This window comes from Zalophus californianus, chromosome 1, assembly GCF_009762305.2.
Source record: "Zalophus californianus isolate mZalCal1 chromosome 1, mZalCal1.pri.v2, whole genome shotgun sequence".
Lineage (NCBI taxonomy): Eukaryota > Metazoa > Chordata > Mammalia > Carnivora > Otariidae > Zalophus > Zalophus californianus.
In genome coordinates, this window is record NC_045595.1 from 163,392,458 (window position 1) to 163,536,636 (window position 144,179).

Here is a 144,179-nt window from a genome sequence, read left to right on the forward strand (position 1 = left end):
CTTGGTTTTCTGACAGTTTTGTCCAATCTGTAATTTAGTCCATCTAGAAAAATAAATGAAATACAAATTCTTAAAAATATGAGTTTACATAAGTCAAAGTTTTCCTATCAGTTGGGCTGTAAAGAGAGTAAGATTATATTCTTGGGCAAATTTCTGTGACTGCAGAAAATTATGTACTGGTCAAGATTAAGAGAACATACTTAACATACTTACTTAACTGTGTCTTTAGTTTTATTCCATTATTGCATTTCTTAAAGTTTGGGTTCTCCGTGGTTGTTTCTGTTGGCTGTCACGGTGATTCATTTTTTTTGTGTGGTTTGTAACTTTTCCTATGATTATAAGTTTAACATGCACTCTTCCATCGTGGTCCAACCCGCTCTGAGTTGTAGGGACATTCCTATGGAGTTTTGTTTTCCCCTGCTGGGAAAAATGCATGTTATCATTTTTTTTTTTTAAGATTTTATTTATTTGAGAGAGAGAGAGAGAGCGGGAACACAAGCAGGGGGAGTGGGAGAGGGAGAAGCAGGCTTCCCGCAAAGTAGGGAGCCCGATGCGGGGCTCGATTCCAGGACCCTGGGACCATGACCTGAGCCGAAGGCAGACGCTTAACGACTGAGCCACCCAGAAGCCCCGCATGTTACCAATTTTATATTATGGGGTCTTCATCTGAGTAGTATAATTTCAGATCCAAAATCAATAAATGGTGTGGGGTTTGGAGCTTGACTTCTTATACAAAATTATTCCTTCAGATCATGGCTCCTGCTGAACAGCTTAGCTTCTTTGCCATTTTCTATAGCCAATGAGTGGGGACGCCTCATTCCTATTTCTTAGATGGTCAGCGCACTGTAGTTCCTGGGTTTATGCAGAGAACTTACCTTCAACACTGCACTCCGTTCAGGTCTGAGATTCCAATCCACTGGCTTAGCAAAGGCATTAACATCCAGTCCTACAAGGGTGTCTCAGCTTCAAAAACCCCATGTTCTTTTCAGCATCAGTTCCATTTATTTCTGTAACTTTGACTTATCTCTTTGTTTCTCACTTATGGAAAATTTCCTTTCTTTTATATGGTTGTAACTTTACAGAGCATTGTCATTTGCTTGCTGGAGTTGGCTGGGGTGGAGGTGAAGTGAGGTGTGGAGTGGACTGTATGCTAAAACCGAATCCACTATTTTGATGGAAAATCCATTTAACCTCTCTGAGACTCCATTTGCTCATCATATCTGTATTGAAAGGATTTGTTTTTTGATAATTCAGTGAGATAATACATGCAAAGCTTTTAGCACAGTCCCTGATACATGGAGAGTACCCAATAAGTATTAGCTAGTGTTATCACTAGCTCACCTACATTTAAAATTTTATAGGGGCACATGGGTGGCTCAGCGGGTTAAGCATCCAGTTCTTGGTTTCTGCTCAGGTCATGATCTCGGGGTGGTGGGATCCAGTCCTGCATGGGGCTCCGTACTTAGCATGGAGTCTGCTTCAGATTCTCTCTCTCCCTCTCCCTCTGCCTCTCTCCTCATGCACGCATTTTCTCTCTTTCAAATAAGTAAATACAGTCTTAAGATTTTATCTATAAATAAAATGTATTAATATAGGTATATTATATGTACTTTAAAAAATAAGTATATGTATTTTACATTAACATTATTAGATATCAATATATTATTAATAGCATAATTAATAAAATGGGTATGTAAATATGAAGTCATATGAAGTAAGCACAAATATATCTTTAAACACTATTGAGACTTACTATGTACTAGTGCTATTTGAAGCACTCTTATAAATATTAACACACGTATTCCTTACAACAACCTATTATCGCTATTTTACAGGTGAGGAAACTGAGGTACAGTGATCCTAAGTAAATTACCCAAAGTCCCGCAGCTAGTCAATGGAGGAGCTGTATTTCAATCTATGTGATCTGGTTTCAAAGTCAGTTCTCCTACCCCATGTTATGCTGCTTTATTAACATCTTATCTGTGCTATTTTTTATCCATGATATTAAGAACCTTCTCCAACAATGTTTTTACAGTAAGCAATGTTTTCTGATAGAGATTAGATATCAGAGTCTATTGAAGCAGTTCTTTATAAAAATCAAAAACACATAACAGAATGCAGAAGAAAGCATGTGATGTGCTTCTCTGTTGTATCTATTCATGCAGCTAGATAAAGCTGAAACAAGATCAATGTGCTAAGAGTGGGATTCTTAAAAAAAAAATGCAGGTTTAAACAGACACTTCACAAAGGACGATATACAAAATCACATGAAAAAGCGTACAATATCAATGGTCACTGTGCCAGTTAACAATTTATTGCCACTCAGCTCCAAATTCCCTCTTCAATATATGCTCTGTGAAAATAAAAGTGTTCCTTTAAGCATTTCTCCTTAAAGTGAGCACAATGTTAAACTTTCTCAATAGAGGGCACTGGAGGAGCATCACAGGAAGGAAGGGCTGACCTGTAGTTTGTTGGTGCTGCAAGGTAGGTGGGGTGGGTGGTGTGGCTGGAAGGACATCCAGGGTACCTCTGCTCCAGCCACAGTCCCAGAGCTCCTCATCCAAAGAGAACTTGCAGTCTTGGTCAGGAGACTCCCCACAACCCTCAGCAGGGAAACCAGTACCCCCCAAACCTCCTACTGGTCTAAGTATTCTGATTCCCACTGCAGACACCAGTGTGGCCCCCTGAGACCTAGAGGATCCCGCCCTGCTGCTGCTCTCTCTGCAGGCCCAACAGGTGTGGGCCTGGAGGATTGCCACCCGCATCGGCCTGCCCCTGTACTAGAAGCTGATTGCCTTCTCCCGACCTGCACTCTGGCACTCTGCTTTGTGCTGGCCAATTTTGCAGCCCAGTTTGAGCCTGGACACACCAGGGAAATTTTTGCTATCTGATGGGCTAAGCTCTACTTTCTCCAACAAGGTATGAACCTCAGCCTTGAGGAAGGAGTTTCATTCTGAGTTTGTCCTTCCTTGGATACCCTTTCTTATTCCTGGAGTACCACCCAGCATTTTCATATCTGTTACAGTTATTCTTGTATCATAGATTGAGAGTTCTTTATATTGAACTTTGGTTGTTTAACGCACCATGTGGTTTCTATTTTCTGTTGCGACCTACACTAGTACAGTCATTAGTGCAAATTAAAACCGCAAAGAGAGAGGGAGGCGGAGCAAGATGGCGGAGGAGTAGGAGACCTAGATTTCGTCTGGTCTCAGGAATTCAGCTGAATAGGGATCAAACCATTCTGAACACCTATGAACTCAACAGGAGATCGAACAGGAGAGTAGCAACAACTCTCTGAACAGAGAAGCGACCACTTACTGGAAGGTAGGGCGTGCGGAGAAGTGAATCCGAGGCGATATTCGGGAGGATAGACGGCGGGGGAGGGGCCTCCGTCGGCCGCTTCTGGCAAGTGATAGAGCCGCGGAGCACAAAATCGGACCTTTTAGAAGTTGGCTCGGTGGAGGGACGTCGCTGCAGTGGCTAAGCGGGGGGTAGAATCCTCCCGGGACAGTGTGGTCTCAGAACCCTTGGGGTCACAGAGAGACCGGGGGTGCCTGAGTGCGCCAGAGCTCCCAGGTATCAGAGCGGGGAAGCCGGCTGCAGAGACGGAGCAGAGTCGCGGGCTCTCAGCTCGGGGTTGCCATAAACTGTGATCTGCGGCCCAGTCAGGGCACGGCTCCCCCAGCAGGGACCCAACAAGCAGCAGATCCGGGGAGACTCCCCTTCCTTCCCGGGGAGGAGCGGTGCGGGAACGCACTGCAGGGATCTGCTGGGTTTGGAGACTCCGCGCGGGGTTGGGTACCAGAGATAGCAACGCTCGATCACAGGCCGGGTGAGCACGCAGTGCGGCCGGAGACCGGGGACACGGGAGTGACTGCTTTTCTCTGGGGGCACACTGAGGAGCGGGGCCCCGAGTTCTCAGCTCCTCTGAGTGGAGATTGGGAGGCCACCATTTCTGCCCTGGTCCTCCAAAGCTGTACCGAGAGCTTGCAGGGAACAAAAGCTCCTGAGAGCAAACCGGAGCAGCTTCCTTAGCCCGGACCGACAAGGGCGGGGCAATTCCGCCTCCGGCAAAGACATTTGGAAACCACAGCAACAGGCCCCTCCCCCAGAAGATCAACACAAACAGCCAGCAAGCCAAGACCAAGTTGATCGATCAAGGAGAATAGGAGAACTCCAGCGCTAGGGGAATACTGCACATAGATTCATGGCTTTTTTTTTTTTTTTTTTTTTAACCATGATTCATTATTTCATCAAAGTTAATTTTTGTTGACTGTTTTTTTTTTTATTTTTCTTTTTCCCTTTTTCAACCAACATCTTATCAATCCCTTTTTAAAAAAAAAAAAAACATTTTTTTATTTTTCATTTTTAGAGTCATATTTTATCCCTTCATAGTAGTTACCCTTATTTTTGGCATATATATGTAAGTTGTTCTCTCTTTAAAATTTTGAGGTACAGTTTCTTCTAACAGATCAAAATATACCCTAAATCACTAGTGTATGGCTTTGTTCTAGTCTCCTGCCTGATCACATTCTCTCCCTTTTTCCTTTTTTTTTTCTTAAATCTTCTTTCTTTTTTCAAACAACTTATCTTACCAAGTCCTTTTATAAAATCTTTTATAATTTTCATCTGTACAGTCATCTTCCATCCCTTTATTGTATCAACCCTTATTTTGTACATATATGTCTTTCTTCCTTTAAAATTTTAGGAGGCACTTTTTTCTAACAGACCAAAATACGCCCAAAATCTAGTGTGTGGCACTGATCTATGCACTAGCCTGATCATATTTGATCATATTCTGCCTTTTTTGTATTGTTTTGTTTTTGTTTTTATCTTTTTTTTTTCTTTTTCTCTTTCTTTTTTCTTTCTTTCCCTTTCTTTTCCCCTGGTTTCAGGTCTTTTCTGATTTGTATACAGTATATTTGCTGGGGACGTTGTAAACCTGTTAGCATTTTGTTCTCTCATTCATCTATTCTCCTCTGGACAAAATAACAAGACGAAAGAAATCACCTCAGCAAAAAGAACAAGACGTAGTACCGTCAGCCAGGGACCTACTCAATACGAACATTAGTACGATGTCGGACCTAGAGTTCAGAATCATGACTTTAAAGATACTAGCTGGGCTTGAAAAAAGCATGGAAGTTATTAGAGAAACCCTTTCTGGAGAAATAAAAGAACTAAAATCTAACCAAATCGAAATCAAAAAGGCTATTGATGAGGTGCAATCAAAAATGGGGGCACTAAATGCTAGGATAAATGAGGCAGAAGAGAGAATCAGCGATATAGAAGACCAAATGATGGAAAATAAAGAGGCTGAGAAAAAGAGAGAGAAACAACTACAGGATCATGAGGGCAGAATTCGAGAGATAAGTGATATGATAAGACGAAACAACATTAGAATAATTGGGATCCCAGAAGAAGAAGAGAGAGAGAGAGGGGCAGAAGGTATATTGGAGCAAATTATAGCAGAGAACTTCCCTAATGTGAGGAAGGAAACAGGCATCAAAATCCAGGAGGCACAGAGAACCCCTCTCAAAATCAATAATAATAGGTCAACACCCCGACATCTAATAGTAAAACTTACGAGTCTCAGAGACAAAGAGAAAATCCTGAAAGCAGCTCGGGAGAAGAGATATGTAACCTACAATGGTAGAAACATTAGATTGGCAACAGACCTATCCACAGAGACCTGGCAGGCCAGAAAGGACTGGCAAGATATCTTCAGAGCACTAAACGAGAAAAATATGCAGCCAAGAATACTATATCCAGCTAGGCTCTCATTGAAAATAGAAGGAGAGATAAAAAGCTTCCAGAACAAACAAAAACTAAAGGAATTTGCAAACACGAAACCAGCCCTCCAAGAAATATTGAGAGGGGTCCTCTAAGCAAAGAGAGAACCTAAAAGCAGCAAAGAGCAGAAACGAACACAGACAACAGACAGTTAACAGTCACCTTACAGGTAATACAATGGCACTAAATTCATACCTTTCAATAGTTACCCTGAATGTAAATGGGCTCAATGCCCCAATCAAAAGACACAGGCTATCAGATTGGATTAAAAAACAAGACCCATCCATATGCTGTCTGCAAGAGACTCATTTTAGACCCAAAGACACCCCCAGATTGAAAGTGAGGGGGTGGAAAACCATTTACCATGCTAATGGACACCAAAAGAAAGCTGGGGTGGCAATCCTTATATCAGACAAACTAGATTTTAAAACAAAGACTGTAATAAGAGATGAAGAAGGACACTATATCCTACTTAAAGGGTCTATCCAACAAGAAGATCTAACAATTGTAAATATCTATGCCCCTAAAGTGGGAGCAGCCAATTATATAAGGCAATTAATAACAAAAGCAAAGAAACACATTGACAACAATACAATAATAGTGGGGGACTTTAACACCCCCCTGACTGAAATGGACAGATCATCTAAGCAAAAGATCAACAAGGAAATAAAGACTTTAAATGACACACTGGACCAAATGGACCTCACAGACATATTCAGAACATTCCATCCCAAAGCAAAGGAATACACATTCTTCTCTAGTGCCCATGGAACATTCTCCAGAATTGATCACATCCTAGGTCACAAATCAGGTCTCAATCGGTACCAAAAGATTGGGATCATTACCTGCATATTTTCAGACCCCAATGCTTTGAAACTAGAACTCAACCACAAGAGGAAAGTCGGAAAGAACTCAAATACATGGAGGCTAAAGAGCATCCTACTAAAGAATGAATGGGTCAACCAAGAAATTAAAGAAGAATTAAAAAAATTCATGGAAACCAATGAAAATGAAAACACAACTGTTCAAAATCTTTGGGATACAGCAAAGGCAGTCCTGAGAGGAAAGTGTATAGCAATACAAGCCTTTCTCAAGAAACAAGAAAGGTCTCAAATACACAACCTAACCCTACACCTAAAGGAGCTGGAGAAAGAACAGCAAATAAAGCCTAAACCCAGCAGGAGAAGAGAAATCATAAAGATCAGAGCAGAAATCAATGAACTAGAAACCAAAAGAACAGTAGAACAGATCAACGAAACTAGGAGCTGGTTCTTTGAAAGAATTAACAAGATTGATAAACCCCTGGCCAGACTGATCCAAAAGAAAAGAGAAATGACCCAAATCAACAAAATCATGCATGAAAGAGGAGAGATCACAACCAACACCAAAGAAATACAAACAATTATAAGAACATATTATGAGCAACTCTATGCCAGCAAATTAGATAACCTGGAAGAAATGGGTGCATTCCTAGAGATGTATCAACAACCAAAATTGAACCAGGAAGAAATAGAAAACCTGAACAGACCTATAACCACTAAGGAAATTGAAACAGTCATCAAAAATCTCCCAAGAAACAAAAGCCCAGGGCCAGATGGCTTCCCAGGGGAATTCTATCAGACATTTCAAGAAGAATTAATACCTATTCTCCTGAAACTGTTCCAAAAAATAGAAATGGAAGGGAAACTTCCAAACTCATTTTATGAGGCCAGCATTACCTTGATCCCAAAACCAGACAAAGACCCCATCAAAAAAGAGAATTACAGACCAATATCCTTGATGAACATGGATGCAAAAATTCTCACCAAAATACTAGCCAATAGGATCCAACAGTACATTAAAAGGATTATTCACCACGACCAAGTGGGATTTATCCCTGGGCTGCAAGGCTGGTTCAACATCCGCAAATCAATCAACGTGATACAATACATTAACAAAAGAAAGAACAAGAATCATATGATCCTCTCAATAGATGCAGAAAAAGCATTTGACAAAGTACAGCATCCTTTCTTGATCAAAACTCTTCAGAGTATAGGGATAGAGGGTACATACCTCAACATCATAAAAGCCATCTATGAAAAACCTACAGCGAATATCATTCTCAATGGGGAAAGGCTGAGAGCTTTTCCCCTAAGGTCAGGAACGCGGCAGGGATGTCCACTCTCACCACTGCTATTCAACATAGTATTAGAAGTCCTAGCCACAGCAATTAGAAAACAAAAAGAAATCAAAGGCATCCAAATCGGCAAAGAGGAAGTCAAACTCTCACTCTTTGCAGATGATATGATACTGTATGTGGAAAACCCAAAAGACTCCACCCCAAAACTGCTAGAACTCATACAGGAATTCAGTCAAGTAGCAGGATATAAAATCAATGCACAGAAATCAGTGGCATTCCTATACACCAACAACAAGACAGAAGAGAGACAAATCAAGGAGTTGATCCCATTTACAATTGCACCCAAAACCATTAGATACCTAGGAATAAATCTAACCAAAGAGGCAAAGGATCTGTACTCAGAAAACTATAAAATACTCATGAAAGAAATTGAAGAAGACACAAAGAAATGGAAAAACTTTCCATGCTCATGGATTGGAAGAATCAACATTGTGAAGATGTCAATGCTACCTAGAGCAATCTACACATTCAATGCAATCCCCATCAAAATACCATCCACTTTTTTCAAAGAAATGGAACAAATAATCCTAAAATTTGTATGGAACCAGAAGAGACCCAGAATAGCCAGAGGAATACTGAAAAAGAAAAGCAAAGCTGGCGGCATCACAATTCCGGACTTCCAGCTCTATTACAAAGCTGTCATCATCAAGACAGTATGGTACTGGCACAAAAACAGACACATAGATCAATGGAACAGAATCGAGAGCCCAGAAATGGACCCTCAACTCTATGGTCAACTTATCTTTGACAAAGCAGGAAAGAATGTCCAATGGAAAAGAGACAGTCTCTTCAACAAATGGTGTTGGGAAAATTGGACAGCCACATGCAGAAGAATGAAACTGCACCATTTCCTTACACCACACACAAAAATAGACTCCAAATGGTTGAAAGACCTAAATGTGAGACAGGAGTCCATCAAAATCCTAAAGGAGAACACAGGTAGCAACCTTTTCGACCTTAGCCGCAGCAACTTCTTCCTAGAAACATCGCCAAAGGCACGGGAAGCCAGGGCAAAAATGAACTATTGGGATTTCATCAAGATAAAAAGCTTTTGCACAGCAAAAGAAACAGTCCACAAAACCAAAAGACAACCGACAGAATGGGAGAAAGTATTTGCAAATGACATATCAGATAAAGGGCTAGTATCCAAAATCTATAAAGAACTTATCAAACTCAACACCCAAAGAACAAATAATCCAATCAAGAAATGGGCAGAAGACATGAACAGACATTTCTCCAAAGAAGACATCCAAATGGCCAACAGGCACATGAAAAAGTGCTCAACATCGCTCGGCATCAGGGAAATCCAAATCAAAACCTCAATGAGATACCACCTCACACCCGTCAGAATGGCTAAAATTAACAAGTCAGGGAACGACAGATGTTGGCGGGGATGTGGAGAAAGGGGAACCCTCCTACACTGTTGGTGGGAATGCAAGCTGGTGCAACCCCTCTGGAAAACAGTATGGAGGTTCCTCAAACAGTTGAAATTAGAGCTACCGTTCGATCCAGCAATTGCACTACTGGGTATTTACCACAAAGATACAAATGTAGGGACCCGAAGGGGTACGTGTACCCCAATGTTTATAGCAGCAATGTCCACCATAGCCAAACTGTGGAAAGAGCCAAGATGCCCATCGACAGATGAATGGCTAAAGAAGATGTGGTATATATACACAATGGAATATTACGCAGCCATCAAAAGGAATGAGATCTTGCCATTTGCAACGACGTGGATGGAACTGGAGGGTGTTATGCTGAGTGAAATAAGTCAATCAGAGAAAGACATGTATCACATGACCTCACTGATATGAGGAATTCTTAATCTCAGGAAAGAAACTGAGTGTTACTGGAGTGGTTGGGGTTGGGAGGGATGGGGTGGCTGGGTGATAGACATTGGGGAGGGTATGTGCTACGGTGAGCGTTGTGAATTGTGCAAGACTGCTGAATCACAGTTCTGTACTTCTGAAACAAATAACACAACATATTTTAAGAAAAAAGTAAAAGAAGAAGATAACAGGAGAGGAAGAAAAGGGGAGTATGTCAGAGGGGGAGACGAACCATGAGAGATGATGGACTCTGAAAAACAAACTGAGGGTTCTAGAGGGGAGGGGGTAGGGGGATGGGTTAGCCTGGTGATGGGTATTGAGGAGGGCACGTTCTGCATGGAGCACTGGGTGTTATGAACAAACAATGAATCATGGAACACTGCACCAAAAACTAATGATGTAATATATGGTGATTAACATAACAATAAAAAAATTAAAAAAAAAAGTGGAGGAAAAAAGTAGAAAAAAAAAAAAAACCACAAAGAGATATAATTATATACACACTTGAATGGCTAAAATTAAAAAAAAAGTATGGATAATACCAAATATTGGGAAAGATGTAGGGCACCTGGAATTCTCATTCACTGTTGGGGGAATATAAAATATTACTAGCACTTTGGAAATAAAACCTCAAAGATTCTTATAAAACTAACACACACCTATTCTAGGATTCATCAGTTCTACTCCAAGAGAAATCAAAACATATACGCACAGAAAACCTTGTATAGGAATGTTCTGAGAAACTGTACTGATAATAGGCCAATGCTGAAAACAAATGCCCATCAATAGGCACATGGGTACAGACTATGGTATAGTCATATGATGGAGTACTGCTTAGTGATAAAAGAACAGAAAACACCACTTTTGTGCAACACTGATGAATCTCAAAAATATAATGAGTGAAAGAAGCCTTCAACAAAATTTTCATATTATATGATTCCATCTTTATGCGATTCTAGATTAAGTAAACTAATGTTTGGCAGGGGGAAAAAAAAACAGTGGTTGTCTCTGAGAGGAGTAGAGATTAATTGGGAAGGGGCTTCCAGGAATATTCTGGGGTGATGGTAATATTATACCTCTTGATATTCTGTATCCAAGTACTAAGAGTGAATCTTTAAAAAATGGGAGTTTAGGTTATATAGATTATGCATTTGCCAAAACTTATGAATGGTACTGTTAAGATTTGTGCATTTCATAGCAGTAAATTTAACCTAAAAATGTTTAAAGAAACAATAATATATATGCTGTAGTGCTTAGATGAGAAGTATAGTGATGCTTGCAACTTATTTTGAAATGCATTCAAAATACAGGTGGATTTATGGATGCATAGAGGGATGGATAGATGAATAGATATATGATAAAGCAAATATGGAAAAGTGTTAACTGTGAAATTTTTAACAGAGTGGGTGGGATACAGATGTTCACTTTAAAACTTTTTTTTCAATTTTACTGTGTTTTAAAAAATTTTTATAAGAAATAATTGGAAAAAAACTGGAGGTGATCAAAACCATCTTAGATTTTTGTCTCTTAAAACTACTCAAATCATTCCCTGGCTTGCTATGATATCAAAGTGCCAGTTTTGTGTGAGGCTTGAGAGCTGAGGGTATATTTTGAGTCCATGCAGCTTCACACATAATATAGGTATTTTTCCAGTGCCAAGACTGTGGAAAACTGTTATAGTACCTCTCCTTTCTTAAAATTTATCATGGTCTGTGTGATGGCCTAGAGTGTCTTTGTTTGATGTGATGAAGGCATGCGTGCTTTTATGAAGGCATATATTTGTATTCTGTGATCATTAAAGACTTAGCCTGCCTTTCAACCATACCACCAAGAACTAATATATAAATGGTTTTTATCTATTGGCTATTCATTTCATACATGTACATCTTGATTAAGTTGTAAATTCCCCAATGTAGAATCTATCTACCGTTTATTTTGCATCTCTACCCAGAAAATGCTATACAGTGCTGTAGACACAGGGGATATTTAAATGATGATGGTGTCAATTATTTAGATGTTTAAAATCTTTTTGAAATATCCAGGTTAAGGCCAGGACTCTTACCAAATAATATTCAGTTCACTCAGAGTCAGTAGTACAGCTAAGATTATGTAGTTTACTCACATACACAATTTTTTTTTTCTCGGTAACTCACAATTATGTGAGTTTACTCACATACACTGATTTTTTTTAAAATCTGTATTTTAGAAAGTTCCAAATAGCTTTAATATTAGGCACTGATTTTATTTTCATACAGGAGGAAAAGAACCAATAGCTACTTAAGTCCACTTTGGATATATGGTCCCCCTATGCCCCCAACACATCTACCATGGGATGCCAGTGAAGGACAACAACCCCCAGGGAAACAAATATCTTAAATACAGTAAGCCATGGTCAACTGGTGATCAGTTAACAGATCTTAAGTCATCATAGGGGAAAGAAACATACATGTGGACTCATAACCCCAAAGCAGTGGTATTCCCTTAAACATAGATTTATCTTTCAAATTGCCAGGGGAAATGCTTAAAATAAACACGAAGATATGAGGCACTATTATATGTAAGTATGACAGTTTTGAATCAACCTTCCAGGTAAATAAAAGGAAGTTACTTTACCAATAGGGAGAAACAAAAAATTAGAGGTCATACATTTCTCTGAACATCAATAGGCCATGGGTTTATCAGCTCAATTCTAACTCAAAGACCCCAAAACATGCCTAAAGTACATATCAGAAAAATACCAGGGTGCTCACTGAGAGTCATCATGAGATTATTGCAAGCAACGAGAATCCAGAAGGGTGAGGTTAGCTATCTGCAGGAAGGCTTCCCAGAAGCAGTCGGTTCTGTACTGAGATTTGCAGACATCACCATTCAGATTCAGGAGGCCGGGTATTAGGCACCAGGAAATGACCAATGGAGAAGGCAATCACTGAAAATCCTGTGATGTGTGATGTGTAAGGAGAATGTGCTGAAATAACATAGATATACGAAATCTAGAAAGTGGTGGTAGAGGCTGCTAGGGGGAATAAAAACTTGTCAATATTTATTATTTTCCCAAATATATTATCTAAAAGAGATCAGCAGTCTGGTTTCAAGAAACTCAAAGAGACCCATTCATTTTTAACTTCACTTGGATGAAATAGAATATTAAGGCCATAAGCGTCTTTTGCTGTCATGATATATTGACCAGAAAACACTATTATTACTAATTTGATTTTTTAGGTACCATGATACCGAGAAGAAAACCTTGGTAGGAATTATGGACATTCCAGTCCACTTACAAGGTTTGCCTTTAGTTTCAAATTACTTAAATTTCTAGTCCCAAACAGTCTAAGTTTGTACATTCCATGTCTATAATATGAAATTTAGATAACTTCTGGACCAAAAGATATTAAATTTTCAGACTTTGTAGAGTATCATAACTGAGTTATAGGTGACATTTACAAGATTGTTTTGTGTTTATTTATGAGCTTCCCTTACACATCAGTAACACAAGTACCTGTTAGGTTTTATTTAATCATATTTATAGCAATTCCAAATCATCCCTCAAAGCACATATCTTCACCTAAAACCTTTTATGAGTGTGTAGGTGTACATACCAATATAGACCAATATAATTTTTAATTGCCTTTCAAGTGAATATATCCTTATCAATTATTTCAAATAATTTTCACCATTGTATAACCCTGTAGTAAAATTTTTGCCATGATAACCATAATTTTTAATTAAAAATACCTATCAGCAGAGAGAGCATGATTCTTCCCCCAAAGCCTTCCCTAAAGGTAGTTTAGGGTATTAGTTTTCTTTTTTTGTAATTTTCAGTACTCTTATATGGCAATGGGAAGAATATGATATTTATTATATATTAATGATTATTCGTCTCATTATTTTCTTTTACATATCAATCACAACTAGGAGCCGGAGTTAAGTAGATTTTTATTTTTAGGCTCTGGCCAGATCTATGGCATGTCTGCTAGCTAAAAGGCAGTAATGAAGGCTATTTAGCCCACATTGCTTTAGGAAACAGGTTCAGCACCCCATAAATCCTGTATCTTACCTTATTTACACCATTCACACGTGTAACCTTTATTCTGTTCATCTACGTGGAGTCTAATTTAATTTCCTGAAGAGTGTGCATTACTCACTCAACCTTAATGTGGACTTGATTCAACTATAACTATTGTAGGCTAATTGTGCTGTGTTGGATTTGAAGGTGATAATGATGTGCAGTGACAGTTTTAACAAATTTTCGATTACCACATTCAATTACTTTTGGTGCATCCCACTTATCAGTGAGCCAAACACTTAATTCATTTAAGGTTTTGACAAAGAATATGGGATGAGATGATTCATTAGGGAGACTCCCAGGACAGATCTTGCACTCTAGATGTTATTAAACAACTCCCTCTGTTACTTTACAGGTTGATTTTAGAATCTAGCTGTGTTGTAGAAAATGTAGTGCTTATTTGCCACACGTTCCTATCTGGAAACAGATTATCCAGCATGTTGAGATTTGCATTAATGTGTATATCAGCAGATTAATATTTGTGGCTTATGAATTCATAAATAAAATGCAGTTATTTTCAAAGATCAGTGATAATAAGTTAAATGTTATTTACTTTATAATTGATTCATTTCTAAGTCTGCATTTATCAATGCTATTCTATAAAATAAAAATAAGTTTAAAAATAAAGTGAAAATTGTCTATTTCAATTACATTTCTGTAACTCTCTGTAAATGATGTTAACCAACACTTAGAAAATTTCACCCTTTCAACCAATAGAAAACAAAAGAATATTTAGTAAAATATCATTTAAGTCTCCAGAGACAGACAAGTTCATCTTATCCCTATAAATCTAAAGGTTGATGAGAATCTCTGAGAAGATTCTTACGGTAGAAAAACAAAAACAAAAACAAAAGCAGTGGATTGTGACATTTCTTTGAAACAAACTGCCGTATGTATCAAATAGAGGCTCATTCCCACTATGACACAAGATATAAATATGTTTGCAGTGCTTATTGTCTTCTTTAATCTTCCTTATCAAGAGGGAGGTATTTGGGTAATATTGACACTCATTATTATGGTAATTTTGAGTTTTATATTCTTGAAGAATCAGATGTGGTTTTGAAGGGGCCACCTCTCAGGTTTTGTGTGGGACAGCTGGTTTGTTATTGCATGATAATGGTAAAAACTGATGCATCAGAGAGGTTGAGAAGTCTCTCTGAATACATATGTGCTGACAGGTGAATCCCACATTAGCCTGGGTATAATGATTTGTAAATTTCTATGAAGTGTCAGTATATCCTGGTGGTAGAAGTAACTGACATTATAATTAGTGATATGATATTTCTTTCATAATTAGTAATGCACATTCTACTAGATTGCATTCTGGTTTGTTCTAAGGCTGTCCTCCTTCGAAGGTCTGCCCACACCCTAGTCCAGACATTGAAACTGTTCATTTACAAGATTGAGGCATTTATGTTCTTTCTAGGAGAAATATGATTTAAAGCTAATGTTCTACTCCACAGATTTGTAATTTAACCTTGAAATTTAAGATCTAATTTGGATCCAGACTTTTGGGATCATCTTTTATAGTGGATGCTGTTGTGACTGCTCCCATTCTCTCATCCCAGTAAACTCACCTCTAGCTGCTGCACCTACTGACTTTTAGTAGCTCACGTATTCTCCCCTTTGACTAATACAGGGGGACACAGATGGCCCCTGTGCTTCAAAGTGAGCTCAACTCTGGTGTGATTCATGTTCTATATCTCCCCGTGGGACCAGGCTGAAACTTGTTTTCAGGATAGACTGCATCTATGCTTAGTTTTCTTCCCCTGCCCTATTGTGCTTCCCTTCCTCCCCTTCTCCCAAGAGCACATCTCCAATAACTCACTTGCACAAGGATCCCCATTTATGTTGTGCTTCTAGAGAACCCAACCTTGGGACATTTCATATTAGATATACGGTTTAAGGGTTAGTCATTCAGATGGATTTCATGATGATCCATAAATAATGGTGATTTATGTATCTGACAATAGTAATAGAGTAGTTTAGACATCATCATCCATAGTTTTCTGGAAACCCAGATTTTAAGAATGCTATTAAAATCTTTCCTTGATTAAGCATTAAAATATGCCCAAAATGTTATATGTATCTTCCATTTAAAATGGTGATTTAAGGAACTCTCATATAGTAAGCCATCTTTTTACCAATGGAAGCTGCAGACAATAGTGAAAAAAGTAATAATTACAGACTAGATGCCTTTAAATTTCGTTCTTATTCTGTGAAGTTTAGAATAGACCTACAGTTTCTATGGTTTATATAACTCACCGGAAGAAGTGACACTGATAATAAATAGCTAAAATTCACTTAGGATATACTATGTATTGGCCATTATTTATTCACTCATTTGATTATTTTGATGCCCCCTTTGGACATAATTATCTTCATCACAGATACAGAGACAGGCTCAGACTCTTTAAATACTTTTCTTGTATCACAAATCTTTTTATGTGTGAAGTATGAATTCAAGCCTAGACTTATTGGATTCCTTAGCCCAGGAATTCCCCGCTGTAACACCTTACCTCTCTGTATGTTTTTGGTGTCCTGAGAAGGCAATTAACCTAATGGAGGTGTTATAATAGGCATTGGTTGGACAGCAGGACAGATAGGAGCAATAATTGGCTTGCTTTCATGATTCTTTATTTTTCACCCTATCTTTGGCTTCTCTGCTGAAAGAACTATTTTTCACTTGAGCTGAGTAATGTTTGCAAAGTTTTCATTAGTAATTTTAGTTGTTTTTTATTGCTCTTGTAATAAATTGCCACAAAGTCAGTGCCTAAAACAACACAGATTTACTATCTAGAGTTTTGTGGGTTGAAGTCCCAGACAAGTCTAAGTGGCTGAAGTCAAGTTAGAAGGGCTGAGTTTTCCTGTGGAGGTTCTAGGAGAAAATCCATTTTTTTGCCTTTTCCAGCTTCTATAAGCCACACACGTTCTTTGGCTGGTGGTTCCCTTCCTTCGGGTCCAAAGCCAACAATGTCACATCCCTTTGACTCTTTTCTTCATCACATCTCTTTCTCTGACCACAGCAAAAAGGATTCCTGTTTTCAAGGACTCATGTGATTAGATTGATAACCACCCAGGTAATGTAGAATAACCTCCCCATCCAAAGGTTCTTAACCTTAATTGAATCTCTAAAGTCCCATTTGCTATGTAAGGTAATATAGTCATAGGTTCCAGGGATCAGGGTATGGATATCTTTGGGAGGAGGGCAGTATTCTACACAGCAATAGACATGCACTAATAATTTTCATTGGTACATTTTTTTTTCAAAATAATGAAGGATCTTTTTTATCTATTTTTTTTCTAGTGTTTTCTATTCTACTCCCACCTCTCCCTGACAGATATTGGGAACAGGAATTAAGACTGTCCCAAGCCTGTTTACAATGGCAACCAAGAGAATGTTCTCTCGTCTTTCCCAGGACAAAGTTCCTTAAGGAAGCAAAGCCCAAGGGAAGAACCAGTGAAACAATGTGTAATTAGCCTATTTGATTCAATAGTATTGACTGTGACTAAATCAATGGCAGAAACTGTAAGTACATTCACTATCTGAAATCTCACAGGTATATAAGCTTAATTGAACTGTTTTATACATAAATCATGTTTGGGTCTCATGGATATATGATCTCATTCTTTATCTTCTGCACAAAACTTGTGAAGACTTCAAATTTTTCCTCCAAGGTGAGCCTCATTTAGGGTTAATTTGTTTGCATGAGATTTTCCATCATTATGAATCATTGCCATGAGGTGAAGACCCTGTTACCAAGTTCCCTGGGAGAGGCGTATATGCAGTTCACTGTTATTGAGACTTGAGTATGAGTTCTTCTTGGTCAGATTTCACTTCATTTTGTAGAAGCAAAAATATAAACTATTTTGCAGCTCTACCGTCTCATTGTTTGCTCTGTTTTTCTACAAGAACTTTTTGATTTAAATATAGCTCCCTAAATTACTTACCTTAACTCATTTAACTCCAATAATTTGGTTCTTTTCCTCCTCCAGCTTAATAGATTCTCTCCCAATTAATTCTACCATTTACCCTCCCATAAGAGTTTCTGAAATACTATTTTTCTCTTGGCCTAAATTCTTTTTTCCATGTGAATTGCAATACACATATAGGGATTCCATTATTAAATGATTTTGATAATATTTGTAAAGATTAGATTTTCTCAAAACATTAGTTTGTTCCCCAACTATGTTTTAATCTAGACATAACTTAGTGATTATTTTATTTACTAATTTACCTAATTTTGTGATTACCTAAGGTAATCCTGTTAATAGTGTAAAGGTCTTTTCTTTCAAAATCAAAACTATCCATGATAAGGGTGCCTGGGTGGCTCAGCCGGTTAAGCGTCTGCCTTCGGCTCAGGTCACGATCCCAGGGTCCTGGGGTCAAACTCCGCATTGGGCTCCCTGCTCAGAGGAGAATCTGCTTCCTCCTCTCCCTCTGCCCCTCCACCCACTTGTGCTCTTTCTCTCTCTCTCAAATAAATAAGATATTAAAAAAAAAAACTATCTGTGACAAACTTTTTTTTCATTTTTTTCCTTTGGTTTTGCAAATAGTGTTATTTATTTATTATATTTTTTGCACAGCAGTTTGTGTGTGTGTGTGTGTAATATAATATTATTTTGTAGACAGTAATTTCCTTAGGCAATGTAGGGGTGTTAATTATCATCTAGGAGTTTAAATAATCATTATTTTCTTAATATTTTCTCTAACTCTTCAGTTGCAGTTTTCTGTGATGCTTCTTAGCGTCTTTAACTCCCTTATTGTATCCGAAGCATTGCTTCTAAGCCTATATTGGGGTATTTTATAATTTTATGGTTGTTTTTCTTTGCATTGCTATTGTTTTTTTTATCTTAATGTAAATGTCTGGAAAAGTCACCTTGGACAAATCACTGAGATGGTGTGCAGAATTCTTAAAAAATTCAAATATTTTTGTCTCAAATGTATACATGTAAATGGTATTCACAATGGAGGGCTTTGAAAAATTGAGGTATGTCTGAACCATATGCTGAGACTCATTTTGTTTATTTATTTTTTAAAGATTTTATTTACTTTTTTGACAGAGAGAGAGAGAGCGAGAGAGGGAACACAAGCAGGGCGAGTGGGAGAGGGAGAAGCAGGCTTTCCGCTGAGCAGGGAGCCTGATCCCAGGACCCTGAGATCATGACCCCAGCCATAGGTAGTTGCTTAACCGACTGAGCCACTCAGGCGCCCCAGCTCAGACTCATTTTAAATGAAAGACATTTACCATAACAATAGCAACAACAGGATAACTGTGGTAGGCAGAGTTCTAAGATTGGTTTCACATTTGTACCTCCTGATAGGAATTACCCTCCCTTGAATGCAGGTGAAAACTGTAAATATAATGGGATATCACTCCTATGATTAAGTTACTGTACCTGACAAGGGGGAAGTATTTAGCAGGGGTAATTAAGGTCCTAATTGGCTGGCTTTAAGTTAATCAAAAGGAGATTATCACGAGGGCCTGACATAATGAGCTGAGCTCTTTTTAAAACGATTTAGCAGTTGAGATGGGAGAAGTCAGGGAGAGAGAAGCAACAGCAGGTGCACTCCTGTTGGCTTTGAAGAAACAAACCACAAGGTCATGGAAGGGTCATGTGGCAGGGATTGGGGGCAGCCTCTAATTGCTGAGGGCCTCCGTCTCCCAACAGCAAGAAAATGAATTCTGCCAACAACAGGTAAACTTGGAAGAAGATCTGAGCCCCTGATTGCAGCCCCAGCTAATACCCTCACTTCTTCTGGGGAGACTCTGAGCAGAGGACCCAGCTCCCCTGTGTCCAAACTACTGACACACGGAACCTGTGAGATAACAAATTGGTGCTGTTTTAAGCTACTAAGTTTGTGGTGATTTATTATACAGCAATAAAAAACTAATACAATAGCTAACGTTTATTTAGCTCTTTTTATGTGCCATGCTCCGTGCAGTGGATATTACATACATGATTTTACTTCATACTCACAATAGCTCTATGAAACAGGACCCGTTTTTTTTTTTTTTTTAATTTTACAGATGAGAAAATTAAGCCTTAGGGAATTCAGAACACTTGGGTACAGGTCACAGAGCTGGTTGATGAAGGAATTGGGATTTGAACTTGAGCTCTAAATCACTTCACTACATTATATTCTTTAATGCGAAACATTCCACAAAATAATGCATGTCAGTTTTGTTCTGATTACCACCTGTTCAAATGCTGTCCTTATCTCATGCATATCAAATAAGTGACAAATACTAAAGAATAAACAGCCTTTGGTGAAATATATTTTTTTGGTTGATTTCATAAAAAGGCCTTTATATGAGTACTTCACCAATTTTAGAAGAAAGTCTTCCGAAAATAATTCTTAAAAAGTTACTTAATTGCTATTTTACCTAGAAGAAGAGCAATCTGTTTCCATCTATTAGGTAGTAATGAGAAGTCATTATCTTACACTCTTTTTTTAATTAACATCAATCCCGATTAGTCAGAATGAATTAGTCTCTTTGTCTTTTTTCCATAGTTGTGATTCTTCTGGTACAGGAGTCATTCAATTATGTGTTATCATGTATGATCAGTTACAAAAGGCAGCAATATAATTATATTACTGTATTTCAAATTTTACTTTGCAACATATTTAAGTTTAAATATGTTGCAAAGTAAAATATAAGTTTATTTCCTTTAAATATGGGAAAGTAATGATGCATAATTTTTTTCATATTAAAAACAAAGGACACAAGGCTTAATAAGGCTTGGGGATTTTATTTTATTTTTTTTAAGATTTTATTTATTTATTTGACAGAGAGAGACAGCGAGAGAGGGAACACAAGCAGGGGGAGTGGGAGAGGGAAAAGCAGGCTTCCTGCCGAGCAGGGAGCCTGATGTGGGGCTCGATTCCAGGACCCTTCCCAGGACCCTGGGATCATGACCTGAGCTGAAGGCAGATGCTTAAGGACTGAGCCACCGAGGCACCCCAAGGCTTGGGGATTTTAATAGCTAGTATTCATCATAATATGCATTGAACACAATAGTAAAAATATCAGAGGTACTAATTGTTACTACAAATTGTGGAGGGAGGGTTGTAGTGAAGGACAGAATTATTCTGACTAGAATATGGAATAGAATTTTGAAAATTCAGTCGATAGTTTGGCAGATCTGTATGGTAGCTGTGGCCATCATTTAAAACATGATTTTCCATTCATTTTTTAGGGTTTCATGTATGTATTGAGATAGCCACTATTTTGTTTGCTTTTTGGTCAATATGATCTCCCCTCCCCATTGTGAGCACTAAAAACTGAATGGTGTAGATACAACTTTATTCTTTTTGATGGAATGGGAGTGGGTATGCATTACCTAAGTAACTGGCACTAAACTGTGTGCCATAATTATTAGCTGCCACTCACATAAGGGAGGAGGAGAACAAGTAGACATCATGCCCTTCCAACCCTATCCTAGAAGTAGTATGCCCTGGGTAGGGTTGAGCCAGCTAATCTATCAATGTGAACAAAAGTTAGAAATTGCACTATATCTCACCTTGGTTTGAAGAGAAAACTTTATTCTCTCATCATATCTAGAAAACTCTTTTGAGGTCAGAACTTCTGGAGCAGAGGGAAGTTCCAGACCCGCAGAGCAGACATCAGGGTAAAAACAAAGGGTAATTTGTTGACCTGGCAGCATTGGTACATTATTCTTCCCAGTGTGACCGTGACATTTTTCCCACACTTGCGATGCTTTCACATTTTCATCAGTTCGGCATCGCTGGTGATGTATCCTCCCAAACCAACCCATGCCTTTTTTTCCTTTACTGCGGAAGTATATCTGAAATTATTTTTCTTTAAGAATTTTAAATTGTGCTCTTTTCTCTGGCATTTATTTGGTACTTTTAAGGTTAACCAATCATGTTTGACACATAAATGAAAACAGAACAGTCTTCGTCTTTCTTGAGCTAGCAGTGTTACAGATCATAGACTTTGCCCAGGAGAAACCAGGTTCTTTATTTGCAACTGAAATTATTTTATTGGAATCATCTGCTCTGTTTCCATTACTTGACATAGGTATCTAACAACAACAACAAAAAAACCCAACAAACTTTATTTTTTTTTAAAGATTTTATTTATTTATTTGACAGAGAGAGACACAGCAAGAGAGGGAACACAAGCAGGGGGAGTGGGAGAGGGGAAGCAGGCTTCCCGCGGAGCAGGGAGTCCAATGCGGGGCTCGATCCCAGGACCCTGGGATCATGACCTGAGCTGAAGGCAGATGCTGAAGGACTGAGCCACCCAGGTGCCCTAAAACCCCAACAAACTTATTGTTTGGGCATCACAGCATTATTAAAGAGAAAGCAATCTTAAATACTGTGTCTTTTGCTCTAACTTAATAGAGATGACTTAGAAATAAAATCAGGGAGAAGAAGGGGAGAATGCCTTTGTGGATTTCACATTCTTTTACTAATAAATTATTGATTCTTCTATTAACACAGAAGATAAGAAAATATCAGAGCTATTGTAGAAATCTGAACATCAGGAGAAAAACAGACCACATACTTAAAAACAAGACTTGCAATACAGTATAAAGCTTGAATCACCAACTTGTTATCTTTGAAAAGTGATTCAGTATAATAATCATTGGGCATTTAGAAATTCAGTTCTTTTACTTATTTAATTTTTTATTGTTTTTCTTTAATTTTTTTATTATGTTCAATTAGCCAACATATAGTACATCATTAATTTTTGGTGTAGTGTTCAATGATTCATTAGTTGCATATAACACCCAGTGCTCATCACCACACATGCCCTCCTTAATACCCATCACCCGGTTACCCCATCCCCCCCCTTCTGTAACCCTTAGTTTGGTTACCAGAGTCTAGAGTATCTCATGGTTTGTCTCCCTCTCTGATTTCTTCCCATTCAGTTTTCCCTCTCTTCCCCTGTAGTCTTTCGTGATATTCTTTATGTTCCACATATAAGTGAAACTATACGATAATTGTCTTTCTCTGCTTGACTTATGAAATTCAGTTCTTTTAAATAAAACTAAGATCTGTTGACAAATGCTTTGTACTTTGTGCACTGGGTGATTGCGGTTCAACTTGGGCAAAATAAGTTCTGTTTGACACACATATTTAAAATTTTCAAAATAATTTTGGAAGTACTCATAGGAAACCCAAGAGAAAATTTCATTTGTTTAAGTAATAGTTTCTAACAAGTGAGACAATTCTATAAGCCCATGAGATGCCCCTGTGCCCAGCACAATGACCCACACAGCATTCAGGACATACTTGTTCAGCTGAAATGGGGCTTAAAGAGCAGGCATCCCTTTTTTTTTTTTCTCAGTCCTTGTAGCCCTAGCACCTAGTATGACAACTGAAACATTCATTAATAATAAACACTGACTGGGGGCCCCTGGGTGGCTCAATTGGTTAAGCGTCTGCCTTCAGCTCAGGCCATGATCTCAGGGTCCTGGGATCGAGCCCCACATAGGGCTCTTTGCTCAGCGGGGAGCCTGCTTCTCCCTTTCCCCCCTCCCCCCTTCCTGTACTTGCTCTCTCTAGCTCTATCTCAAATAAAGATCTTTAAAAAATTTAAAAAATAATAAATGCTGACTGGATATTTGTTTTCAAATGAATAAATTGGGGTTTGTCTTCTGAATTCCGTTTTAATTTCAAGCACACGTGTTATTTTTCAGCCTTTGAGTCTTCCTAATATTACAAGGTGTGTTTAAAAAAATGTCCAGGTGGCAAGAATTAGAAAACGTGTTAATCTTAGAAGGAGACTGCTAATGAAGATGATGTATGCGCCCATAAATCAGTGTTCTATAGAAGTGCTGCCTGAATACCATCTGTGCTGGAATCACTTGGCACCGTTGGCCCACTCTGAGGGCATCAGAATATCTGGGGGGAGGGCTCCAGAACCAATGGTTTTTTAAGATCACCAGGTGAAATTTGTGTATGCTAAGGCCTTGCAACTCAAGGTGTGGTTTGCAGATAAGCAGCATCTGCAACATCTGGGAGCTTGTTGCAAACCACAAGCCTCAGGCCCTAGCCCGGAATGGTGGCATCAGAATCTGAATTTTAACAGTCCCCAGGGGATCTGCATGCACTTGAGAAATTTGGGACTCACTGGGTTGAAGTTTCAGAACTACCGCTACTATCTTAAATTATAAATGGAGTCTCATGCCTAAGGATCCATTCTTTCGTTCCTACTATGAGGACACACTCCCACTCCATCTCCTGCTGTCACTCGGGGGGAGAAAATCACCTATTTTTCAACCCTGCTCCCATGAGCATATGAGATTATGATGTAACTGTCTTTTGCCCTAGACGGTGGGTTCCAAGGTGGCAACAGCTATATCTCGTTTCATCTTTCAGCTCCAATATCGAATACTTTCACAGAGTAAGTACTTAATTGAATTAATTGAAGAGATTAATTGAAGTAATTGATTTCATTAATTGAATTAATATTGAATAGATAAATAGAAACTACTGTCAGATTGGGGGAGGCACCCATTTCAAAAAAGAGAAGACTAATTTTATTAAGTTAATGACTGCAATTCTGATTTTTACCTTGTTCCCTGTTGATGCATGTATTGGCTGTAATGGGAAAGTAACAACTATTTTTGCTAACATTGTGATAAAATGGTCTACCGTATCACTAACCATCAAGTTTCCCCGGCTCAGACATCACAAATTAGCTCCCATTGACTTCCAACCTCTCCTCAGAGCTAACTTAGTTACATTTAGCCATTCTTGTTTTCCTGGGCCTCTCAATTCACCATCCCCAACCCCTGATTTCAGTGGCCATAATTCTCATGTCCTGGTAACCATGAATATGTGGGAGGAAGGGCCCAGAGTGGTAAGAGGCCCCAGGCTGGGAGAAGCAGGGGGTCAACAAAGCTTTGTTGTTTAGAGGCCTTTTCTCATTTTCAGCCTTAAGGCTGAAACTGTACCACAAATCTGAGCTTTGGATAAAACTGGCTTCATATATATTATTTTGCGACAGTATCGATCTTTCTGATGTTCTTGTTTATATCGTCTAACACGTATATCACCCCAGATAAACTATGTCTTTCTAAAAATCAAATATAATCAGTTCTCATTGTTCACAGTGGTTATGTCCTATAAAGCCCCAACTTTATTCCCCAACACAGTATTGGGGGGTGCTGCACGATCGCTCTGGGGAAGTGCAGGATTAGGTTCCTGGGAACACTGGTTGATAAACATGTGAACAAATCAATATGTAACTTTGTTGTATGTGTTTTTCTGTTCAGAGACACCTAATTCAATATATACTGTTGATTCATTAAGATGGACTTCAAAACCAATAGCACTATAACTCATGCCTGAACGAAGCTTATCCAACACAGGTGCTTTTTCCTCAAAGCACACTGCAGCCTTCTTGCACATAAGAACACTAGAAAGCACTTCAGCAGTATGCTCGGGGGCCGTTATAAAGAGCCAAATCACCAGTAAAAAGCACAAAATGTAAAAAACATGACACTAAATAGGCCTCCAAAAGGATAGTTGATTACAGTGTGAGAGACCTGAGATACCAAGGCAGGAGTGCCTTTGGCTGCAAATGTGCACGTCAGGTGGCTCAAACTGGCTACTCCTTTGCATATGTCTGGGAATGAGTACAAAAGTGGTGTATTGATTTTGGGGTTACAAATACATGTAAGCAAGTGGGTCAACTAAAAAATCCAGAATTTGCCAATAATGTGGATCAACTATGCTATGTTCTGGATGTTTACAGACTTTCCTTAGTCTTTAATACGACCTTTGCACAGAGATACATATTGAATTAATGAAGTGAGTCTATCTTTTTCATGGATAGAAAAGTCTTCCAAAAAAGCCTGTGATGGATAAGTCAGGATTAGGTGATGCATATTTCAATATATAAATATAAAGTATTATGTAAAAACACCCACACAAAAATATTAGGCCATGTTCCAAGTAAATATAACTAAAATTTGTTGGACCCTAAATTTGTGCTAGGCATTCTGCAGAAAACTTCCCATATACATTCTCCCCTTATGGAGGCTCACAGTGGTCAAGTCATATATTCAAGTTCACACCTCTAATAAGCGTCAGTTTTTTCTTGGCTAGAATAAATTAAATTGTATTGCTCCTTCATTGAAAATAACAGCTGGAATTATTCACTATGATACTAGCATATATTATGTGATGATGAGATCGCTGATTAAATATATACATATATATACATACGAGAGTGAGTGAGAGCTCTGTTTGGTTTACAAAGTGATGGTATTCAATCACTGGTTTCTATATGTTTCATCATATTTTCATAAACTGTAGAATCCATATCTGTTCTATATTTTTCTGAAATATAAGTTGTTAATATATGTCTCTATTTCTATATATGCACAAATTCTAAATTTAATACCATTCACTTGTTTTTCTAGCACATAAAGCATAAAATACTTTTTGTGTCTTTGAACAGTTGCTTGATTTGAAAGAGAGCAATGAGGTTTATAATTGCAATCATTGTCTCTTCCCTCTAATTGTACTTTCACAAATTAGCCTCCAGACCAGATCTCACTGTTGAAAGATAATTCCACCACTTCATCTTTCCTACTTCTCCTCCCCTTTTTCCCTGTACTTCCCTATTCCTGTCCTCCATCTCTCCCTAGACACACACACACACACACACACACACACACACACACACGTACATATTTGGGTTTGACTTTTCAACTGGGGGCCTTTGAGTCAGGAATCCTATTGTCAGCAGATTACTGAGATACTCTCTTCCTCTTATCTCAGCCCCTTATGGCCGTTTGTCTGCCTCACTGAGCTATAATAAAATATGGAAGGGTTCAGCATTACTGGCACTCTTGGTTTTGATGAAGCTCAAGACTGGAACTCCATAAAAGTTTCAGGTCAGGATAAACACATGGAGTAGCTGAACAGAGAATAAGATTAGGAATTGATTGGAAAATCAGTAATTTGTCTTATTTCCATGCTATATGTGGAGTCCTCTTACTTCTATGCCCATAAAGTCTTAATGTTCTCTGGCATCTGCAATCATGTTTTACCACATCACGCTAATTCATCTTGCTATAAGAGTTATAAAATGCAGGAAGCTTAAATAAGTCTGGGAAGTGCGATTCATCACTTTTTTATGAAATAGAATATATTTGCTTTATTTACAGTATTGGCTTCATGTGTATCAAATCTTTGTGAAATATTATTGCATCAAAAGATTATCATGTGTGTTTCTTGCATAGTACTAAATTTATCTTTAGGAAACAAAGACAAATGAAATGACAATAGTCTCTAATCTCAACTTGCTAAACAATCTCTATCATCACCCTTGCATTTTGGTGACTTAAAAAGTTATGATTTTGATCCTAATTATTTGTACTGTGAGTTCCAGTATTGCACATAGAATCCATATCCTACTAATTTTCAAAAAGTTCCATTTTATTAATCAGCATACAGTAGTGCAAGTGGGTGTCACTATAACTGTAAGTGATACATTTGTTGACTACACCAGTTGGTGAAAACCTGGCCCATCCCACTGCAGGGGCAGTGGTCCAGGCATGAACTCTGGGCCCAGCAGCCTGAATTGAAATCCTGCCCATCTCCTAATTAATGAATAAGGCCAAAGTACAATGGACACTGATAATCAAAGAGAAAGCTATAAAGAGGTGTAAGATCTAACTCTTGCCCTCATAAAGCTTTTGGGCAAGACCTTTGATCAATAGATATTGCGAATGTGAAAGTGTAAACTTTTCCGCTCTTTTCAGAGCGCAAGTTGGAATGGGCTGTGCAATAGGATATAAAATCTCCTTTTTAAAATTGAAGAGAACCACTTAATTTGCTAAGCATTTAGAAGTACTAGATTCAGTTGAGCATTTGTGATTATTGCAAAATGAAGCAAGCACCTTAGAATGGGAGCAGAGAAAAAATACTCAGGAAAAAATGAAGATGCCAAAGTGTAACTAAGCACAATTTCTTTGGCCTCAAATATCAATAGAACCAGAAAGCATACACTTGTAAAGGTGGAAGGCACTTTAGAGTCATCAAAGTCAACTTCTTTATTTTGTAAAGTTGAAGTCTTAGGAGGCTATGTTGTACATTGGATACTCGGTATATGTCATTTGAATGAAAGAATGAAGCCAGAAAATTGAGTATCTTGTCTAATGTTCACAAATCCAAAATCAACAGTAACCTTGGTATACTAACTCCCTATCCAGTACCTCGTCTAATAAGTTGCTTCTTAGGAATGTGAAAAATGCCAGTGGGACTGTTTCAGCTACAGTCAAGGTAATGACTAAAATTTATGATAAACAAATTAGGATTTTAAGTCACTGAGTTAATTTTGAGGGATACTAAGAACTTATCGTTGTGGTTTTGAAATTTTCCCATTTGTTTTATTCTCTGTTTTCCCCTCCTGCATTCCTCCTGGTAAGATTTCTGTTAAACCTATCAAGATGTTATTCTAGTATAAAGTAACAGAAATGTTCAGTATGGAGAAGTGTGTTCTGGTTCATCCATGTGATAAGCCTGAAGAGCCCAGGATCTAAGAGGTTATACCTTATGAGAGCACCAAAAAGGACATCAATCACACTGTCCTCAAAGATTTAGAAATAGGTGAAAGGGGCCACTCTATTTGACACAAGATTACAAGGATTAGAAATGAAAGGTTGAGGCCTCACGAGCTCCTGTCCATTGTGTAATGAAGATGATTAGCTTTCTGGCTTGCTAAATAAAATGGTATTTGTAATAGAATCAGAAACTTTCCTGAAGGTCAGACCTGCTTTATTTATTGCTTTCTCCTTGTCTATAAGCCAGAACATTCTGTCATTGTTGTAATACAAGCCAACAAGAGCCAAATAAATCTTTTGATTCTTTTTGGCTCACTCTGCCATTAAACACAAGCCATTGTAAAGTCATGAAAATTACCTGAGAAGGATGTAGAGAAATTGGTTGGTTCAGAAAAGACCCACCACAGTGATTAAAGGGATGAAAAATACGACCTGTCTGAAAGCTAAAGAAGCTAGTGCTATTTAGTTGAAAAAAAGAGGAGGCTGAATGGTAACTTAATAACTATCTTCAAATTTCAAGAGGATTACTACTTCTGTTTTATCCATCTTTATAGATTTCGAACTACCAAGAAATTATTCTGAAAATTTCCTGTAACCAGAACATTTGATTCATTTTATATTAATTATTATAATGTTTTCTCATTAAAAATTTTGAACTTGGATTTGGCATTCTTCCATCTGAAAGAAAAATGGTAGGAAGAGATAATCAAATGAGTAGTATTAGTCTGTTCTGCTGCTTCATACGTCTGAGGAATAGTTCTTTTTTTCTTGATGTAAAGAAGTTGTGACAACTTCTTGCCATTTATCAACTTCAAATACCAATGGGTTAAATTCTTCTGTTACTTGGCTCCAGCTATGCTGTGTGTTATTATTGCCACGCCTTAATAATAATGACAAAAAGGAGGAAATGAACATGTTCGAAGTTAAATTGCATTCCTTGTCACTTTATAAAGTGAAATAACAAAACTTGGAATCGTTACCTTGCATATTTCTGGATAAAGATTAATTTATAAGGTCTCAGAGTTGTTTCGAATCCATCAGTAAGCATTTACTAAGTGTCAAATACTGTTTAGTACTAGGCATATGGGAGAGACAGAGAGAGTGAGAGAGAAGGCCTTAGAGCTGAAGAAGTTTTAATCTGGTGATAAAGATAACTTAATGAAGTAAAGGCTGGTGAGCAGTACCTAATCACATACATGTTCAGTGCCTTGAGGGAAGCACAAATCCTGGGTGAGCCAAAACACACAGAGCTAGGAGTCTAAATAGCACTCACTGGCTGCTAACTCTAGTGTCTCACATTCACACAGCTCAGTCCCTTCTAGTGCCCCCTACACCAAGTATATTTCCACCAGGCTATTATTTCTCTTTTTGTTCATTTTGTTTGTTCTTTACATCTGAGTTTGTCCATACTCATATTTTCTTCACAATATTTTGCTTGTCAAAGCCTCAGTCCTCTACTTCTATGATATTTGCATTCTTTTCTAAAAGATTTTTTTGCTCATTTGACAGAGATAGAGCCCACAAGCTGAGGGAGTGGCAGAGAGAGAGGGAGAAGCAAGCTCCCCACTGAGCAAGGAGCCCAATGCAGGGCTCGATCCCAGGACCCCAGGATCATGACCTGAGCTGAAGGCAGACGCTTAACCAACTGAGCCACCCACATGCCCCGATATTTGCATTCTTAAATGTCCTGCTTCTGTGAGCCACTTTCTTCTATTTTTTAATTCAAATTCCAGAGAAGGAACTTGTGATTATCCTGCTTATTTGCACACCAGGTCATGTTACAGGTCACAAGACAACCCTTGGGTCAGGAGCCACGGTGCATCACACTCACACTATTTCCCCTGGGCTCTCACTACAACAGGAGCTGGGATCTTGGCAGTTTCCCTTGGGTGAGATAAGCACATAGCTGCTTTCATAATTTGCATTTAAATTTTGAAGAAAATATGAAATTTGGAAAGTTGAAAAAAAGACCAAGTTTGAAGGAATGTCTGGAGATGACAAAGATATGCAGATAAACACAATGATTATGGGGCTCAGAGAGAAGACCCGCTTACTTGGGGAGAAAGCAGGCTCAGAGGAATAATGTAAATAAATTTATCTGGTTAGGTAGTGTGAGGACTGGAAGTAGAAGCTCTCTAAAGCAGGATGAGACTTTAGGCTGATTGTTCTTGGGTCCAAAAATTTAACAAACAATAAAGGAATATAGTTGTCCCATCTGCCAATGAAATAACTGAATAGGAGTTCTAAAATCAATAAAGGCACCTCCCCCTCTTATTTTTTGTTACATTTCATTTTGATCAGCAAGAGATTCTTTTAGAGAGAAACTTGGGAATGGTTCATTGCAGGAACAGATTGTATACCTTTTGCTTAGAGAACTATGTAACACTCAAGGAGCCAGAAGGTGATAAGTTGGCAAGTGGAGAAAGTACCATTTGAAGTGTAGACAAAGGAAGTTTGCATTTCAGCCTGCTCTTAATGCTAACCTAAACACTAACCCTAATCCTAACCCTATGAGAAATCATCTTTGAAATGGCCCTTTATCCTGGAGAGCATGAATAGTTAAACTATTCTAAGTTTAAGTCTTTAAAGAGACTATGCTATTTAAAATTAAATTAAAATTATACACACACACACACACACACACACACACACACGTTGTGGCTGTCTTGTACGTTTTTCCATTGACATAGGTAGGAAACTATATAATTTTTTCCCCTCCATTTAGAAAGACATGTGTCACTGATGATTATTTTATTACATGCTGACCCTGGTTTCATATTTTAGTCTATGTCCACATTAAAGTACAAAAGGACAGATGACAATGTAATCAAGAACATTAAATACAAAATTGCTGGTTCTTCTAATTATAGAAGGGTTCCAGTTTGCCTATTCCTAGACAGTTGATTTGTATCCATCAACAAATCAATTCACAGTGTTGAAAATCTGCTTCCAGCACTATGCCATTTATCAAACGATCCATGAAAGCATAAGATATTCCTGCTGCCCACAATAAGCTCATAATTTATCTGAGGACACAAAACTCATACACATAAAACAATTCATGAGTGAGACATATTTATGTATCATATGGAGGCAGGCCCTGCTTTCACTATGTTTGCAGAGATCTAATTTTAAAATATATTAGTACAGGGTAAATTCTCAACTGGGAATGTGCTATATTCTGACACTATTATCTTTGTCTTTTGGGGCATATTTGACTTATGTACTAAAGAATATTCATTTAAAATTTTGTTAAATTCAAATTTACCTAATGTATATTATCTATTATGTGCAACGCATTCCTTTTATATATTATCTTGTTTAATCTGCACAGAATTTCAGCCCAGTACATGTGGCTTATTTTCAGATAAGAAATGGCTCAGAGAAATTAAGTTTTGTGGCCAAAGTTACATACTTATTAAATGTTGGTGCTGAGATTTGAAAATTGATTTTTCTCTTTCCAACTTTAGTTGTCTTTTTATTTTCTATCCCATAGCCTTCATACAATGGTTGTGTGGGTAAGGGACTGAGAATTGATTATACCTCTTTACTAGGCATTGCCAATGCCCAAAAAGCAAAACAGAGAGAGGTGGATACTACTTGCCCAGATGTAACAAATTCTATTGTCTAGATGATTAGGGTTGAGGACTGTTATGTTAAAGATGCTAACTGAGGGATACAATATACAGAAGGGGAAAGGTTGGAAAAAGTATGGCCAAAGTGGACTAGGACTAGCATCACTAGAAAAACTTCATGGGGAATTTGACTAAGTTCTTAAAAGTTTAATAATAACCACATGAATAAGTATCTTCATTTTACTTCTTTCTTTCTTTCATCCTCTCTCTTTTCCTATTTGCTGCACAGCTGCTGTGGATAATACAGTTGGTGGTGAGGTTTTCTACTGTAAATCACTTTCATATATAGTATCTCATGTTATTCTCAAAAGAATCTTTTGGGTTAGGCCTAGCAGGTGTTACCACCTCTGTCTGATAAGGAATTCTGTAAACTTTTTCTGGTTCTTTCCTTACAAGCTGATATACGACCCCAACACCATACAAGTCCCATCAAGAATTGCTGGAGTGCTGGGAGTGGGGGTTGGTGGTGATCTTGTATGTGTTCATGGACTAGTCTGCAGCTAGCTCATTTTCTAGGCTCTAGTAGGGTTTCTTCTGGGGGGTGCTTCATCTGTTACATCACATTCACCAGGTGCTACCACCAAAAATGTCATTGCTGCCACTTTCACGGGTCTCACTGCTTATGTGCTGGTGCGCTCAGGGAGCCAGAGCTGGACAGAGCTCTCTGGAACAGTTGGGAAACTGCTTTTTCTCCTTCTGTGTATTATGCTTTTAAAGATTCCAAATGTCCCACAGTTTTTTAGGAGTCAGTTTTTAGTCACAACCCATTTTCAAGATTCCAGATATGAGCTCACAGGGAGCTCAGGCAAGAGCAAACATTAGCATTTAGTCTCACCAGCTTGACTCTGACCATTTCAAACTTCTGCTAAGAGTTTCTGTTTTCCCTAGTGATGGTTTCTTTGTTGCTTTTGCCAACAGACTCCTGAGAGGCCTGGAACTTCTTCAGCAGGCCAGATATGCCTTGCTTTCTTCTGAGGCCTAATGGTGGTAGGTCAAGGTGGAACCTAGAATAATAGGCAGGTCCAGAACTAAACTTCCTAGTTATAGAACTAAAATACGTTATTTAAAAAAAATCAATAAATTTTATAATGAAAAAATTATAATTTGTATATTAAAATTAATACATTTTAATTAATTCATTCCAGGGTATGATAGAGAGTTGTGAACAGTGGGAAGTCAAATGAGAACCATTTATACAAATGCAGAGAGTTATACATGAGTTTATTTTGTAATGGGAAAGGCAAGAGTTCCTACATGCCTTAAGAGGCTGCTGCTGGTTAAGTAAAAAAATGTGTAACCTTTGAGTGCTAGATAAGAAAATTTCCAAATTTTCTTTCAATCTCCTTTTAGATTCTACTAAACTATTTTCATGCCATGGCTTATTTGTAGTCTCCTATAATACACAGCTTATAGTTTCCTCTTATTTCCCATAATTTTAATCACTTCATAGTTATAAATATGAATAGAATTTCTGTATAAAATAAAATAAAATGTTTTAGTAAGATGAAATCCATTGATTACACTTCTTATAGAATATACCTTATCTATTTAATTACAGAATACTTTAAAGTATAGGGAAGACACAGCTTAAATTCAGGGTTTATAATAAGACAAATTGGATTTCTCATATCCATATCTTTGAGTAACCATCGGCTGTACTAGGAGCTTCAACACTGGCTTTTTCTGCAAAGAAAAAAGTAACATCAAGAAAATATTTTAGAGCTACTTTCAGATCCAATTTCAAAATCTTGGCTTGGACTAAGGACTCAGTGGGACTTCGTTAGAATTGCTACAGAAGATGTGATGAAAACAAAAGAGTGTCTGCATTCCTTCTGCAGAGACAGGTCTGTAGAATTTAGAATAACACCCCAGAGAAGCATTAATCAACAAGTCATGATTTCTCACTTTCCTGTCTCATTTGTTTCGAGAAGGTGGTTTTCCTTTCATGAGAGGGGCTACAAATGAGGCCATTAGCTTCGGTTTCACTCTTTTATTATTGTGCCAAGCTCAGGTCTCAAGTTTTCAGCGGTTTCTCCACCTGCGTGGAGTGAAAGTGTGCCCTTTAAAACTAAGATTAGTATTGAGAATTGACCTATTAAGGTCTTACCAGCTTATTAACAGATAGCATTGGAAATTGATAGATTTCCAAGTTAACATATGAACTACAAATCAGGTTCTATTATCATTCCCTCCTATCACATCAGTGGTGAGGAATTTCCACACCAAATGCAGGTAGCAAGAAACAACAGTGAATTTGCCTTTCCCTTCATTGGGTTGGCTACACTGTGCAAAGCTCTCTTAAAACATTTATTTTTCTAGGTATGAGTTGCATATTTCTTAGATAATCTAAAACATATTGTTTATTTGAATACTCAGTAGCATTGATTTTTAAAATATCAGTAGAATGAGCTATAATATTACTTTAAGAACAAAACAGAATAGTAGTGGCTAATGATTACTTTTTTCTTTTCCAACAATTTTATGAATCCAACAATTTTCTGTTGTAATCAAAGATGTTTTTATAATAAAATAAAAGGTTATTTTTCTGTGATTTGAGGGTTAGGAATGAGGATCATCTTCAAAATAACAGCCTTCCACTCATCAGTGAGAACTTCTGGAATTCTCTTCTTCTAGAGGTCCATTGTGTATGTGTGCAGGGGGGAGGAGGGTTGTTAAGGAAGGAATGCTGCAAAAGTGGAGACAGCAGCATCATTCTCTCAAAGAAGTGAAAGGGTGTGATCTCCAGGATTCTTTGATATCTTTTTTTTTTTTTACTTTATTTTTTAAGAGCAGTTTTTGGTTCAAAGCAAGATTGAAGGTACAGAGATTTCTCATATATCCCCTGCCCTCATACATGCATCGCCTGCCCCATTATCAACATCCTTCACCAGAGGGATACATTTATTATAACTGATGAGCCTACACTGACACATTATAATCACCCAAAGTCCACAGTTTACATTGCATTCACTCTTGGCATTGTACATTTCATGGGTTTGGACTAATGTATAACAAGATGTATCCATTATTATGGTATCATACAGAGTATTTTTATTGCCCCAACAGTTCTCTGTACTCTGCTAATTTATCTCTCACCACCACCCCAAACTGCTGGAAATCACTGGTATTGTTACTGTCTCTACATAGTTTTGGCTTTTCCAGCATGCCATATATTTGGAATCATACAGTATGTTGCCTTTTTGGATTGGCTTTTTTCAGTTAGCAGTATGAATTTAAGGTTCCTCTGTGTCTTTCCATGACTTGATAACTCATTTTTTTAAGGGCTGAATAATATTTTATGTTATGGATGTACCACAGTTATTTATCCATTCACCTGCTGAAGGACATCTTGGTTGCTTACAAGTTTTTTCAGTTATGAATACAGCTGCTATAAGTAGCTGTGTGTAGGTTCTTGTAAATTTTGTTGTAAGTTTTCAGCTTTTTTGGGAAAATACCTAGGAGTGATTGCTAAATGATATGGTAAAAGTATGTTTAGTTTTATAAGATATCACCAAGCTCTTTTCCAAAATGGCTGTACCATTTTGCATTCCTGCTAGCAGTGTATGAGAGTTCCTGTTGCTCCACATCCTCATCAGCATTTGGTGTTGCCAGTGTTCCAGATTTGGGCTATTGTAATAGATGTGTAATGGTATCCTGTTGTCTTGATTGGCATTTCCCTGATGGCAAATATATGATGTAGAATATCTTTTCATATGCTTATTTGCCATCTGTATATCTTTGGTGAGGTGTCTGTTAAGGTCCTTGGCCCATTTTTAAATTGGGTTCTTTGTTTTCTTATTGTTGAGGTTTTAAGAATTCTTTACATATTCTGGAAAATAATCCTGTATCAAATGTGTTTTTTGGCAAATATTTTCTCCCAGTCTGTGTCTTACCTTTTAATTCTCTTGGCATTCTCTTTTACAGAGCAGAAATTTTTAATTTTAATGAAGCCCAGCTTATCAATTATTTATCTCACAGATCATACCTATGGTGCTGCTTCCAAAAGGACACTAGCATATCCAGGGTCATCTGCATTTTCTTCTATGTTATCTCCTAGGAATTTTATAATTTTGTGTTTTACATTTAAATTTCTGATCAACTTTGAATTAATTTTTTTGTGAAAGGTGTGAGGTTTCTGTATAGATTCTTTTTTTTTTTTTTTTTGCATGTGGATATTTCAACACCATTTGTTGCTCCATTGTATTGCCTTTACTCCTTTGTCAAAGATCAGTTGACTATACTTGTATGGGTTTATTTCTGTGCCCTATGTTTTTTTTTTTTCCCCATTAATCTATTTGTCTATTCTTTTACCAATAGCATACTGTCTTGATTAATATAGCTTGATAATAAGACTTGAAGTCAGAGTCAGTCCTCCAACTTTGCTGTTCTCCTTCAATATTGTATTACCCATTCTGGGTCTTTTGGCTCTCCATATAAACTTTAGAATCAGTTTGTCAGTATTCATTGAAAAACAAAAAAAACAACAAAAAACCCCCAAAAACCTTGCTAGGATTTTGTTTGGGATTGTATTAAATCTATAAATCTACTTGTGAAGAACTGACATCTTGACAATATTGAGTGTTCCTGTCCATGAATATGGAATATCTCTTCATTTATTTAGTTCTTCTTTGATTTCATTCATGAGAGTTTTATAATTTTATTCATAGAGATTTTGCTTATATTTTGTTAGATTTATACCTGAAAATTTAATTTTAGGTATGTGAATACAAATGGTAATGTGTTTTTAATTTCAAATTCCATTTGTTTATTGCTGATATTTGTATATTAACCTTATATCCTCCAACCTTGCTAGAATTGCTATTATTTATAGCTTTTTGGGGTCAATTTTTAGGATTTTCTTTATAGGTTATTATGTCTCCTGCAAACAAAGACAGTTTTATGTCTTCCTTTCAGTCTGTATCCACTTCATTTTATTTTATTGTCTTACTGCATTAGCTAGAACTTCCACTATGAAGATAAAAGGAATGGTGAGGAGGAACAAACTTATCTTGTACCTGTACTTTAATGGTAAATTTTTAAGTTTCTCATCATTAAGTATGATGTTAGCTTTAGGCAATTTATAGATAGTCTTTATCAATTTGAGAAAGTTTTCCTCTTTTCTTAGGTCACTGCAAGGGTTTGTTTTTTTTTTTAATCATGAATTGGTGTTGGATTTTTTAAATGTTTTTTTATGCATCTATTGATATGATCATATGATTTTTCTTTTTTGGCCTGCTGAAGTGATGGATTACATTAATTAATTTTCACATGTTGAACTAGCCTTGCTTGCCTGGGATAAATCCCACTTGGTCATGGTGAATAATTTTTTTATACTTTTTGGATTTAATTTGCTAATATTTTGTTGAGTATTTTTCTATCTATTTTCATGAGAGATATACTGTTGTCTGGCTGTGGTATTAGGATAATGCTGGGCACAGAATTGTTAAATTCATATAATGAGTTAGGAAGTATTCCTTCTGCTTCTATCTTCTAGAAGAGAATATAGAAGATTTGTATAACTCCTTCCTTAAATATTTGGTGGATTTTACCAGTGAATCCATCCGGGCCTGCTATTTTGGGAGGTTATTAATTATTAATTCAATTTATTTAATAGATATAGACTATTTTTATTGTCCTAGATATCTTTGTATTATTATGTATCATAGGTTTTATTCTACACTTCATTGTCTAATATTGCATGAGGCTCTTTAGTTTCTACATCAAACTGTTAGCTACTTCAGGCAGAGAATGAGGATGCCATTGATACAATGAAGAGAGATTAAGAACACAAATAACCCCTAAATTACAAGAAGGATAGTGATATCAAAGAACAAAGTTAATATCCTGTACAGAGACATTTAATGGATTGAGGTAGTAGAATAACTAAGAGTCAACCATGGCCAGTGACACCACTAACCTAGACAAATAGGGCCCCTGCGCTTGTCCCCATGCTTCCTCACTCTTATTATTCTCTGACTGTGTCCTTTCTCTCAGTGTGAAGATTTTCTTGGTCTAAGGATATGTTTCCCATCAGAACCTATGGCCACTTATTCTAGATCATGTTCATGCAACCCCAGAATTCATCAGCTAACATCTGGTGCCTGCATGAACATCTTCTCTGTATCCATCTTCCCAGCTAGAAGAAACAATTGTGTTCCCCCAAGATCCAAGCAGCCCAGGTCCAAAACATGTTAGGAGCAACCTAACCATGTTTGTTCAGGAAAGGAATTAGACTGGAGATGTATATCTGTGTGTGTCTGGAGGTTTTTAAAGAGTGAAAAGGAAGGAAATCTAATTAGTTCTCTGCTTATGTTTCTAGAGCTTTGATAGTTTAGGCCTGGGTTTGCTCCTATCTGTCAGCAAGTTTACATAGAAAAGATCAATGATGTATACATGAAAATCTGAAAAGATGAGCTTTACAACCTTGGAATCAGGTGGTCCTGTTACAGGAGGATGTACATGGGAGGAAGATGGAAAGAGGACCATCCCCGCAGATAGAAGCTTTAGTAATGGAGAAATTGGAAGTTAAAAGTGATAGCATGGATGAGAAAGGGTTTCATTTGGAAGTGGGATGTTGGAACACGCTTATAGGCAGAGAGAAATTAGCTAGTGGAAAAGGAGAGAAAAAATTGCTTTATTACACACTAACATTAATGAAACATATCCTTGGGGCACCTAGGTGGCTCAGTTGGTTAAGCATCTGCCTTTGGCTCAGATCATAATCCTGGAATCCCAGGATCCAGCTCTGCATCAGGCTCCCCACTCAGCGGGGAGTCTGCTTCTCCCTCTGATCTTTCCCTCTCTCACTCTCTTTCTCATTCTCTCTCTCTCTCTCAAATAAATAAGTAAAATCTTAAAAAAAATAAAATAAAACCTATCCTTTGAGTTTATTGGATAGTAAAAGTTCCTTTTTATGTTGAAAATATTTTATATTTACATTTTTTGTTAGTATATATAGTTTTACTATATTACTATACATATATATATATAATTTACTTACTTCTTAAGTGTGGAACTGGTAACACTAATTCACCTAGCTTTGATGACTCAGTATAGTTAGTAGGCAGGATGGTTGCTATAATGTCTCATAGAGGCATCTATAGACTTACAGATTGCTATGGATTGAATTGTATTCCCCTAAAATTAATATATGGAAGCATTAACCTCTAATGTGATGATATTTGGAAATGAGGCCTTTGGATTGAAGTCCTGAGAGTGGGTTCTTCATGATGAGATTAGTACCCTTTTAGGAAGAGACAATAGAGACACCAACTTGCACTCTCATTCTCTCTCTCTTTCTCTCTGCTATGTGAAGATGCAGTGGGGAGGTGCTGTCTATAAGACAGGAAGAGAGTTCTCACCAGAAACCAGTCATGATGGCATCCTGATTTCAGATTTCCAGCCTCCAAAACTGTGAGAAAATAAATGTCTGTAGTTCAAGCCACCCAGTCCATGGTATTTTGTTACGGCAGCCTGAGCTGACTAAGACTCAGATACAGACTTAATGTTGATGATGTGAGGCATAGAGGTAGGGTCTGTCCCTGCAACTTGTTTTTGTTGTTGTTGTTGCTAGTTTGTTTTTTGAAAAAGCCTTAGAAATCATCTTTTTTTTTCTTGGACTCTTAAAGGAAGTATATACAACCACATGTTGTATATACAATACACAATAACATAGCTGCCTTTCTGTACAATTAATAAGAGACCTTATGAATATAGAATTTTTCTTCCTGGTTCCCAGAAAACCAACTTATTTGGTATTGTCATGGTTGTTCTCCAACTTGACACCATTCAGAGCTCTGACTCTGATTTATGAGTCAGTCACTCAAAAGACCACAAACTTTTATATTCACCTGACTACATTTACTGACTTTGCCTGCATAGTTGAGGGTAGGTAAGGAAGTATCCCTCACTATTTCAAGAACATATACATGTACAACTTGTAAGTAGCTTATTGTAAATCCTACACATTGGTCTCAGTCAAAATAAATGTTGGCCATTCATCAGATGTAATATTAGATCCATTGCTTTATCCCCTGTTTGAGCAGAACCCCAATCACAAACATTAAAAAAATGTGTCTTTTGTGGGGGCGATAAGATTAAAAACTATGACAAGTGGCTAAATAATAAATCAATCTAGAAGAACATTTATTATAATGACTTGTATCTTGTTCTGTATACTGAGTCAATGATATATTAAGGAGAGAAAAAAATGGTTTAAAAATAGTTCCCAGCCTAGATTTCCATTTTTCAGAGATTTTTTAGAATGGGCCATGTATTCTAGAAGGGAATAGGAGAAAAGAGGAAATGCTGTGATGTGAGTGGTATTTTTGATGCTCCACTCCTCTGGGGAAGCTGAACTGTGAGGGACAGCCTTCTATGGGGCAGGGAGCATATTAATTGGGAAGGATCCTGCTAACTGGCTAGTCCTAGCTCCTCTCTAAGAAAAGAGTTGTTCTCATGCAGAGCTATGTCCAGTCTTTGTTTGCATCATACTATGGATGAATTTTTCAAAATATAGTTGTGTGATGACTCCGGTCAGGACAAATAGTGTAGACCCATTTTTCCCTGTTCCTTCCTCTAAAGTGCAAGAGATTACCAAAGGATAACTCTAAAAGATGCTAAGAAGCTGAGCTGGTTTGAGACCCCAGGGCCAGAGGAGTGACACAGCAGCAGAGCATCTTGCATCCTCCCCATCCAACAGGGGAAGCCTACTCAGGCCTGATATTTGTAGACCCCTCTCCCCAATATAGCAAGTGAAGGCAGTCTGGGTAAGCTTATTTGTCCCCAGATCCAAGGGGAGTTCCTCTAATGATACCAAGGGAGCCCAATGGCACCAGCAAGGAGAATCAACAAGAACTGCTGCCAGAAAAAACAGCCAGGGGAGACATTTTCCTTCCCTGCCAGACCCTAGACTTATCTTTCCCACCAAAAAATACTGAAGCTGGTGGGTAGAACCAGCAAGAGAGACCCAGCTATAGCAAATGGTTTGATCTGGAATGCCTCTTTCTTCCCATGGGATGGTACCTTCTTTCCTGACCCAGAGACATCATGGAGGGTGGATGGAATCAGAAAAAGAGATTCAATCACAGCAAGTGACATGGTATGAGAAGCACCTTTGTCTTCACAGGCCAAGATGTTAGAGCAGTCAGGCACAGGTAGGGGGATCCCTCAGATGCCTCTCTCATAGAGAGACACTCAAAAGCCCTCAGATACCACCAACAAGGACTGGTGTGAGGCCCAGCAAAACCAAGTAAAAACAAACCAAAATAATCCACAAAAGTCCTAAAAATTAAACTGCCATTAGAGCCACAGTCTATAAAATTAAGTGAAGACACACAACTAAATAGGGTGACTACTTGCTAAAATAAAAGATTTAAATAAGATGCTTTCTCCTAAATGATAGACAAATGACCTAGATACAACAAAAACTTACTCATACCAAGAACCAAGAAAATCACAACTGGTGGAATGAGGAAAGAGAATCAATTGTGGCCAACATCAAAATGAATGAGATATTGGCATTATCTGACAAGAATTGTAAAGTAACATTATAAAAATGCTTCAACAAGCAATTACAAATTATCTTGAAACAAAAAAATAGAAAATATTATCAAAGAAATACAAATTATAAAAAAGACTCCAATGAAACCTATACAAAAATATAGTATGAGAAATTGAAAACTCACCAAATAGGTTTAATAGTAGACTGTAGATAAAGGGTGCATTAGTGAATTTGAAGACAGAATAATAGAACTAATCAAATCTAAACAGAAAGAAAATAGACTGGCAAAAATGAACAGAGGCAGGGTCCTGTGGCATAACAGCAAATGATCCAACATTTATATGTAATGATTCTAGAAGGAAAGGAGAACAAGTGGAGCTAGAAGAGTTTTTGCAGATATAGCTAAAACTCTTCAAACTTGGTAAAAGACCTAAACCTATAGATATAAGAAGCTGAGAGAACCCCAAATAGGTAGACCCAAGGAAGTATGTGCCAAGAAATATCATAACTAAATTTTAAAAACTGAAGATAAATTAAAAACCTTAAAAGAAAGCAGGGAGAAAAGACACAATCCTTATAGGCAATTAAATGAAAGGGCAGCTGATCTCTCACCTGAAACCATGTACACCAGAATAAAGTGGCACGCTATTTTTTCAGTGCTAAAAGGAAAGAACTGTCAAACACAAGTTTTGTATCTGTCAAATCTATACTTCATGAACAAAAGAGAAATAGTATTTTAGGTAAAAGAAAACTAAAGGTATGTCACTAGAAGATTTTCCCTTAAAGACTGGCTAAAGGAAGTTATTTTAAAAAAGGAAATGATAAGAAGGAAGAACCTTAGAGCGTCAGGATGGAAGAAGGAACAATGGAAAGTTCAGAAATACAAGCACATGCATAAGACTATATTTTTCGTCCTGGGCTTTATACATTATGTCCTCAGGATCTTGGACCAGGGAAAGTGTTCTTAGACATGCCATAAAAGCACAGTCCATTAAAGGAAAATTTAATAAGTTGAAGCTCATCAAAATTAAAAACTGCTCTGGAAAGCATGAGAGAAGTTTCAAAATGATAGAAAAATATTTGCAAACCATATATCTGATGAAAGACTAGTGTCTTACTATATAAAGAAATCTCATATTCATCCAGCTAAAGGATAAATAAACTAATTAGAAAATGGGCAAAAGATATGAACAGATATCACACTGAAACAAATACACAGATGGCAACTAACCACATGAAGAGATGTTTGACACCATCAGCCATTAGGGAAATGCAAATCACAAAGTGGTATCACTACATACCAATCAGAATGGCTAAAATGAAATAATACTTACACCAAATGCTAGTGAGGATATGGAGAAATTGGGTCACTCATATTGTTGGTAGGAATGTAAAATGGTATATCCACTCTGGAAAAGAGTTTTTTTAAAAACTAAACATGCAACAACCACATGACTTAGCATTTTCATTCCTGAGCATTTACTCCACATCAATTAATATTTATGTTTACATAAAACTCTGTACATAATTGTTCATACAGCTTTATTAATAGTAACCCAAACCTAGAAATAGCCCAGATGTCCTTCAGTGGGTGAATGGTCAAACTGTGGTATACCAGGGAGCAATTAAAAGGAGCAAACTATTGATATATACATGCAACAAATTGAATGATTCTCCAGGGAATTATGCTGAGTGAAAAATAAAACCAATTCCAAAGTTACATGTTGTAATTCCATTTATAGATGTGTTTGAAATGACAAAGTTTTAAAAACAGAGGATAGTTAGTGAATGTCAGGGATTGGAGATGGGGGTGGCAGGAAGGATATGGGTGTGGTTATAAAATGCCAACTCAAGGAATTAATTCTCTGTGGCGGGGGTACTCTTCAGTATCTTAACTGTGATGATAGCCACATGAACCTACACTGATGATAAAACTGTACAGAACTTAATACATACACACCACAGATGCGTATGAGTTCATGTGGGGAAATCTGAGTGAGATTGGTGTATCAATGTCAACATCCTGATTGTGATATTACACTAAGGTTTTTCAGAATGCTACCATATGAGGAAAGTGAGTAAACATACATAGGAACACTCTATATTATTTCTTAAAACTGCGTGTAAATCTGTAATTAATGAATAAGTATGTCAATTAAAAAATAATTCAGAAGCAATAAATATTTTTCCTCAGGAAAGGACCTAAAAATCTCCAGCAGTAGAAGTATTTCCTTTTCCTTGACCTGTAGCTATTAATATGATCATAGTATTCCACTACATGTATGAGAGAAAGAAATTATAAAAAAACCCAAATTTCTCCACCTACCTATTTTGTGGCTTTTTGTAAGCCACAAGTAAATTCTTAACATTTTTGAAATGTTACATCAATGAAATTTTCAAACAATTTAAAATGTTTATTTACAGTACTTTCTCACATTTTAAATTTATACCTATTTTTAAAAATTCAGCTAATTTGTTAATACCTATCAAGTGAAATGTAGCAAAAGTTGGCAATTGTAAATAATTAATATAACCAACTGATTGACATTAATATATAGTTTTTTAATGCTGTCTCAATTTAAATTTCCAGAGTTAGTTCTAAAATAATGTGTTCAAATGCTATCAACTGCCTGTGCTGACGAATGTCTTCTTCATTAACACTGGGTTAGAAATAGGGGCATTACTATCTTGTTATTGTAAACAAGCATTAAAAAGCAGATCGCTATACAGTATAACATATCGTCACACTTAAGGTCAGGATTTGAGTCTAAGATCTGCCACTTACTAGCTGTTCTACATTTTGCCAAGGTACTTCAGTTTTCCTCATGGATGAAAAAGGAGAAATAACTAGAACATCCTCGAAAAGTTTTCTGCTTAACACAGTACCTGGCATGTAGAAATTTCTCCATGTATTTTAGCTATCATTATAGCTCCGGGGCACCAATTTAGAGTTCTATTTAACTTTTAGTCTGCAAAAATTTTTGAATCTCTGCTTATTCAGTATTCTGGTCTCAGACAATGTTTGTAAACTAGTACTATAGTAAAGCATGACTATTCTTCTGTACTCAGCCTTTTCAAGTAACGAAGACATACTCACTTTAGCTTTTAACAGGCAGAATTTCAAATGTTCTGCCTTTTGTTTTTTCTAAGTGTAGTTTGGAATCCATATTGTATAGGATCCTTTAGGATTCACCTAACCCTTTGATATTACAATAAGAACACTGTGTTTTATTTATGGCTAGGTCAGATTTTCTTACATAGTTTTACATAAAGTAAATATTCTTGTCTCTCAGATTGTTGAACTACTCTGGCTAGCATGCTTTTAGCAAGGTATCTGATTGCTACATAATTAGGAGGTATTTTTCTGCTATTGAAAAAAGTCTTCCCCTAGCCCCTCGATAAAATAATTTTTTTATGTGTGTGTTTATTTCTGGATTCAGAGCTCTTTTAGAAAAGAGTGAAGGCTGATTTCAGATAAACAAGATTTTAATATTATTCGACTAAATGAAATATTTGTAATTCATTTCCCTTTTAACACATAATTTCTTTATAGTAATTAAATGTATATCCTTCCAAGTTGAACAATTTGTTATGAACCTGCCCATGGTTACCGTCAGAAATACAAAATAATATTTCTAAATTATTTTGATCTACATCATTATTGATGGTGGTTTTAAGAAAATGTGTCACTGTAGTTACTACCCAACCAAGAAACCCACTTTCAATGACAGTGATTTAGTGAGTATATAACAAAACATTTTAAAATAATTTTATTTTTATTCTTCACACACAAATGCTTGCAGGAGCAATTTACATGAAATATCATATGAAATATTATTTATATATTTATATAATTGTACATTTATATGTATGTACAGTATATATATGTACAGTTATACATATATATTATATATATGGCTTAATATATACTGTTTTTCTAGAGTTAGTGAACATAATTGATTTCTTGCACAAAATGTTTAAGTAACTCCCTTAAACACATACATCTAGAAAGTGTTAGAGTTAGGATTAAAAGTTAGGGCTCCTATTAGTTCTACTATTATTTTTAATATACTGTGCTATTCATCAGAACTTTTCTTAACACTATTTCCAAAGTAAACTGACTCAAATTGTTTCAGTTACCTCAATTTCCAAATCAGTGCCCGAATTTAAAATTTTCATAGTTGTCCACATAAAAGAATCGCAGTTACTTTTGTTTTGACACTAATAATTGTTCTGATGGAAATTTTTATGGAAGGCATATTCACAAATGATAATTTTTTTCTTTTGCACGTCTATAATAAAAGGAAGGAACATAGGTTGTAGACCATTTATATTTACTTTCTCCCTTTATATGAACATTACTTGTAGACTTCTGCAGAACACAGACTAGTTTTTTGAGCCTCGCACACTAGGCAGTAAAAATCCTGAGTGTGTGCCCATTTTAAATTGAAGGAGAGCTGGCTGGATTCTGCCTTTGTTTCTATGCTACTCCTTTCCTACTCACAAATACATTGGATAACTATAAGGCTGGTCTGATCCAATGGTGCTCTTGGATATCACTGCACGCCCTCCTTTTAGATGAACATTTGGCAGAGGATTTGAGTGCAGAATCTGGTATCTTGGCAGCGTGTACTCATGGCTTGAATTAAAAAGAAAGAAAAAAGTTTTTTGGGCTTAGTACAAATTTTATCTTTCTATCATCTAATTCTATCAGCCCTAGTCACCTGTTTTGTTTTGTTTTTTAAACCTGAAGCAGTTCATATATTGCTACATTTATTTTACTTATTTTACATTTGTATTGTCAGCATAATATTTCATTCTTAATGAGCAAATTGAATTTAAAAGGTCAATAACATGAGAAATCTTAAATAACTGCTTTTTGTTGTTCTATGGCATATATTTTATTTTTGCAAGTCAGCTATTGGTTAGAGATTTTTTTCCCCTTGGATTTGTTAACTTTCTTTTTATATCACAAGTCTTCTGTGTTTTAGGATATGTGTCATAAACTATATTAGCCATTCTCCACTTTGCTGGGTTTAACTTTGTTCTGTGGATACTTAGGCTTTTAAATGTTCCAGAAAATCATCATCCTTCATTTTAACTTGTTGGAGGTGAAATCCATTTACTGAATGAAGAATCATTCTCAAATCACAGTGATTTTCTTTGTTTTGCTCTGCTTGTCCGATTTTGTTACAATAGACAGTAGCAAGAAGTTAGAATTTCCTGGAAGCCAAATAATAATATTAAGGAGAGATGCCAATAAGAAAAATAATTTGAAATTTAATAATTTTCCATCAAGATATAAAAGTTGAAGGACAAGGAAGAGAATTGTTCTGGTCGTGCTCAGAATCTCTCATTACCCAAGTGTTGTTTCATGGACAAAATGGAAATTTTCAAATTAGTATGAAAACAGATTCCTTTACCTGGTATTTGTTTTCCTATTTAGAAAGATAGTGTTCCCTTTATCATCTCAGAAAGTGTTAGAAACGCAAAGGAAAAGATTTCAAAGAAATTATGCTAAAATATCTTTTCGATATTCTGCATGGTAGTGTTTTCAACAAAGGTCAAACATCATCAAGTCAAATTATATGTAAACAAATATACTTTTAAAGTGGTTATTTTATTTCCATGTACAAACATAAGTGTTCTTAGCCTATAAACTCTGTTTATGTGCATTATAGAAAATGACAGCATCCCTCTCTGCTTATTCAGTGTCTGATCTGCAGCTTCAGCTACTAACAAGCGTCATTTAGCATTAGACTGACTCAAACTAAATTATACTGAGAATAACTTAATATGAAGGGTATTACAAGTTCAGTGAAGAATAAATTGTATTAGTAAAGAAATATTATAAAATAATGAATTATTATGAACAACATATCACTTTGAAATATTTTATTAAATTTGTTCATTTTCATAAAGAAAATTACAGGATAAATATAATAAATAATGTTTCAATCACCTCTGTAACAACATGAGAATAATTAAGAAAAAGAGAGATATTGTGAAGTTTTAGATTTACTTCACTGAAAAGCCATTTGTTTAGCTATATCACACCTGGATGTTTAGCTAGGACAAGTTTGCCCAGAGTTTAAACCACATAGCCTCTTTTTCATGTAGAAAATTCTATTTATATAGCTAATCCAGATTTCCCTTCATTTAGCAATTTGGGGTCTTGATTGATTTTTATATTTTATATCACTGAAATGGTACTTTCACATAATCCACTTAGCTCCTGGAATCCTTCAGGTACTTTCAGTTCCCTGAATGTTCCATGCTTTCTGTTCCTTTCTGTGGGGATTTGTATCATCTGCTCTCTCCAGCTTGACTCTTCTACCCCAACCCTTTTCTGAGGTTGTTTCAAAGTAGTCATAGCATACCTTTCTCATCTCTGCTAAAGTCCACAAACCACACTGTAATGCCTTATTGTTCTCTGTTTTACCTATAGGCTGAGCTATATACACTACACCAATGTAATAAGAGCTGGCACTTAGTAACTCCATAAGTATTTGTAGAATGAATGAGAGTTAAAAATAAGCACTTCATAATGTTGCTGAACTTCATCTTTTCACAAAGCCTACTGAAATCTTTCAACCCTCTAAATACATATGAAGATAAGAATAAAAGGAAGTGGGGCACCTGGGTGACTCAGGCAGTTAAGTGTCTGCCTTTGGCTCAGGTCGTGATCCCGGGGTCCTGGGATTGAGCCCCACATCAGGCTCCCTGCTCACTGGGGAGTCTGCTTCTCCCTCTGCCTCCCCCCCGTTTGTGCTCTCTCTGTTTCTCTCAAATAAATAAATAAAAATCTTTATTTAAAAAAAGAATAAAAGAAAGTAACAATCACTGCTGCTAGAGGCTAGGCAGGAAGTTGGGTGCTTTGCATACCATTTCAGAGAGAAAAGTATCAATAATTCTAGACCCCTCCTTTGATAAGTGAATAGATTAATGGGTAATAATCTCAGTGTAGATATTAATCTCATCCCCCTCCCTAACTGTACTGTTATACGCTAATCCCTAAAAACCACACTCAAACCTGTAAAGCTGAAGGCAAAAAAAAAAAAAAAAAATCATGATGTGAAAAACATACAAATAAAACATTCTTTGGATAATTTATATGTGTTAAAAACTATTTCTGTGCTGTGGTAAAATATAAAAATATGTCCTCATGCATGATGAATTATGAATGTAATAGGTAATACATATATTTGTGATGGATAAAGTCCTAAAATGTGGTGCCCAGTGAATGTTAGAGGAGAGTGAGAGCAGTCTGGAGAATAATGGCTTTTTTGGCCCCACTCACGTAGTCTCTGTACAAGAGAACCAATGTTGTCTGTGCATTTTATATTTCTGCTAATACATATTATATTTCTGCTCTTTTTGTTTTTATATAGTTAAGTGATTAACCAGCTCCCCACACTTCCTATCCTTTGTCAGATTTTAAATTCTTAGAGAAAGGCATATCATATTTTTTCTCTTCTGTCAATTTCAATAATTTTTGTCTGTATGCAGAAATGAAGCTGCTGACCCATAATCAGTAGTTATAATTGGCTTTTCTATTCCTAGTGATGGATTTTTATTCATCCGGTTACACAGTCTCAGCTGTTTTGATCAGTAGCGCATTAACACATACAAACATACACAGTGGCTTTCCATGTAGGTTATGAGGCCCTAGAACAAAGCAATATGTGTAACTCTATAAAGGTTATAATCTAGTTGGAGCTTAGTTAGCAGAACTCACTAACCAGGGAAACTAACTCAATAACTCATACCATGGTCATAGCTATCCCTCAAGAAAAACTGATGAATTGCTTACTAATTCCCATATGTTTATGCAAACTTGAACATTGCAGATAGTATAGGACAATCTATAGAGTTTTGTTGTGGCATTAATAAGTATTTAGAATTATACAATTAATAAGAAATGGAAGAAAAACATTCTCATTTTCCTTTGATCTTACTTAAAGGAAAAATAACCTCCATGTTGGTCCATATATATGTTTTTTTCCCCTCAAACTTTATTATGTCTCAGTGAAAGAGCAATTGCAACAGCATATTAGCCTTATCAAAACTTAAGATACAGTCCTAGCATTTAGCATTTATCCTATTCAACTCATGCACAGATATCCTTCAAAAGAAGTGAAAGAAGTGCAGAGAAACCCAAATCTTTATAAAAGGTCTCTGCAGTAGAGAAGCACAACTGCCAATCTCTAATAGGTTCTTTTTTAAAAATTTAAATTCAATTAGCCAATATATAGTGCATCATTAGTTTCAGAAGTAGTGTTCAATAATTTATCAGTTGCATATAACACCCAGTGCTCATCACATCATGTGCCCTCCAATAGGTTCTTTCAATGTAATTCTTTAAATTCCCATGCAGGACATAAGGGTATGGAAGTCTGAATGATGATTGCAGCTCACACATCCTAGTGATTTCAGACTGATGGCAGGCTTTTGCCCCCCCCCCCCGAAATATGTTAGGCAGCAGTTGATGAAAAATGGAAAAACAGAGGGATGTACGTATAAATGTACTATTTATAACAAATATCACACATGGTTTCCAAATGGATTTTTCATAGAGCATGAAATTATGTGAAAACTGCTTCCAAATTGTTTGAAATTATTATTTGAGCTCAGATGCCAACTCAATAAATTATGCTCTGAAAAAAATAATTATTTGTATCTTAATTCCTTCCTTTTTTGGAACTGATAATTGTGATTCAGGATTTCAACAAATGGGGCTTACTTTAGATGAAAATAGAGTCTGTACATTGTAAACTATTAAAGAAATCTATAAAAAAACACACCAAACCTTTATAATAATTCTCCTTTTAACATAGTTACTTGATGGAAAAGAGCTCAAATCCCTGTATCTGTCAGTTTCCAAGTTCTTTTGCGATTAATCCCAATGGAAATGGTTGTCATTAATAAGAACAAGAAGCAAATGAAAAAATCTGTAGTTATGTTGTTTATGAAATATGGTCATTTATTGACTTGAGATTCCTCTCCTTAGAACTGAAAGCAAGCTAGAGATAGCAGGCTTCTCAAGCAGTGAAAAACGTTAATCCTAATAATAGCATTATGAATACTTTCTCATGAGAAAGAGTTGGTAAATTATATTAGTGAATTAAAACATTTTTTTATTTTTTCCCCAGTAAGGTTGGTGGGAAGTTGTTCACCATCACATTATCTGTTCTTCTAATTGTGTGTGTGTGTGTGTGTGCGCACGTGTGTGTGTGCGTGTGTAGTGGAATTGGGGGAGAGAGAGGCTAAGTAGGGTCTTCAAACTCTGCTGGTAAGTGCCTGCCATTGGTTTCTCTATTGGAAGGTAAAGTAGGCAGGTCAAAAGTAGAGAAGCTGTGAGCAGCAAATCCCAAATTTGGCCTTTTCAATTCAAAATTGAGGTTACTTAGTAAAGGAAGTTTGTATGCCTATTCAAAGATAATGTGTATCCAGAGGGAAGATTACTCTTGTAGGGTTGTGGATTTTTCAGTTTTGTTTTTAAATTTAATATTCAAAATAACATTTTAACCAATATCACAAATGGGGCATACAATATATATTTACCAGAAATTTCTAGGTATATTACCTTACTATTTTATGGATGAATGGCAGTTTATAGGTTTCAGAATATGTTAAAGTCATTTAGAAAATGTTTTCATTTTCTTTTCCTTAAAGTTAATATCTCTTCTGCATGCTATTTACCTTGTGTTATCCTCTTCTTAACCTTCATTCCAATTTATAGCTTATCCTTATGCATATTCTTGCTCAAGCACTTTACCTAAAGAATATTCCAGAAGGAAAGTAATGTAAGTATCTTAAACAAATCTCTGTATAGAACAGGTGGGGAGGAGAAATGGGCCAATGAAGGGAGTCTGTTTGGGGATGGATTACTTGCATTTAAATGTCTCCTTTTTATCTGTATAGTACTTATAGTATTACCTTGCAGTGTAATTATTTTTACTTAGGAATTCATGATTTTTGTTTTCCAAATGGCATTAAATTTTAAGCACCACTGCATAACATTTTTATCTTTGGTTAGCATTTCAAGAAGGCTAAGAAAGCATTATTTGTGCTTGCCCATCTCTAACTCACTGAGTTAAGAACTGCACCATCAGAAAAAAAAAAAAGCTAAAATGTTAAATAATCTTCCTCTCTCCATTTTTTCAGAGACCCAAGGCTTGAGGCATTCTAAACAATACCAATATCACCTACTACTCAGTCTCAGGGCCCATCTCCTCCTGCTCACAGGGATTGGGCTCAATAACCTGAATACTAAATAATGTCCAGTCCCCTGAGATAGCTGCTCACAGGATCCCTTCCTGAGTCTCTACAATAGACGATGAAAACTCTGATGAGTGGTGCAGGAACTGGGGAGCTGGGAAAATGGCCAGGATTCCTCTGATGCTGTTTTTACTCTGCTTTCATAATTTTCTCAAGTTAATAAGAGAACAGAGCTACCATTTGGAGTTGGAATTAAGGAAATGAAGTGAGCTCCCTGGTAAACTTCCCTCTGCCCCCAGTGGATTTGAATGGGTCTCAAATATGGAGTTTGACTGGTTTCATAATGCTGATCAAACAAAGTTTTAATTTTGTTTGATAAATGAAAGCTCTACCGCAAGCCAGTACAGATGTAAGAATTGAAATTGACTCTGCTTGAATAAATGATTTTTTAAAAATGTTCTGAGTTTATCTAGGATTCTCTGGGGAACCTTATTTTAGTCTTTGGTTGGCAGTAAGATCAGCTTAACTGATGCACTTAGCTTTACTTTTCTCTTTAATATATTTTCTATAAAAAGTCTTTTCCAGGTGAATTGATTGCTTTATAATGCCCTTATTAGCAGGTCACCTTACAAAACATTACATTTGCCTTATGAATGCCACTTCTTGTATGTCCCTTTGTAGACATTAATAATTCTCCTGACTTATCATCAGATGACATGAATTTGAATTACTTTCCCGGTACAGATCTTCCTCGACTTATAATGGGGTTACATCTCGATAAACCCATCTTACGTTGAAAAGGTCATAAGTCAAAAATGCACTCAATGCACCTAACTTACTGAATATCATAGCTTAGCCTAGCCTACCTTAAATGTGCTCAGAACACCTACATTAGCCTACAGTTGGCCAAGGATCTAACACAAAGCCTATTTCATAAAAAAAAAAAAAATGTCAGATATCCCATGTTATTTACTGAACACTGTACTGAAAGTGAAAAACTGAATGGTTGTATGGTACAGAATGGTTGTAAATGTATTGGTTGTTTACCCTCATGATTGCGTGGCTGAGTGGGAGCTGTGGCCACTGCCACGGCCCAGCATCACCAGAGAGGAATGGAGTATCGCTGGCCTGAGAAAGAACAAAATTAAAAATTAAAAATACAGTTCCTACTAAATGGATATTGCTTTCACACATTTGTAAAGTTGAAAAACTGTTAAGATGAACCATCGTAAGTCAGGAACCATCTGCCATGGGAATTGATTGTGCTGATCCATCCACACAATTTTGCCAGTATATGATGCATCCACACATTTTCCAGAACAGAATGATCTACACAGTGTGATTTTTTAAAGATACCCTACAAGCCTAATGCTGCACATAATCTTCCCCAACCTGGTGCTAGCAATTCCACCAACATACATTCTTTTGGTTTTTTGGTGTCATCCAAGTTTAAAATCCCTGTTTAAAATAAGGTTACCTCTGTAATATTGTCTGCCAACTATACTTTAATAAAAGAATAAAATAAGTAAATACATACATACATACATAGAATGTATTTCTGGAAGGCACAACATATTAAACTACCACAAATAATATTTTAAAAGAGATTGTGTGATAATATTATATGGAAAGGTCCTTGTAGTCCCTAAAAGGTAGACCCCAAGAGAGAAGTCAGCTGTTTGTTGTGGGAGGAAAGATTGAAGAGAATGAATATAAAACTATCAAAGGCACATACATTGTCTATGTATAATTTTATGTACACTTTTCTCCTGGTCCTCCTGCAATAAAATGAAAACAACCATTTGGGACATTCTGGGTGAATCAGAATGAGTGGGGTGTGTGTGTGTGTGTGTGTGTGTGTGTGTGTGTGTGTGTGTGTGTGTGTGTGTGTGTGTGTGTCTGTGTCTGTGTGTCTGTGTGTGTGGTGAATTTGTTTCTATATTATGTCCCACCTCTTTCTTGACTCCTGTAACTGCTAATCTGTTTTCTGTAATTTGTCATTTCAAGAATATTACATAATATTCTACCTACATAGGTAGAATCATGCAGTATGTACACTTTGGGGGATTGGTTTTTTTCACTCAGCATAATTTTCTAGAGATTCATCTAAATTTTTGTGTGTATCTATAGTTCATTTTTATTGCTTAGTAGTATCCCATGGTAAATGTACCATGGTCTCTTTAACTACTTACCTGTTAAAGGTCATCTGAATTGTTTCCAGTTTTGGGCTAATATGAATAAAACTACCATAAAATTCATGTACAGGCTTTTGCATGACATTAAGTCTTCATTTCTCTGAGATATATGACAGAAGGCAGTTACTAGTCATATGATAGTTACATGTTTAGTTTTTAAGAAACTGGGAAGCTGTTTTCGAGTGTGGATTTGCATTCCCACAAGCAATGTATGAGGAATCCAGTTTTTCCACATTTTTGCCAGCATTTAGTGTTGCCAAAATATTTTATTTTGGCCATTGTGATAGGTGTATATTGATATCTTATTGCGGTTTTAATCACATTTTCCTAATTTCTAAGTCATTTAACATTGCTTCATATGCTTATTTTCCATCTACATATCATCTTTGGTGAATTTTCTTTTCTTTTTTTTAAAATTTTTTATTGTTATGTTAATCACCATATATTACATCATTTGTTTTTGATGTAGTGTTCCGTAATTCATTGTTTGTTCCTAACACCCAGTGCTCCATGAAGAATGTGCCCTCTTTAATACCCATCACCAGGCTAACCCATCCCCCTACCCTCCTCCCCTCTAGAACCCTCAGTTTGTTTTTCAGAGTCCATCATCTCTCATGGTTCGTCTCCCCCTCTGACTTATTCCCCTTCATTCTTCCTCTCCTGCTATCTTCTTCTTTTTCTTTTTTCTTAACATATGTTGCGTTATTTGTTTCAGAAGTACAGATCTTTGATTCAACAGTCTTGCACAATTCACAGCGCTCACCATAGCACATACCCTCCCCAATGTCTATCACCCAGCCACCCCATCCCTCCCACCCCCAACCACTCCAGTAACACTCAGTTTGTTCCTGAGATTAAGAATTCCTCATATCAGTGAGGTAATATGATACATGTCTTTCTCTGATTGACTTATTTCACTGAGCATAACACCCTCCAGTTCCATCCACGTCGTTGCAAATGGCAAGATCTCATTCCTTTTGATGGCTGCATAATATTCCATTGTGTATATATACCACATCTTCTTTAGCCATTCATCTATCGATGGACATCTTGGCTCTTTCCACAGTTTGGCTATTGTGGACATTGCTCTGTAAACATTGGGGTGCACGTACCCCTTCGGGTCCCTACATTTGTATCTTTGGGGTAAATACTCAGTAGTGCAATTGCTGGATCGAATGGTAGCTCTAATTTCAACTGTTTGAGGAACCTCCATACTGTTTTCCAGAGGGGTTGCACCAGCTTGCATTCCCACCAACAGTGTAGGAGGGTTCCCCTTTCCCCACATCCCCGCCAACATCTGTCGTTTCCTGACTTGTTAATTCTAGCCATTCTGACTGGTGTGAGGTGGTATCTCATTGTGGTTTTGATTTGGATTTCCCTGATGCCGAGCGATGTTGAGCACTTTTTCATGTGCCTGTTGGCCATTTGGATGTCTTCTTTGGAAAAATGTCTGTTCATGTCTTCTGCCCATTTCTTGATTGGATCATTTGTTCTTTGGGTGTTGAGTTTGATAAGTTCTTTATAGATTTTGGATACTAGCCCTTTATCTGATATGTCATTTGCAAATACTTTCTCCCATTCTGTCGGTTGTCTTTTGGTTTTGTGGACTGTTTCTTTTGCTGTGCAAAAGCTTTTTATCTTGATGAAATCCCAATAGTTCATTTTTGCCCTGGCTTCCCGTGCCTTTGGCGATGTTTCTAGGAAGAAGTTGCTGCGGCTGAGGTCAAAGAGGTTGCTACCTGTGTTCTCCTTTAGGATTTTGATGGACTCCTGTCTCACGTTTAGGTCTTTCAACCATTTGGAGTCTATTTTTGTGTGTAGTGTAAGGAAATGGTCCAGTTTCATTCTTCTGCATGTGGCTGTCCAATTTTCCCAACACCATTTGTTGAAGAGACTGTCTTTTTCCCATTGGACATTCTTTCCTGCTTTGTCAAAGATAAGTTGACCATAGAGTTGAGGGTCCATTTCTGGGCTCTATTCTGTTCCATTGATCTATGTGTCTGTTTTTGTGCCAGTACCGTACTGTCTTGATGATGACAGCTTTGTAATAGAGCTGGAAGTCCGGAATTGGGATGCCGCCAGCTTTGCTTTTCTTTTTCAAGATTCCTCTGGCTATTCGGGGTCTCTTCTGGTTCCATACAAATTTTAGGATGATTTGTTCCATTTCTTTGAAAAAGGTGGATGGTATTTTGATGGGGATTGCATTGAATGTGTAGATTGCTCTAGGTAGCACTGACATCTTCACAATGTTGGTTCTCCCAATCCATGAGCATGGAACATTTCTCCATTTCTTTGAGTCTTCTTCAATTTCTGTCATGAGTATTTTATAGTTTTCTGAGTACAGATCCTTGGCCTCTTTGGTTAAATTTATTCCGAGGTATCTTATGGTTTTGGGTGCAATTGTGAATGGGATCGACTCCTTGATTTGTCTCTCTTCTGTCTTGTTGTTGGTGTATAGGAATGCCACTGATTTCTGTGCATTGATTTTATATCCTGCTACTTGACTGAATTCCTGTATGAGTTCTAGCAGTTTTGGGGTGGAGTCTTTTGGGTTTTCCACATACAGTATCATATCATCTGCAAAGAGTGAGAGTTTGACTTCCTCTTTGCCGATTTGGATGCCTTTGATTTCTTTTTGTTGTCTGATTGCTGTGGCTAGGACTTCTAATACTATGTTGAATAGCAGTGGTGATAGTGGACATCCCTGCCGCGTTCCTGACCTTAGGGGAAAAGCTCTCAGCTTTTCCCCATTGAGAATGATATTCGCTGTAGGTTTTTCATAGATGGCTTTTATGATATTGAGGTATGTACCCTCTATCCCTATACTCTGAAGAGTTTTGATCAAGAAAGGATGCTGTACTTTGTCAAATGCTTTTTCTGCATTTATTGAGAGGATCATATGATTCTTGTTCTTTCTTTTGTTAATGTATTGTATCACATTGATTGATTTGCGGATGTTGAACCAGCCTTGCAGCCCAGGGATAAATCCCACTTGGTCGTGGTAAATAATCCTTTTAATGTACTGTTGGATCCTATTGGCTAGTATTTTGGTGAGAATTTTTGCATCCATGTTCATCAAGGATATTGGTCTGTAATTCTCCTTTTTGATGGGGTCTTTGTCTGGTTTTGGGATCAAGGTAATGGTGGCCTCATAAAATGAGTTTGGAAGTTTTTCTTCCATTTCTATTTTTTGGAACAGTTTCAGGAGAATAGGTATTAATTCTTCTTTAAATGTCTGATAGAATTTCCTGGGAAGCCATCTGGCCCTGGGCTTTTGTTTCTTGGGAGATTTTTGATGACTGCTTCAATTTCCTTAGTGGTTATAGGTCTGTTCAGGTTTTCTATTTCTCCCTGGTTCAATTTTGGTAGTCGATACATCTCTAGGAATGCACCCATTTCTTCCAGGTTATCTAATTTGCGGGCATAGAGTTGCTCATAATATGTTCTTATAATTGTTTGTATTTCTTTGGTGTTGGTTGTGATCTCTCCTCTTTCATGCATGATTTTGTTGATTTGGGTCATTTCTCTTTTCTTTTTGATCAGTCTGGCCAGGGGTTTATCAATGTTGTGAATTCTTTCAAAGAACCAGCTCCTAGTTTCGTTGATCGGTTCTACTGTTCTTTTGGTTTCTATTTCATTGATTTCTGCTCTGATCTTTATTATTTCTCTTCTCCTGCTGGGTTTAGGCTTTATTTGCTGTTCTTTCTCCAGCTCCTTTAGGTGTAGGGTTAGGTTGTGTATTTGAGACCTTTCTTGTTTCTTGAGAAAGCCTTGTATTGCTATATACTTTCCTCTCAGGACTGCCTTTGCTGTATCCCAAAGATTTTGGACAGTTGTGTTTTCATTTTCATTGGTTTCCATGAATTTTTTTAATTCTTATTTAATTTCCTGGTTGACCCATTCATTCTTTAGTAGGATGCTCTTTAGCCTCCACGTATTTGAGTTCTTTCCGATTTTCCTCTTGTGATTGAGTTCTAGTTTCAAAGCATTGTGGTCTGAAAATATGCAGGGAATGATCCCAATCTTTTGGTACCGGTTGAGACCTGATTTGGACCTAGGATGTGATCAATTCTGGAGAATGTTCCATGGGCACTAGAGAAGAATGTGTATTCCGTTGCTTTGGAATGGAATGTTCTGAATATGTCTGTGAAGTCCATTTGGTCCAGTGTGTCATTTAAAGTCTTTATTTCCTTGTTGATCCTTTGCTTAGATGATCTGTCCATTTCAGTCAGGGGGGTGTTAAAGTCCCCCACTATTATTGTATTGTTGTCAATGTGTTTCTTTGCTTTTGTTATTAATTGCCTTATATAATTGGCTGCTCCCACGTTAGGGGCATAGATATTTACAATTGTTAGATCTTCTTGTTGGATAGACCCTTTAAGTAGGATATAGTGTCCTTCTTCATCTCTTATTACAGTCTTTGTTTTAAAATCTAGTTTGTCTGATATAAGGATTGCCACCCCAGCTTTCTTTTGGTGTCCATTAGCATGGTAAATGGTTTTCCACCCCCTCACTTTCAATCTGGGGGTGTCTTTGGGTCTAAAATGAGTCTCTTGCAGACAGCATATGGATGGGTCTTGTTTTTTAATCCAATCTGATAGCCTGTGTCTTTTGATTGGGGCATTGAGCCCATTTACATTCAGGGTAACTATTGAAAGGTATGAATTTAGTGCCATTGTATTGCCTGTAAGGTGACTGTGACTGTATGTTGTCTGTGTTCCTTTCTGATCTTTGCTGCTTTTAGGCTCTCTCTTTGCTTAGAGGACCCCTTTCAATATTTCTTGGAGGGCTGGTTTCGTGTTTGCAAATTCCTTTAGTTTTTGTTTGTTCTGGAAGCTTTTTATCTCTCCTTCTATTTTCCATGACAGCCTAGCTGGATATAGTATTCTTGGCTGCATATTTTTCTCATTTATTGCTCTGAAGATATCATGCCAGTCCTTCTGGCCTGCCAGGTCTCTGTGGAGAGTTCTGTTGCCAATCTAATATTTTTACCATTGTAGGTTACATATCTCTTCTCCCGAGCTGCTTTCAGGATTTTCTCTTTGTCTCTGAGACTTGTAAGTTTAACTATTAGATGTTGGGGTGTTGACCCATTATTATTGATTTTGAGAGGGGTTCTCTGTGCCTCCTGGATTTTGATGCCTGTTTCCTTCCTCACATTTGGGAAGTTCTCTGCTATTATTTGCTCCAATATACCTTCTGCCCCTCTCTCTCTTTCTTCTTCTTCTGGGATCCCAATTATTCTAATGTTTCGTCTTATCGTATCGCTTATCTCTCGAATTCTGCCCTCATGATCCTGTAGTTGTTTCTCTCTCTTTTTCTCAGCCTCTTTATTTTCCATCATTTGGTCTTCTATATCACTGATTCTCTCTTCTGCCTCATTTATCCTAGCAGTTAGTGCCCCCATTTTTGATTGCACCTCATCAATAGCCTTTTTGATTTCGACTTGGTTAGATTTTAGTTCTTTTATTTCTCCAGAAAGGGTTTCTCTAATAACTTCCACACTTTTTTCAAGCCCAGCTAGTATCTTTAAAGTCATGATTCTGAAATCTAGGTCCGACCTCGTACTAATGTCCGTATTGAGTAGGTCCCTGGCTGACGGTAGTACCTCTTGTTCCTTTTGCTGAGGTGATTTTTTCGTCTTGTCATTTTGTCCAGAGGAGAATAGATGAATGAGAGAACAAAATGCTAACAGGTTTACAACGTCCCCAGCAAATATACTGTATACAAATCAGAAAAGACCTGAAACCAGGGGAAAAGAAAGGGAAAGAAAGAAAAAAGAAAGAGAGGAAAAAAAGATAAAAACAAAAACAGAACAATACAAAAAAAGCAGAATATGATCAAATATGATCAGGCTAGTGCATAGATCCGTGCCACACACTAGATTTTGGGCGTATTTTGGTCTGTTAGAAAAAAGTGCCTCCTAAAATTTTAAAGGAAGAAAGACATATATGTACAAAAAAGAGTTGATACAATGAAGTGATAGAAGATGACTGTAAAGATGAAAATTATAAAAGATTTTATAAAAGGACTTGATAAGATAAGAAGTTGTTTGGAAAAAGAAAGAAGAATATTTAAGAAAAAAAAAAAGAAAAAAGGGAGAGAATGTGATCAGGCAGGAGACTAGAACAGAGCCATACACTAGTGATTTAGGGTATATTTTGATCTGTTAGAAGAAACTGTATCTCAAAATTTTAAAGAGAGAACAACTTATATGTATATGCCAAAAATAAGGGTAACTACTATGAAGGGATAAAATATGACTCTAAAAATGAAAAATAAAAAAAAAATTTTTTTTAAAAAAAGAGATTGATAAGATGTTGGTTGAAAAAGGGAAAAAGAAAAATTAAAAAAAAAACAGTTAACAAAAATTAACTTTGATGAACTAATGAATCATGGTAAAAAAAAGCCATGAATTCTATGTGCAGTATTCCCCTAGCGCTGGAGTTCTCCCGTTCTCCTTGATCGGTAAACTTGGTCTTGGCTTGCTGGCTGTTCGTGCTGATCTTCTGGGGGAGGGGCCTGTTGCTGTGGTTTCCAAATGTCTTTGCCGGAGGCTGAATTGCCCTGCCCTTGTCGGTCCGGGCTAAGCCAGCTGTTTGGGTTTGATCTCAGGAGCTTTTGTTCCCTGCAAGCTCTCGGTACAGCCTTGGAGGACCAGGGCAAAAATGGTGGCCTCCCAATCTCCACCCGGAGGAGCTGAGAACTCGGGGCCCCGCTCCTCAGTGTGCCCACAGAGAAAAGCAGTCACTCCCTTGTCCGTGGTCTCCGGCCGCTCTCCGCGCTCACCCGGCCTGTGACCGAGCGTTGCTATCTCTGGCACCCGACCCCGTGTGGAGTCTCCAAACCCAGCAGATCCCTGCGGTGCGTTCCCGCGCCGCTCCTCCCGGGGGAGGAAGGGGAGTCTCCCCAGCTCTGCCGCTTGTTGGGTCCCTGCTTCCAGTAAGTGGTCGCTTCTCTGTTCAGAGAGTTGTTGCTACTCTCCTCTTTGATCTCCTGTTGAGTTCGTAGGTGTTCAGAATGGTTTGATTCCTATTCAGCTGAATTCCTGAGACCAGACGAAATCTAGGTCTCCTACTCCTCCGCCATCTTGCTCCGCCGGTGAATTTTTTTTTCTTTAGCTCATTTTCTAATTGGAGTGTTTACATTTTACTTGGTATTTATGTATAATTCCTATATATTGCTGAATTCTATAATATTTTGTTAAGATACTTACATTTATATTCATAAGGGATATTGTTCTCTCATTTTCTTTGATTATATTGCCTTTTTCTGCTTTCAGAATGAGGGTAATACCAACTTCATAAAATCAATTGAGAAGTCCTTTTTCTCCTATTTTCTAGAAGCAAAGCTTTTCTAGTCCTCTTGCAGTAGATCAAAACAGTCGTGTGAATTTTTGAATGTTCATCTCTGGATGAGTCAAGGTGTACTGTGTGTGTGTATGTGTGTGTCTGTGCGTGTCCATAGTGAGCCTATTGCTGAATATGACCTCATACAGTAAGCTTCTGATAGCTTCAAGTACTTCTAAAATATCTCTTGAGAATAGGGAAGTTATTGTATATGAATTGTTACTATATGACTAGAAAGAAAGAAGGGTGAAAATTATTATTATTAATTTTCAGTAATAGAGAATTGTTCCATAACAAGTTCTATAATGTAGCTCTTTTTAATCAAAACATTCACAGAAATATCCAAACTGTCTTGAAATTATCTACCCATACAAAATAGGGCAGGATAAGGCAGTAAAAAGAATAAGCATAAGGAACGTGTAAGCATATGAAATGATGTTGCCTGATTTTGCCTACAATTGGCAATGGAATTTTGACTGCAATAGTCAAATAAGGTTCACTTAAGCTAGATTTCTTATGTAACATCTGGATGGGTTTTTATAACTTAGAACGTCATAAGGAAGTTGATGGTAAGTGAAATTACACCTCAGAATATGAACATTAAACACTGTGATTCTCCCAGTACAGCCTATTACAGTAATTACAAAAAAATAACACAAATATACATAGTTCTTATGATAATCTCCAATTTCTTCCTAGCTAAGAAATTGATGAAAGCCTTTAGATTAATATGGACTTTTCCCTTTCCTGCATTATTCAGATTCTGCTCCTACTTTAGTGATATCTCATAGTATAGTGTTCCTTCTTGTTTTATTCTGAGATTTCTGTTTGTTTGGATTAGATTTTTTATTTTTCATGAACCTATTTATGTATTTTAGATAGTTGTTAATATAATTATGTACTAAATCTTTGTATAAGATGCTAAAGATGTTTTGTATTCTTCTAACATGCTCTGAATCAACCTTCCTAGAGTATATCCCACAGAACACTATTCTCATGAAGTATTCTACACCCATCACAAAAAAACAATATTTTAAAAATTGAATACTAAACTTAGCATTGAGCTAGGCATTGGGGATATAAGGTAAAAAGGAAGCATGCTTTTTTAGATAAAATAAAAATTCCTAGGTTATAATTCCTAGGCATTTTTCTGGTGATAAGACTAAAGGACTTATTTTTGTATTTATTTATTTATTTATTTATTTATTTATTTATTGTAATCTCTACACCAGATGTGGGGCTCAAAGTCATGATCCTGAGATCAAAAGTCACATGTTCTATATGATTGAGCCAGCCAGGCATCCCTAAAAGATTTTACATTTTAAACATATTTTCTTCTCAAATACATATTGGGTCTGGGGAGCATAATGTGAGATTGTGAAGATTAAAAATTATAATACATAAATATGACAAAAATGAGAAAAACCATTGAAAGTATATTCTTCTCTAGCTTGGTCAGTTACCAAGTTGGTCTACCTCAGTGGACTTAACAAACAGGAGGAAGAAGGTTAGAGTGCTAAAAAGGGCTAGCTGGAAGCAAATACTACTCGTATAACTATGGTTACCATGAGAATTTCCTTTTATATTTATTGTTTGACACAAGATAGGTGACTTTTCAATATTATCTATTAGAGTTGAGGTTGAGGGGATCATTGAATTGATTCTTCAAGAAATTAAGTCAATCTCCAAGCCTAGCAATTCCAAGTAGCTAAATATTGAAGAAGAAGAAAAAAAAAAAAAGCTCATGAGTGATGAGTAAAACAAAGTTGACTTGGCAGGTTGGCTTATGAATTTATTTTAAATGTTTAATTTCCCACAATTCCTTTGAATAAATTTGTAACTTGCTACAAAGAATAACATCTAGGGCCATCTGAGGAGTTATGGAAGGTAGTTTTCTGTTAAGTGACTGGTGATCTGACATCTAAAGTATGAGGAGGAGTTAACTGAGTTAAAGAGTGGGGGGGAGGAAGCCCTGCAAAGCCCTTGAGGAGGATGAAGCATATGTTTAAGGACCTGAAATAAAACAGTGTGGCTGAAGCATAGACTGAGGTGAGATCTTGATGTGGAATGAGATTGGAGAAGTGAACAAGAACAAGATGATGCAGCCTTGAAAAGCAAGTTAAAATTTTATTCTAATCATAAGAACAATGGGAAGGCATTTCTAAATTTTGAGGGATGGTGGTGGTGGTGTTTATTCATTGAAAAGATCATTCTAGCAGCAGTACAGAGAACTCATCTGGAGGAAGCAAGGTGGCAGGGAGGCCAGTTAGGATGTGAATTGTATTGGTGATGGTAACATCTTCTGGTGGCTTGTACTTTGGTGATGACAGCTGAAATGGAAAGGAATGGGTAGTTCTTGGAGATGTTGAGTAGTTAAAATTAACAGAATGACTGGTGGTACCATTCATGAAACAGAGACACTGGAAGAGGACCATCATAGTTGAGATTGCTTAGGCAAAGAGCAGAGAACAGCAAGTTTCTCATGACCAAGTATTAAGAAATTCTAATATTAGTGTCTAGCGGCAGAGAAGAAGCCTGCGGAAGAGACTTGGAGTACCTGAAGTTGGAAGAGGCAACCTAGGGAATAGAATGTTTCAGAAGCTCAGCAGAGAAGTGTGCTCAACAGTGTGCTGCTGGAAGGCTATTTGATTTCATAATATGAGATCATCTATGACTTTAGCAAGATGTCTTTCATACAGAGAAGAGAAAATCTGGACTAGAGTGGAATGAGGAGTGAATATTAAGTGAAGAAACTGAAACTGAAATTTAGAGAACTCCTTTGAGATGTTAAGCACTGAAAAGAAGGCAAAAACTAGGGCAGTATGGGTATAGGATTCAGACTCGTCCTTTATCATAAACCTGTTCCTTGTTATCTGATGGAGTAATTTTGCAAACTATAGAGGTACTCATCTTGTAGATTTTTTTTTCTTTTGAATATTACCACTACTTCTGATCTAATTTCTAAAGAGGAAAAAAAATTATCTTCTAAGCTTTCTGTGTCAGTCTGGGTACTTGCTGATGAACCCAGTAGTGCATAACTTTAATTAAGTGATTCAATCACAGAGTATGTTAATACCATTTATATAATGTATTTTAATTTAATTCTATGCCATTAACTGGGAAATGTACCAACTTACCAATAACCTATTTGTCCTAGAAAAGGACCAATATACTGATTGTGTTTACCTATAAAATAATTTGGTTTGTTATGACTCAGGGTCACAGAGTAATTGTGAATCTACATTAGAAAGGTGTTAAATGGTTCTGAAAGAGTCTTTCTATGTTACTAACCTGAGAGTTACTAATTATTCTTCAGTAGAGGTATTTGCATTGTTCTGTGATTTGTGTGTTGCAGTACTATAATAAAACTTTTTTTCTTTTATTTTCAGAGAAAGTACATTTATATTTTCTCCAATTAAAATATCTCATTTGGAATATAAATTAAATAATTCAACCTTAGAGCAAAGGGGGAAATGAGATGTTTTAGCTGGAAATTTATAAGAATTAAAGATAGTGCTTCAGTAATTAGTGTATTTCAAAATAAGATCTCAAAGTTCATTACAATTGTGATTTGATTCTTCAGGGATTATGTAAAGAAGCACATACTTGAGAGGGGAGAAAACTTACTTGCTAACTTTGGCTACCATGGAAATTCGCTTAGTGATTTCACATATTTGAAACAGAGATTAGCCTTGTTCTTTGTGAATCCAAATGGCAGATGGATTTGAGCTGCAAAAATGGACATTTTTGCTAAATAAGCTGAAAGTGTTTTTAGAAAATATGAGTTTTCACATATCTATCAAACTATCATTTATTGTGCAAGAATTGATGTGAGTTCCTGATATACCATACTAAGTAACACAAACTTGCTGCCTTCAAAGAGTTCATAATCAAGAAAAGTAGTCTTGGGTTTGTCAAAATATGTCATGAGCTGAAGTAATAAAGTGACTATTAAGAAAATGTTCAAATAAAAAAAAAGAAAATGCTCAAATATATGTGTGGCAGGCAGAATTCCGAGATGGCTTTCACCATCTCCAGTCATTAATTCCAAGATGGCCTTCTATATGCCAGGTATTTAAACAAGCACTGATTTGGGAGCTATTGTGAAGGTATTTCACAGATGCAATTAAGGACCCAAACTGGTTGACTTTAGGAAAGGAAATCTATCTTTGGTGAGCCTGACCTAACAAGGTGAGCTCTTACAAGGGACTGGGCTCCCCGGGGAGGGAGAGATTCAAAACAGTAGGAAGATTTAACACAATTGCTGACGTGAAGTTGGAGAGAACCAAATGGCAAGGAATGCAGATGGCCTCTAGGAACTAAAAGCAGCCCCTGCTGACCCACAGCAAGGAAATAGGGTGCTCAGTCCTCCAACTGCAAGGAATTGAATTCTACCACTGAGAAGAATAAACTTGGAAGCAGATTCCCCATCCCCGCCACCCCCCGCCACCCCGAGCCTCCAAATGAGGATTCATACTGGCTGATACCATGATTTCAATCTTGTGATTCCTTGAGCTCAGAACCCAGTTCTGTCAGGCTGGATTTCTGACTTGCAGAACTGTAGAGTGTGGATATGAAGAAAAGAGACCCTCGTGCACCATTGGTGGGAATGTAAATTGGTGTAGCCACTATGAAGAGTATGGAGGTTCCTCAAAAAATTAAAAAAAAATAGAATTACCATGTGAGCTAGCAGTCCCACTTCTGGGTATAAATCCAAAGGAAATGAAATCACTGTCCCAAAGAGATATCTGCACTCCAAAGTTCATTGCAGCATTATTTATAATAACTAAGACATGGAAACCTAAGTGTCCATCAACAGATTAATGGATAAGGAAAATGTGGTACACACACACATACACACAATGGAATGTTATTCAGCTTTAAAAAAAGACAGAAATCCTGCAACTTGCAACAACATGGGTGAAACTTGAGGTCACTTTGCTAAGTGAAGAAAGTCAGAGAAAGATAAATGCTTTATGATCTCATTTATATGTGGAATCTGAAAACACAAAATTTGCAGAAAAGAGAGTAGATCGGTAGTTGCCAGGAGGAGGGACTAGCATTTAGAATGGAAGTCAAAGCTGTAATCTAATCACATATGGATTCTTAAAATTTTCCTGTATCAAATAGAGACTACTGACTCTTAGGAAACAGATTTTGTGTTTAGTTCACTTTAACCTACATTGATATTGTACCTATGGTGTGTCTGGGTATCCTATTGGCAATCTAAAACATGTGGGGGCACTTGGGTGGCTCAGTCAGTTAAGCATCTGACTCAATTTTGGGTCAGGTCATGATCTTGAGGTCGTGAGATCGAGCATGCGTTGGGCTCTACAATGGTCATAGACCCTGCTTAAGATTCTTTCTCCCTTTCCCTCTGTCCCTCCCCACCCTGCTCTCTCACCATCTCTAAAAACTAACTAAATAAATAAAGCATATGGTGAGAGCCACCATTAAAATTGGATTTTATCAGTGTAATGCTTTGGATTTTATCAATGTAAAAACAAAATAATCAATAGCCATATGTATAGTTTTCTGTGTATAATATTTGAGCCAGATAACTCTAGAGAAATTGGATAAGTGTGTCATAACCTCTTTTTGCTGAGATTTCTCAAATTATCAGGATGGTAACTTCCCTAGAAGTTTGAAGATGAAATAATTTGAAGGAGTGTCATATTATACATCTATAGAATTTCCATGTGACTAATTAATTCAAATTCTGAAATTAGAAAGACATATATTTGATTCTTGGGTCTGTCATATTTTAGCCGCAGGATCTTGCATTTCTATTTGGTAAAATAGGAATAGTAAGGCATTTCGCAAAAGGTGTTCTGAGTGTAATAAATTAGAAATTTTTGTGAAAATTACTTAACAAAATGCTAGGCCCAGGAGACTTTCAGTCAATATTAGTTTTACTTCTTTCTTCAATATTCAAAGAAAAACTGAAAGCATGAATTGGAATTTCCAGATCCAATGTTCTTCCTTACAATTTCACACAGCAACAGCTGATACAGACACGATTTTATTTTCAATCACAGCCACTAGCTTCCCATACATGTGGAGAATTCCTTTGCTGTTTGGAATGTTGCATAGACCTTTGCTATTTTACAAATCACTTCAGTTCACCTGGAGGAAAAAAATTACTTTAAATAAAAAAAAAAAAAAAACATAAAATTGCATATCCAGGGACTAGAAGACCAGACTAATTCTCTACATGATGCAGGGAGAAATCATGAGAGCTCACTACATTCCAGGAAAGCAATGAATATATTCTTTTGTTTTATTCTGTTTTTAAGAACAGAATGAGTCTTGCTGTTCAAGAAATCCTTTCAAATTTTTAAAATAGCTTTCTGTATTATGTAGGTTTTTCAATAGTAAATATCCTTCTTTTTCCTTTTTTTTCCCTTTCTTTTCTCCATCCGCGGTTGGGGATGAGCTATAAAGTTAAGCAGGCCTGACTGAAATCCTGTCTGTCAATTGCTGTTTTACCTCGGGAAAGTTACCTCACCTCTCTGAGACTCTGTTTCTTTATATGTAAATTGAAAATAATACTTTATAGCACAATTGTAAGGATTAAATAAGGTAAAATATGAACTTTTTTTGCAGTGTCTGGCATCAGTAAAATGTTCAATAAATACTGGTGACAATTCATAACTACCCTTATCAGGTAGGGGAAACACATGTAGTAACGCCTATGGAAGTTCACACAGGACTGAGCTCCCTGCAGCTCTTTAAAGAGTTGTGCTGATGGAACTGTGAGAATCTCAAGGTTCAAATCTAGTCAGAGTCCCACTGCAGGACTCTAAACAGGGGTATTTGGACCTAAAATAAAAAAAAAAAAAAAAAAAACAGAGACATGAGGATATAGACATGGGAAAATACTGGTCAAGATAGTTTAAAGGAAAAGGATGATCTTCAGTGGAAGAAAATGGATTTGTTTCATATATTCAGAAAAATGTGTTGTTCTCGGGAGACTAGAAGTAGTCACGTAGTGATTTTCTTCTCCAAAACGCTAACAGATACTCATAATCACACTGCCCAGTTTACCACACAGCCAGCCATCCTCAGGAAGGTGATAGGCCTGAAGGATATTCAGTGTCTGCTCCTTACTCTTTCCACCCAAAAATCCAAAAGAAAAGGCCAAAAAAATTACATAAAATTCTTAATCAAAAATTAAAGATAACTTTTAGAAAAGTTACCTCTCTGAGCATCAGTTCCTTCACTGTCTTGAAGGATCACTGTGAGAAGCAAAAGGTGAAAGGACCCTTAACACCGATTCTTCTCTACATGCAATGGACACATTTACCCAGTTTCTACAGACATTTATAAATTGGCTTTTGCCTTATTCTAAGCTTTCTTTCCATCCTTCTATTAACCCTTTCTCAGTATCTACCTTTATATCTGCTCTTTCTTGATGCTGTGCTTTAACTTCCCTGTCTTTTGCTGTACCTTTGTCTCCTTCAATAGCAGACATCACATACTCCACTGCTAGGCTCAGACCCTGTGCACTCCCTTAAGAGACTGTGATGTAATGTATGGTGATTAACATAACATAATAAAATAAAAAAAGAGAGAGAGAGACTGTGTTCAGAGGTTGGCCTTAGGCTCCATGCACAAGTTCACTCTGCTGGCTCCAGCTTTGGGACAGTGCCTTGGCTGCCCACTAATAATCACTAACTCAACCCAACCCCTTTGACCAGGGAAGGGCTTTGGAAAATAAACTGAAAATTGCTCTCTCTCTATGTCCATGAGGTTAAATGGAGGCATGCTTTTTGCCAAGAATCAGTTTCAGTGCTTTGGTATCCACACTGAAGAGCTATTTGAGCTGAATATATGCCTGAAATAATACTGTACTCTTTTTAACCAGCTGGCCAGAAGGTTTATCTCTCTTGCCTGTCACAGTGGGAATCATTCCAAGCCTTAGGACTCTGAGCTCCACAGGGCCCAGCACTGGGCACAGGTGGGAGTGGAGGGAGCAGCTTCCAGATGGATCACCAGTTCTTGAGTAGTAGCTCACATATTAGAACTGGTACAGGCCATCCTGATGACAGAATGCCTGGGTCACACTGACACTGTCTGTGTCAAACTGCCCATGGCTCTTGAATTTCAACAGCATCAGGGAGGAAGGTAACAGAGGATGCTTAGCTCAGTAAGAGTTTCCCTGCCAAAAGTGCAATAAGTTTCCATTATAAATGAAGAAGAGTTTAAAGATAGAGTTAAGGAAGACAATTCTGGATGCCGAAAAGGCCCTCCTTCCTTTCAGGCCTGGATTGGGCCTCCTCATCAGACAAGTAGAATCTTTCTCACATCTTCATAAAAGTCCCAGGATCCTCTGGAATGGAATCATATCCCAGTTAACCATTAGCTTGTGAGATATTGATCAAATAACGTCACTCTCTTGACTTTCAGTTTGCCATTTTGTGAAATGAAGTGTTCTCTTTCAGTCTAAAAGTATGTGATGATACTCAGCCTTAAAATATCAGTAAGAACTAAATTATTCTTATCTTTCAAGTTTTCAAGTTGAAATATATGGATTTATTCAGCAGAGTGAATTGATCTGCTGAAGAGAACTAGGCATCTCTGACTTGGGATGCTCAGCAGAAGCATTATATGGATCAGCGACTGCCAAACTTTTCTGATTCAACATACTAAGTCGTGAAGCACATTCCCATTAGTAACAGTGGCTCACCATAGTATTGACCACATAGGGGCTGAAAGGCTCAGGTATCCAATGGAGGGAGGGATGTGTGTGGGTTGAGCATTCCTTGGGTAATTCTTTTCTGTCCTTTTCACGCCATGTTGAGAATCACTATTATAAATAGAATTTGCCTACTGAAACTTATAGGCTTGGAAAAGTGTCAAAGGAAAGAACTTCCAAGTGATCAGAACAGACCCTGACTAACAGAATTGAAGGTAAATCTACTTCAAAGTGCAGGCTGAGTGTGTATTTATTTAAAGTCAGTAGATATCTTCTGGCACAGCAGAAGACCAAGATAATAATAATTAACCAAAGAAAGGAGAATGTAGATGAGAGAGACTTCGATTTTTAAATTTTGTTAGCTTTTTAAATTAATTACAAAGTTAATAATACTTAATTTAACAAATCCAATCATATAAGAATGTGTTAAAAAAAAACTTAGTAGGCCTCCCTTATCCTTCTCTTCAATCTACCTCACTGAAGGAAATACGGTGTGGGATGTAGATATCTACATCATTCTCTATGTTTGTACAAACACACAGAGTTGGTTTTGACAAAAACAGGACGCTATCCGAATATATTTATTTCAATTTGTTTTTGTGATTAAAAATATCATGGCTTTGATGGCTTCACAAATTCTACCAAATATTTAAAGAAGAGTTAATACATATTCTACTCAAACTATTCCAAAAAACAGAAGAAAAAGGAAAACTTCCAAATTCATTCTATGAGACCAGCAGTACCGAAACCAGATAAAGACACCACACACAAAAAAAGAGAACTACAGGCCAAAATCACTGATGAACATAGAAGCAAAAATACTAGCAAACTGAATCTAATAGTACATTAAAAAAACCATTCACCATGATCAAGTGGGATTTATTCCCAGGATGGAAGGGTGGTTCAATATTCACAAATCAGTCAATGTGATACATCATATCAGTAATAGAAAGGATCATTTCAATGGACACAGAAAAAGCATTTACAAAGTATAACATCCATTCATGATAAAAACCCTCGACAAAATAGGTTTAAAAGGAACATACCTCAATATAATAAAGGCCATATATGAAAAATTCACAGCTAATGTCATCCTAAAGGGGAAAAAAATGGAGACTTTCTTTCTAAGGTCAGGAACAAGACAGGATGTCCACTCTCACCACTTTTAGTCAATACCGTACTGGAAGTCCTAGCCACAGCAATCAGACAACAAAAGCAAATAAAGAACATTCAAATTAGTAAGGAAGAGATGAAACTTTCACTTTTTGACATGACACTATCTATAGAAAACCTAAAAAAATCTACCAAAAACCTGCTAGAACTGATAAACAAATTCAGTAAATTCACAGGATACAAAATCAAAGTGCAGAAATATGTTGTGTTTTTATACATTAATAATGAAGCAGTAGAAAGAGAAATTTGAAAAAAAAAAACAGTCCCATTTACAATTGCACCAAAAAATAATAATATATCTAGAGATAAACCTAACCAAAGTAGTGAAAGATGTACTCTGAAAACTATAAAACACTGATGAAAGAAATTGAAGGTGACACAAAGAAATCCCATGCTCATGGATTGAAAGAACAAATATTGTGAAAATGTCTATACTACCGAAAACAATCTACACATTTAATGCAATCCCTATCGAAATACCAACAGCATTTTTCACAGAGCTAGAACAAACAATTCTAAAAATTGTATGGAACCACAAGAGACCCCAAATAGCCAAAGCAACCTTGAAAATGACAAGCAAAGCTGGAGGCATCACAATTCTGGACTTCAGGTTTCATTACAAAGCTGTAGTCATCTAGACAGTATGGTACTGGCACAAGAATAGACATGCAAATCAACAAAATGGAACAGAAAACCCAGAAATAAACCCACAATTACATGGTCAATTAATTTTAAGCAAAGCAGGAGAGAATATCCAATGGGAAAAAGACAGTTTCTTCAACAAATGTTGGGAAAACTGGTCAGCTACATGCAAAAGAATGAAACTGGACCACTTTCTTATACCATACACAAAAATAATCTCAAAAAGGATTAAAGATCTAACTGTAATACCCTGAAACCATAAAAATCCTGGAAGGGAGCACAGGCAGTAATGTCTCTGACATTGGCCTTAGCAACTTTTTTCTAGATATGTCCCCTGAGGCAAGGGAAACAAAAGCAAAAATAAACTATCCGAACTACATCAAAATAAAAAGCTCCTGCACAGCAAAGGTAACAATCAACAAAACTAAAAGGCAGCCTACTGAATGGGAGAAGATATTTGCAAATGACATATCGGATAAAGGTTAGTATTCAAAGTACATGAAGAACTTATAAAACTCAACACCCCAAAACCAAAAATAATCCAATTAAAAACAGAAGACATGAACAGACATTTCTTCAAAGAAGACATACAGATGGCCAACAGGTACATGAAAAATACTCAACATCACTCAGTATCAGAGAAATGCTCATTAAAACTACAATGAGATATTATTTCACACCTGTCACAATGGCTAAAATCAAAAGCACAAGAAACAATAGGTGTTGGCAAAGACTGGAAAACAAGGTACCCTCATGCAGTGTTGGTGAACGCAAACTGGTGAAGCCACTCTGGAAAACAGTATGGAGGTTCCTCAAAAAGTTAAAAATAGACCACCTACCCTATAATCTAGTAATCACAATACTGGGTATTTACCCAAAATGATTAAAAAAACACTAATTCAAAGGGATACATGAACCCCTATTTTTATAGCAATATTATTTACAATAGTCAAATTATGGAAGCAACCCAAGTGTCCATCAATAGATGAATGGATAAAGATGTGTGTGTGTGTGTGTGTGTGTGTGTGTGTGTGTGTGTGTTTATGCGATGGAATATTATTCAGCCATAAAAAGAATGAAATTTTGCCATTTGCAATGGCATGGCTTGAGCTAGAGAATATCCTGCTAAGTGAAATAGAAAAAGATAAATACCATATGATTTCACTCATATGTGGAATTTATGAAACAAAACAAAGGAGCAAAGTGGGGAAAAAGAGAGAGACAAATCAAAAACAGACTCTTAATTATAGAGAACAAACTGATGCTTACCAGAGGGGAGGTGGGTGGGGGATGGGTGAAATAGGTGATGGGATTAAAGAGGGCACTGTGATGAGCACCGGTGATGTATGGAAGTGCTTAATCACTATATTGTACACTGGAAACTAATATAATACTGTATGTTAACTATGATAGAATTAAAATTAAAAAAAAATTTTAATGTTTAAAAATAGCATGCCTTTATTTTCACATTAATATATAGTTACATAGAGATTGAGATAGAGATGGAGCTAGAGATAGTGAGGTAGAGAGAGATGAGAAAAACAGAGATAGATTATGGAACACATTATTTGGTAAGCCATTCCCTACTTATTAATATTCAGGCTTTTCAGCTTTTTTTGACATAAAAAAAATCACTTAAAGAAATATCCTTTTACATGTCCTGTGTCCTTATATGTTTTTTTTTTTTCCTCTGTATAAGTTAGAGTCCCAAAAATGGTATATCTGAGTTAGAGGGCATGATAGTTTAAATTTTAACTTAAATAGTGCTAGAATTCTTTCCAAAAAAGCTGACCTGCATTCTCATTGGTGGTGCACGAGAGGAACCATTTCACCTCCCAGCAATGGACGTAATGATTTTTCTAGTTTTTGCTTACCGTAAAAGTGAAAATGGCAACAGCATTGTTCCTGACTTGTGGTCTTTAGTCATTTGCAATTAACTTCTTCTAAACTACCTGTTTGCGCCCATTCTTATAAGTAGCTTATTCTGTCCATTTTAATTTGTGAGAAATTTTTATATATTGACCATATTTCTCATTTGTCCAAATTATTTATAAATATTTGAGAACTGAATTTTTTAAACTTTAAATAATAAAGCTTTTCATATGTCTACTTATAATTCATAATCCTGGTATTTTTCCTTAGTTAAATTATATTGAAAATCATCTTCATATGCAGTGAGCATTCACATAAGTTTGACCATTCACAATCTCAGCATCTGTAAATATGAGGACCCTGTTATCCATTATGTGCTTGTACACGTTTATAACAGAAGTTTGAACAAAAATTTGTTTTTTTTCCTCTTTTTTTTTTTTAGGGGCAGGGGTGCAGAGAGAGAAAGAGAATTTTAAGCAGACTCCATGCCCAGCACAGAGCCTGACATGACACAGGGCTCAGTCTCACAACCCTGAGAGCATGACCTGAACCAAAATTAAGACTGGGCCACTTAAACAACTGAGCCACCCCCTGATGTTTTTCTTCTTAACGTCACATTCAACGTATTGAAAATAGTTTCGAAGCACTAACATTATATCCAAGATAAAAATTAGTGAATGATTCATTCTCAGGTAGTTTGTCTACCATGACTATTTAATCAGAAGTATATTCAATCAAGGGTACTTTCCATTTCCAATATCATTTTATTTTAATGCTCTATTTTAATTCAAGTTTCATCTCTCCTATCCCATTCTTCCTTTCTTCCATCCTTCCTTCCCTCACTTTCTTCTGTCCTTCTTTTAACAGTGTTAGTCAATTTAGATAGGCTAGTCAATTTCAGTTTTTTTCTTTCCTTCATTTTTTGTCTTTAATTTTATAATTCACATAATAAACATTCTTTGAAAAGGAAGAGTAGCTAAGAATATATATTCTTCTATCCTCATAGAAAAAAGGGTATTAAAAAGATGGATAAATGACAAAGACTATAAAATCTCTTAAACACGTTTGAGACACATAGATCAACTTGATGAGACTTCATTTCATTGTTTTCAAAATGCACAAGTTGAAGCAGGAGGTATTATTTCAGAAAAAAGAAATAAGATTAATGAGAGCAACAGCAATGATGAAGTACATGTGCCTGTAATAAAGTCTGTTTGCAAAGAAGTCTAGATCATATCGAGCTAATGAATAAACATTTAAAAAGAATTCAAGGACCTGCTTTAAAAACATGAATTTTTCAAAATTTTATTCCACCAAATTTATTTTATTTTAGATTCTCATTATTTTTAACTTACCAGAGGTTAAATTATGAAATATTGGATACTCTTGACACATTTTGATGACCTTGATAGAGGAATGATATTTATTATTATTATATTATTCAAAAAAGGAGAGATTTTTCACAGAGAGACTTCCATCAGATTCTTAGATATTTATCATTATGGCAGAATGGCCCTAAAGATATCATTGTCATAGAACAAGACAATTAATGTGGTAGACACAAAGAAATAGAATGATATCTCAATTAAAGTCAGAGAATGAATCCAGAAAAAGGTGATCCCCTATACTATTGGTTGTCACAGCAAAGACAACAAAACAATCAAATGACATCTATAGTGAGAAGGTAAATGGGGTAACTCTGCATTGTCACATTTGCCACTCGACATTTTTTTTTTAAAGATTTTATTTATTTATTTGACAGAGAGAGAGAGACAGCGAGAGAGGGAACACAAGCAGGGGGAGTGGGAGAGGGAGAAGCAGGCTTCCCGCTGAGCAGGGAGCCCGATGCGGGGCTCGATCCCAGGACCCTGGGATCATGACCTGAGCTGAAGGCAGCCGCTTAACCGACTGAGCCATCCAGAGGCCCTTACCACCCGACATATTTAAAAGAATTTAGTATCACTTGTAAAATCTTGCAGACATTTAGGCAAGGGTTGTGATCCTCTATTAACTGTGATGTTGCTTATCATTATTGTTGACATCGATTAAGCATTTACTGTGTGTGTAACATATGATGAAAATATTAGACTTTCAAACCTTTTTTCATACTAAGGCCACTGAACGGAATTCTGACCCCGTTCATTTTATAGGGAGGAGGCAACTAGCAGAACTGACCAATTTCCATATTCTAACACTGCCTCAGATTCATAGAGGGATGGCATGTACACCTTTGGGCTGGTGTAGAGACCAAATGCTGTAATCTTTGATTAATTTTGCTCCAGAAACTTGTGATGACTGGTACTTTGCAGAGGTAATGGTTTTTTTTTTGGATTTTAGTAAAGATAAGAGTAATTCTTGGCAGTCTTCCTTAGTGCCACCAATGGTGTATAACTTGGGCATCATGAAATAGAAAATGAAAAAGAAAAGCATAGAGGAGAAGGATAAGGAAGAGACTCATTTGAATTTTCTTGAAATTGCACCTGCTGTTCCACTTGGTATCAGCACAAGTGTGTCCCAAGAAGTGGATACAGATAAGTCTGAAATATTCAATCCCAGCTGGTAAAACCCATTAAAAGATTGAGACAGTAGTTTCAAGGATTGACCAATGATAAAGAGCTAACTACAAGCAAGGTGATGCCTTTCTTGAAAACCTAGAAAAAAATTGAAAAATTAATTGAAAATCATAGAGATATTTACTAATGAACAGTTAAAGGATTCTACTATACCTACAATACCATAGATATAGATAGATATCTATATACATCCATATATATCTGTATCTATATATTTATATATTTATCCCATCTCTTCCATACATCCTGTCTACTTATATCTATAGATACATCTATGCATCCCATACATCCTCTATGTGTCTCTCTCCCTCTCCTTCTGTCTCATCTGTCTCTCTTTCATTCTCTCTCATCTATCTACCTATCTCTCTCTATCATCTCTCTCTCTCTCTCTCTGGAGAGAAAATGTATGGGTAATTTAAAACCCATGCTCCCTTCTAAACTTGCCCTATATAGAAAGTGACAACATTGTGTATTTCTTAAATTTAGCCTCATTCAGTATCTTTCTATGGCTGATAAGTTGCAACTTTTGAATATCATGAAGACAGATAACAGCTCTATCAAGCTATTTGGGAAAGAATATAACCTAAGAGGCAATGTCATAGACATAGAATTATTATACTGTTCTGTGCAAGTGATAAGTCTCCTTCTGTAATTCTAACCTGTTTTTGGATTTATCACAGCTCAGGGCCCATTTTTAGACTTGAAGCTGGTTCTTTCTTTTCCATTCCATATTGACTTTTATCTTAGCTTGAAGGAGAATTATAGTTTCAATGAAATATTATTACTTGCACAGTTGTAACTTATATAAATAACACCTATAACCCCCTATGCAAAATCTTTCCCATATTTATGACAAGCTTAATGGCAATAGTTATTTAGCTATAGCTAAGCCTAATTTTCTATATATGGAAATATTGACTACATGAAGTGATATTATGCAAAAATCATTACAGAGTTGAAAATAAAACTTTTTTTTTTTTTACTTTTTAGTTTGAAATAATTTTAGCTTACAGAAAGATTTCAAATGTGGTATGGAGAGTCACTGTATACTTTAATCCAGCTTTCCCTAATGCTAACATCTTATATGACCATAGTATAATGATCAAAATCAGGAAATTAACATTGCTGCTATTAACTAAATACAGACCTTATTCAAATTTCACAAATTTTTCATTAATATCTTTTTTTCCTGGTCCATTATCCCATCCAGGACTCCACATTTTATTCACTTGTGTCTCTTCATCTCCTCCAATGTGACAGTTCCTCAGTGTTTCCTGTCTTTCATGACGTTGACACTTTTGAAGAGTACTGGCCAGTTATTTATTTATTTATTTATTTATTTATTTATTTTAAACATTCTTTTTTTTTAAAGATTTTATATATTTATTTGACAGAGAGAGCAAGAGAGTACAAGCAGGGGGAGCGGGAGAGGGAGGGGGAGAAGCAGACTCCCCGCTGAGCAGGGAGCCCCATGCGGGACTTGATCCCAGGACCCTAGGATCATGACCTTAGTGGAAGGCAGACGCTTAACCATTAATTTGTGTTTGTTTGTTTTTCATGATTAGATTGAGGTCATGTATGTTGGCAAAAATATCAGAGAAATTATGAGCCCTTCTCAGTGCATCTTTTTAATTTAATTTAATTTAATTTTATTATGTTATGTTAATCACCATATATTACATCATTAGTTTTTGATGTAGTGCATCTTATTAGGAGGTACACGATGCTGATGTCTTATTACTGGTAGTGTTCACCTTTGCCATTTGGTTAAGGTTATTTCTGCCACATGACCCCATTGTAAAGTTACATTGGATATTTTAATTATGTTATAAATGATATCATTACTAGTTTTTGTTGTTGTTGTTCAAATAGTTTCAGCTTTGGCAATTAAGAGTTTCTTTCAACATACCCCATCTTTTATCTTTTTCAGCACTCCCTTATTTTCTGGCACCATGAGATATTCCAAGCTTCTCAAATTTTTTTGACCTAGTCTTGGAATTACTCCAAGGAGCACTGGTTTCCATTATTGGAGGATGGGCATTAGAAACCATCATCTCAGCACTAGGCGCACTCCCAACTACAGAGGTTTCCTAGTGGATGCTCCCCACAGAAAGTTAGTAAATATATGTATATGTACTAACCCATGTGCACATGCCCATCAACACTTAATACTCTACCTAAGCATCTATGTATCTGTCAATCTATCTATCTATCCTGAGTTAACACTCCTACCTCATATCCCAGTCTTTCAAGACTTCCCCTCTTCTTTGTTTTTATCATGTTTCTTTACCAGTGAGATACCTCGGTCTCATTAGCTACAATAAATTTGCTTATTTGTCCGATCCTGCTATACACAAAGCATTTTCATAACTGATGACCCATATCCTGGTGAGGAAAAAAATTGAATAACTAGTTTACAGTACTGAAATACAGGGTTTTTTTCTTTTGTCTTACAATATAGAGTTAAAACACTGTTTTCCCAAGTTTTTTAGGTTAATTCATTTCTTCCCAACTCTCTTTGCTGTGATTATGTGTGGTGGATGATCTAAAATTAAGGCCCAATCCTTTGTGCTGCTTTGACATCTGGTAAAATTGGAAGACTCGAATGGCCTAACTGTAAGTGCCCCTTCTCACTCTGTTCTTGCCAATTAGGTGCCCTAGCCAGACAACCTCCTTAACAAAGGAGCAGGGGCAGTCCGTGCTTTTTCTGTGAGGAGTCCGTTTCAGTTGCTTACCAGGCCACAGAATTACTCCAACAAGCCAATCACATCTTCCTGTAGGGACCAGGGGGCCGTATATGGATTGGTTAGGTGACCTCATGGCGCAATGGTAGCGTGTCTGACTCCAGTTTTATTTTTCCTAATTTTTATGGTATTGGGTTGTTTTAAAAGTTTCCTGTTTTAGTAACATCCAGATACTTTGGCACATTTTTATGCTTGTTTGTTTGGTATTGGGGAAAGGGCTGGTGAGTCCTCTTTTTCTCAGCGGGTCCTACTTTTCCTTTTTTTACATGTTTTCCCTTCACTACCCAATGGCTTAAGGGTGCATTTGTCTCCTTTTTTGTCTCTCTGTTTCTCCCCTAGAAGCTATACCTTTCAAAGGTACCCCTTATTTAAATCACGCAGATGTTGTGGTCCCTTCCCTTTAGTTCACGCTTTTAAATATCAGAAGGCTTTTCAGTATTTTCAGACTTAGAGTAGGCTAGTCTTTCATACAATAATTTTAGATCAACATTAGTTCCCTTCTCTCATTTCTTTTTTCTGTCTTCCTCGCAGTTTTTCATGGTTTGCCTTTGCTCACCAAAAAGCCTAGAAACAGAGCAAGGGTGGGGTCAGAAGTGTGAAAGTTCATACACTAGTGGGTATGTGTAGTGTGTGAACTTTTTATTCACAGTTATTTTTTAAATTTTGGTATTCTCTGATGGGATAATTTTTGTGTAGCTTTATTTTTCTCTTGTAGTTTTTTTGTATTATTTTTGGGAGACAGAAAGTTGCCTTCAGTCTTCAATAATGTTTTATATTGTTTCTAGAGTTATATTACTCTCTGTAATTAATGTTTCCTGTGCCAACAATTTAATTTTCTCATCTCTGTCTAATTTATCTGGGTGGGGGAGAAAATCTGCTGGTAAAGATTTTCCAGTGAAGTTGATTCAGAAACTGCTTAGTGTAGATATGTCTAGGGAAAAAAAAAAAAACAAAAACAGTGATGTCCTGGACAGTTAATCTAAGCAGTCCTCTCTGCAAAACTTAAATATTAATCCTGCCTGACACCATTTGGAGAAGAGAAAAAGGCTAAGCAAGTGCTGACTAAAAAGAATATCTTCTTATGCATCCATTACTTCTACTTGTGTGCTTCCTAATATTCTGTTTCATTGAAGCACGTGGAAATGAATATTAGAAATAAGGGTCCATGACAGTCACTGACATGACTTGTTAACCCCTATGAGCTTGCCATAGAATTGTTTCAGGGCAGAAATTGTTCATTTCCTGAAATCAGGGAGTCTGGTGATTATGACAGATTTCCCATTTTTAGATCTATTCAGCTTGTAGTAGTGCTAGTGAATAGCTGTACTTCCTTAGATTTAGGTTTGTCAGTAAAAGGAGCTGATAAGGCCTCACTTCTCTTTGACCTTTTGCTGTGGAAGGCTGCTCTTACTTCAGCTTGAGATGCAGTAAATATATATATATATATATATATATATATTTATATATAAATATATATAACTGATGTATATATATATATCAGTTAACAAGGATGCAAATTTAAAATGTTTATTTCAGCCTTAACCCATCAACCTCAGTGGAAATATAATGCAGCTTGAATTAATTCCCTCCTCAAAATGATTTAAAAAATGATTTACGTGCTTCACACGTTTATACATCTGACTTAATGCAAAGTACAGAACAATTTGCAGATGTACAAAATGAAACATAGAAAGCCTAAAATGCTGTTAACAATCTGGTTGAAAAGGAGCAGAAATGGGAGAGATTTATCAAAACTGAAAAATGATGCAAGAAGTCAAGGATGAAGAACCCTCCAAATTATGTTATGTTACTAGCTTCTGCTCACAAGTAGCTAATGAAAAAGGTGGGAAGCTTCCCCAGTGGGAAGATTAGAAACATTTGGGTATAGCATTAGGTGACTAACAAAAACTGGTAGCATTACTGCACATCTTGATTATTTGATCAAAATTATGTCTAATTTCTAGATTCCAACTAAATTAATAACATATTTAGAGAAATATTTCTGTAGGATTTTAGGTAATACAATTGTTCCTAGGTATTATATTTCAAGGAACTACAGTGAAACTCAAAACCAGTTTAGTCAAAGACTCATTAGCCAGCCATTCATCACTAGACTGTGTGAAAAAGCAAAAGAAAGAGATTTTCTTATCTGGTTCAAAGAGAAGTTCACAGTTTAAGCACAAGGAGCAATTAAAATCTATGACTGACAGCCCAGGGCATCCAAATGACCAATGTACCTGTAACTTGATACTCTGAAACTCATAAAAGTGACATAACAAAAACTTGTCATCTTAATATTTTATGAGCTAGTTGGATTCTGGAGGAATTGTAGGAAGTTATAGTGTAGCCTCAGGAAATGTCTTTTCTGTGCTCCCACTAAGCTTTGGAGGCCAGGTTGACATTACTGAGATGAGATAACACTGAAATGGACAGTTTATATACACCCTTCAAGAAAAGTCCAGTAACATGAAAATTCTCAGTTAATAGGGAAGCATCATTCTGAATTTTGTTTTTCCACTTTCTCTTGGTATTTTAACAAATTTTTTTGGATCTGTTTTGTTTTCTTTTTTCCTGGCACCATTTCATTTCAAGGTAAGATGCTAGCTACTTATTTGTAGAGGGAATTGCATTTTAATTTATTTCTTACCAGGTGAACTGATGGGAAAACAGATGACTAAAGTGAGCACTTTTCTTTGCAAGCTTGCTTAGGAAGAATTACATATTCCACCTCTCTCATGGCTTCCCTATTACTCTCCTGTTTTAAGTATATTCTTATGAAAAGAGAACTTGATTTCATTATTTTCATATTCTATATATTTCAGCTATAATCTCCTTTAGTTTACCTTTGACTGCTCTGTTTCTAACTCAGTGCTTAAGATATAGGAGACAATAACTATATATTGTATTTATGAATTTCTGAGAATTACATTCTTTCTTTGGCAGACTACTACAAAAAATACAATTTCTTAATATAAAAAATGTAACACATTTTTTGAACTCCTAGAAACAGAGAGTAGAAAAATGGTTGCCATGGGTTGGGAGTGGAGAAAATAGGGAGAGCTTGGTACAAAGTACAAACTTTCAGCTATAAGATGAATAAGATCTGATGATCTGATATGGTGACAGAAGTGAATAGCACTGTACTGCATCATTGAAATTTGCTAAGAGAGTATAATTTAAATGTTCTCACTCCAAAACAAAGGTGAATATGTTAGGTGATGGACATGCTAATTAACTCGATGAGGGGGGAATTCTACAATGTATATGTATATCAGATCATCACGTTGTACATTTTAAACATCTTACAATTTTATTTGTTAGTGATACTTCAGTAAAGCTGGAAAAAATTTTCAAATGTCACATGTTTTTAATTAAAATTATAATATTATGTTTTCTTTTTAATACAGTATTCTGTTGAATATATTTACTTATACCTCCTTCACATTAAAACAGTTTAAAAATAAGGCAAGATATTATTTTAGTGAAAAATAATAAATAGAGCCTGCTACTCTAATGCATTAGTAGCTGCTGAAAATCAGGAGACTGAGAAAAAAACAAAATAAGATTAAAGAAAACAAATCAAAATATTTAATAAATGTGTTGAGAATGGTATCAGCAAGATTTATTAATCTCTAACTGCTGAATAATTTGCATAAACTCAATATTTGTTCTAAATATAAGAAATGTAGTTTTCAGTATACAAGCCTTGTACATATTTTGATAAATTTAAAGCTAAGTATTTCACTTTTTTTACAATATTATGAGTGTTTAATTCAATTTCCAATTGTTTGTTGCTATATTGAAGAAATATATTTTTTAAAAGCATTGAGTTGTATTGTGTGACCTTCCTAAGCTCATATATTAATACTATGAGCTTTTTATAAATTTCTTATGATTTTTCACATATACAATCGGGTCATGTGACTAAATGCAATTTTTTTTTCCTTTTCAATTAATTTGGCTCTTATTCTTCAACGTTGCAGTACAATGTTGAACATTTATCTTGCCTTGTTCTTGATTTTAGGGTACGTATTGGGTTAAATAGTGTCCCTCTAAAATTCATATCTATCTGAGACCTCAGATTATTCCTTTTTTTTGGAAGAGAGATATTTGCATATATAATGAAGTCAGGATTGAAATGAGATATACCAGATTAAGGTGGGCCCTAAATCCAATGATAGTGTCCTTATAGGAAACAGAAAAAGATTCACAGAGACACACACAAGGGAGCAGGCATATGATGGTGGAGGCAGAGACTGGAGTTAAGCTGTTATGACCCAAAGACTGTCCAGAGATACGAGAAGCTGAAAGAGGCAAGAAAGTTTTCTGCCTAGAACCTTCAGAGGGAGCATGACCTTGTCCACATGTTGATTAGAGGCTTCTGACTTCCAGAACTATGAGAAAGTACATCTCTGTTGTTTTAAGCCACCAAGTTTATAGAAATATGTTACAGCAGCCTTGGGAAACTGGAGGGTGGAACCATTTTGTCTTTTATCATTAAGTATGATGTATGGTATTGATTTTTCATAAATGTTTGGCCTGGGTTTTAAAAGGCAATATGCCAGGGAAAAGGCAAAAAGTGTTGGGCCCAACTGGGGTCAGAGATAATCCACAGAAAGGTTCTCTCAGTTGAGTTAGCTAGGACAAGAACACTACTTGCAGAAAGCTAATGGCAATATTTTCCAGCCTTGGTCTCAGTTCCAGAAGAAGAGAAAGATTTTTATTTAAAGTTTTATTTATTTATTTTAGAGAGAGAGCTCAAGCATGAGTGTGGAGAGTAGCAGATGGAGAGGGAGAGAGAGAATCTCAAGCGGACTCCTCACTGAGCACAGAACCTGATGCATGGCTCAATCCCATCACTCAGAGATCATGAGCTGAGCCAGAACCAAGAGTCAGATGCTCAACCAACTGAGCCACTCAGGTGCCCCAATAAAAAGAATTTTTAAAAGCATATGTCTCCTCTAATACAAAACAGCCAAAACAATCTTGAAAAGGAACATAGTTGGAGGACTCATATTCTTGATTGCAAGATTTACTACAAAGCTTTAGTAATCAAGACAGTGTGGTACTGGCCTAAGGACTGACATATAGAGCAAGCGATTAGAATTAAGAGTCTAAGAGTTGGAGGACGGGGGTGGAGTAGGAGGACCTAGGCTCATCTTGTCCCATGAATACAACTAGATAACTATCATATCATCCTAAATACCCCATAAATTGACCTGAAGATTGGCAGAACAAGCTCCACAACTAAAAGTAGAGAAGAGGCCACACCAAAGAAGGTAGAAAGGGTGGAGACGTGGTTTGGGAGAGAGAGAGATCATGGCAGCTGTGGTGAGGAGGGAGCCACGGTCATGTCAAAGGGGAAGAGATAGAATAATACACAGGGGAGCAGATGGGGAAAATGAATCCCCATAGCAATTGGCTTGGAACCTGAGAGGGGCTGAATTTTGTGACTTCTGGCAACCAGTGAAGCTTAAAGCCTGGAGTTTTAAAGGTCATTTAGCTTGTCTGGGATAGAGATGGGAGAGCACAGTACTCTTGAAGAGAAGGCAGGGAGACAACCCATTGACATATAGTGTGGAAACCAATCTGAAGAGTGCCTGGGGCACACAGTAGGGAGGTTATTTGCTCATCTTGGAGTGCATCCCAGAGAGACAGCATACAAAGAGAGACCCCTCCAGGAACAAAGGAACTAGCTGGCACAATTTTCCTCCCCTACCCCTCAGCATAAACACAGAGCCATCTGTAGGAACCAGAACAGTGTCAACACTGGCTGCCTAACTTGCTAATGGCAAGCCCTGCCCCCTGCACTCTGGTAGAACTACCCTTCATAGTCTTGCTTGCCTCAGTCCCTGCATGGCAGGCCCCCACCCCCAGAAGAGAGGCTCAAATACCTGATCACACCATTTGTCTTGACTCGGGAGTTTTGCAAAGCCTCAGTTCTGCCAGAGGTGACAGGTCTCATTTTACAAGTAGACCAGAGCACATCCAGTTAAAACACGCCATATTCAGGCCATGGACCAAACACTGCCCAAACAGACAAAGAGAGCCACAGCAAATGACTGGAATTAAGTATAAAATGGCCAGGACAAAACAGCAAAGCATAGGCAGCGCACATTGGAGGCACTCCTAGAAGTACGAGGCCCAGGGGATCAAGAGGCATGACACAGCAGGGCACTACAGGACCTTTTCTTCATAAGGCCATTACCATCAAGAACCGTAGATATAGCTGACTTTCCCAACAAAGAAATATCACAGAAATGTAGACAAAATGAGAAGACAGAGAAATTTATCCCCAGTGAAAGAACAGGACAAGGCCATGGCCAGAGATCTAAGGGAAACAGATGTAAGTAACATGCCTGATGGAGTATTTAAAGCAATGATCATAAGCATACTCACTGGAGTAGGGAAAAAAATGAAAGACATGAGTGAGACCCTAAACATAGAGATAAGGAATAGCATAGTAGAGATAAAGGACTCAATAAATAAAATGAGAAACACACTTGATGGAATGATCAGCAAGCTCGAAGAAAAATGAATTAATGACCCAGAAGACAGAGTAATGGAAAGTCATCAAGCTGAACAAAAGAGAAAAGAATTATGCAAAATGAGAACAGATTTAGGGAACTCAGTGACTCCATCAAATGTAATAACATTCTTATTATAGGAGTCCCAGAATAGAGAGAAAAAGGGGCAGAAAATTTATTTGAAGAAATAAGAGATGAAAACTTTCCAAAACTGGGGAATGAATCAGATATCCAGGAGACACACAGAACCCCCAACAAAATCAACAAAAGCAAATCCAAGACATAAAAAAAAAAAAAAAATTTTAAAGCAGTAAGACAAAAGAAAACAGTAACATATAAGGGAAACCCCATAAAGCTAGCAGGAAATTTTTCATTTCAGACTGAAAGACACCTGCAGATTGAAAGTGAGGAGATGGAGAAACATCTATCATGCAAATGAATATCAAAAGAAAGCCAGAGTGGCAATACTTATATTGGACAAAATAGACTTTGAAACAAAGATTGTAACAAGAGACAAAGAAGGACACTATATAATAATAAAAGGGACAGTCCAACAAGAAGACATAACAATTGTAAATATTTATGCACCCAACATAGGATCACCCAAATACATAAAACAATTAATAACAAACATAAAGGAATGAATTAATAATAATACAATGAGAGTAGGGGACTTTAACCCACCTCTTACTTCAATGGATGGATCATCTAAACCAGAAATCACCAAGGAAACATTGGCTTTGAATGACACACTGGAACAGATGGATTTAACAGATATATTCAGAGCATTTCATCTTAAAACAGCAGAATACACATTCTTTCCAAGTGCACACAGAACATTCTCTAGAATAGATTACAATTTAGGCCACAAACCAAGCCTCAACAAATTCAAGAATATCAAAGTCAAACCATGCATCTTTTATGACCACAACACTATGAAACTAAAAGTCAACCACAAGAAAAAAATCTGGAAAGACTACAAATATATGGAGGTTAAATAACATGCTTTTAAACAATGAGTGGGTAAACCAGGAAATAAAGGAAAAAATAAAAAGTTACATAGAAACAAATGAAATGAAAACACAATGATCCAAAACCTTTGGGATACAGCAAAAGCTGTTCTAAGAAGGAAGTTTGTAGCAATACAGGCCTACCTCAAGAAGCAAGAACCATCTCAAATAAACAACCTGATATTTCACCTATAGGAGCTAGAAAAAGAACAACAAACAAAACCTAAAACCAGCAGAAGGAAAGAAATAAAGATTAGAACAGAAATAAATGTTATAGAAACTAAAAAAACAAAACAAAACAAACAAACAAAAAAACACAATGGGACAGATGAATGAAACCAAGAGCTGGTTCTTTGAAAATATCAGTATAATTGATAAGCTTCTAGCCAGACTTATCAAGAAAGAGGGAGGACTCAAATAAATAAAGACACAAAGGAGAGAGGAGAAATAACAACCACCACCACAGAAAATATAAGAGAATATTATAAAAAACTATATGCCAACCTACCAAAAAATGGATGAATTCCTAGAAACATAAGCTACCAAAATTGAAACAGGAAGAAATAGAAAATTTGAAAAGACCTATAACCAGCAAAGACATTGTATTAGTAATCAAAAAACTCCCAGTGAACAAAAATCTGGGACCAGATGGCTTCACAGGCAAATTGTAACAAACATTTATAGTAGAGTTAATACCTATTCTTCTCAAACTATTCCAAAAAATAGAAAAAGAAGGAGAACTTCCAAATTCATTCTATGAGGCCAGCAGTACCCTGATACCAAAACCAGATAAAGACACCACACAAAAAAGAGAACTACAGGCCAATATCTCTGATGAACACAATGCAAAAATCCTCAACAAAAGACTGGCAAACCAAATACAACAATATGTTAAAAAGATCATTCACCATGATCAAGTGGGATTTAGTCCTGTGTTGTGAGCATTGTTCAATATTTGCAAATCAATCAGTGTGATACATCAAATCAGAAAGAGAAAGTATAAGAACTACATAGTCATTTCAGTAGCTGCAGAAAAAGCATGTGACAAAGTACAACATCCATTCATGATAAAAACCCTCAACAAAGTATGTTTAGAGGAAACATACCTCAACATAGTAAAGGCCATATATGAAAACCCACAGCTAATATCCTAAAGGGTGAAAAATTGAGAGCCTGTCCTCTAAGGTCAGGAACAAGACAAGGATTTCACTCTCACCACTTTTATTCAACATAGTATTGGAAGTCCTAGCCACAGCAATTAGACAATAAAAACAAAGAGCATCCAAATTAGTAAAGAAGAAATGAAACATTCACTTTTTGACATGATACTATCTATAGAAAACCTGAAAGAATCTACCAGATAACTGCTAGAACTGATAAATGAATTCAGTAAATTTGCAGGGTACAAAATCAATGTGCAGAAATCTGTTGCATTTCTATACATTAATAATGAAGAAGCAGAAAGAGAAATTAAAAAAAAAAAAAGCAGTCCCAGTTACAATTGCACCAAAAATAAGATATGTGAGAATAAACCTAACCAAAGTAGTGAAAGACCTGTACTCTGAAAACTCTAAAACACTGATGAAAGAAATTAAAGATGACACAAAGAAATCCCATGCTCGTGCATTGGAAGAACAAATATTGTAAAGAGGTCTATATTACCCAAATCAATCTACACATTTAATACAATCCTTATGAAAATACCAACAACATTTTTCACATAACTAAAAAAAAAAAGCAATCCTAAAATTTGTTGGAACCTCAAAAAAAAACCCAAATAGTCAAAGCAATTTTGAAAAAGCAAAGCAAAGCTGGAGGTATCACAATTCCAGACTTCGAAGTTATATTACAAAGCTGTAGTAATTAAAACAGTATGGTACTGGCACAAGAATAGACAAATCAATAAAATGGAATAGAAAACCCAGAAATAAATCCACAATTATATGATCAGTTAATCTTCAACAAAGCAGGGAATATCCAATAGGAAAAAGACAGTCTCTTCAACAGATGGTGTTGGGAAAACTGGTCAGCTACATGCAAAAGAATGAACTGGGCCACTTTCTTATACCATACACAAAAATAAACTCAAAATGTATTAATGACCTAAATCTGAGACCCTGAAACCATAAAAATCCTAGAAGAGAGCACACAGGCAGTAATGTTTCTGACATTGGCCTTAACAACTTTTTTCTAGATATGTCTCCTGAGGCAAGGGAAACAAAAACAAAAGTAAACTATCTGGACTACATCAAAATAAAAAAGCTGCACAGCAAAGGGAACAATCAGCAAAACCAAAGGCAGCCTACAGAATGGGAGAAGATACTTGCCAATGACATACTGGATAAAAGGTTAGTAAAATATATAAAGAACTTATAAAACTCAACACCCCAAAACCAAAAATAATCCAATTAAAATTAGTCAGAAGACATGAAAGACATTTCTCCAAAGAAGACATCCAGACGGCTAACAGGTACATTAAAAATGCTCAACATCACTCCTTATCAGGGAAATGCAAATCAAAACTACCATGAGATATCACTTCACACCTGTCAGAATGGGTAACATCAACAATATTAGAAACAACAGGTGTTGGTGAGGGTGTGAAGGAAAAGGAACCCATGTGCACTGTTGGTGGGAAAAACTGGTGCAGCCACTGTGGAAAACACATGGCGGTTCCTCAAAATGTTAAAAATAGAACTACCCTACAGTGCAGCAATCACACTGCTGGGTATTTACCCAAAGAATACAAAAACACTAATTCAAAGGGATATATGCACCCTTATGTTTATAGCCCCATATAAATTTGCCAAGTTATAGAAGCAATCTAAGTGTTCATTGATCAGTGAATGAATAAAGAAGATGCTGTGGATATATATATATTTTCTTGCCATTTGCAGGAACATGGTGGAGTGAAACAAGTTAATCAGAGAAAGACAAATACCATATGATTTCACTCATGGAATTTAAAAAACAAATCAAAAGGATAAAGGGTTTGAAAAAGAGAGACAAATCAAGAAACAGACTCTTAATTAGAGAGAACAAACTGATGGTTACCAGAGGGGAGGTGGATGGAGGGATGGGTTAAATAGGTGATAGGGATTAAGGAGTGTACTTGTCATGATGAGCACTGGATGATGTATGAAATTGTTGAATCACTATATTGTATACCTGAAACTAATAAAACACTTTGTTAAAAAAAAAGAATTGAGAGTCCAGAAAGAAATTCATACATTTATTTTTTGGTTATTTTTAACAAGGGTGCTAAAATAATTCAATGGGCAGTGAGTAGTCTTTTCAACAAATGGTGCTGGAACAAGCAGATAGCCTACATGCCAAACACTGAATTTGGTTGTGTCCTTATACCATGTATAAAAATTAACTCAAAAATGGATCAAAGATCTACATGTAAAAGTTAGAACTATAAAATTATTAGAAGGAAATACAGATGAAAACCCACATGGCCTTGGATTAGGCAACAGTTTTGTTTTTTTTTTTTTTTTAAGATGTAAGACCAAAAGTTCAAGCAATAAAGGAAAATACAGATAAATGTGACTTTATCAAAATTAAGTGTGTCAGAGGACACTTTGGAAGTGATAAGATGCTGAATGGGAGAAAGTATTTGCTGATAAAGCTCCAATATCCAAGTTATATAAAGAACTCTTACAACTCAACAATTAAATGACAGATTACTCAACTAAAAAATGTGCAAAGGACTTGAATAGACATTTCTCCAAAGAAAATACACAAACGACCAACAAGCACATGAAAACATCTTAGTATCATTACTAACCAGGGAAAAATCAACCAAAATCACAATGAGATACTGCTTTATTCCCACTCAGATGGCTACTAAGAAAAAAACAAAACAGAAAATAACAAATGTTAGAGATAATGTAGAGAAATTTGATCTCTCATTCATTTCAGGGAGGAATGTAAAATGATGTAGCCATTCTGGAAAATGGTTTGGCAGTTTCTCAAAAAGCTGAATGTAAAATTACCATATGGTCTGGAAATTCCACTCCTAGTTGAATACCCAAGAGAATTGAAAACACGTCTACAAAAACTTGCACGTGTATTTTTATAAGAACATTATTCATAACACCCCAAAAGTGGAAATAACCCAAAGGTTCTTCAGCTGATGAATGGATAAGTAATATGTGGTATATCTACACAACAGAATATTATTCAGTAATAAAAAGGAATGAAGTGCTGTAATATGCTAAAACAGATGAAACTTGAAGACAGTATGCTAAATTAAAGAAGCCAAACACAAAAGGCCACATATTGTATAATTCCATTTATATGAAATATCCAGAATAGGCAAATCAATTGAGACTGAAAGTTGATTAGTGGTTGCAGGGGATGAAGGGGGGGGGTATTGAGACTAACTGCTAATATGGACACTGTTTCTTTTCGGAGTGAGGGAAACGGTCCAAAAATAGATGACGAAGATGAGTGCACAACATAATGAATATACTAAAAATCACTAAAATATTTTTAAAAAATACATGGGTCTTCTTTGGGAATTCCAAATAAAATTTAATTCAGATATTTTGGGTCAGAATTTATACTACCTATATTCCACCCCCAAAAAAGGATAAAATTTGACTTCATTTATTTTTAAAGATTTTATTTATTTATTTGACAGAGAGATAGAGCAAGCTAATGCACAGGCAGGGGAAGCAGCAGAAGGAGAGGGTGAGGGAGAAGCAGGCTCCCCACTGAGCAAGCCCAATGCATGGCTTGATCCCAGGATTCTGGGACCATGATCTGAGCTGAAAGCAGATGCTTAACCGACTGTTCCACCCAGGTGCCCCTAAAATTTGAATTTAAATAATGGGGTAGCTTTTATTGGATTTACTATTGGATAGTTGAAAATTACAAATTTTGTGTATTAATTGTGGCAAGGAAAATCAAAATCAGAGAGCTGCAAATGGCATAGAAGTCATAAAACTATCTCTACTCATCTATGATATCATCATTTTATACCTAAATAATCCTTAGGAATTTATAGAAAACCCTACTAGAATTAATAAGTGAATAAAGCAAAGTAACAGAATGCAGGACAATGTAAACATAAATAGTATTCCAATTATTCTGGAAGCAAACATTTGGAAAATGAAATTATATATTCCATTTGTGATAGCCTCCAAAGACAAAATTTTTAGGAAAATAAATTTAACAAGCAATTTGCAGGATCATCACACCGGAGTAATGAAGTCCTGATGGTATCCTGGAGCCCACTTTCCCAACTTCTTATTCAGTCACATCACATTGGTAACTAGAGATGAGTCATGCTAGGAGTATTTATACTATAGAAATCAGCAAATGCTACATGTGAGAGCTATGTATTCTAAAAGCTGATTATTAAATATTTATCAGCACACTACTGAGAACTTAAATGAAGAGATATGCAGTGTTCATGGGTTAGAAGAGTCAATATTATTAATATGTTAATCATCAACTAATTGATTCATAGATTTAATACCCACCATGTCAAAATTAAAGCAGGCTTTTTTTTTTTGGCATAAAATGACAAAGTTGTTTTGTTTTAAAAAACATAGGAAGTACAAAGAATTAAACTAGCCATAAAAGAATTACAAAAGAAGAATAAAATTGAAAGATTTCTAAGGGTACAAAATGCACTATGTTTTTGAATGATAAATTGGCTTTAATAAAAATAAAAAATACTCTGCTTTCCAGAAGACAATGTTAAGGAAATGAAAAGACATGCCATTATTGGGTGAAAATGTGTACTATATATATCTAAAAGCAAAGTAATATCAGAACATATAAAGAACACCAGTAATACAATGATGAAAAGACATATAATGCATTTAAAATAAGCAAATCATTTCAACAGGCACTTAATCAAAATAAGATAAAAAACAATGGCAATATGCACAAGACAAGTTAATGTTATTAGATATCAAAAGACCATAAATTAAAATCACAATGAAATACAATATTAAATTACTAGAATGGCTAGAGTAAAAAGTACTGACAATATTAAGTGTTATAAGGTGAAGGAACTACTGAACTTATGGGAATATAAAATAGTACAAATACTTGGCAAATAATTAGGCAGTTTCTCACACAGCTAAATATTTACCTTACCTCTGACCCCATAATTCCACCCCAGGTATTTATCAAGTAGAAGTACTAATGTATCCAGGAAAATATGTCTCACGACATAGTAAAACAGAGGTGAATGTGACACCAGAAAGTTGGAAGAAATATCTAAAGAGGAAAATAACACAGAAAGGCAAAAAGAAAAAATGAAATGTATGAAAGTGAGAAGAAGAAAGGAAAAAATGAGAAGATCCAACAGAGATCGAATGAGAGAAGAGCCATCTCAGAAAAAATAATGGCTGAGAATAGTGCAAAACTGGTGAAAAACACCAATAATCAGATTCAAGATATTGTGCCCTATGGAGAAAAAAATGAGGGGAAGACCATCACCAGACAATGTGGTGAAAGGCAGACGACCAAAAACAAAGCTAAGATTTAGAAGTGACGAGAGGAAATTGAGTTTGATAGTCACTTAACTTTTTAATATTAATAATAGTAGCAAAAATGAAAAATAATACCATTAAAGAGCTGAAAGAAGAGATGATATATTTTTTAAAGATTTTATTTATTTGAGAGAGAAAGTGAGCGAGAGAGAGAGAGAGAGCACACGAGCAGGGGCAGAAGGAGAGGGAGAAGCAGACTCTCCACTGAGCAGAGAGCCTGACTTGGGGCTTGATCCCAGGACCCTGAGATCATGATCCAAGCTGAAGGCAGATGCCCAGCTGACTAAGCCACCCAGGTGCCCTGAGTGGATATATTATTTTTATAACATTTTTAGACAAAATTAGTGTTTACCACCAAAAAACCTTCACTAGAGACATTTCTAAAGGACGTACTTTAGGAAAAAGATCTCAGAAGGAAGGTGTAAGATTCAAAAATGAATAATAATGAACAAATATCACCATATTTATTTGGTTATATCTTAACAAACAATAACGATATAAAACAATAATGTATAATTTGTGGGGCAAAAAAATATTTGACCAAAATGACATATAAATTGGGAGGAATTAAATGAAGTTAAAATATTCTCAGAGGTTTGTTTTATTCAGGAAGAATGTAAAGATAGTAATTTACTTTAGATTTTGTTAAATGTATACCAGAATTTTTAGAATAACCACTAAAAAGGTATTGATAGACTAAATGATACTAATGCACTAAAGGAAAATATATAATTTCCAAATTAGTGATGGAAGAATGGACAAAATTTGCAAAATTGACCATGACCTAAGCTTTGATCTTTTCAATCATAAGAAAAGATTTGATATTTTAAATACTATATACTCATAGAAAACAGCTAAATCCTAAAATGCCCGTATTAGGACACAATCTGCATCCAAATGTAGCAGCAGGAAGGAAAACAGAGAGGAAATATTAGTGAAATAAAACAGTGGTATCCAGGAGTAAAATAGGGGGTTGAATGGGGTTCCTCTGGATGGAAAGCTGAGGCAGAGACGCAATAACCCAAGAAAGTGCTGAGGCCAATCCTGCCAACCTTGGCTTTCCAACCGCATGGCCAGCACAGCTCATTTCTTCCTTGTAGCTGAGCTGGTGCGAAACAGAACCCACAGAATGGGTAACAGAAGGAAAGGCGATTATGAGAGACAATCCACAGAACCGGGGTTGAACTTGAGACAATTCCACCACCTCTGCAAAACCTGAAATAAAGGAGTGCTAGATGCTAGCTGGGACTGTGCCTTTTCATTTGCCTAGAAAAACAAGCTGCTCGAAAGACTTTGCACCAGCTCCGGCTAGGGCATCGTGCATCGCCCATCTTTAACCAGGCTTTCAGGGATGTGCTTTCAGCCGTTACTAACTGCTTGCAATATTTATAGCTTTACAGTGGTGGTTTATGATGTATATGCTCCCACAGGCCTTGGTGAGTAGCATGGCTTCTAAATTTATTGAATTTCAAAACAGATTTATATATTTCCTTTTGGCTATGCTTTACTGGGCACTTACTCCTCAATCGACACATAGAAGATGGTGCCCTGTCTGGAGGGTAACTTGCCAATCACTTGGCACTAACGAGGGAAGTGAGAAACAGCAAAACATTTCAAGCTGAATGGAAATTCATCTTCGGATAAGTACTTTTTTTTTTTTTTTTTACCACTAAGGAGAGGAATGCTGAATGCTTGCCTATGAGTAGAGTGTGCTTGTAAATGAGACGCTTGCTTAGCCCCGCCTTGTAAACAGAGATGGTGACTCACAACTTACACCCAACACGGGGAAAAAGAATTCAAGTCATGGAATGCTCTACCAAATGCAGGCCTGACAGTAGGTAGCACACTATTATATTGTAATTATTTCTATGAGGTTGAATCAACATAGAAATTTTTATGAGTTTTCAGGAGCACTTGTTTGCAAGCCCTCATACTACCAAAAATCTCTCTCTCTCGTAAAGATTTTATTTATTTATTTATTTATTTATTTATTTATTTATTTATTTGAGAGGTGAAGGGGAGAGCACAGAGGGAGAGGAAGAGGGAGAAGCAGAGTCTCCGCTGAGCAGGGAGCCCAATGTGGGGCTTGATCCCAGGACCCTGAGATTATGATCTGAGCCAAAGGCAGACACTTAATTGTCTGAGCTACCCAGGCACCCCCCAAAATCTCTCTTACATGCATGTTTATATATGTATGTATGTATTCAGAATGTTCAATACATATCCATATATATTCATTTATATATATGCTTTTCAAAGTAACAAGGAATAAAACCATCTTTGTTATTTTGGTTAATGAAAGCCCTCCTCATACTTGATGTTTTTCTTCTTATAATAGAAGTATTTCTATATCACTTGCATTTTAAAAGCTATACTTTCTTCTACAACTGGGATAATTGGAACATGAAATGGATTTTTTTTTGTTTTTGCTTGGGTCTTTTTCTTAAGCATTTGGTTATTACTTCCTTCTAAGAAAATATGTTCAGAGGATAGAAAATAATTACATATATTTGGTCTGAGCTCTTTGAAACCGTATCTGACAAAGGCTCCTCTCCACTCACAGATACAGACTGAATTCACTGGAATGATAACAGCATAGCTACAGGGTTTGCAACTCAATTACACATCAGGTAGAAGTCTCAGCGACACTGGGTTTTACATTTTTTTCTGGTTTCTTTCTCACATCTTCCTTCTGAGAGAGCCAGCATCAATAATTTTAGTAGTTTTAAATTTAAGCAAAAAGATTTTTTTAAATGAATGAGTCAAGTCTTATATGAAGCTCAATTCTATCTTTGGAGTAAAGACTGTTATACTCATTCATTTCTGGGCAGTGGTGACATATATTTTATAAATGTATGAAAGAAAGATAGAAATCATAGTTGAAGGGAAGATTTTCTATGGATTTAGAGTTTTAGACATACAATTTTTTTTCTTTTGTCCCGTGAAAGTGCTGTAAGACCGTGTCTGTTTCAGAGTTACTTTGTAGTCATAGAGCAATAGTTTACTCTGAAAAGCTACCACCTGTTTATTCATTAGTATATGTATTATTTCTTTCTGGTGGCCACCTGAGATAGATGTGATATTTAAATGCCTTTAGGTTTATATGTGCATCTCTGGGCTTGGGGCTCTGATAGACCTTAGTATTCTTTTGTAATTAATTGAATAAATTTCTTTTGTTATGTGACTCTGACTGCCATGAGATCTGCATTCTACAACTCAGAGACAAAGGGGAAGAGCACATCTCCTCCATCCACCCTGTCTTGGCAGCTCCTCAGTTGATATCTGGGACACATCTGATAATTGCCATCCAGCATAATAACTGTATTAATTTTTTAATTTATGTTTTACAGGAATTTTTTTCTAGCTTTACTGAGATATAATAGACATTGCCCTTTGCTTTATTGTATTTTGAAAATAATGCATTTTTTACAAACTGGAGGTTTGTGATAACCCTCTGTCGAGCAAGTCTATCGGTGCATTTTTTCCAATAGCATTTGCTTGGTGCATGTCTCGGCCACATTTCGGTAATGTTCATAATTTTCAAGCTTTTTCATTATTCTGATATTTGTTATGATGTCTGTGATCTGTGATTTGATATTACTGTTGTAATCGTTTTAGGGGCCATGGACTGTGCCCCTGTAAGATGGCAAAGTTCATCGACAAATGTGTGTGTTCTGACTATTCCCCTGCCTCTCTCCTCAGGCCTCCTTGTCCCCTGAGACACAACAATATTGAAATTAAGCCAATTAATAACCCTACGATGGCCTCGAAGTGTTCAAGTGAAAGAGTCACACATTTCTACCTTTAAATCAAAATCTAGAAATAATTAAGCTGAATGAAGAAGGTATGTTGAAAGACAACATAGACTGAAAGCTAGGCCTCTGCACCAAACAGCCAAATAGTGAGTGCAGAAAAGTTTCTGAAGGAAATAGAAGGTCCTAGTCCAGAGAGCACGCTAGTGATGAGAAAGCCAAACAGCCTTATTGCTGATACGGAGAAACTTTTATTGGTCTGAATAGAAGATCAGAGCAGCCACAGCTTTCCCTTAAGCCAAAACCTTAATCCAGAGCAGGGCCCTAAATCTCTTCAATTCTAGGAGGGCTGAGAGAGGTGGGGAAGCTGCAAAAGAAAGGTCCAAAGCTAGCTGAGGTTGGTTCATGAAGTTTAAGGAAAGAAGCTGTCTCTATAACATAAAAGTGCCAGGTGAAGCAGCAGGTACTGATTGATGTAGAAGTTGCCACAAGTTATCCAGAAGATAATAAAGGTGGCTACCCTCAATGGAGATGAAATGGTCTTCTAGTAGAAGAAGATGCCATGTAGGACTTTTATAGCTAGAGAGGAGAAGTCAGTGCCTGGCTTCAAAGTTTCAAAGGACAGGCTGACTCTTTTGTTAGGGGCTAATTAAGCTGCCTTAAGTTGAAGCCAGTGCTCATTTACTATTCTGAAAAGATATAGCCCTTAAGAATTCTGCTAAATCTACTCTGCCTGTGCTCTAGAAATGGAACAACAAAGCCTGAATGAGAGCACATCTGTTTAAAACATGGTTTACTGAATACTTTCAGCCCACTGTTGAGACCTACTGCTCAGAAAAAAAAGAAAAAAGATTATTTTCAAAATATTAGTGTCATTGTTAATGCACCTGGTCATGCAAGAGCTCTGATGGAGATGTACAATGAGATGAATGTTGCTTTTATGCCTGCTAACACAACATCCATCCAGCAGCCCATGGATCAGGCCCTGGCAAAATGGCCCCTAACTATCTTAATCAGTGTCTCATCCACTTTGGCTCTTCGTGCTGTGCATTCCCAGCCGTGGCAAATGGGCTCTTCTTACTTCTTTCCTGATTTCTTTTGAGGGCCTTAGTTAGATGTGGAAATCATCATTAGGCTACTCATGTTTAGTGAACTTTAGTGTTTACCTCTGTCTCCTACACTATGTGGCCATCGAAATTGTTAGCTCAAAGTCTCCAAGGGTCAATAGAAATTTTCTTGTTGAAAACTCTTTTCATGGATCATTTATCTAGTAGTATCCCTGTTTCACATACTTCTTGCTCTGCAGATTCCTTCCTTTTGTGACAAGTTTCCCAACATATTTTTCAATCCAGCATTTTAAGATTTTAGTTAGGGGAGTCTTTCAGAATTCCTAGACATCCTCCACCCCTGCTGGAAATGGAATCTCGGCTCCTTTGATGCTTCTGTTCCTAAGGGGTGATTATTTTGTACGAAACTCCATCTTAGGAGATTTCAGTAAAGTGGTTAATAATTGGTTTCCCCAGTTAGAACACCTAAATTTTAATCATGGCTTCACAAGTTCCTGGCTCTTGAACTTGCTGAATTATTTTCTCTCTAAGCCTCAGCCCTCATTTGTAAAGTGGAGATAATAACACTACCTTCCTCATAGGATAATTGTATGACTAGATAAGTGTAATGGGGAATGTGAGTGGGAAAGAAGCACACTTAAAGGGTACTGTGTTTTATTTTTCACACAGCAGCACCATCATCTTTCCCTCCAGAAACTAGTAACAGACAGGCTTCCTAAAGTCCTGGGGGGAGAGGGGAAGGCTTATTTTGCTGCTTCATTCACCATATACTGGTAATGGCCCTACCTTTACCTAAAAAGATACAGAAGTAAAACCAAACCAAATCAACAGCTAATATTTACTGTTAGTCGTATGTCAAAATTCTAAATACTTAACATTAAGTACAATTCAGTTCTTACAACAATCCTCAGATGAGGATCTTTTCCCCATTACACAGATGAGGAAACTGAGACTCAGGCAGATTAAGTAACTTGTCCAAAGTCACACGGCTAGACATCAACAGAGACAATTTGACTTTTGATCCTGTACTCATAATTAACATGCTGTTACGGCAGTGCTTAGGTATGAAGTCAAGGACCACACAAAGAATTTGTGTGAATTTTCAAATTTAAATGTTCCTACTCCCTGAGATTTCTCCCTCTGCCACCAATATTGTGGTTGGCAGAATCCTACTGGTATTTCACGTTCCTCTGGAAATGTCCTTGTCTCTCTGAAGTCTTTCCCAAAGACTAGCAGAGGTAAATATTCCCTGTTCTCTGCTCTCAGAGCACTGTACACCAGCTTATAAAAGTACACATGATAGTGTTTAGTTATTTCTCCCCTACCCTCTATCCTGTGACTTTCCGGCATGCAGGAAGTGTTATGTGATTTCCCCAACACTCCTTTATGATCATCATCATTGTTATTACTGTTGTCATTATGATTGTTAACACTTTCATCTTCAGATGAACACAATATCTGGCATCATGGAAGGGCTTGATATTTCTTTTTAAAATGGACAGTCTGTTCTGAAATTATTTTTCACACAATTAATACTTTATTGAAAATCTGAGAACTTCTGATTTAGTCTAGTTTTTCATGACTGGTTGTAGATTTTGAAATGTATTTGCTTCTGGGTCTACCTGGTTCTGCTGCCTATTGGCAGCCTTTCAAGGTGCAGGAACCATGCCTTGTCTATTTGTGTTACACTGGTCCCCAGATCATCATAGGTTCTTAATAAATCTTCTTTCTAATCAGCTTTGGAAAATGGAGCTTCATGCTTTACTGCAGTCAGTTATGTAGATGGTTGTCACCAGGGCCTTCTCTTTAGCTACAACCACCTTCCCAGAATTGCTTTTCTTTCCTCAGCCTCATTTACAAGGCTGTAGCCCTCCAGAACCATATGTTGCAGCCAAATTGTGCTTTCCCCTAGTAGCAGGATATCATTTTTTAAAAACATCGTATTATTTACTGGTCCCTTGGTTATACAGGAAAACGAGGAATCTTACAAACGTTAGCAGTTGTAGCTCCAGTAGCTAAAGATTTACTACAGGCAAGCGTACGTTTACAAGCAAGTTTTCAGATCTCATCTCTTAACTTCCTGGTGGTAGCAGAAGTATATCTGGGCCTAAAACTTGTGCATGCTCCAGAGCCGGACATGCATTTATGTGTTTCTGTGTGTGTGTGTGTGTGTGTGTGTGTGTGTGTTGATTTGAATGAGTACATAACCTAAGAGAATGATGCTTTTAAATTTAGTTATGTTTTTAATATTGTTACTGGCATTATATGTCTGTGATCATTTTCCTCCTGGCAAACGTAGCTTTCATTACAAAACCCAGTCATGCAATTTGCGTGCTTTGGAGACAAGGCTAAGGCTCTGTCAGAGCACTTAACCACAGGTGTAAAAATGTTGTGATTAAAAAGAGACTGCACATTTAAGTAGGAGTAATTAGAAGTGAATTCTTAATTGCAAAGTTACACAAGCATTTATGCTTTGCTTTGCGTTCCTAAACCTTTGAAAGGTGCTATATAAATGCAAATTGCTTGTCACATCATTCATGCCATGTATTCATGACATTGAAAATGTGCATTTATACTGAACTAAGCTCAATAATAAAATACTAAATATAAAGTATCTATTAAATAGAGCTACATGTCCATCAGCCAAGAAAAGTGCATTTCTGTGTTTTCCTTTTTAACATGTACTTGTGCTGATGAGATGCAAGTTCTGTCTTTACATCTGATTAAGAGACTGAAGTATAAAAATAAAACTCTTCAGATTGATTAAACCACAAAACTGTAAACAGTTTTAAAAAATATTATTATTGTAGCTGAACAGCATTTAAAGGAGACAATTTCTGAATGTGAACCCACATGCTGGTTGTAGTACATTCGTTGCCTGTTGGGTAATTTAAAGACCTTCTCTCAAGACTCATAGAGGTTGTAATTTATGAGTTATCAGAATTTTCTGTTGCTATAAATATTTCAGTCTTTGTTTTGACCTCTTGATATAATAATCTTCAGATCGGAAGTTTGGGTATGGATTACGAAATGTAACTTTTATGAATACCAAGGTTTAAACCAGTTGGGAGAGCAATGAGACTCTAATCTTCACAAATGGATGCCAGAAATGGTAATGTTCACAAATGGTAAACATCCTGTCCCCCTAAACCTCCATGTTTCATGTGTGTGTCAATAAGAAGAAATTATTTTAGGGCAGTGCTTTTCAGTCATTGATGTCATTATGTCATTTGGGGATCTTCCTAAAATGTAGATTCTGATTCAGTAGTTTTGAAGTGGGGCATGAGCTTTTGCATTTCTAACCATTTTTTCTTGAGATGCTGGTGCCATTGGTCTATAGAACACACTTGGAATTGTGAGATTTTAGGGAAGGGGTCTACAAACATTCTTTGTAAAGAACCAGATAGTAAATAGTTTACCCTTTGCAGACCAGAGGGTCTCTGTCACAACTAATAAACTCTGCTATTGAAGCACAAAAATAGTCATAGTTAATACACAAATGGATAAGCATGGCTGTCTTCCAGTAAGCTTCATTTACAAAAACAAGAGGTAAGATGATTTAGCTCCTGGGTTGTAGTTTGCCTGTGTGTATTTTAGGGAACTATAACTGTTCTCCTAAGCAATTCATCTGTATTCTAAACTTGAACCTCTTCTGAATTAACACAACAGAGTCTAAATTCTTGAATGGTCTTAATGACAATCAGGCTCTGGCAGTTCCAAATATAAACTTATACAGGCCCCATTTACATTGATCTGTCTTCCATTTTCTTCCCCTCTTTGTATCTTCATCTTCTTTTCTCATTCTCCATGTTAAGGAGCCCCAAGGCAACATAAATATCGGATGATATTTAATATGCTCATAGAATCAAGAGACTTTTCATAGAGCAGAGATGTATAGTAATAGAGCTCCTTTATTCATTGGATTATCTGTCCCTTGTTTGTTTTTCCACCTGGAACAATCCAAATTCTCAAGTAAAGCCATACAATTAATTGCCCAGGGAATGTTGGATACCAAAGTTGAAATGTCCAGTTTGATTATCCATATCCAATCCTTTTCTGTTTCTCAAGATTAGAGGTCACCTCTGGGCAGACCTTTTTTTCTTTCCAAATATCTAGCCTACTTCACTTCTTCCAAAGGCTTTGTCATTGGACAACTCCGGAGTTGACATTTTATTAAATTGATCAGGTAAACTGGTTTACATTCTCTATCTAAGACTGAACAACCTCAGTAACAGTGTCTAAAGTGCTCTTTATTTATTTATACATTTCAGGGGAAATAAGTTAAGGATTGTGTCAAATTGTGTTTGGAATATCTAACATTGTTCATTCTTAGGACTGTTAATATTACAATATGATACTAGACCATTCATATGGCATTTTCATTAATTTAACTACTGAAATAGTCAAGAATTTTGAAAAAAAATTATATATAATTATTCTTTAAATACAAGATACAGCATTTAAAGTCTTAGTAGAAATAGTGGATTAGAACAAGTTTAGATAAACTATAGCCTGAGGTCTAAATACTGCTTACCTTCAATTTATGTATTGTGTATGGCCAGCAATACTAAAATCTAAGACTATATTTGCTTTCTTTGTTGTTTCAAGTTTTTATTTAAATTCTAGTTAGTTAACATGTAGTGTAATACTGGTTTCAGAGTAGAATTTAGTGCTTCATTGCTTACATATAGTACCCAGTGCCCATCACAAGTGCCCTCCTTAATACCCATCATCCATTTAGCTTATCCCCCACCCACCTCCCTGCCAGCAACCCTCAGTTCTCTATAGTTAAGAGTCTCTTATGGTTTGCCTACCTCTCTTCCCCCATGTTTATCTGTTTTGTCTCTTAAATTCCATGTATGAGTGAAATCATATGGTATTTGTTGTTCTCTGACTGACTTATTTTGCTTAGCATAATACACTCTAGTTCCATCCATGTTGTTGTAAATGGCAAGATTTCATTCTTTTTGGTGGCTGAGTAATATTCCATTATATAAGGAGTATACATATATATACATATATATACACACAGCACTTCTTCTTTATCCATTCATCAGTCGATGGACACTTGGGCTCTTTCCATAATTTGGCTGTTGTAGATAATGCTGCTATAAATATCGGGGTGCATTTGTCCTTTCGAATCAGTATTTTTGTATTCTTTGGGTAAAGAAGTAGTGCACTCGCTTGGTTGTAGGGTAGTTCTATTTTTAACTTTTGGAGCACCTCCAGTACTGTTTTCCAGAGTGGCTGCACCAGCTTGCATTCCTACCAACAGTGTAAAGGGTTCCCCTTTCTCTGCATCCTCGCCAATATCTGTCATTTCCCGTGTTGTTAATTTTAGCCACTCTGACAGGTGTGAGGTGATATCTCATTGTAGTTTTGATTTGTATTTCCCTGATTATGAGTGATGTTAACATCTTCTCATATGTCTGTTAGCATTGGTCTGTCTTCTTTGGAAAAATGTCTGTTCATGTCTTCTGCCCATTTCTTAACTGTATTTTTTGTTTTTTGGGTGTTGCATTTGATAAGTTGTTTATATATTTTAGTTACTAACCCTTTATCGGGTATGTCATTAATAAATACCTTTTCCCATTCCAAAGGTTGCCTTTTAATTTTGTTGATTGTTTCCTTTACTGTGCAGAAGTTTTTTATCTTGGTGAAGTCACAGTAGTTTATTTTTGCTTTTGTTTCCCTTGCCTCCAGTGACATGTCTGGTAAGAAGCTGCTATGGCCAATCTCAAAGAGGTTGCTGCCTATGTTCTCTTCCAGGATTTTGATGGCTTCCTGTCTCACATTAGGTCTTTCATCCATTTTGAATTTATTTTTGTGTATGGTGTAAGAAAGTGGTCCAGGTTCATTCGTCTGCATGTTGCTGTCCAGTTTTCTCAATACCATTTGTTGAAGAGACTATCTTTTTCCCATTGGATATTCTTTCCTGCTCTGTCAAAGCTTAGTTGTGGGTCCTTTTCTGGGTTTTCTCTTCTGTTCCATTGATCTATGTGACCGGACAAAGACCCCACTTAAGCTGGCACAGCTCAGCACAGTTCTTTATTTTTCACTTTTTAAATGTTTGAAAAGAAAATCAAAAGATGAGTAATATTTTGTGATACATGAAAATCATATGAAATCAAATATCAGTTTACATAAACTAACTTTTATGAGAACATAGCCACACCTATTCGTTTGTGTATTATCTGTATTATCTAAAGCTACTTTTGCCCTACAATGGAGAATTGATTGCAACAGACAACGTGGCTCTTGAAGCCTAAAATAGTCACTATCTGCCCATTTATAGAAAACCATATGGCAACTTTTGGTTAGATTAGGACATAAAATGTCCTATGACTTACACCTATGCACGTCACTTGATGACTCCTAACATCAATTAATTAAAATAAAGCAGCTTAGAAGGTAGAGCACAGTGGAGGTGGTATCTGGAAGAACAGAACAAAGACTTTGGTTAAAATATCTGGATCTTTTCTAGCTCACAATATAACAGTTTTATAAGAATTAACACTTAACACATGCTCGCTGTTTTGCCAGGCAGTATGCTAAGAACATGAGGGCCTTATGGTTTCTATCACAACTAGTCAACTGAAATTATTTCACAATCCTCAATTACCATTTGAAATAGACACTATTGTTATCCTCATTTTGTGTATAAGGAATTGAAACAGATTCTTAGTGTCACCGAACAAGCAACTGGCAAACTCAAGATCTGAACAGAGACAATTTGATTCTTGGGTTCAATATTTTAACACATAATAGACTTCATCAACATTTTGCAAAGATAGTCCAATTTTCTTATACAAGTATCGATCATTCAGTCATATATATGTGGGGAACTATGCATTTGTTCATGATCTCATGATCTCTGGCCTGAATGCTGTCTTTGTCAATTTAAGATGAAATGGAACTCCTGTAGATCATTATTAATGGCACTGAGGTGTATACGTCTTTTGAAATTGATTCTCACATTTCCCTCAGTGTTTGAGTGACTGTGAAATAAAATGAAAGCAGACAGGTTGAAGTTCAATCCAGGTAAAATGGAAGCTTTGGGGGGAACTGAAGAGTATTTTTGCTACACTGAATTAAAGTCTTCACAGAGCAGAAGTGATTTAAGATGGTGCCTCAAGGAAGAGAAATTTTGCATGATTTTTGTGTAACATTGAAGTTATGACCTTTTCTTTACCTGGTAACCTCATTATAATTCATTCTTAAAGGCTGATAACCTTTACTTAAATACATTTTTTTTTATAATGCCATGTTTATGCATATATGCATACATAAAACCAGGTGAGCAGGCACCGTAGTCAGGGCTTTCATTACTGAAATTAGATGCATTGCCAAATATTCAGCTAGCACAGAGAACAATAGGCCATGTACATAAAGCAAGTAGTGCTATCAAGGCATGGATCATCAAATACATCTGGAGCAATCTATTTTAGAGTGGGTTATTTATTTACCGTTGACTTATTTTACTTTGCTTGTAGGCTTTCTTAGGGCTTAGACAGAGTAAATTCTGTTGGTGGTAGATGCGGTCATTTGCAATTCCACTACAGGCATACCTTGTTTTACTGTGCTTCATTCATTGTGCTTTGCAGATAATGCATTTTGTACAAATTGAAGATTTGTGGCAACCATGTGTTGAGCGAGTCTGTTTGTACTCTTTTTCCAATAGCATTTGCTCACTTCGTGTCTCTCTGTCATCTTTTGGTAATTCTTGCAGTATTTCAGACTTTTTCATTATTATATTCGTTTTTTTTTTTAAAGATTTTATTTATTTATTTGACAGAGAGAGACACAGCGAGAGAAGAACACAAACAGGGGGAGTGGGAGAGGGAGAAGCAGGCTTCCCGCTGACCAGGGAGCCTGATGCGGGGCTCAATCCCAGGACCCTGGGATCATGACCTGAGCTAAAGGCAGACGCTTAATGACTGAGCCACCCAAGCGCCCCTATTATTATATTTGTTAATGTGACCTGAGGTTCGTGATTTCAACTCACTGAAAGCTTAGATGGCGGCTAACATTTTTTAGCAACAAAATATTTTTTAATTAAGGTATCTGCATTTTTTTAATAGTGTTATTGCATACTTAATAAGCTACACTGTAGTATAAACCTAAACATAACTTTTATTTGCACTGGGAAGCCAAAAAATTCATTTGACTCTCTTGATTGTGATCTTTGCTTGACCTGGATCTGGAACCAAAACCACAGCATCCCTGAGGTATGCCTGTATTGAGATAGATGTGAGGTTAATGGTAGATTAAAAAGGTCCTTTTGTTGAGGAAATAAAAAGTAGGTGTTTTGAATTCTGTGTGTCTTTTCCCCCTTATTGCATCATAGACATCCACTGCTGACCTTCAGGCACGTCTGTTCATAAAGGCCTTTGCCCAAATGACTTGAGTAGGTAATTGGACAGTCAGTTGGAAGCTTTATTTTGACAGTGGGCTAATAGGTTAATTCTGTATTCAGAAATGCATCCCATAGTGTAGACAAGGAATATTTTACTTTATTTATTATTATTTTTTAAAAATAATGAGTTGTCAAGCCAATTCCCATTTCCTAGGCATGCGTTTGCTTTCTTCCGATGGCAAGCACTTTTGGTAAACAGATCATGTTATTTCACTGTATTTGCTTCTTCATCCACAGCAGAAATCTTGTTTCTCTTCTAAAGAAAAACTTAAATGTGATATTTATAATTCACATGAAGGCTGTGGGAGCTAGCATAAAATGCTTATGATTATATTCAGATGATAAAAAAAGTAATGAAAGTCTAGTAGAGCTTGCTTATTACTGTTAGTCTCAAGTGCAGCGTCATTTAAATTCAAACAGCACTGCCCTCTGCTATGAAAAATTGTCCAAAGGGCAAGGAACTGTCTCCAGGGCTATTCACTGATGTACATTAAACCTTGGTGAAGAACAGATTTCTATTGACAAAAGGGAAAACCAGAGTGTTTTGTGGAAAACTACACATTTTAATAAATAATTTCCAAATGATTTCATTAGATAATTGAAGCTTTCAAATACGAATTTACAGAGAATTAGGACAGAAAGATGAATAGTGACAGTAGTAATGCCTCACCATGCAAACAGTCTTGGCTGCCACTCTAAAAGTGAACACATAATTACTAAATCCTCATCATCTTATTTTATTATTTTATTAAGGGTCATGGTCTATTAAGCTTCCTATATCCTGACGAAAGTATGAATTTGTACTTAGCAGGACTGTGAATAATACAAATCTAATACTGGATTTCATTTTACCAACCAGAGAAAGATATCAAACACACACACATCAAACTACCTTAAGGGCAAAAAAGCCACAAACAAAACCAGACAGCCAAAGATAGAAAGAAAGCAGAAAACCTTGGAAGGGGAGAAATCATCTATTCTCTCTACTTTTGTATTTCATAAATACCGATGAATATTTGTATCAAGTTATATCTGACTTCTTTGGCAAAATGCATTTGCCCATTTCATAGAGCATGTTAGGAAGTAGCTTTGGAGGTATAGATGGAATGGTGAAAACAACAACAATAAAAGCCTTTCTATTAATTTTCCCCCTTTTTAAAGTATTAAAGTGACATTTTTAAAAAGATTTTATTTATTTATTTGAGAGAGAGTGTGTGAACATGAGCGGCGGGAGAGGCTGTGGGAGAGGGAGAATTAGACTCTCCACTGAGTAGGGAGCCCGATGGATGGGGCCTGGGTCCCAGGACCTTGAGATCATGACCTGAGGTGAAGGCAAATATTTAACCAACTGAGCCACCCAGGCGCCCCTCCTTGGTTTTTCTAATTGGATCATCAAGTCTCTCTCTCTCTCTGTCTGTCTCTTTCTTTCTCTGTTTCACTCTCTCTCTTCATTCCTTGAAGAACTAGCCTACCCCTACACAATCATACCATCTTCTCCGTCAGTTAGCTCAGGAATAAAGCACATTGCAGCCCAATAGGCATCTTGGAAAAGCTCAGTTACCTTTTCCACCCGATGAAGTGGGTCTTCCATTTTGAAATACAGTGCACTGCAAATAACTGAGGGAAAAAATGACAGGTAAAATGAGGTAACCAATACAAGCACAGGGTTTTGATCCACTCACAAAATCTGGCTTTGGGTCTGTTGAAAGCTTTCCATTTTTAAGCAAGTTTTCATATGGAACAATACCTAGAAATAGGATTAGTCACTTTGGTTTAATAATTTCCTCTCATAATCCTTAAAAGCAGATTTGACATTTCTCTTCTCTAAACCACATCAATTCAGCATCAGCAAATTCCTTCCTTCCTCCTTCCCTTTCTTTCTTTCTTTCTTATTAGTTTCTGCAGTCTCTCCCCCGCTCCTTCTCTCTCCCTCTCTGTTCTGAATTCAACTTCTCCTGAACAACAGCAGCAGTACAAACAGCCATAAAGCTGTACATTTGGAGACTACAAAGAGGGAAAGTGTGGAAGGGTTTGAGAAATCAAATTTACATATTTATCACTTTTATTATCTTTACAAATAGATTTATTTTGTGAGTTCGTGTTACTAAAGGATAGAGAAAAACAATTACATTACATTGAATGGCTAAGTGTTTTATACTTAGCTTCAGTTTTAATTTTCATTTTTTGATGAAGTTTTAGTACCCGATTTAATCTATAACAACTATGTTATGTTACTATCATTAACACGAGTGGAAAAATTAAAATAATTTTACTTTAATTAATATTAATTCATTGATCAGAGGAAGTTAATCATCATGGTTTTTAGGACTGAAATATTTAGACGACTGCCTTTGGACATTGTCACTAGCACCATTTATATGAGACAACTAGGCACCAGGTGGGGAAAAAAAAATTGTTCAATCTCTAATCCAAGTTCCTTCATGATACATGAATCACCCTAAACTATTATTCAAATTTATCATTCAATCTCTGCTTGACCAATTGGAGTGGTAAGAAAATTATCTCATTTTTAATAACTTAATTAGAAATGTCTTCTTTACATTGACCTGAAATTGACTTGTTTCCTATTCCTGGTGATGCCAAAGTTAGATGATGGCCATATCTGATGGACTATTTTTTCAAGGTGGTCAGGAACAGACTTTTCATGGGGAGGATTTTCTGATACATTTCAATGTTTCTTAGAGTCATATACATATGTTTCACAAGTAATATTTGTTAGAAGTACTTAAATGAAGACATTGTTCCCTGTCCTATCACCAAGATTTGGATACTTACTGTTGCCAATGACTTGCACTTCGTTTCAAGTAAAAACAGTTGAGAAAGAAGTTCTATCAGGTATTTGCTCTACTTATATTCCTTTGCTTTTTAAATTATCCATTAGACTATAAGCTTTTGCTGGCAGAGCTCCTGTTGATCCTGCTCAGAGATATACCTCTAGATCGGCACTGTCCAATATGGTAACCACTAGCCACATGTAGCTAAGTAAAATTATATTTAAATAAATTAAAATAGGGGCACCTGGGTGGCTCAGCCGTTAAGTGTCTGCCTTCGGCTCAGGTCATGGTCCCGGGGTCCTGGGATCGAGCCCCGCATCGGGCTCCCTGCTCCATGGGAAGCCTGCTTCTCCCTCTCCCGCTCCCCTGCTTGTGTTCCCTCTCTCACTGTCTCTCTCTCTCTGCCAAATGAATGGATAAAATCTTTAAAAAATAAAATAAAAATAAAATTAATTAATTAATTAATTAAAATAAAATAAAATAAAAATTCAGTTTCTTAGTTACACTGATCACATACCAGCTCCTCAATAGCCACATGTGGTTAGTGACTACCATAATGGATAGTGAAGATTTAGAACTGTTTCATCATTGCAGAAAGTTCTACCAAACAGCATTGATTTAGACTCTAGCACTGGTCCTAGAAGGAAGAAATAAATATTAACTGAATTAATTTATTCATCAATCTTTAGGAAGCAGAAATCCCATTTATTTTGTCCTCATGATGGGGGGATGTTTTTTGGATGCCAATATAGGAATGGGTGGAAGAAGGCTTAATGCAATTGCTATCCCCTATAATCTACTTTGTAGACCAGAAAGGCAGCCAAGAATTACCATATTCTAAGAAAGAAATCTCATGAGTCCTTGTCAATATTGATAGGTGTTCATGAAATGGTGATAGCAGTGGGGATCTGTCTTAGTCTTTCCAGGCTGCCATAACAAAATACCACAGACTTGGTGATTGTTAAGCAAGATAAATTTATTTCTCACAGTTCTGGAGGCTGCAAGTCCAGTATCAGGGTGTCAGCATGGTCGAGTGAGGGTCCTCTTCTGGGTGGCAGATTTCTCACTGTATCTTCACATGGCACAAGGGACTAGGGAGGTTGGTCAGGCTTCTTTCAAAGGGCACTAGTCCCATTCATAAGTGCTCCACCCTCCTGACCTAATCACGTTACAATGACCCTACCGCCTAATGCCGTCACCTCAGGGGTTATGTTTCAACATATGAATTTTGGGGAGACACAAACATTCAGACTATAGCAGGACCTTTTACAAATCATACTTTTGACTGAAGTGTTTTGAGAGGAACTCAGCACTAAAAGAACCTGAAGTTTCAATTGCCTCATGACAACTTTGGCTAACTAAATGAGATTGAGGGAACAGCTTTGAATCAAATATGCAAGTTTAAGATCACAGCAAAGGGACTATTTAAAGATAATTGTTAAAGAAAGATGTTTTTTTATTAAATATTTTTTTCTTTAGCTTCCTCTCATTCTAGAATTTTTCCATTAAATTCTCAAAAGCTAGATCCAATTTAAGGCCTGTCACTCCATTTTTGGTTCACACTGCTTTCTTTAGATACAATACCACTCTGTAACATACAGTATTGTGCACTGGCCACACACACAGAAAGAGTAGAATTTTTTATTTTTTTCTCATTGATGAAATCCAGCCAAGCATTAATATCTGCTCATTATATAAAACTGTTTCCTTTTGGGGTATAATCTTAAAACAAGGAGATGAGATTCTTTCAACATGGTGCTTGTAGTTTCAACTGAAGTGAAGAGAATATCTCGTTAAGCCACAGATTAAGGAGAACCATAATTGAAGCATGACAATTTGAAGGAAAAAATTCATTAATCTTTCTCCCAGTGTTCTTTTATCTAAGGAATTCTCTAATCAAGCAGAGATGTTAAATAAGAGAAAATTGATAGAATGGGAGCTCTGAAGTCATTTAGTCAAAATTCCTCATTGGATAGAAGAGGATATGGAATCACCAGAGACCTTCCTGAGTCTCAGCAGCAAAAGTCCAGAATCCTTGACACTTACATGGATACTAGAGAAAAAGACTTTTGAAATGCATTTTGTATCAACAGATATTTATTCAGAATTTATAAATGTCAAGCTATTGAGGGGTTTTATTCAAAGATGAGACAGACATAGTTTCAAAGAACACATAAGTTAAGATCATTGTGTTGAATTTTCCTGTCTCAGAGCATGCTCTTTAGCATCTACTCTTATCAAAGATAATAGAATTGTATATGACTTAAAGAGTGTCTACTTCATCCTGTTTAATTGACATTTTATAAAGTTACACTCATCAGACTTCAACAATAAAACACAGGTTTAATCTAGTAATTGCTCTAAACACTTAGCAAAAATATGCCCTGGCAGAATTATATTCATTATGTTTCCCTGGTGAAAGATTGGCCAACTAGAGAAGTTATTGACTTTTTACACTGCAGCTCTGAAACACAAAATGGCTATTTAGAGACTAATTTTGGTTGGAGAATGTGAAGATCCTGTCATTCATTTGTTCTTTCGTTCAACAAATATTAATTCAGTGCCTAGTATTTAGACACTGAACTAGATGCTTGGGATTCAATAGTGAACAAAACAAACATTCATGCTCTCCAGGAGCTAACACTTTAGCAGAATGAGTCATAAAATTTTAAAAATATATTACATATAGGTTTTCTAGTGTGTTAGAAGATGATGATTGGCAAAGTATGTAAGTGGAACAAGAGGAGGAATATCAAGAATGGTGGGTCAGTGGGGGATCATATTTAAATAGGTCAGAGTTGGCCTTATTAATGTCTTCTAACAAATGCTTGAAGAGGAAATTAATTATGTTGAAATTTTGAAGGAGGTTCTAGACAGAAGAAACAATAAGCATTAGCCCTAATGTAGGAGGGTACCCAGTTTGTTTGAAGAGTAGCCAAGAGGCCAAAGGCACTGGCATAGAGTGAGTGAGAGGAAGACCAAGAGAGCTGAGGTCAGGAAGGTTGCAGATTCCAGATCACACAAGATCACTGTGAGGACTTTGATCTTCTTCAGAGTGAAGTAGAGCCATCTCAGGACTTGAAGCAGAGAAGTATCATGGTCATGATTCACATTTTCACAAAATTATGTATATCTGACCATCCAAAATAAATCTTATGTAAGTAGCATTTTAAAATACGTATGGAGGGCGCCTTTGTGGCTCAGTCGTTAAGTGTCTGCCTTCGGCTCAAGTCATGATCCAGGGTCCTGGGATCGAGCCCCGCATCGGGCTCCTGCTCAGCGGGAAGCCTGCTTCTCCCTCTCCTACACCCCCTGCTTGTGTTCCCTCTCCCAATGTGTCTCTCTCTGTCAAATAAATAAATAAAATCTTTAAAAATAAATAAATAAATAATAAATAAAATAGGTATGGAATAAATAAAATAGGTATTAATAATAAATAAAATAGGTAAAATAAATAAATAAATAATAAATAAATAGGAAAATAAAAGAGTTGGAACTTTCATTCAAATTAAAATTATATTGCTCATTCAATAATAAATATCAAACACACTCTATATGCCTTTGTAGGAACTTCAGGGCAGAAAAATTTTATGCCAGATTTAATGCTTTTTCAAACATTTGCTTCAAGTTTAGATATTCATATTTCTTATTAGATAATAATTTGTGTGAAGCTATTCAATAAGTATGTATTTAAGGAAGATAGGCGAAATCTGACAAAAATCAGTTAATGCCGTCAATGAGCCCATTGTTATTTTTTTCCAGCGAGAAACTGTTTTAGATGAAACTAGCAAGAATTTACTGTGAGCAGATTTTTAATGCTACCTTATATGTCTACTCCAAAAGAAAAATAATTAGGTGGAAGAATTGCCTTTAAGAAACATAGGTAAGGACTATACTAATTTTTTTCTTAAAGGATGTATCTGCCAATCTGGCTTGTATCATTTCTACACATATTGGGGGAAAATTATTCAGACAAAACCAAACCATCACCCACAGAGCAATCTGACAAAATGAGTCTATCTGAGACATCTGCAGATTGTTTTCATCTTGAATTTTCTGTCAAGCCAATCTAGGATAACTGGCTATCATTAGCATGACCACATAATTCAGGAAAAGGAAGAAAGATTCTGCAAAGAAAATACATATAATACTAAGACATCCTTACGAAAAAGATTTTATTCCTTAAATGTACTGTGTTTTTACAACACTGTTCAATCTGATTTGACTTCCTTCACTGTTTTTAAAACACCTTTTCATTCCTTTTTATTTTTACTGTTGCTACACAGTAGAGCAACTTATTGAAAAGGACTAGTTGTAATTAGTTGCCTCCAGAACTGGCTTACAGACTTACTGCCTGCATTTAAATTCTGGCTCATCTGTGGGCTAGTTTGGGGATATTGGGGACATTTTTTAACCTTTCTTAGCCTATCTTCTCCCTTGTAAAAAGAGATTATTATAACATCAGTCTTTAAGCATATTTAAGATGAGACAATCCGTGTTGATCACCTAGCACAATGCTTATTCCACAATAAGTGCTGAGTAGATTTTAAGTATTATTATGATCATCCATTTAACAATTCACATTACTTCACATACCTAGATTAATTTTTCTAAAGCATTACCACCTCAGATGAAAGGTTTTCAAGAATTTCTCTCTTTCTCTAGGATAAAATGATTTTTCCTTAGGCTTGTATTATAAGTCCCTGTGGACATTCTAGACCATTCAATGGTCTAGAATGACCTTGACTCCAACTAGTTTTCAATGAATGTATCCTATAGACTTTCTTAAAATCTGTCTTGGCAACCCTCTTCTTAAACCAATCCCCTACAATGGGCCTTTCCCACCTCACTTTCTATACTCACACAACTATACTCACACCTAAATTGGAGTTTTCTTTTTCCTCTGCAAGTCTAAATCTCATTTATCTTCAAGGGACAGTTCTAGATAAATTTCTTTTATGAAGTAATGACTACCCTTCTTCCTTAAAAATCTACAGTACTTTATTGCCTTTCTGTTCATTTGTCATGCATCATATGTTGTTGCTATTTGACTTTTTTGTTGTTGATCATTAACCCCCAGAGAGTTTGGAAGCTCCTAGAAAGGCAGGACCATATTTCTCCATGTAAAACTATAGAACTTGGCACAATATGAGCCACAGACTTAAACCCAAATTTTGATCAATGTATTATTCTTAATACAATGATCTACATAGTGTGTACATTAAATTTAATCTTGAAGTGATGAGTGAATTCTTCTGAAAGCAGTGCAGATATATGTCATGATAAAAAGCAAGGACACTAAATCATTCAGGCATTGATGATGGAAGTCCTGGAAAAGATGTTTTATTAAAGAGATGATAATCTTTTTTTATGAATAATGTTTTAGGTATTATTGCTATAGCTTTATTTGGCACCAGGAGGACACTAAGGAGAATCTAAGCTGATTGTGATCTCTAGGATACAGTCATTAAGTTAGAAGTTTGCTGAATGTGTGTGTATGTGAGAGAGAGAGACAAAAAGAGAAGAAAAGAGAGAGAAACAGAGTGCTCTAAACATTTCTTCCTCCGTTACATGCCTGTGTAATAAAGACATATAAAACAATATACACTGAATTTAAAACTTGATTAATGCAAGGGCATTTTGAAATGAAACTCACATTCTCAAAGAGGTCAATAAGAAATCCTCAAGGAATATATTTTAAAATACATATTTTAAGGATAAAATGTTGAAAAAATACAGAAGATTATGTATTATATATATTTTTCATTTTCAGAAGAGCTGAACACACTTGCATTTCCTGCATTTGCCTAAGGCCCAAAGTTTCCCAATTTTGGATGTTTCCCCATTTATCAAATTGCTTACTGGAAATTGGAGATCTAATAATCTTCTGACACCATGTATATAAAAACTGGTTGACCCTGGTTATAAAAACTGGGACTACTACACAGTGACCAGCCTAGTACTGTTTACTCTCGATGTTAAATTCCTCTAACTGAAAAGACGATTTTTATGAAGTAAGGTGTACTTTATTATAATGGAATACAATCTAAAGTTGTAAAGTGGGCTTAATTAGTGTGACTGCTTCTTTCTAGTTGACTCACATTATAATATTTGGTGTAATAGAAAAAATGCTCGTTTCAGAAAACCTGTTTTTGTCTCACCTTTAGCTCTAACTAGTAGCTTAACTTTGGAAAGTCAGTTGTGAGGAATGATGTTCCTAATAGAAAAATAATTATAGTGAGGATAAATTTTCAAACATCTAGGTATTCCTCCCTCCCAGTAAAAGAGTAAAGGAAAAAAATGCAATATGTCATTGGACATAGAGCAACAAAAATGGTTAGGAATTAGGAGGTATATACCACTTTGTTCCATAGTTATTTAACATTTTCAGGGAACCGTATGATGTTAATGGCTTTAAACATGAAATCATCCAAATGTTTGGCTAATTGCATATGTCTGCATTGATAATATATGTTATCCCTGGCTTTAAATAATTTTGGTTGCTTTTATGATGCTGCAAATTGAAGAAATAACCACATCTGTTATTAATGTTTTCCTAATACAGGCACACTTTGGAGATATTCCAGGTTTGGTTCCAGACTACCAAAATAAAGCAAGTATTGCAATAAGGCAAGTCAAATGAATTTTTTGGTTTACCAGTGCATATAAACATTATTTTTACACCCACCATAGTCTGTTAAGTGTGCAATAGCATTGAATCTAAAGCAATGTACATAATATAAAAATATTGCTAAAAAAAGCTAACCATCATCTGAGCTTTCAGTGACTCATAATCACTGATCACAGATCACCATAAAAATGTAATAATAATGCAAAAGTTTAAAATATTGTGAGAATTACCAAAATGCTACACAGGGACATGAACTGAGCAAATGCTGTTGGAAAAATGGTACAGATAGATTTGCTTAATGCAGTGTTGCCACAAACCTTCAAAAAATGGAGTATCTGCAAAGTGCAAGGAAGTGCCATAAAATCAGGTATGCCTGTAATTTATTAACCTACTATAACTCAAGTTATATATTTTCATTTTAAATCTTAAACACTAGTGATTGCTATTTTTCTAGGGTTATGCTTTATCAAAATTCAATTCCAATGTTGGCCATCAACTATTTTTCCCAAAACATTTGCTCTGTTTAAGTTTAGTTTTTGTTTTTACAAATAATCATTTATCTTGTCATTGTTGATTAATTTTAAACTCTTAAAATGGATTATATCTGGACAATATTGAAATATAATACATTTAGCTGATATAATTTAATATTAACTAATTTAATTTAAATTAAAAATACATACTTAGAAATTTTCCTACAAATTTCTAATTTCCTAAGAATTTATCTTACAGATGCATTCACAGAGATATGCAATAATATAAATATTTATAATTATATAAGTTTTATGTTTATTACATATGATCATTATATTATATATGTCATAATATAACATGTAATAATTATATATAAACCTATCCATAAATGTCTAAATATGAGAATATATCTGAGAGTATTGGCCAAAAATTCATAATGAATTTCTCCATTTTAATCAGACTATCCAAATGACCTTTGAGGATAGGAATTTGGCTGCTTCAGCTCAGGAATGGAGTAGCTTTTAATCTTTCTCCTATATTCTCCTATATTATTTAAATTTCTCCTATAGGGGCGCCTGGGTGGCTCAGTTGGTTAAGCGACTGCCTTCAGCTCAGGTCATGATCCTGGAGTCCCGGAATCGAGTCCCACATCGGGCTCCCTGCTCAGCAGGGAGTCTGCTTCTCCCTCTGACCCTTCCCCCTTTCATGTCATGTGCTCTCTCTCTCTCTCATTCTTGCTCTCTCAAAAAAATAAATAAATAAAAAGACTTAAAAGGAAGAAATAAAATATCCAATATTTAAAAAAATAAAAAAATAAATTTCTCCTATATTATTCTCCTATATCATTTCTACTATTTTATTTAAGTATTTTATTATGAGAATAAATTATTTTTATAATTAAACAACATTAACATCACTGAACACTTTTCACTTTTTTTCTAAGGGTAAGAGAATTCTAATAGATATGAAATAAAAATCCTTTCCTCATGAAATAAAAAGGCAAGAATTAGACTTCAGGATTTTTATCATTGTAAGAAGAAAAGGCGAACGCTTTAAGATTGTGAATTCATTGTATTCACCATTCAGGGAAAAGAATATGGTTGGCACTTCTTGACATTTTCATAAGAGGACTGTAAAACTATGCAATTTTGTAAATTTAGAATGACATTTGAAAGCATATCCTTCTGTGTAATTGTGTGGTTTTGTTGTTCTACTGTCAGTTTCGATTGATACTTAATAATTAGGTGTGGGGGTATAAAGGATGGCGGGTTTTTTTAAAGTAGCTTGGCACAAGTGGAAATTTTCAAATCTCCTCTCAGAATGCCTGAATAGAACAGCAAGGTCACAAACTATCTTTTTCCGCTTTCTCTGGGTGAAAGAAGAGGTCTCTATGTTACAAAGGCAACTTATTAAAAAGTAAGAACACCGAATCTCTTTGAATATAAATTAAAGGGCATTCTGACTAAAACATTGCTCTGCTCTCCTAATACTTAGTATGTAGAAGCAAAATTTCTCCATTTTAGTCATACTATCCATATGAACCTATTCCACTTTCATAAATACCTTAATAATGCTGAATATACTACTTACCAATGTCAAACAGTGTCCATATTATACAGAAAAATGGCATTTCTATTACTTTATCAATCAAAAAAGAAAGAAATCAGAGTACAACCTCTCATGTGAGTGCAGGAAGTAACCAATTTCTTTTAAAGACTTATGCTTAATCACATTAAGTTAATGATCCCTAAAATTCTGGAACATAAGCCAAAATATATTTTATATGTTTTTGGACAGATCTGTGATGTGATTATGTGGAGAATTCTAATGGATTCCACTTTTTTTTTTTCTGTCTAAAGAAAAATAATATTTTTGGGACGCCTGGGTGGCTCAGTCGGTTAAGCGTCTGCCTTCGGCTCAGGTCATGATCCCGGGGTCCTGGGATCGAGTCCCACATCAGGCTCCCTGCTCAGCGGGGAGCCTGCTTCTCCCTCTGCCTGCCGCTCCCCCTGCTTGTGCTCTTTCTATCTCTCTCTCTCTGACAAATAAATAAATAATAAAAAAAATCTTTAAAAAAAAAGAAAAATAATATTTTTTACCATTTGAAATGCTGGCAAAAAATTTTGGGGGGGAACCACCTCTAAAAATTTTCCTATCTAATTATTTTAAGATCCTTGTTAACTTAATTTTTCTCTGGCAAAAGAAATCCCACAAAACCATCTTTTTGTACATTCTCAATACTTTGCCATTTTTGCTGGTATTCAAAAGCCACAGGAATTACTTTCATTATAAGGTTTGTGCTGTTGTGACAACCCCATATTTATACATTTCAAGTTTTCTGGTTTCTTACTCTCCTTTCTTTATCACTGCCTTAGGAAGAGATGGCTATATATTACTATTTTCGTCTGTTCTTGATACCTTCCCCAATGTTTTCTAACATTCTGTCTAAATAATCAGTAGGAAACTAATTTTTAGAAATTACTTAAGTGTTTAAAAATCAAATATGTGTAGTAGCATTTTGAAACCTTTTATTTCTAACATGTAAAACTGATTGTGGTGGTTTTTTTCTGTTATGTTCAAATAGGACCATAAACATACGTTTTTGCTAATCATTATTTGGAAATTGAAAAAGATAAATTGTATTTCATATGAAATACACTGAATTCATATTTCATATGAGAAAGCTAAGGTTGGACGAATCAGGGGAAAAGAGAGAAAAATGAATTAATATGTCTTTTGTTGGGTACTGGTTGGAAACTCAGAATGGTATCTGAAGGTAGAAAGGACATGAAAATCAATTAAGTGCTGTAAAAAAGTGATGTTAGTTTTCAGAACTTTTATTTTCTTGCGTCCCTTATGTTAAAATTATTATTGAGCTTTTTCCTTCCATCGTATTCCAGATTTGAAAGTTAGATTAATAAGCTTTAATTTGAGCTTTAATTGAAAAATTGCTTTAAGATGTTATATGTTAGAAAACATTTTACCTTTTTTTCAGAAAAGGTTTACTTCTGTAGTGAACCAGAATAATAGAATAATGACATAAAGAAGGGTGCAGAAGATAGAAGCCTTACCCGTTTGTTGAGATGCTTGGATTCTGATGCAACATGATTTCAAGCATGTCTGTCTCCATATCTGTGCCTTTGTTTACTCACCTGTAAAAGCAGTGGCTAAATTGGATGATTGTTGACGCCCCTTCCAACTCTAAGATATTATATCTCTACAATGCCAAGTCTCTTTGGGAGTCAGTATGATTAGTATATTCTCATGTAGGTCTTATATAGATAGTAAAGTTTAATATCTCTGGGTTGATCACTGATATTTATTATGATAAGTGGGAGTCTCATTCATTCATCAGCTATTTACTGAGTACCAATTCAGGTCTAGTCTCTGAGCCATGGGGAACTGTTGAATGGAAGAATGTATGTTTATCTAATGATCTTATCATCTCACAAATAAAGGATAAAACTTCATATGCCATTTGAAGTCAGAAAGATATATGGTAATAAATCAAATATAGTAATTTTGAATTAACACGGATTATTAAATTCTGTTCATATACTAATTTGTAGCTTACAAAAACACTTTTACATATTAAAAAATTTCCGTTTTCACAATAACCCTTGAGGAAGTCATAATGCACACACAACACACACACCCATGTGCACATATAAGAAACTGATGTACAGAGCATGCCCTACGTCATATAATTAGAAGACACCCTAACTACATGCCCTAGACCACATAAAGGCAGTAGAACTAGAGCTTGGACCCAGGTCTTCTTTCCAAGAAATATTTTAGTTGCTTCTCATGAAAATTAAGAAAGAGAAAATACCTCTAGTGTTGGTTTCTTTGGCTCTCCCATGGAATTTTTTAAGAATTGAGAGTATTTGCTTTAAAAAATGTTTAATTTGTACTATATAGTTTGGTGATACATTATTCTAAATGAGTGAAAATAACACAGGCATCTATCCTTTATTGATATACTTAGTGTTTTAAGTATGGCTAGTGTTTGGTATGCACTAGAATACTGGAAAATATGATGCTAATTAAATTGAACTTCTATGGAGAGACGCTGAACTTCTTTTCAATTCACAAGTGTCCTTTTATGGTATGCTGTACCGAGTGCGAGGAGGTATAGTAGACATGGTGACCCCTCCTTAGGAATACAGGTCTTTCCCCCAGCTGCTAGAAGAGATGTAAGCTAAAAGCCCTCACTTATTAGTTCTATTCCAATTGCCCCAGCTAAAAGAATCACCTCACCCAATATCATCTCCCCTTCCCTGGGGAGCCTGTACCGCATCTCAACAAGGAGATATCAAGTTCTGGCTCTTTTGTTGCAACTCATGACTCCAAACAGTAGCAGAGCTTCAGAACTCCCTGTGAGACCAGCTGCGATCTTTTTCTGAGATAGCATCACAGTCCAAGCTGTCCTATTCAATCCTGTATCCTTACTCTTCCACATGCATTAATTTAAGAGCACACCCCAGTAAACTTCCTGCTTGTAGGTCTTTGTATAGAATCTGTTTTGGGGATAACTATCTACTCAGGAAAGGGGAATACCCAGCCATTTGGACTGTTGCTCACAGGGTCTATGTTAACATTAATACCAAAGCACTTTCATTATCAAACTCTCCCCCCTACACACATTAGAGTGGAGTGATATGGAAGCAAAGTAATTAATGGAATCTTTTGTGCAGGTCTGACTCACATTGTGTTCACTTGTCCATGGAAGTACCTGATTGCCATTTTCCCAGTCCCTGAATATATAATTGAAAGGGATATTTTTGGTAGTGGGCACAATGTCCACATTGGTTTCTTGGCCTGCAGGGTAAGAGGTCTTATAGTGGGGAAGGGAAAATGGTAGTCTCTGCAATTGTCTCCTCCTCCCAGACAAAATGCTAAATGAAATTCACTTTTGCAACCTGAGGGGAATGGCAGACATTGGTGCAAAGTTAAACACCAAAAGGAGCAAAGGTAATGGCCCCATCTCAGTTCCATTTAATTCACCGCCCCCCAGCCCCTAGGAAAGCCAGCTAGATCCTGAAGTATAGTGTAAACTATCACAAATGCAACCAAATAATAGGCTGAGTTGCAGAGGTTGTGTCAGATGTGGTACCATTGCTAAAATAGGTTTAGTTGGCTCAGGTACATGATATGAGGCCATAGGTCTGGCAAATGCATTTTTTTTTCATTCCTCTCAAAAAAAGAGTATCAGAGACAGTTTGTTTCCTTTGAACTGACAAGAATATATATTAATGTCCTACCCAAGAGCTATGGTAAAGTCCTCACCCTCTGTTATAATAAAGTCTGAAGAGAACTGAATCATCTGGGCATCATAAAAACATTTCACTAGTACCTTATGTTGGTGATATCATGTTAATCAGATTGGAAAAGCAAGAGTAACAAGTATGTTAGATGTGTTTCTATTCCAGAGAATGAGAAGATCCAGGGTTTTGTCATATCAATATTTAGAGGTTCAATGGTCAGGGACATGTAAGTATATAGAAAGTAAAGGATAAATTATTGCCTCTCATGTTTCTCCCCAAGAAGAAGAAAACACAACAGTTGATAGGACTCTTCGGGTTCTAGAAGCAGCATATTCCACACATGGAAGAACTGTTCTCCTCAAATAAAGTATGATGTGGAAAGCTACTAGCTTTTTTTTTTTTAAGATTTCATTATTTATTTGAGAGAGATAGTGACAAAGACAGCAAGAGAGAGCATGAGTGGGGAGGAGAGGTAAAAGCAGGCTGCTGGCTGAGCAGGGAGCCTGACGCAGGGCTCTATCCCAGGGCCGACCCGAGCTAAAGGCAGACACTTAACCAACTGAGCCCCCAGGCACCCTAAAAAGCTGCTAGCCTTGTGTGGGTATCAAAAAGGGGTTCTGGAGTCAGTTTAAGCTGTACGACAAACAACTTTGCTTCTTGGCCTGACACTGCATTTGGAGTTGTCTGTAGGAGAAAAAAAATTGTCAGATGGGGAAAAAAAAAATGTCAGGTGGAGTATTTGGTAAGTCCCAGTAGGAGAAATACAATACAGTTCATTCTGGAGCAAGACTTTGCAGAGAATTTTAGGCCTTTTGGAAAATATTTCCTTTTTTAAATCACTGAACCCTGGTATAGATAGAATGCCTCACCATGCAGTCATCAAATTACCATGTGGTCAGAGCTTCCCTCATGGGTAGATCTATGATTACAATGAGTAAGTCCATCAGGAATACATTATAATATGGAAGTAGTATATCTGAGATCTGGTATAAACAATGCCCAAAGACACTAGTTAAGCTTTTATCTTAAGCAGATGTCTGGGACCTCTGACTCTACTACCACTATACCTTTTACTACACCATCACCACTATCCACCCCACCCCCACCATGTCATTTCACTTTTGCAGCAGAACCTCTCACTCTGCTTACATGTATAGACTCATGGGGATTTGAAGCAGGAGAACAGCAGAGCTTGGTTCATAAATATGTTGGCTTAATGTGTTGGTTGAGCAAAAAACTGACCATAGCTATGCTACAATCCCTCTCAGAGTACTGAGGGAGGTGAGAAGCTTCAAAGAGACAGTTGTTAGGGGAAAATCATCCTGATTAGCAAATTGCAGTTGGTATACCTGTACATCCACTTTATGAGGAAAGAGTAATGGCCCCAAATTAGAATATATAGAGATTTATGAGCACTAGTGAATGGCTGGACTAGATGGCCAGGGGCCTGGAAGGAGAAAGAATGGAAGAAGAGGACAAGGAGTTCTAGGGCAAGGGCTCACAGATGAACCTAGGGGAGTGGGCACAGGATGTGAAAAGTTTTCTTTGCACCAGACAACACCCATCGTGAAAGAGGGACTAAACAGCCAAGGAGACAAAATGACTTAGCTAATTGATATCAGCCAGCCTCTGTCATTGGCCACTCTAATGCTTACACAACGGATGCACGGATGTAGTAGCCATGATGGCAGGGATGAAAGCTATGTATGTACCTAAGAGCATGGGCTCACACCCATCAAGTCTGATCTTGCTACTGCCACTACTGAACGTTCAACCTGTCAGCAATGGAGACAAACAATGAGTCCTTAAATAGCACCATCCCTCAAGACAATGAAGACACTTGGTGGCAGATTAACTATACTGGACCCCTTTTACTCTACAATGGCAGTGAGTTATTTTAGCAAGAATAGGAGTATTTTCTGAGGATGAGTTCACCTTTGATGAGATCAAGAATTGGCAAAGCTTTTCTGGAAAGAGACATATAATAAATATTTTGGGTTTTGCAGGCCATGTGTTATCTCTCGCAACTACTCAACTCTACCACTCCATTGTGAAAGTAGCCTTAGATACTATGCTATTGAGTGGGTGTGGCTGAGTTCCAATAAAACTTTATTTACATAAATAAGCAACAGGATGGATTTGACCCAAGGGCTATAGTTTGCCAACCTCTACACCGAATCAGTAGCCTTTATATGGTGTTCTGTCTTTAATAGTTAGAGTATATGAGTTCAAAAATCAAGGGATGGAAGGAAGGGTGGCCCCATTTACTGTCGCTCCTGGTGACCATCTTGGGAATTTATGTTTTCTGTCTGCACAGCTCTGTGCTTTACAAATTTTAAAAGTCCTAATACCCAAAGAGGGAATACTTTTATGAGGGGACACACAAAGAGTCCTGTTGCATATAAGCTATCACCTCCAGTGTCATCTGGGCTCTCAGAGGACAAGTACACAGGAAGAGGAATCAGCATACTGACAATGAACTGACTCAGATAATCAGGAGGAGATAAGGTTACTGTTAACTCAGAACAAGGAAGTCTGTTTGGCACCCGGGTGATCTACCTGCATACATCTTGGTTTCCCTTACCTTATTTTAACAGTAAATGGACAAGTGCAATAGTCACCGTCAGGGAAGGGCATGGTGCCCACAGATCCAAGACCAGAAGAGGTGCTAGCTCAAGATGAGGGGAATCTAGAGTAGATGATAGAGGAGGGAGATGGTAAGCATTAATTAGCCCAAAGATCAGTTGTAGTACCATGGGCTTAATCATGTCACCAACCTTTTTCTTATGTCTGACCCAGTAAAAGAGACCCATCATAACCACAAATCTAGCTGTTCCCAGTCAAACTATTTATGAAAGAGTAAATCTGACCACTATGAGGGATATACTATAGTGGATGCTGTTCCGTGAGGCCTGAATCTTCCTCTAGAACTAAGTTATTTATTCCTACAGCTTTTGGGAGTACTAGCAGCTGACATACCTCAGCTCTTGGTCCTTTCTGTAAATTGCTTTGGGCTGCCAACCCCAAAATCACATCCCCTTCTAATAAGCCACTTGCATTCAATAACTGGTCAAGGTTTAGCTCCCTCATCACAATGCAAAACAACTTCTGAAAGGCCCCTTGGTGAAATCATATGCAGCCCAATATTCTTCCTTATTCAGTACTGCTTCCTACCCTTCCTTTCCCCAAGGCTGATCCCAAGAGCTCTCCCTAATAAATTTCCTGCCTAATAATCTCCAATATCAAAATGTTATTTACAGGGAATCCCACCTGCAGCAGGGAGATATGCATGACTACCAAGCCCCCAAAATAATTTGATTCAAATCTGACAAAGAAATGACAAGAGTTCCCTCCTGACTGCCAGGGGCCTTCTTTCTTGAATCTGCTGGTCTGCTTTTAATGTAGTGCTCCCTGGTGGACTACCAATTAACAGTGCTGCACCTGGGAGTGCTAGGGATGATTTAATGAGCCCCAGCTTTGCTCATATGTGGAACTGTCAAAATGAAGAGCCCTTCTGGAGGCTGGCTTGCTTGATTACAGCTCCATTCATGTTCCTGGATAAACTGATTGCATCAGGGCCTAAAAGTACGTCCACATCAGGAAACTGGATAAGGGATACATAGGGTCTCTCTATACTACTTTTTTACAACAGTGTGTCAATCTGTAATTACCTCAAAATAAAGCATTTAATTAAAATAGGATTTCCAGCCCTCCTCCCCATCCTCCAACAGAATAATGTACTTCTTTTCCTGGGAAGTGTTCTTCTGTGTTCAGTGGCTATCCATCCGTGTTTCATCATGACTAGATTCAGACCAGAGACTCTGGGGCCTTTTCCATGGCTTTGATTGTCTTTCAGTTTTCCCTTGAGGAGAGTCAGGAGCCTCTTCTGCAAGAGACTTAGCTGTAGATAAATCAATTGCTTTCCAGTCATGCTCCTAGAGCTTCCATATATATCCATAAGATATTGGAGGATATTATGCAATTAACTGAGAAGTTCTGAAGGAGCTCATATTCACTCATTTTTAATATTTGCTCATATGGATCAGTTTATATGAATGAGACCTACTTTTTGATGGGGTTTTGTCTGGTTTTGGGATCAAGGTGATGCTGGCCTCATAAAATGAGTCTGGAAGTTTTCCTTCCATTTCTATTTTTTGGAATAGTTTCAGAAGAATAGGTATTAATTCTTCTTTAAAAGTTTAGTGGAATTCCCCCGGGAAGCCATCTGGCCCTGGGCTCTTGTTTGTTGGGAGATTTTTGATTATTGCTTCAATTTCCTTAGTGGTTATAGGTCTGTTCAGGTTTTCTATTTCTTCCTGGTTCAGTTTTGGTAGTTTATAAGTCTCTAGGAATGCATCCATTTCTTCCAGATTGTCTAATTTGCTGGCATATAGTTGCTCATAATATGTTCTTATAATTGTTTGTATTTCTTTGGTGTTAGTTGTGATTTCTTCTTGATCATTCATGATTTTATTTATTTGGGTCCTTTCTCTTTCCTTTTTGATAAGTCTGGCCAGGGGTTTATCAATCTTGTTAATTCTTTCAAAGAACAAGCTCCTAGTTTCGTTGATCTGTTCTACTGTTCTTTTGGTTTCTATTTCATTGATTTCTGCTCTGATCTTTATTATTTCTCTTCTCCTGCTGGGTTTAGGCTTTATTTGCTGTTCTTTCTCCGGCTCCTTTAAGTGTAGGGTTAAGTTGTGTATTTGAGACCTTTCTTGTTTCTTGAGAAAGGCTGTATTGCTATATACTTTCCTCTTAGGACTGCCTTTGCTGCATCCAAAAAGATTTTCAACAGTTGTGTTTTCATTTTCATTGGTTTCCATGAATTTTTTTAATTCTTCTTTAATTTCCTGGTTGACCCATTCATTCTTTAGTAGGATGCCCTTTAGCCTCCATGTATTTGAGTTCTTTCCAACTTTGCTCTTGAGTTTCCACTGAGTTCTAGTTTCAAAGCATTGTAGTCTGAAAATATGTGGGGAATGCTCCCAATCTTTTGGTACCGGTTGAGACCTGATTTGTGACCTAGGATGTGATCTATTCTGGAGAATGTTCCATGGGCACTAGAGAAGAATGTGTATTCTGTTGCTTTGGGATGGAATGTTCTGAATATATCTGTGAAGTTCATCTGGTCGAGTGTGTCATTTAAAGCCTTTATTTCCTTGTTGAGCTTTTGCTTAGATGATCTGTCCATTTCAGTGAGGGGCGTGTTAAAGTCCCCTCCTATTATTGTATTATTGTCGATGTGTTTCTTTGATTTTGTTATTAATTGGCTTATATAATTGGCTACTCCTATGTTAGGGGCATAGATATTTACAATTGTTAGGTCTTCTTGTTGGATAGACCCTTTAAGTATGATATAGTGTCCTTCCTCATCTCTTATTATAGTCTTTGTTTTAAAATCTAATTTGTCTGGTATAAGGATTGCCACCCCAGCTTTCTTTTGGTGTCCATTAGCATGGTAAATGGTTTTCCAGCCCCTCACTTTAAATCTGGAGGTGTCTTTGGGTCTAAGTGAGTGAATGAGACTTACTTTGAAAATATGCTGCTTTTGAGGGCTGTGCTAAAGGTATTCTATAGGATCTTAGACTGACTCTCTTGAGGATCTGTTTTAGAAAATGGAAAGGGTAATACTAAATGAAACTGGAAATGGAGGAAAAACAAACTTTTGAATAATATACTCACCATCTAATAAATTAGGCTGCAAAATACAAAGTAGTAAACAATCCTTATAGGTGCACATTAGGTTAGACACCCAATTCTTAAAGTCTGTTTCCTGGCAGGAAAAGTGGGGTCCACAGTGCATCAGGGTGTACTCTAAGCACCCTGTAACTCCTTGCTGATGTACAGCGTTGTAGGCCCCTGAGTGCATGGAGGGCTTTGAAACAGACGGTAGCATTGCCTACAGCTTCAGAAGAGCATTTCCTTTGAAGAACTGCACTGTTTGCCCCAAGGTATTTAACACCCCTTTCAAGCTCAATACTGGAGGTTTATTGTTTGCATTTAAAATCTGTTTAAACCACTGGAGCTATGGTTGCTAGGAAACCGGTATTATTTGGAAGCTGCTTTACCTTCTCCCTTGCAGTCACACCCTTAATTAGGAAGAGCCATCAGATTGCAAAGTTTTAACTCACATATTTCCCACTTTGAAAGGTCATTGAGACTAAAGACCATTCTTGCAGCATTTTCCACTTCTCTGTATTCAAAAACCATTTGTGTAATACGTTCCTTTGTGGTCTTGATGAAATTGTCTTCATTAAAGAGACTTCCTCCTCTCCCATCGCACTTAACATTTCCTAAATCCTCCCAAAGTAGTTTTCCATTGTGAACAAAGCAGTTCCCCCTTTTCCCACCTGAACATCCCCACCCCACTCAGGGGAAATTGTTCATTTATGAGAACGACTAAAGGGTTAACATTTACTTTAGCACTTTGCATACCAGAGACCTTTAAATGAGAGTTAATGAGTTAAATAAATCATAGTGGTATCCTTTTTGCTGCTTTTTTCACATTGACAAAATTTTGAGTCCACTGGAAACATATTTTCATTCTGAGGGCTTAGGACAGTTTTTTTGTTGCCTTTTCTTCTTTTTAACCTCGCCTCTAAAATAATGTTATTTTCTCAAGTTGTTGGGCTGTGACGCTACCAATTTCCTGAAATGGTGGGAACATGATCTTCCAATTCAATATTCTTAAAAGGTTGGGCAGAGCTTAATAGCCTGAGAAAATAATATCAGCAAATTACGCATACTGTCATCTATACCAGTCACGTAGATTGCAGAATCTCAGATTAGCATTTACCCGAGGCATAGAAGAAAGAGATTATAGAGATATTTAATGTATTTCACATCTCCTTATTATTAACTTGCTAGGGAAGTTAATAATATTGAAATAATATTGAAATAATATTGAAAACTTTTATTTTCAATAAAAGATATGTGGAATGTGTTCCAAGTTAATAATATTGAAAACTTTTATTTTCAATAAAAGATATGTGGAATGTGTTCTAAGACCTCACCTGTACATGGCATGTGATGAGAAAGCTGGGCAGTTTGCTAGTGTTTTAGGGGATCAGAGAATAGTTTTATCCAACAAGTATTTGTTGGCACCTAACAGGAGCTTTGCTAGTGGCCAAGGGTAAAATGAAAAAGCAATTATTCTCCCTTGGCAAAAGGAACTCTTTCTCCCGTTAAAGGCAATAAAAAAATAAAATAAAATAAAATAAAATAAAATAAAATAAAATAAAATAAAAAATAAAAAAGACATGTATACAAGAAGCATATGAAAACCTAGGAATATATTTATTGAGGGCAAGGACTAATTATTTGCACCCCCAAGCTAAATAGGAGGCTGTGCAAATTTATCCTGGACTGCCATATATTGTATAATCACAACCTAATATAATTATTTGGGCATGTAAAAAACTGAAAACTATCTTAACAAGCATTTATCTCCCTCAGATATTCACGTGAAGAGCTTATATGACTCTTCCTATGAAATCAACATCACTCAAAAATATTTCTGAACACTTTTTTGTAAATTGCCTTCAAAGTCTGTCATGCACTTTTTGAGTATCCTTTATCATGGCATATTTGCTGACTTTGAAGTTGGATTTGGGTGTTGGGAACCATTAAATGCCATTTAAAGACAAGTCTGGTGTACATAATGGGTGATCCTTCAGTATGGTTTCATTATAAAATTAATATGTGACAATAATGAATCATGGAACACTAGATCAAGAACTAATGATGTAATGTATGGTGATTAACATAACAATAAAAATTAAAAAAAAATAATATGTGACTCTAAAGTAATGATACTAAAGGTTTTCTATGTCCTAAAAAGCAATCCCTCCAACAAAAGAAGAATAATAAAAATATTTTGCCAATTGGCAATATGGTTTAAATAAGTACATGTCCTCTAAGAAATCAGCATTTTTATGCATGTATCAACTGTGCTTTTGATGACCAACTATATTTCATCTCCTTATAGACTCACTAATTTAAAAAATGGTAGTATTTTAGGCGCGTGGGTGGCTCAGTTGGTTAAGCGACTGCCTTCAGCTCAGGTCATGATCCTGGAGTCCCAGGATTGAGTCCTGCATCAGGCTCCCTGCTCAGCGGGGAGTCTGCTTCTCCCTCTGACCCTCCCCCCCTCATGCTCTCTCTGTCTCATTCTCTCTCTCAAATAAATAAATAAAATCTTTCTAAAAAATGGCAGTATTTTTCACTTTGTTCTGGCTATTAGGAAGCTCACAGTCAGACAAATGACTTATGTTTAAAGATATTAAATATGCATTTTGGGGTAACATTTGCCCCAATCTTATCTTCCATTTTCTTTATTTTTCCCCTTTGTTCATTCTTGTTATCTGTTTCTATGGTAGTAAGTATGATATGTAAGTTTCAGAAATTATTTCAAATCTCTCAAAAAAAGTTGGGTATAAGTATCTATAGTCTTCTTCACTTCACTGATTATTCTTTTTAAGATTTTATTTATTTATTTGACAGAAAGAGACACAATGAGAGAGGGAACACAAGCAGGGGAAGTGGGAGAGAGAGAAGCAGGCTTCCCGCTAAGCAGGGAGCCTGATGCAGGGCTCAATCCCAGGACCCTGGGATCATGACCTGAGTTGAAGGCTGACGCTTAACAACTGAGCTACCCAGGAGCCCCTCAATGCTTATTCTTTAGAGATACATTTCATAATCATTTATAGATAGTTATACATGTTTATTTTAAGCAAATAATGTAGGAAAGTAAGCATAATTAGAGAATGTTCAGGGAAAGATCAGTGGAAAGGTAAAAGAGGTAATGCATTCCATCAAGTCTAGCTTAACAGTAAATGACTAATGCCTTTGGGTTTTATAACAAATTTGCTAAAAATCTAGCATAATATTAAATAATAACAACAAATTGGTTTGCTAAATTCTAGAGATTAATAGTGAACAAGCTATATATATTTCCTAATTTCCAGAACATGAGTGTGTCCTGGAAGTCATATGTGCTATTTCATATACTTAATGAGTAAGATGTGATTTAAAAGATCTTTTTTCAAAATAAGAAAAAAATTTATACATACACTTTCATATATACACATGCATACATTTTTTTTGTTTTTGTTTTTGTTTTTAGAGAGGAAAAGAGAAAGAGGAGAGGGGTGGAACAGAGGGAGAGAATCTTAAGCAGGCTCCATGTCCCGCACAGAGCCCGATGTGGAGCCTGATGTGGGGCTCCACCTCACAACCCTGATATCATGACCTGAGCTGAAATCAAGAGTCAAATGCTTAACAGAGCCACTCAGGTGCCGCTGCATACACATTTAATCAAGAGTGCAAACCATCAACTGATTTGGCAAAAGAAATGGGGCTTAGTCTCCTTGAACTTCTTTGAATTATTGGAGTTTACACCTAAATTAGTGAAGTGCCTTGTTGTCTATGGCAATATATGATGATAGTAAAGTATTTGCAGATGTCTTTGAGATTCAGAAAATAAGTTGCTTTGAGATTCAGAAAATAGCTCCAAATTCAAACCAATATTTAAGATCCATCTCCATCCTACTTACAAAGATAATGTTAGATGTTGGTGGCATTAAACATTTGAATCCTTACAACATGTTAAGTTTGTGTAAGACATTTTCATCAATTGACACAGCTACCCTAGGATCTGGGACATTAAAGCTCATTACACATGATGGCATATAGATAAATTTTCCCTTACTTTCTCTATTCCCTATGGTGGTTAATAGCATGGACCCTGGAGTCAGATAGATCTGAGTTCATTATTTAACAAGTTATATAATTTCCTTGTTCAATTTCTTTACCATAAAATAGAGATAATTATACTTATGTCATAGATTGTTTTGAAAATTATACATATGTAAATTGCTTAGCTCAGCTATTAATAAATATTAACTAATAGCTATAGTAATTTTAGTAGTAGTAGTAATAAAAGTAGTAGTGATTATAGTAGAGTAATTATTCAAGAAACAATTGAGGATCACATATTACATATTAAAATACAAATATTAAACAATACTTCTTATATGTAAATGCTATTAAGCTTGTGGTTCTATAAAACATATTTAATAGTTTGCCTTATAGGTTAAGAGTGTGAGGCACATGTGTACAGGGAAATGAAATGGAAAGACAGCAGAAATAAGGTTTTAGTACATTTGATGATGTTAACTCCTTTCCACTTCTGAGCTAGTAAAAATTGCTCGAGATCACCCCAAACATCTCCTCCTGACAATATCTCCATATCCTCTTCCCTGATCTCCTTCCTAGCTAAGCTAAGTTTGGGTATGGAAAAGGTGGTTTGGGGAAAAGAGAAGTGGGTAGTGTGGAAGTGGAAAGCTCATCTATACAGCTTTTACACCTCTTTCTGGGCAAATAGGACGAGTAAACAAACCTGCCTGTCCTTGCATTTAATCTGGTTCATGTGGAAAATTTCTGCTAAGGGTTGTTAGCAGAAGTGGTCTGGGTCACTTGCAGGCCATGGCATTGAATTGCTAGGGTGGGACCTCTAACACTTTCTTCCTTGTTTTGTGATCAAGGAGGCTAAGTATTCCAGATGGTGCAGCTTTAGGATGGTGGATGCCCTTACTTCAAGTAGACTTGTTATTTTAGAGATTTTCCTGTGAAGAAGAAATTAGTCTTTGTTGTGTTAAATCATAACACCTAGCATATCCTGATTAAATATAGGGGGGTAGAAATTATTTCAGTTTTCTCTCTCTCTTTCTCTTATTATTATTCTTAGTGTTTCCTGTGGGGAGAAAAAAAGGAAGTTTAAAGAAAACATCTAATTGTTATAAAAGGAGCTCAGTTTTCTACTTTACAAAGATAAAGGGAGATAATCAGTAAAAAACAAACTTTATGAAAACATAGGCTGGTTTGCCTTATGTTCTTCTCCCTCCACGTAAATTATGGTTCTCCATAAGGCATACTGTTATATTAGTAAATATAGGCTACAGGCTTTTATCTGCTATAAACAATCCAGAGTTCTATTAGAAAATGTCCATTTGATATGGGTTTTTTTCAACCAGCAGGAGAAATCCTGAAGGACTTAATAAAACAAGGAGGTCTCCCGCATGCTGCAAAGTGGGAAGTAGGCAAGTAAAAGAGAGGAGGGTAGGATTACAGCCCTTCTCCAAGTTTGAAAGGAGAGGTGACCTGGCTCACAGTTCAAAAATCTTTTGTGTGCCGTACAACTTTTCTGTTCAAGCTCTTTTTGTTCTGTACCTAGGAAGTCTGAAAAGATTAAATCCCTAGGGAAATCTGAAAAAAATCCACTGTAGTGTATTTAGAAAAACCCTAGCCTATCCAAAGCCTACTTTGTGATAAAAATTTGTGAAATTCTTGGAAATTTAGAAAGATAGAACAGGATAAGGAGAAGAATTTAGGAGACAGGAAACCCAGAGTCAGTGATATGTGACCAGCATGTGACATTGCATTTGGACTATTTCATCAGAATGGCAGTTTGGTCAGTGTGCACAGATTCAACCAATGTCAAGCAAACATTTTTTTTTTTTTCCCATTAGCTACCACTTTACTGCAACTAGAATACGGCAAGAAACTGGGCCTTTAGCCCACTCAATCTTATCTAACACATTCAGCAAAAAAGTAAGCAGGATGTGCATAATTCTCAAGAGTTACATACTGGAGATTTACATTCATGTTATATCTTTAGGAAGAGTGTGGACATTTTCTTTTAAAATGTAAACTAATCTGAAAAATTTCCACCACACGACTTTATGTGTATAGACCAATCCAATGAAGAATATGTCCTCCGGACTGATGCCTAAAGGCCTAGGAACTCACAATAGTCTTGGGCATAAGCCCCAACCTTCTTAAACCTCCCAGACCCTTCCATGACTCTGGACCCCCTGATAATATCTGCATTCTATTTCATTTCTGGATCATACCAGTGAGAGGGGTCATCTCATAGAAAAAAAAAATCAGTTAAACCCTTCTATCTCTAAATGTGGCAGAGAATCCTGCCTAATTGGCAAAACGTGGTAAAAGACAGGTATGTATGACAAAGAGCTCTTTACAGTAATAAGGTAACAGAACTGTGTGTGTGTGTGTGCGCGCGCACATGTGTGCACGTGTGTATGCTCTGTAATCCTGAGTTGTGATTTATCTGAGATTGTTCATGTTCCTAAGAACACAGTGCAGGAATGAAGAATGCCTAAATTAAGATATACAAAACCAGAACACAATGAAAGTAATTACCTTTAATGATGGAAACAATGTTTCATGTCCATATCACTTTTCACACAGCTGGGGCAATTGGTATTCTGAGGGGAAAAGATGCTGAAGGTATAGATATGTAAGGGAACAAATAAAATTGTACTGGTGTGGCACGGGGAGGGGGTGCAGAGGTAAGAATCATTAGGATTGTTGCTGTTTAGTCTGACCATCCTTCATATTATCTCCATGTATTGCTTTCAGAAGTTCCTTGCCCTCTTTTGCTACAGTGAGTTCAGAAAGACCCAGACAGGAAAAAGCCTTGGAGATTCTTAAGAGAGAAGCTTTCACAAAAGTGGTCTCTGGGGTTGAACCCAGTAATCCTGCCACACATTACATCTTTCTGTCAAGAATACCTTTCCTTTATTCACTGGATCCTGTAGTAAGCTTGGCAAATCTGGGGCAGATCTGAGCAGATTCTAAGGGAGGACAGTGGCGTATCCTCCATTATTCCTATTTGTATGAAGAGAGAAATGTTGAAGAATCGCTTTTTCTTTACCCCCTTCCCTCACCAGTGAAAAAACTTTGATAATGTGGAACCCTGTCCGATTCCTCTAGCACTGTGGCTGTCCTTACTTTCCCAACCCCATTTTTTTCCAGCCGCTGTTAATATATCCTTTTTTAAATCAAGGCTTCCGGATTTTGCAGGAAACTTCTATGTAATTCTTAGTATGGGATGGTGGCAGCTTGCGCTCACTGCTTGTTGGGATAACTTGCCACCATCTTCCCAATCGTAGTGCCAGGAGTCATAGATAGGAAGCAAATCCCCTCCCCATTTCATGAGGTATCTTGACACATCTGTTTTAAACTGTAGGTTGGACTCAACTTTATGGTTACTGGAGCCTAGAGTCCTGGTGCCCAGTAAAGTGAACTGACTTAAGTCTAGAGACTCCAGTTGCCCTTTATTTCTTCTGATCAAGCCAGCTGACCTCAACCCAGGCTATAGATACTTCCCAGTACTTGATTTTCTCCCAAAATGGCCATGTATTGGGAGAATGGGTAAAACAAAGGGGATTAATAGCACACTTATTTTAATAAGCACTAAGAAATGTGTAGAATTGTTGAATAATTATAGTGTACACCTGAAACTAAGCTACCTTGTATGTTAATTATACTTCCATAATTTAAAAAAAAATGGCCATAGACCTGATAGGCAGCAAGTTAGACAATAAAAGTGTTTTAGCCATGTCAAATCTTACCACAATCTTTAAAAGTTCTTGTGTGTCTGCTTTTTCTTTCTTTCTTTTTTAATCCTAGAGTGTTACTGCTAGTTTCTTATCTACCAAATAAGCTCAGAACACTTATCAGTTGCTACAAACATATATATGAAATGAATTATTGATGAACTTTCAAGTTGGTGCTCCTGTGTTCCTAGTAAATAATGGGTATCTGTGGACCGTAGTTTAGGGGTGCAGCTCAAGGTTGAGGAACAGACATACAAAAACTCAATCCATGATCTTGCCATTAGGACTACAAGATCCCAGCTAACAAGATAATATCTTGACAAAAAACTTCTACTTTTTGCTGGTACTGCTGTCAAATGCACCCGAAGTGTTCTCATCCCTGAGATCCTATGAGACTCCATCAACAAACCTCCTAAGGTTCCCAAACCCTAGTTTGAGTAAAACCCCTACCATGAAGTCATATGTTCACAGAAACTGGTATAATCACAGGAGGTCAAAGTGTTCTATTTCGCAGCTGAATTCCAAAATGAGCTGGATAATTTTATGATCAGCAATAAAACTAGAAGTTATGAGAGCTAAAATAAAAAAGCTAATCAGATCTCATGTTTCAGGACATAAACTTGTCACCATGAACATTAACAAGATTTTTCCCCCCTTAAATGGCAATGCAATATGTTATAGAGGATTTTCACTTTTTAGGCATCTATGCCATATATTTGCTCCTGGGAAAATTCAATTCAGCACGCATTTATTAGGTACCTACTGTGAACAAAGCACCATCCTAGGCAAGATTTCCATAGGGCTGAGAGACTTGCAAAATAGAATTAGGCATGATCTAGTTGCAGAGGGAGCTGTGTGCAACCAGAACCTACTTTGGCAGCTCCAGGGCGTCAAGAGTCGTAGGATTCCCGGGAGTTCACATTGCAAAAGGCACCTAGTATTCTTTGGGGCAACTGTAAAGGGGATATTATGACCAGGAGTTAGTTCTTTTCAAATATTAAAATCCTTACCCAAGTCTGAGATGAAGGGTGTCCGCCCAACCCTAGAAAGGGTTCCCTGTGACAACTCTCAATGTCAGGGACTCTAAGGGACAAGATTGGAGAGTGGAAGAATGTTAGAAAAAAACAAGTTTGCTTTAGCCTGGTATTGGGATTTTCTTATCTAGGGAGTTTTACATTTAAAAAAAAAATCTCTCTTCAGAAGATTTTTAATATCCAGAATTTCTTAAAGGCAAGTCTATCTCTTTGAAAGCTCTGTCATATTTGGAAGAGAGTTTTCTCTCTCCGATGGCAGAAAGAGCCATTATTCTAAATGGGAGTCTATCCACAATGCTGGAGAGTGGAAAGGAAAAGTGATGCCAGGAAGCTTAGGGCACTAGGCAGGAGAGGAGAAATAAAGCATATGCAAGGTCAAAATCTAGATGCTAACGGGAACGCTGCTAGTGAGGAATCCCATTGCAAATGTCTGGTATCTAGTTACCTCTGCTACTTTCAGGAAGACAGGAAATTGTGGGCATTTCTATTCTCAAAGTGGCAATAAAGCAGTTAACAGGGAAGAAGTTTTCTAGACTTGAATGGGAAGTAGGGATTCTAAAAGGCTGGGGCAGGGCCTTCCACAAGGCTAGAATAGCCTAAGCTTCAGGTATAAACAAAGAACTATCATATGAAACAGAATAAAGTAGACACAGTATGATCGAGAGGCAAAGAATGGGCAGTGGAATTTCAGAAAAGTAAGCAACTAATTATGAATGAAGGGGCTACAGAAAGCATGTAGAAAAGGTGATATTTTAATAGACGTTTAAAGATAAGTAGGGTTTCAAGTGATGGAAGAGGCATTACGGTGTGAGGCATTCCAGTATAAGGAGATAGTGCAAACAACAAAAGAAAATAGATTAACTGTTCCTATTTTTCAGCAAAGGACTAATACTACGGTGAAATTGTACTATCGTGCTCTTTGTTGGAGAAGATGAGACTGGAAACTTAATCTCAGGTGTGTAATTTCTTCAGGAGATAACAGGGAATCTATAAACAGAGGATGCCCATGGGCTGGAGTATTGTTAAGGACATAAATCTGTAAGCCAGCATTGTGAAGGTTGACAGTAAGCATCAAGAGACAAGAAACAGATTATTTCCCTTGTCTGGGAAATTATTCCCTCTTTCTTTGCTTAATTAGAGAAGGGTCTTACCAGTAGGTTCCGGTTTAGACATTCACTTATTCCAGGAAAGCCTTCATGACCTTCAAGTCTGGATTACGATTAAACTGTAAATGTTGATTTATTTGTCAGTATCTGCCTCAACCTATCAACTCCATTAAAACAGATACCTTGTCTGCCTTATTCTTCATTTACCATTTTCTTTCTTGTGCCTGGCCCCTCGTAAATACTTAATTCACATTTATTGGATAAGTAAATAAAAAAAATGTGTGACTGCTTTTAATAAATCAGTTGGAAGACAAGGGCATCAAAATAGTGAAAGTAGGAATGAAAATCATGGGAAACATATGGAAAATACAATCCAAGCAATTGGAGACACGTGAGATGTGGAAAGGGAGCTATGGATTGAAAGTGTCTCCAGTGTACAGCCTGGGTGTCTGCTAGGAGGGTGATGCTATCCTACAATGATGCAGTCAGAGTTCTAGTTCCTTTCTCATAGAATCTCTTCCTTGTACAGAACTTTCACTTGAGGTGTTTGGAGATCTCTTATTAACTTTAGAAATGTGTTCAAGGTTGATTCCTGGGATGGGAAGATGTAAGATCCTGGTGCCAACTAAATAGGGTCTGATACTCCTCTTGGGAATAATTCCTTATCATGCCATGATTCTGATGGAAAGAGAAGCCAGAAGTTGGGATGTTTAGTTGGTGCTTTAGGCATCTGCCACCCAAAAAATTATCACTGTAACCTTTCTCCATATTCAAACAATATATCTGAGAAAGTTGAAAATTTTTATTGGATAATTTCCTAGAATAAAATGGTTCAAGCCTATGAAAGTCTGTAACATTGGCACTGTAGTGAGAGAATAATCCACAGACATTCTCATTGTATAACACACAAGAGTGGCTTGTTGTACCCAGTTCCATGGAGTTAGTATGGTGCCTAGGCTGGAAGTGAAATCCTCCATATAAAGGTAACTGTTTTGAAGCAGGTGATTTAAATGTATTATTATATAATGTAATATGTTTCAATACGTATATTGTAATCAAAATTCATTGTTTTAAGAAAGAAGAAAAATAAAATTCAAAGTCTTCTTTGAAAAAGAAAGTTAATTTTCATTGAAAAAACATCTGCTTAATTTGGTAGCCAAATATCAGAATGAAAAACAGAAAATTCTCAAAGCTGTGATTCAAAACCTGAAATAATTAAATTCTTAATTTAGAATGGAATTATTATAACTGGTCATATTTTTCTGCACATTAATCTAAAAGAATTTTGTATTTGGATTATTTAGCCATTGAATATGCACCTGCTTCTCAGATTGGCAAGGCAACAATTTACTGTGAAGAATCAGTTGTTTTGAATGGCTAATTGGTTACAGGTGCAATGAATTAGCCATCTGCCTTAGAGACTGACTCAACTAAGGGAAGGAAAATCCTTTTCTGTTACTTTGGGAGCATATCAGTGGGCTATGATTCTAACTTGGAATTTGTGGATCTTTTGTGGGATGAGGTGAGTGGGAGGAAAAGAAAGCAAGTTTAGTGGTTAAGCAGAAGAATATTATAGAGTCATATGTGAGACTAGTTTGTTAACTTTTTAATCAGTAATCAAATTCTCTTTTGAAATAAACCTCCAACCATCTCAAAATATAAAATATTGGAAACATATCCAGAAGAGAGAATGGTAACCCCATAGGTAGATTTATACCAGTGCATTTGATGTGATCATGGCTTTGGTTTTTATTTTCTAGCCGTTCTCTCTTGGTTCAAATCTAACTTTTGAAATGTTCTGAAAGTTTATGATATTAATCTATTGATGTGTCACAATACTTAAAATCTCTTACTTAATTAGGTGACTTTCTGATTGCTCAGCTAAGGTGAGACGCACCATTTTTAAATGGGCAACAAAAACCACAAAGGATAGTCACAATCTTCTGACTCCAAGAAGACAAAACGTAGCTCTTGAGAAATAGGAAATGGCATCTTCACTGGGCAACTAGATGGGAAATACTATTAGGTAATTTGGTCTGACTGTGCCTCTTTGCCTTCAGGTAGATACTTTATTTTTCTTTCCCATACCTAACTGAAATCATATTTTATATGTTGTTTAGTTTACTATGTCTAACTTTTAATAACCTTAAATAATTAAGAGTTTTATTTGCCTTAACATGTTTCCTCAATTAGCTGTTCAAGATTCAGAGAGTCCTGTAGTCTGTTCCGATTAGGGATTTTTCTTTTTTCTTTTTTTTAATTCTTTTTTTTATTATGTTATGTTAATCGCCATACATTACATCATTAGTGTTTGATGTAGTGTTCCATGATTCATTGTTTGCATATAACACCCAGTGCTCCATGCAGTACGTGCCCTCTTTAATACCCATCACTGGGCTAACCCATCCCCCCACCCCCCTCCCCTCTAGAACCCTCAGTTTGTTTCTCAGAGTCCATAGTCTCTCATGGTTTGTCTCCCCCTCCAATTTCCCCCCCTTCATTTTTCCCTTCCTGCTATCTTCTGCTTCTTTTTTTAAACATATAATGTATTATTTGTTTCAGAGGTATAGGTCTGTGATTCAACAGTCTTACATGATTTTTCTAAAAGACCCTCTTTTGGGGCTCATGGGTGGCTCAGTCGTTAAGCGTCTACCTTCAGCTCTGGTCATGATCCCAGAGTCCTGGGATCGAGCCCTGCATCGGGCTCCCTGCTCAGTGGGAAGCCTGTTTCTCCCACTCCCCCTGCTTGTGTTCCCTCTCTTGCTGTGTCTCTCTCTGTCAAATAAATAAATAAAATCTTTAAAAAAGATAAAATATAAAAGGCCCTCTTTTGCCCACCCACATTTATCTTGGGGAATTGATAAAATGGAAATTAGCTTTTCCTCATAAAATGATGTGGAACCTTTCTGGGTGCAAGCACCCTGAAACACAACTTCCCTTCCAGTTGGTCTTGTAATATCTCCTAATGTTTGATTGACTTGGTTAAACAAATTAACAGTTTTGCCATCTTTAATTATTTGCAGCAAACACAATTATTTGTGCTTATGTGTTTTCCCTTATAAAACAATACGACCTTTTGCCATCACTGAGAAGAGCAATCAAAGTAGCCAAGCAGGAAGGACTCTACTACATCATTTTAGGTATTCAGAATATGTGAGAATGAATGGGAATTTTAGGTATGAATTATTGTGTTCCTAAAGTATCTCATGTCTTTCATAAAATATTTCATAATACAAACTGAATACTTGGGGAGAATATTATTTTCAAGATTCCAGTTAAGAATTAGGATTAGGTTGTTTTAAAAAATATTTCCCATCAAATAAGTTGGAAGTTGAGTAAATGAGGTACAATATTATTCCAGTTTTCTTTACTCTGTCAAAATGTCATAAAATGAGAATTTTTTCAATAGAATGCATACAAATGCTCATGTTGATTTTCTCTGCTAACAAGGTGATATACCTTGTGATCTATCTCCACTCTCTTCCCTTCCTTCATTCCCTTTTAGTGCTGTCCTTCTCCTTTGTAAATCGGTGCCAAGGAAAATCCTTGTGTCACTGAAGCTATGTTTACAGAGGTTACTAATGATTAGAATTGAGAATTACATATCTTATCTAAAATACCTGTGCAATCATCAGAGCTGGAGGTCACTTTAGAAATCCCCTTCCAAACTACTAATTGTTCAAACATTTTATAGCCACAGGACTCTTTCAAAAGCAAATGTAAGATGCAGTAGAAAAAATGCAGTACTCTTCCAGTTGATGCAAGGATGAAGTGGTCAGATCCATTTTTTGTTACTTTCTTTGTTGTGTCTGCAATCCTTAACGTTGTGAGTAAAAGAGTCCTTTTTGAACCACATTTTTTTTTTTCCTGCCAGGAAACTAAGGCATAGAGAAATCATATGGCTTATCTAAAGGCAACGAGTTGTTAAGAAAACCAGAAGGAAAAGTAAGTTCTCTTGAATTCTAATCTAGTTTTTCTTTACTGTTAAAATACGAATTTTAACATTTGAATTATCCATATGGTTTCTTTTTATTGGTTAAAATGCCCTGGATCACTTATCCCTTCATTTGACTTAACCCATGTATATGAAGATACTGTGCCAACCCCTTCGTGGACCCCCTTTCTCTGAGCTCATGATAATCTTAAATCCCGGTACCTAGGACTTTCAATCTCTTAGACAGTTGATTATGCCAAATGCTTAGCACGGGGCCAATAGATGGCTCTGGGCTATTGATGATTTCATTAAGTCTTTCCCAATCTATTTATTTACACAATTTCCATTGGAAAAAATGCACTGAAATGAAACATCTCATTTCCAGTACTGGCCTGAGGCGAAAAGACAATGATACATATCCCCAATTTAGACTCGATGAAACTAGCTACATTTCAAATAGAGAATTCACATTGTGAGTTTGAAACCAAGTTAACCTGAGAGGAGACATTTTCTCCCTGTATATCTGTGCACAGCTTCAATTGATGGTACTATGAACTGTGTATCTGAACCAAAGGACCAAATTTTTCTAAAGAAACATTAAAACTGGCAAATTAACTCAAAGATGGCCTTAGAGTTTCCTCCTCTGTTGTTTAGTGGTGGTCTCTGTGGCATTCCCTGGTGGCAAATATATGAAAAAGTGTTTTATTGAATTATCTTGATTGCCATATTGATCATTTTTTTGTGCTTTTGTTCTTAAGCACAGCAGGAAAAGAAAGCAGTCAAGCAAGCTTTCAATTTGACCAAAATGAAAAAGAAAAAAAAAGATTTTAGGACAGAGAAGCAATTGGTTCCAGTTAAAAATCAGTTAAGGAAATTTTTCAATATGGAAAGATAGCTTTTGTTTTGTAATGAGGATTTTGCCAATAAAGTCTAATTAAACCTTTTTTTAAAAGAAAACAAGGTAAGTTTAGTGTATATTGCTAAGTTTTGTAGAACACATAAGAATATATATATTCCTATTAGTTTGTTCTTACATAAAGAAAGGCTGGGCATTTATAACAGAAACGAATAAAAGAGGTTACCTACAGGGGAAGATGGTGAAGGGAAACAGGATAGATGTTCCCTGAGACAGGAACAAGGCTTCTTAAAAATGTACCTCTTTATTTTTTTTATTATTTTTTTATTTTATTTTATTATGTTATGTTAGTCACCATACATTACATCATTAGTTTTTGATGTGGTGATCCATGATTCATTGTTTGCGTATAACACCCAGTGCTCCATGCAGAATGTGCCCTCCTCAATACCCATCACCAGGCTAACCCATCCCCCCACCCCCCTCCCCTCTAAAACCCTGTTTGTTTCTCAGAGTCCATAGTCTCTCATGGTTCATCTCCCCCTCCGATTCCCCCACCTTCATTTTTCCCTTCTTACTATCTTCTCCTTTTTTTTTTTTTTTTTAACATATAATGTATTATTTGTTTCAGAGGTACAGGTCTGTGATTCAACAGTCCTACACAATTCACAGCGCTCACCATAGCCATTATAGAGCTTTTTTAAAACATGTGAATGTCTTAATTTTAAAAATGCACACAAAACAGTAGTAATTGACACAGAAATTTCTTATTAAAATGGTCCAAATTTCAATCCACCATGTTAGAGTCATGCAAGTTCAGAAAATATTGATTCCCGAAGTACATATATGTTTAATTGTAGGAATTCTGTTAACATGTCTGGGCAGCAGCCTGGCCCAGACAGAGTAATGAGTAATTAAACATATAATAATGCACTCTATTATAACTGTAGTCTTAAAATTTTGCAAAGTACTTTCACATCTACTATCTCATTTATTTGACTTTTAGGATAAATAAAAAAGAATAAGTAAAGAAAGTAGATTTCCTTCCCCCCTTCCTACTTTCTTTCTTTCCTTTTTTCTTTTTTCTTCTCTCTTCACTTCTCTTTTTCTTCCTCTCCTCTCCTTTCCTCTCCTCTCCTTTCCCTTCTTTTTTAAAGAAATCTGAGTCTTAGAAAAATAAAAGTACTTTATTTGTAATGTGGAAGTGGCAGAGGAAAGAGGAGATAAGAGAATCAAATTTTTTCTAGTTCCTAATTCAGTGTTTTCCACTATATTTTGGGGTCTATGTGAAAGTATAGACCTTTGGTAACATCCTTATGGTCATAAATTCTGCAAGCTTTGTTCTCTTGAGAGAGAAGATTGCAGTGTAGTTACCTGCAGCCTAGAAATAAATTGAGTAGCATCCATGCATGCTGTGAGCAGATAACAGTGAGAGAGTAACAATTTTTATATAGGATTGGCTAGATTTGAACCAACAACATGCACATGAGTGGACTGATAATGTTTACCAACCATAAGAACTATCAGGCACCTAATAATAAAGTCTGAATATTTCCTCTGCTGATTTTCTTCAATCTTGAAGGATTTCCAGATAAACCATTATGGGTGCATTTCCATTGCCAACTTCCCTAGGGTGTGTGTGACTGAGGATCATCACTTCAAGGGTAGGCAATCACAGAATCATATAATGCAGATTCTTATACCCCAGACTTGCTCCTTTTCTTGGATATATTACATGATCACTATTATGTTTATATTTTCAAGATTATGTGTCAAAATCACTTGATGATTTTTCTCCCCTTTAGATATTTAGTCTAACCACCAGAGAAATAAAAAGTCTTTCAAGTTCCTCTTTCTGATATTATTTAAATTAATACCATCCTTAATCAATATCTGATACAATTACAGAAACTCAACAAGAAAAAAATACTATCAAGAATGTGACGAGAACAATACACTCTCAAGAACTCAGACACAAATTAATTTGCTGGGTACATGGATAAATAAAAGAAAAGTTCTACCCTCGTAAAGCTTCCAATCTTTTAGGAGAAAAGTAAAACAGATGTTATATAAATAAACATGTATATATAATTGCAAATATTGGTAAGTGATATGAAGAAAAACAAGCTGATTAGGATAAAATTAATATTTGAGATGGAATTGGAGCTAAATTCTGGTAAATAATTAAGCATAAGCCAGACTATGTAGGACAGGAGACAAAGATAGAGGCAGAGCTTCAGCTTTTACTAGAGACCTAACATGGAAAAATTTCCACATAATTAAGGAGCCAAGCAAATATGAACATTTTTCCTATGGTTGAAATTTAGTGAGTGAAAAGAAATGCTTTTTT